Source organism: Antechinus flavipes, chromosome 3, assembly GCF_016432865.1.
Source record: "Antechinus flavipes isolate AdamAnt ecotype Samford, QLD, Australia chromosome 3, AdamAnt_v2, whole genome shotgun sequence".
In the NCBI taxonomy this organism is placed as follows: domain Eukaryota; kingdom Metazoa; phylum Chordata; class Mammalia; order Dasyuromorphia; family Dasyuridae; genus Antechinus; species Antechinus flavipes.
In genome coordinates this window covers 90,365,343-90,509,521 of record NC_067400.1, presented here as the reverse complement: position 1 = coordinate 90,509,521, position 144,179 = coordinate 90,365,343, and the positions used below count along the sequence as shown (strand labels likewise).

General features: G+C 34.7%; 2 protein-coding genes across 2 annotated transcripts; one reads left to right on the top strand and one right to left on the bottom strand.

The window, feature by feature from the left end:
• Nucleotides 1-49,658: 49,658 nt before the first annotated feature.
• Nucleotides 49,659-68,011, top strand: CNMD (chondromodulin). The gene is made up of 7 exons (XM_051983883.1): nt 49,659-52,805; nt 53,322-53,462; nt 58,121-58,261; nt 61,039-61,152; nt 63,188-63,341; nt 66,289-66,455; nt 67,477-68,011. Exons 1-7 carry the CDS (start codon nt 52,734-52,736, stop codon nt 67,693-67,695), a joined length of 1,008 nt encoding a protein of 335 aa, XP_051839843.1. The 5' UTR covers nt 49,659-52,733; the 3' UTR covers nt 67,696-68,011.
• Nucleotides 68,012-78,063: 10,052 nt separating this feature from the next.
• Nucleotides 78,064-142,731, bottom strand: SUGT1 (SGT1 homolog, MIS12 kinetochore complex assembly cochaperone). Its single transcript, XM_051983881.1, has 13 exons — nt 142,560-142,731; nt 142,394-142,451; nt 129,838-129,928; nt 126,269-126,338; nt 123,685-123,755; nt 120,434-120,487; nt 119,532-119,554; nt 118,005-118,039; nt 114,161-114,257; nt 113,241-113,348; nt 82,605-82,695; nt 78,943-79,124; nt 78,064-78,198 (listed from the first exon to the last, which is right to left on the bottom strand). Exons 1-13 carry the CDS (start codon nt 142,589-142,591, stop codon nt 78,097-78,099), a joined length of 1,014 nt encoding a protein of 337 aa, XP_051839841.1. The 5' UTR covers nt 142,592-142,731; the 3' UTR covers nt 78,064-78,096.
• Between the last annotated feature and the right edge of the window lie 1,448 nt (nt 142,732-144,179).

Here is a 144,179-nt window from a genome sequence, read left to right as displayed (position 1 = left end):
TGCAGTGGCTTCTTGCATTTTCCCACCTTCACCCTGAGATGACAAGCTTGCACAACTCCAGAGCATCTCTCCTGATTCAGTCACACCAGTGATTCTGGGAAACTGAACATCATTGTCTGTTGTTCTTTTCTGGATGTGTGTGCTTTAACCTGATATATTTGTATATTCCTCACCTTGAGACTATTTCAATACCTCCAGGTTTGTGATTACCTTGGCGCATTTTCTGTCCCCACGGATCCGCTGATGATTTATGAGTTAAGCCTCTGTAAACTTTTCAGGTTGATCCTCAAATAACCAGTGCACAGTCTATCTAGCAACATTTTCCATTGGTAGTAGCAAACAGACCTGACTTCCACTTCCAAAGCCTTTGAAAACACAAAGTCTCCCATATGGAGAATATGGGAGTCTCCCATATAAAAATATCTGTAGCAGCCTTTTTTGTGATGCTAAAAAATTAGAAAATCCTTATGAATTATGAATTCCTATGAGCTTATGCCTATCAATTGAGAAATGTCTGAACAAGTTGTGTTATATAATTATAATGCAATATTATCAGGCTGGGAGAAAGGATGATGCTAGTTTCAGAAAAACCTGGAAAGATTTTCATGAACTGATGCAAAGAGAAGTGAGCAGAACCTTGAGAACAATTTCTATAATAGCAACAATTTTATAAAGAAAAACAATTTTGAATGACTTTGAACCCTGAACCAAATAATTACAGAGGACACATGACATACTATCCATCTCCTGATAGAGAAGTGATGAACCCAGTGAAGATGGAGAATTTTTTTTTAACATTACCAGGATAGGAGTGGGTTTTGCTTGACTACATGTGACTGTAACAAGGGTTTTGTTGGGGTTTTTTGCTTTCCAAAAGGGATGGAGTGAGGTGAAAGAGAGGAGATTAAGAGATAAGGAACACAAACTTAAAAATAAAGCAAAATTGAATTTTTTGAAAGAGGAGAGCACAGGGTCACCTCCATGCCACAATGAAACAGGTTTTTAATGTTGTTTAATAAAAGAATTAGCATAGTGCAGTGGAAAGAGTTGGGCTTAGAACCAGAAAAGTTCACCTTTAACACCTACTAGATATATAACTCTGAGGTAAAGTTAACTAACCTCTTAGTGCTCTAATATAAGGTATCAATTTCAAATAGAAATATCACTAAGCTCCATAAAAATTCCTGCAAACAACATAGTGACCCAGAAAACCACATATTAACATTATCCATATCCTATGGCATTTTTATTTATTGTGTTAAATACTTCCCAATTACATTTTAATATGGTTTAGGCTTTATTCTGTAGTGCTCAGTGCTTAATGTCTCTGCTGTGGGTAATTCTCTAACAATTAAAGTTCCTAAAAAGGTGCTGACTTACAACAGTAAGGGCTTATTGGCAGTTCCTTGGAAGCAATCCTTCTTACAAATAAACTCTAGAAAGCACAGTTTATGTTGTTGTTGTTGTTGGGGGGAGATGATTTTGAGTATTTAGCAGGAAAGAAAAGGGAGAGAAGGAACTATATGCCGGAACTACAATCTACCAGCAATGGGGACAACAGCAAAAGTAGGTTACATAGGTAGTCAGGGGAAAAGATCAGGAGCTTCAGAGTTTCCTGATGAAATTTAGAAAAAAAGTGAAAGACAAAAAATCTAAGACCAAAGTTAAGGTCCCCTAGGATTGTTTCCAAAGAGAATCTGATGTCCCCAGGAAGATAAAGGAGACCAAAGATGATAAGACTCGCATTTGGATCCTTCCCACAGCCTTGAAGCAGCAATTGGTTTGGGTTTTTTGGGTCCCCCCTCCCTTCCCAATTCAGAGGGGTGCAGCTCTCTGGAAAGAAAATCTTTCTGCTGAACAGACTGCCCAGAGTATCCATAGAGACGTGGACTCTGCTCAAATGGCAGTCTTTGAACATGAACTCTGAACATGGCCACGAGCCACCTGAGGGCCTCAATGAAAAGTGATATCCAGAAGACTGCTAGAAATGTTCTTTCATACCTGACAATGTACCAGAAGGAGTCTACCATGGATTTGTCAGGGAAACTGACAGTAAATAAAGCATGCATTCCTGACAAGATCCGCATTTCAGAGTGTGTAGCCTCCCAACAACACAAGATTTAATGCTCATAATACCAGCTTTTCTCTGACAAGACAGGGAAAAGCTTTCACTCAGCTGAGATCTATAATGACTTTGGGTGCTGTATTATTGCTCAGCCTTCTAGGCAGTTTCTACCCGCTGTTCAGCATCAAAATATATTTGTCTCATTATAGTTCTTTTGGAATCCCTTTCAAAAGACAATTCCTTCATTTTGTAGTCATTTAGACTCATAGCCAGGATGCAAAATTCATTCATTCATCCAGTATCTTACTAAAAGCAGAGGAAGTCATATGGGAAACTGCTTTTCTAGATGTAATCCTGACCAATAAAGAACAGAAGTAGAAATCAAGTCAAGACAAGAAGCATTAATTAAGCATTTATTATGTACCAAGTACCACATGAAGTACTGTGGATACAAAGAGCAAAACAAGACTTGTCCTCAAAGAACTCACATTCTAAAGGAGGAGACAAGATGTTAAAAACTGGACAGACAGACAGACAGACAGACATAGAGATAGATATACAAGCTATATACAGAGTGGATTAAAGTAAGAGGTAAGCCATAGCAGTATCTTGGGAGAAACTATTCACTCCCTCATGACCTAGAAATAAATAAGGATGGAAAGTTGGTCATAGTCTCCTCAGACACAAGATGTGAAGAGAATGAATTTCAAAGAATTCAGCTCAAGAATATATTGAATCTTCTAGCCCAAGAGAAATGGGAAAATTTCAAGAATGAAATCTAAATGACACAAACTCAAATTATTCTGATGAGAAAGAAAAGAGGAAGATATCAAAAACAAATTGATATAAAAATATAGAGAAGGCATTGGTCTATCTCAAATTGTTAAAGATGAATATCGAAGCACAAAATCTCCGAATTCAGAAGGATCCCCAAATAGAGGAATCACCTCTGCCTTCTCTCCACTAAAAGGTCATCCAATTTCCACTAAAAGGTCAGCATGATGTCATGTACAAACGGGAACATAGGATCATCCTCATCCCACCACCCACAGGAAATCTGTCTTCTATTTGGACAATGAACATTGGACAACACCTTTGACAAACATAAATCATTCTATTTTGTGCTTCATGAAGTTAATAGAGGATTATTGAAAAATTATCTCTGCTGTTGCATTCGTCAAAAAATCTTATACTGATCGTAATTCTGATACATAATACTGATTATAATAAGGGTGCCTCAAAAGTCAGTGCTATTTTAATTTATTAAAGTTTAAAACCAACCTAAAATTTGGGTATATTCTATATATGAATAAGAAATACTTGAAAGATAACCTGAAAGGTTGCACTTTGCTCAAGTAAATTCACTTTTTTTAATAGTCAAAGAACAGTAGGCAGTTTTTTTTATTTCCTGTCTTTTTTACAAATATATGATTATAAAGATGTGGTCTAATGTAGTATGTTATTGCCAAAAATCATCCTGTTCTTTTCTCCTGCCTTCTTCAAGCAAGTCTTCAATATGAATGCTGATAAGCAGCATTAAACTCTAATAGAAACAGGGACCACTAAAGCATACATAAAGATCCCAATAAATCTCATATTGACTTAGTTTTAAAATGTAATATTATCTCATTTATTTTATTTATTTTGTTAAATATTTCACAAATACATTTTATTCTGGCTTAGGCCATAGTCAGAAGTGTTGAGAACTTCAAGCAACAAAAATAATGCTTCTGATTATATATTTTGTAAAGATAAGAAAAGCATCATATAGTTGGGGAGTTAATGAGATATTGCTCACTTTTTGGTAGCAATTGTGTTTGTTTTTTGTTTTTTGTTTTTTTCAAAATATTTGGCTTCATTTCTTCTTACAAATATCTTAAAGAATTAGTCCTTCAACACCCTCAAAGTTGTATCAACTCCAGCAAGAACTTCTTTTGTGTTTTTACGTGGTCAGTTCCAATGATTTTTTCTACCTTTTGTTGTTGTTAGCATTATTCATTTCTGTTTACTCCCATAGAAGATAGGGTACTATAATATTATAGCCCAAATATCAATTACTTGCTATTGATGAAGAAAAACTTTGTAGATAAATTTTGACCGATCTTTTCTATTTTTTGTTTGTTCTCCATTTCATTCTTCAAGGCTCTAGGCCCTGTGAACTTCTTGTTCCTTCCACAAAATTCTGCTCTATTAAGAGCCCATACATTCATAATCTTCCACAATCATCTTCTAAGACTTTACATCCCAAAACTTGTTTGCCATAGCTTTTCTTTTAGCAAGAAAAGATGATTCAGTTTCTACTCTTTTTGTGACTTCAATGGGGCATTGGTTTTATATCAACTAAACTTTATAGGAAACAGTGATAGTGTCACATTCCATTTGCTTATGCATTTCTCATTTGGGGAATCAATAACTCAATTAAATACATCAGCATGAAATTATGTTAACTGTATGTCATATTTTCTCTTTATTCTTTCTCCTAATCTGCTGATTTTCATCTTTTTTTCCTACTAAATCATCTGAACCTACATTTCCACCCATTGCTCCTAATTCTCCTTTGGGGACAAATAGAATAAATCTAATCCTTCTTCCACCTGACAGTTCTTTAGCTAGTTGAAGACTAAGAACTAACATGTGTCCCTTAGGTCTTCTCCTTTCCAAAGTAAATATCCACTATTCTTTCATGTGATTTTTTTAAAATTACAATTCCAAAATAGAAGCCAGAACTGGTGACTAAGAATGAATACCAAAAAAAGAAAATACAATATTTTAGGAATAATGTTGGATGCACTGCAATTCAGAGGTATTTTCTGTTGATGCCAATTGTAAAGGGGGGCAAAATGAATATTTTAAAATAAATAAAAAGGGAGCTCAAAGGTAGGATAGATAGGCTTACTGCTTAGGAAAGACAAGTCAATGGATAGAATAGAAAACAGAGAAATAATGAAACAACTCGATTTTTTTTTGCTTTTTTTTTAAACCAAAGAAAATTATCCTAAGATTTGGAATAAAAGAATAAAAAAGTTAGCATGGAGTAGAAACACAAAAGAAATGAGAAGACAATAAGAGAGCAACCAGATGCTTTCCATTAGTTCAAATTACCAAGCCCAGATCAATTGTTTCCCAAGGTAATAATGATACTAGTTCACAACAAAATGCTACACCCTGAGATTTACAAAGCATCTTAATCATGACAACAATGAAGTGAACTGTGCAGTTTAAAGATGAGAAAACTGAGACTTAAGAAGGTTTTAGGTATTTGACAGCTAGCCTAGCAGAGCCCAGATTCAATCTTATCTCTTGAACCTAAGTTCAAGATTTTTTCAACTGCACCACAATTTCCTTTCAGGACACTGAAGTAATCTGCAAAGAAAATTGATAAACCTCTCTTGGTAATCTTTTCAAATGGAAATTTGGAAATGGGTAAGGAGAATAGGTAATTTTGAAACTTTCCCAAACAGAAAAATAGTGGAGTCTTCAAATTTTAGGGTTTGAAAAAGAATTTGACTTTGATTCTTGGCAAAATTCTGTGTCATATTAATATTTACCTATTATGCCAGATACTAGTGCAAAAAGATTTTGATCTCAAGGAGCTTACCTTCCATCAATAAAGAACAAGGGTTCTTCTCTACCTGCAGAACTAGGGTGTTTTAAGAGCTGGAAGAGAAATAGTACAGACATCTCTAATCTTCCTGCATCCTTCTCTAAGAGAAGCTTTACTCCTGCCAGGAGGGGAAACAGCTTTTTTCAGAGAGAAGAGGTACAAGGCTCGAATTATATCTATATTATTAGTCGAGGGGATGTGGTTTTCAGGCTTAAACTAAACTTCTCATTGCTTGCTATTCATTAGTGGAGAAAAGAACTCAAGCTTTATATCCAAGGTTTGACTCCTTTCCATACATAGTAAGTAGCAGAGAAATTCATTTATCCAAAGGGATAGCAAAACAGAATTCAGAGAAAGTTTACATGGGAGACTATATACCTAACAAAACAGAGTAAAGGAGCTCTTCCATTGGGAGAGAAGTAATTCAATTAAGAGACAAAATGTCAGATCCTTGACAGAAGTTCCTTGAAATCAGGGATAAGAATATGATAGAAATGGTCAATTCCTTTCACATCAGTTTCTCCTCAGTCTTTTCCTTCAACAACCTAAAGTGAGGTTGACATTTTCCATTTCCTCTCTTAAAACTGGAAAACAGAAGGACCACAGAATCCAAAGAAACTGAAAAAGCTCAAAAAAACCCAGAGATCAAAGAGCTCAAATGGAGTAAATTTCTCTCTTCCACTGCCATCAACTCTTCCCCACCTTTCATATTCCACCAATGAAGAGAGAATTTCACACCAATGGGATTTTGAATTCAAGTTACATAAGTCTACACAAAATAGATCTAAGGTGTTTGAAGCCATCCATAGTCACTGGCAGGTAGCACGGATCAGGAAAAATAGGATTCCAAAAAGTGGAAGAGTAGGGAGAGCATATGCTAGAACTGGAATGGCGATGTAGCCTATATAAAGTACAGATGTGGAAAATGGATATAAACAGTTAAAGTGTGTGTGTGTGTGTGTGTGTGTGTGTGTGTAAATGTATATGTATATACATATACATAACATAGGATGCAAAGGTATGGCTTGTAATTGTATAGGGGGTGATTTTATACCACCAGTGCCCTAAAAAATGCCCTCCTGATGTTCAACTCATGATTCCAGTAGGAGCTGTCTTTAGCTGGAGTTATAGAATCCCTAGACTTGAGATCTTGGTTCAGCCCAGGGTATGGAATTAGGGAATCAATGTGAAGTAAGTGATTCAGGGCTTTCCCCAATCTCAGACATTCCATCTCTGACAGAGCTCTCTAACCACTTCTAGCCTCAGCTAGCCTATTAAAAAATAGGCTGAAAAACTGAAAAATAATGTGAGTTCAGTAGCCAGCCCCAGACAGGAACAGTCCCACCATCATACCACCCTGATGTTTCTCTGACTTGCTTCTTGGTCTTTCTGCAGTTGCCCCAATTCTTGCCACAACCCCATTTTTCATTCAGTACCACTAAGGCAAAAAGCCTCACTTCTTCCCTCAGCTTTGGAGTAAAAGGGGCACTTTCAGGACGTATATCTTGGACAGACAATAAATGGGCCCAGAGCTGAGTAGGAGAAGAGACAGCTGATTACATCTGGGAAATTGCACAGTATTTTCAAGCTTTTACCTGCATCGGAGTACATCTTTTTAACATAAATTTTTCCAGCATTCTATATGATTATGTGTCATAGAACACTACAAATTCAGAAGAATTAAAACTGCAGGGGACCTAAGGGACAATAGAAAGCCAGATAGTAGGTGTAAACAAGATGCAGCATATATATCATCAATGACGACTCATTCACAAGAAATAGTGAAACCAGCTTCTTAAGTTTTTTATATCATACATTCCTTTGGCAGGCTGGTAAAGCCTAAGGATCCTTTCTCTGAATAACATTTTTTGAATGCATAAATTACCTAAGGAAGAAAGAGGAAACCAATTATATTAAAATATAATTATAAAAATGTTTTTCAAAGTTCATAGACCTTAGGATAAGAATCCTTGGAAAGGATATTGCCATATTTATAGATGATTAGATTAGAAGGTAAAACTGTCAGATATTGATAGTAAAGTAAAATAGACAATCCCAAGGTCACCCTAGTATCCATAAAATATTATAAAACCTAGAAAAAGGCTTCCAACGCATTAAGTATATCTTCTATCAATAGCATATGAAAACACATAAAGAAGCATGCAAAATGAAAATAAATGGAGAAAGTTTATTTTGCACTCATGGAGGGAGAACCCTTAGTAATGAAATTATAGATCGATTAATCAAAGTACAAGTTAACTTGAGACAGAGGAAAATTCTCTAATAAGCAGAGTTGACTAGGACTCTGTTCTTGTCTTGTTATTCAACTTTTTTAAAAAATCAATGAGAGATAGCCAGATAGTGCAGTGAATAGAGCCCATCCCTAGAGTTAAGAGGACTTGAGTTCAAATACAGCCTCAGACACTTAACATTTTCTAGCTATGTGACCCTTGGCAAGGCATTTAACCCCAACTGCCTCTCAAGAAAGTAACAAGGATAAAAGCATAGATGATTGCTTATGAAATTTTCAGATGGCATCAATCCAAGAGAGATAGCTAATACAATGGACAAAATTCTTTTTCAAATGAATATCTTTTCCTCAGAAACTAGAGCAATGAAAAAGCAGTGGTTGAAGATAGAGAGAAGATTCTGAGAAGTAGAGTAGGGAAAATGAATTCATTACAGATGGCTTTGATTTTTCTCAATAAAACAGGAGGTAAGGGTATCTACTGAGAGAAGAGTAAGAGAGATACAGGAGAAATAAAAGAAGACCAAAAAAAAAAGTTACACAGCTCAATGAAGAGATTGACAGTAATAAAAATATAGTTTTTGTTGTTGTTTTTCAGTCATGTTCAATTCTTCTTGACCCCAGTTGGGTTTTCTTGGAAAAGATACTGGAGTGGTCTGCTATTTCCTTCTCACTCTCATCTTACAGATCAGGAAACTGAGGCAAACAAGGTCAAGTGACTTGCCTAGGATCACACAGCTAATAAGTGTCAAAGGCCAGATTTGAACTCAGGAAGATGTTTTCCTGATTCCAAGTCTAGAACTCTAACATAGAATCTTTTAGTTGCTTCCCCACCCCCAAAAAACAGTAGGGCAGAATAAAAAGATTAGTATGCTACAATAAGAACCTTTGCTGAAATTAATCAATTTGTAGTGAATCCTGCCTTCATTATTCAACATTCTAGGGATAAAAGTAGAGACATTGAGAGGGTGAAGATCAAAGGCACTTACTATCTTCATGATCAAAGAGTTTCAGAGTCAGATAATATGGATTTGAATTCTGCCACTTGTTTAATTCTGTGACTTTTTGTAGCTAACCTCTCTGGGCCTCAGTTTACTCATTTTATAATCAAGGGATTAGACTGAATGACTTACCAGATTCTTTCTATGTCTAAATCTTATTCACAGATAAATCATTTAAGCTCTGAATAGGATCCAAACTCAACTACCCACAGGTGTTTAACATAATTGTGTTAGTCATGTATTTAAATCCTATGAGCCCCCATTAGTATAGCTTTTTACTAAACCAAACTGGATGACCACAAATTGAAAGCAAAAAAAAAAAAAAAAAGATTTTTTAATTAAATGAATCTGGTATTAAACTCTCCCAGAACTAATTACCAAATAGGTATTCTCTACTCCTGACATGTTTCCTGCAATGCATGAGTTTCAACTCCAATTAGCCCCAAGTCTAATTTAGCAGCAGGAAAATATATTAAACACTGCTAGCAGATGCGAGGGAACCTTACTGAAGGTAATGAGTGCTATCAATTGAATCCACAGCTGATCTTCGTGGTTATTTCCCACACCTATGAGACATATCTAGTTTCAGCACTTCATATTTTCTGGACTTGGTTTATGACTGTTCCTTATAACTGTTCCCTCTGACTAGCTTCCCAAAGCTTGAGCTCTCTCTGTCTCTTCCCAATTACCCATCTCCTACTGCCTATTTCAGCCACCACACCCGTATTCCCTCAGGTCACAGATATATTCATCCATTAAGAATGTTTTCCATATTCTTTTTACTCCCTACATTGGGCAACATTGAAATTTGCTGAACTCATGATCCGTAAAGCTCTCTCTGTTTCCTATGCACTATTACTCCATTTTATCCAATGACTTTTAAGGATTTTTGTAATTAACTCATTCTTCCATTAGTTATCAGTTGACTGATTGAAGTGTGTTCTCACCTGGTAAGAGTTTCACGGCGTACAATAGTATCATTTTCTATTATACGTGGATAGTATAATTGATTATCCAATTTAATGACTCCTATTCTTGATTACTTCATGCTTAACCCTAATAAAATGTCATTTATGACTATTCCATGCTAGGGACTAATAGTATTCCATGACAGACAGAAACAAAGTTACTACCTCTCTTTGTGGTCAAGGATAGCAACTTAGGCAAAACTTCCCTCTCACTGAACTTATTCTCTCTGACTTACATCTTCCCTTGGGAGGAGGAAGGGACTTAATTAAGTATTCTAGTTTTTAGTACCTGCTACACATGGGAAATAACACTAAACAAAACTGGCATAATTAAGCAGAATATAGAATGACTTTAATTTCAATGAGCCCTAGAAAACAGTATTTATCAGGAATAAGCACTATACTAAGCATCCTGCCCATACAAGTTGAATGTACAGACTTATTAGTATTAGCATCTAGTTCATTATTATCATTTTTAAAAGTCCATCTGGGTCAAAGAGATTTTTTTTTCAAGCTAATGATAAGATTAGGTGGGTGGAACCAGCACGTCAAAAGTTTCTGGAAGGGAGGCAGGAGGGAAGGAAATTCTATCTTGGTCTTGGTTGCTGCTTCTGGACCCAGGAAGTGGACACTTAGAAAGGGTTCTCATTAAAAGCATGAGATCCCAAAGGGGCAGCAGCAGATTGATGTCACTAACTTGCTGAGATAATAAGTACCTCAGAAACACAAAACCCCAGTTGGAGGTTAAGGAGGGAATTGCCTACAAGCAATTTACACCAAGCAGCTAAGACATAAAACACAATGTCAGATGGGGCACTGAGAGCCAGCAGTGTGCATCAGTTCCTTTTTTTTTCCCTGGAGAGAGAGAGAGAGAGAAGGTAGAGCTACTAGCTATATTTTAGTGGACTTGTGGAGGTGGGGGAGGGAAAAGGCAGGAGGATGGGGAAAAAATAAGATGGAGACATATGGATTAATCTGAGTCAACCTTGGAGAAAAACACATCAATCTCAGTATGTCAGGGTTAAGAAGGGCCATTTGCTCTTGTCCTATCCCACAAGGGTTACTCAGATTTATCAGTGTTGTTTGTTTTGGAGGATTGGTAGTGATTGCTTTAAATAAGAAAAGAACAAATAAGCTAATTTGCACTCATCCTACAATAATTAATTGGAAAAATAAAGTGTCCAGTTCAGCACACATTTTGTAATACTGGCAGACAACCCTAGGGCTGAACTATGTTCTAGGCAACTTATGATCAATTATGTAGTGTGGAGTCCATTGTGGGTGATTTTTATATTAAAAGAAAGCAATTGTTGGATATCTTTTGTTTTTACATCGCCTTTATTTCCAAATAAAGCTTTCCCACATTCTCTTCCCAAGGGGACAACTTCTGTAACAACTTCCAAAACAGGGCTGGAGGAGGGAGGATAAACAATTAAGAAAAGCTAACAATACATGAATGTAGTATACAATGTTTGGAACTCATAATCCCTTCAGCAAAAAAAGAGAAAATTTTCTCATTTCCTTTTAATTCCTAAAATTAATTTAATTAAAATCAAATCTAAATCCCCGCAAAATGAATGTAAATGCTCACACTAAAATTTAATAATCAATTCTTAGTCTGAATTTTTTCCATTTCCTGACAGGTGATTGCTTATATTTGTATATCCAACATTTTGTAGTGTCTGACAAATAATAAGTGTTTAATAAATGCTCTATCAGTCTATTTACCTATCTATATCTATCATCTATCTAAATCATCAATTATTGATCAATCAGTCTACTTACTATCTGCCAGAAACTATCTCTACAATCTTAGAGGAAGCTGATGATCCTTCCTTTAAAAAGTTGGAGGACAGGGAAGGGAAGAGAAAAGGAACATCGTATTTTTTTCCATCTCTGAACATGGAGCCAGGAAGACCTAGATTTGACTCCAACCTTAGACTTTCACTTAACTGAGTAACCTTGGGCAAATTATTTAAATTTTCTAAATCTTGGTTTTCTCATTTGAAAAACAGGGATATTAATAGCATCCACTTCACTGGGTCATTTTGAGAATTCAAAGAGAAAATGTACAAAAAGTACTTTGTAAACAAAGTGGTATATTAATATAAGTTCCTATAATCATTACTATCATCATTTTGGTGACTATATTGAGAGATCTTATGGTGTACACAAGGAATCACTTAGGAATATGCTATAGTCACTTAGCCTGTGACTTGTTTTCAAAAATAGAAGTCTTGTGAGAATCTATGGAAAAATTTAATCCAAAACATTCATTTTTTAAAGTCTTGTGTTCAAATAGATACATTTTTGATATAGATGCATGCACATATACACATATATGTATATGTGTACACATAGATATGGAGAGAGAAAAAGAGAAAGAGAAGAAAGTGCTAAAAGAAAAATCCTTAACCAAGCAACTGATGAGTGACTCAAAGATGAATGGACTGTCATTAAAGAAATAGTGTCCTGAAGTATATTCCATTTCTGTCCAGACCTGCTCTTCATGTACTTTCTCACATACAAACAGCTTGAAATTTTGCTTCCAGAGGACAAAAATTGCCTTGGCTTGAGTTCAAGCCTTTCCACCCCTTAGCTATTGAATCTAAGAGAAAAAAAAATAGTTCAATAACCAGAAAGCATGAGAATTTTAGCTTTTTCCTTAGCATTCTAAATCCTTCTCCACTGCCTCCAATCACTTGCTCTCAAGTCATATTTTCAAAGCTGACCTCTCTCTCTTTGAAGATAGTTACAATTGTCCACTTTTAGCCATATTCAAACTGTATCTATCAGTAAAATGTAAGCATATGCAATTCAGGTTGTGAATTCCATTAACTTGAATGAGAATAAATTCAAGGGCAGCTATGTAGGGCATCAGATCTACTTATTTCAAAATATTAACTTCCAATTTCTCTTTGTTACACCCATATATAAATAAACTTGACCCCACTGAATCCCCTTTGCAATTTTATTCCCATGGGACATAGATCTAAAGCATATAAGGGCCTTCAGAGTTCATCTCTGACCCTCCCCTCTCATTTTGCAGCTGAGAAAACTGGGGCAAATAGAGGGGCTTCCTCAAAGTCTTGCAAGTAGCAAACTCAGAAGAGAAATTTAAACCTATTTTTCTGACCCCGAGCCAATTGTTTTTCAACTATAGTTTACTGCCTTCTACCTATTCAGTTGGTTTTTTTCACCCAGACTTTTATAACTGAAAAACGTCAATAAGAATGTCAGTGGTTGTGGTTAGCAGCTACCCTGCTTTTGCTGCATCACTCCCTCAGTGCCATTATTCCCATGATCTCCAATGACTTCCAGACCATTTATTTCAATAAACTAAAAGATTATCCCTATCCAATAGGCCATCTCTGGTCCCCTTCCCTTCCAAGGCCATGGAACCTAAGGACTAAGACCAAAGCCACTTTTTCATAGGAGAGGAAAGTGCTTTTCTGACACAAAAGGGGACAAACAAATACCTGTCTATTGGCCATTAATTTTGCAGACTCCTGATGTTCTCTGGGAGTGAGTAGTGATGGGCTAATGATTAGTGAGGCAATAGCAGGGACAGTGGAAATAGTAGATAAGGAGTCAATATTAGAAATATGGTTGGAGTAGGTAGTGGATTGGTTTGGTCCTTTCGAAGAAGACCAAAATGACATCACTATGCTAGAGTCCAATTATAGTGTGTCTGACTGGTTGATCAGAGCATCATGAGCTCGAATGCTCTGCCACAGGTCGGACACACGTAGTCCCTCTGAACATTTAGGGTAGACTCTCTAACCTTGGGCATCTCCCCTTTCTTCTACTTCAATTCTGTTTTGTTCAAAGTCTTCAACTTGAAAAGGCTGCAAGCCAAAACCAAATGTTTTGGGGATGTTGAGGCAAGATTTTTTGTTTGCAGATAATTATGAAATCAATGAAGCCTCCAAAGCCAAAATGCATCAGATTATGGATTGATTTTCTGCTGCTTGTGCTAATTTCAGCCTAACAATTAACACTAAGAAAACATAGGGGCTCCATCAGCCAGCACCCCACCATCCATATGTGAAACCATTGGCTACAGTAAATGGAGAAGTTTGGAATGCTGCAGATTCTGTACAGAATGGTGTAGATTTGAATAAATAATTGAATAAAATTGATTGAATAAATATAAATATTGAATAAATAAATAAATATAAAAAATAATTGAATAAAAATTTAATAAAACTTTCCTAGATAAAGTAAATTTACTTACCTTAGCAGTATGCTTTCTGGGGATGTCCACATTGATACCCACTGATGCACATGTACACATGTACATACCTCCACAACTAGCTCAGAGACTTTGAAGAAAAGAGGGATCAGACTGACTATCATACTGAAGGTCTACAGAACCATTGTACTTACCTCACTGGAGTAAGGTTTGCTGACCTGTATTACTCTGAGGATTGATCTGAAAGGAAAAGGTTGGAATGTGATTTTATCAAGATAGAAAACTCTGGGGTTAGGGAACTTCCTCTACAAACATAAGTTATTGACATTTTCCTTGAAATTCATAATCTTAGAAAGTTGCCCAGAGAATTAAGGGTTTAAGTGAGTTACTCTGAGTCATAAAGGTCACAAATAACAAACATTATTTTTCAACAATCCAAAAGGCAATTCTACACATGTACACATGTAGTCAATATAGAATAGTCAATATAGATATTCACTATAGTCGATTACAGTCAGATAGTCAATATAGAAATCAGATTGATTACATACTTTGTAGTCAAAGATAGAGAAGCTCTGTACAATCAAATTCAACAAGATATGAAGCTGGCTGTGGCTCAGATCATGAGCTTTTTTTTTCCTAAGGCAATTGGAGTTAAGTGATTTGCCCAGAGTCACACAGTTAGGATACGTTAAGTGTCTGATCATATTTGAACTCAGATCCTCCTGACTTCAGGGCTGGTACTCTATTGATTGTACCAATTAGCTACCCAGATTATGAGCTTTTTAATTGCAAAATTCAGACTTAAATTGAAGAAAGTAGGGGAAATCATCAGATCATATGGATATGACCTAAAAATATCCTTTATGAATATGATGTAAAAGTAATAAATACATTTAATGGATTACAGCCAGAAGATAGAGTGTTTGAAGAACTAGGTACAGAGGTTTGCAATACTGGATAGGAGGCAGCAACAAAAAAAAATTCCAAAAACTATCCCAAAAGACTATAAAACGGGGCATACCAGCAGTTTCTCTATTGGGTCTGTATCCCAAAAAGATCATAAAAGAGGGGAAAGGACCCACAGGTGCAAAAAGGTTTATGGCAGCCCTTTTTGTAGTGGCAAGGAAATTGAATGGATGACCAACAATTGGGGAATGACTAAATGAGTTATAACTTATGAAAGTAATGGAATATATTGTTCTATAAGAAATGTAGAGCAGAGTGATTTCAGAAAAGTCTGGAAAGACTTACATGAACTAGTGCTAAATGAAACAAGTAGAACCAAGAGAACATTACAAAAAAATTGGGGGAAAAACTACAATAAGATCATGTGATAATCAACTGTGATGGATGTGACTCTTTTCAACAAGGTGATTTAAGGCAATTCCAATAGACTTGTGATGGAAGAACCATCTGCATGCAGAGAGAGAACTATGGAGACTGAATGTGGTTCACCTTTTGTTGTTGTTTGTTTGCTTAGTTTTTTTCTTTCTCTTGATTTTTTTCCTTTTTGATCTGATTTTTCTTGTGTAGAATGACGAACATGGAAATATATTTAGAAGAATTGCACATGTTTAGCTTATCATTGGATTGCTTGCTGTCTATGGAAGAGGAGAAGGAATGAAGGAGAGAGGAAAATTTGGAACACAAGATTTTACAAAGATGAATGTTGAAGACTATCTTTGCATGTATTTGGAAAAATAAAAAGTTATTATTAAAAACACACATTCCAAAGAAAAAGGAAAGCAAGAAAGCAAAACAGTGTCTGATGAGGCTTTACAAAGAAGGAAAGGAAACAAGAAAAATATAATCAACTGAATGCAGAATTTCAGAGAAGAGCAAAAAGAGAATTTCCCTTAAATTAGCAATGCAAAGAAATAGAAGAAAACAATAGAAAGAAAACAGAAGAAAATAACAGAATGAGAAAGACAAAAGATTTCTTTCAGAAAATTAGAAATATTAAGGGAAAATTTCATGGGGAAATAAATCTGATAAAAGACAAAAATGGTAGAGATTTAACAAGCAGAAGGGATTAAGAAGAGGTGGCAAGAATACACAAAAGAACTATCCAAAAAAAATGTTATCATGATAACCATGATGGTGTGTTTACTGATTTAAAGCCCAACATCCTGGAGAAAGAAGTCAAATGATCTTTAGGAAATATTTGCTAACAGTAAGTCTAGTAGAGGTGATAGAATTTCAGCTGAACGATTTAAAAGATGCTGCTATTAAAATGCTGTATTCAATATGCCAGTAAATTTGGAAAATGCAACAGTAGCCACTGGATTAGAAAATATCAGTTAATGTACTAATTCTTAAAAGGGGGGCAATGATAAGGAATGTTCAAATTACCCAACAATTGCACTCCTTTCACACACACCAGTAAGCTTATGCTTAAGATTCTGCAAGCTGGGCTTCAGCAATATATGAACTGAAAGAAGAGCAGGTTGGTTTTCAAAGAGGGAGAGGAACTAGAGACCAAATTGCCAATATTCACTGGATTATGGGGAAAGCAAGTGAGTTCTGGAAAAAGATCTATCTCTGCTTCATTGACTACACTAAAGCCTTTAACTGTGTGGACCACAATAAAATGTGGCAAGATGGGAGTATTAGATCATCTTATTTATCTCCTGAGCAACCTGTATTCAGGCCAAGAAACAGTAGTTAGAACCAAATATGGGACAATTGATTGGTTTAAAATTAGAAAAGGAGTACAATAAAGCTGTATATTGTCACCTTGTTTATTTAACTTAGATATAGAGTAAATCATGTGAAGCATCAGGCTAAATGAATCAAAAACTGGAATTAAGGCTGCAGGGAGAAATATCAACAATTTCAGATATATAGATGATACTCCTCTGATGGCAGAATTTGAAGAAGAATTAAGAAGTCTCCTGATGGGAGTGAATGAGAAAACTAGCATGAAGTTTAACATCAAAAAAATTAAGATCTTGGTAACTGATCCTATCACTTCCTGGCAAATAGATAACTGAAAGCAGTATCAAAGATCAAAGATAGCTGTAAATGCAAATAAAGGATGCTTGCTCCTTAGAAGAAAAGCTATGGCAAATCTGAACTGCATACTGAGGAGAAGAAACATGACCTTGTCAACAAAAGTCCATGTAGTTAAATTTAGGGTTTTTTCGGTAGCAATGTAGAGTTGTGAGGGTTGGACTAAAAGAAAAGCTGAATACAAAAGAATCAGTGCTTTCAAATTCAGTGCTGGAGAAGATTTTCAAGAGTCCCTTGGACATCAAGGAGATTAAATCAGTCAATAGTAAAAGAAATTAATTCAAGCTATTCATTGGAAGGTCAAATATCGAAGTTCTGAAGCTAAAACTTAAATACCTTGGTCATATAATGAGATGATGGTACTTATTGAAAAATAACCTGATGTTGGGAAAGACTGAAAGTAAAAAGAAAAAAGGAGGGTAAAGGATGAGATGGATAATGTCATTAAAACAATGAACATGAAGTTGACAAACTTTGAGAGATGGTGAAGGGTAGAAGGATCTAACATACTATGGTTCATAGGGTCATGAAGTCCTATAACCTAATAACAAAATCAGAGGTTAGAGATAATAAACAAAGTAGTTGGAGAATTGTGTTAATAGTCTGAAAAAAGTTAATGTGCTTCCTTTCATTGTCTTTCTTACTATTAAAGAATAACTTAAGTACAGGAAAGAAAGTAACTGGATGATTTGTTCGTGTTTTATTTCTGAGCATAAAGAGAAAAAGATAGATTTTATAGCTGTTAAAACGGGGGGAGGGGAGGGGTAGGTGAGAAAAGGAACAGGCTGTCACTGACAAGCTGAGTGTGAGAGGAAAAAATCCATATCACATCTTTACTCCATCAGTATTTCAGAGAAGGTTACTAAATGACATGATATATACAGTAATCTATGGTAACTTGTCGAAATATGGGTGTTTTTTTTAAATTAATGAATTGCTTAGACTACATTTTCCCTCAAGAAAAATGGCTCTGTGTTCAGAAAACCTCATTTTTCAGAGAGGCAATTTAAGTAGCTAAATATTTGAATGTAGTTAAATATTTATAGATTCACAAAGTTAAATATTCAGGTTACTCCAGTAAGTGGATATTTTATATCATCAAGAATCCATGTATTTCTTATTACTTCCCTCTTTGATTATTCCTTACTGCCTTTTCAAGTAGTCTAATTATTTCTGGTACCAGAACCTTCTTATCTCTTATTAACTAGAAGGATCTATCTTTAATGTCCCATATTATCTCACATCTTAATCTAGTCTAAGGGAGTGGGTGGGTTTGTGATTGAGGAAATGTCATGTTCTATTATTGGAAACTACATTGCCCAGAATTCTGGGTAAATATACATCTGGAGAAAACCTCCCCAAGAAGATTATTCAGAAAATTGTATAAAGAAGCACAGAGACTGAAGAAGAAATGAAGAAAAAATAGGAAATATAATAGGAAAAGGAAATACCCATAGAACAAAGCTTCCCATCACCTTACTCATACTGGCCCAGTTTGCCAATCTTGAGGCAAACCCCCTTCCTGTAACACCAGATTTTAAGGTATTAATAGAATATTACCATGGAGAAGTTTGATCATCCTTGTTTTGAACTCAATACATTCATACTCTACTGGTTCTTGGTAGCTCATATCTCTTCGGGAATTGTCAGCAAAAGGGAAAATCAAGGGAGCCTCCCTGATCTTCTGGACTAGGGAATTCTTCCCATGAAACTCAGGATGAGCTTAGCCCCTTTCAATGAGCTGCCTTGTCCTAGCTCCCTAGTAGCCCCCAGTAGAGAATATATATGATCAACAACAACCAAAAAAAGAAGATATGTGGACCAAAAAAAGATCCTGCTCAGTTCATGTGTCCCCCCGGATTGTTAGTCTTTTTCATTCACTCTTTTTGACTCTTTGTGTGATTTTCTTGCCAAAGATACTGCAATGGAGTTCCATTTCTTTCTCCAGCTCATTTTACAGATGGGGAAACAGGGTTAAATGATTTGACCAGGATCACACAGTTAGTAAGTATCTGAGGTGAGATTTTAATTCAAAAAGACTTCATTGCCTAAGCACATATTAGGGATCTAATAAATGCTTGTTCCTTCCCCTATTATGTCTAGGACAAAATGTAAATCTTCTTTAAAGGCTTTTAAAACCTTTTATATCTTCTCACCTCCTTCAGATCCAGTATCAGAGCATCTGGGCAGTTCTTCAAATCCCATCTTCTGACTCCTTGTATTTTCAACATCTGCGCCCCAGATGTTCTCTCCACCTCTCAAGTCTCAGCTGAAATCCCACTTTCTGCATGGGACTTTTTCTAGTCCAGATTAATACCAGTGTCTTCTCTTCTTTGCACAATATTGTTTATATGTTGCTTTCCCCATTAGATTGTAAGCTCCTTGAAAATAAGGACTGGGTTTGTTTTGTTTTTTTGCTTTTCTTTATATCTCCAGCATGTATCACAATCCATAACACATTAACAAATACATACCAAATGCTAATTGACTAACTGATTTAGAAGGAATCAACATTCCTTATTTTTTTGCACATGGCCAATGTAAGAAGTAGTTTTGCTTGACTGTGACTATTTCTTGCATGGATTTTCTTTTTCTTTTTTCTTTATAATGGGAATAGGGAGTTAGTAAGGTGAGAAAATAGGTTTCTGTTAAATGGGAAAATTTTTTTTTAAATGTTAAATATGTTTACAAAAAATCTACTTTTTTATGAGGGGGGAAGAGAACATTGTTTTAGGATTTCTGATAACATGTTAAATGTCTAATGATATGTATGTTTATATTGTATTTAATTTACACTTTAATATATTTAACATGTATTGGTCAATTTGCCATCTGGGGTAGGGGATGGGGGAAAGAAGGGGAAAAATTGGAACAAAGGTTTGGCAATTGTTAATGCTGTAAAATAACCCATGCATACATCTTATAAATAAAAAACTATAATAAAAAAAAGAAAAAGAATAAATATCTAATGATACATATTTTTTAAAACTATATCTTCCTAACTCATTTAAGCTGGAAGTATATTAAACAACAAAGGGCTTGATTCCTACTTCTGATTGGCATAAAAGCTTTGATTTTCTCCCTTTTCAATCTGGGCCAGTTCACCTCTCCTTAGCTATATTTGCTATCCTATTTATGGCAGTCTGAATATGCAATCAGCTTTAGTCCTATTGCATTTTAGAACTCCTGAGCTCAAGATCAATCAATTGCAGCCCCCACAGATGCAGGCATTACAGACATATACATATATATAATTTCATAAAGGACAATCCTAAATTGGGCAAGGTTAGGATTCTATATGGTAGCACATTTTCACTTAGAGGTACATATTCTTCCAAAAAATTACATAGGATATGAAACCTGTTATCATTCAGCCTTCCTTGTTTGGCAGGATGGAAAGAGCATTAAGCTTGGAGTCAGAAAACCTGGTTTTGCCATGGTCAAGTCACTTAACTTATTGAGCCTCCATTTCCTTATCTGGAAAATTGGGCACTTTGTTGGTATGCCTTTGGAATTGGCCCTCACTTTTTAAAACTCAGGACAATCCCTTAGCCAACCATTCCAGATACTATCTAACACCCTTTGCCTCCCATTCGTTCTTCAGAAATCAAAACGCCCTGGAAGTAAAAAGTCCTATTCTAACCCAATTTGGTTAGGTGAAAACCTTTAAAGAAGGGCTTTGCACAGATGACAAATAGTATAGAGTCTTTTTTTTTTTTTTTTTTTTGCTTTTTTTTTTGCTGAGGCAATTGGGGTTAAGTAATTTGCCCGGGGTCACACAGCTAGACAGTGTCTGAGACCAGATTTGAACTCGGGTCCTCCTGACTTCAGGGCTGGTGCTCTATCCACTGAGCCATCTAGCTGCCCCAATAGTATAGAGTCTTAACACTTCCTGTGCAATGCAAAACCATTCTTGGGAATCTTTTGCTAAGACACAGGGTAGGAATATGATTTGCATTCCCTAAGAAATGTTTCATGTTAAGTGCAGGAGATAATGACTACTATGTCTGTGCATGGACCTAGCATCTCTCCAAGGGATTATCTCTAAATAGAGTATGTGTGTTCAGCTGGATTGAGTTAACTCTCTTGGAAAAAAAAAAAGAATAACAAATCTTACTTATCTGATGAGCCCATGTCCCCAGAAACTAGCACTATTTTACACTAGTTTCAAAAACCATTCTGAAGCTCTCAAAATGAAGGAAATCTTCAGTATTGTTGGGAAAAGAAAACATGGCTTTTCAAGAAAGTGCTTTTTTTTCCCCAAGCACAATGGAAGAGATGAGCAGGGAACCATAGGGACATGAAGGAATAGATTCAGGATGGTTGAAAATAGGTAGGAATCTAACAGTGGAATAGCCACATCCTTTTATCAAGATATTATAATGTATTTGTCACTAAGGAACTTAGAAAAACAATGGAGCTTTAGTTGAAGGGAGTGTCTTAGCAGGAAAGTCTATTCAACTGCATTAAAAAAAAAAAAGTAGCAATGGTACAAATTTCAAATTTTTTCTACTCTAAATCACAGGTATATGATTAAAGAGTTGGATAGAAGGCTGAAGTAGGAGTCAGAAAAATCTACATTTGGATAGCACTTCAAGTGCTTAAAAAGGTATGTGACCCAGGACAGATCAAGTATTATCTCTCAGCCTGTTTCCTCATCTTTAAATGCCCTTGCCTACTCCCATTTAGAAGTGATAGATAATAATTATGGAAAAGATAATCATTATGGAATTAGTGATATACCTAAATTTCCAAGGTATGCTAAAACATAACTGTATCCCTAACAGTATACATTAACAAAATAAAAAGGAAAGGATAAATGAATTAATCATTTTTTAAAAATGAGGAGATATCAAAAACTAGAAGACAAATTGGTAAATTTGAAAAAAAAATAGAAATGATAAAACTAGAAGCTAATTCTTTAAAAAGACTGACAAAATTGATGAACCTTAAGCTAACCTGATTAAAAAGATGGCAAAAAAATTATACAACAGCAAGTAAACAAGGTGAAATCACAACAAAAGTAAAGGAATTTAAAAAAAAGTAATAGGAAACTAAGTTTCTGGGATTTACATTTATGCTATTGGAGAAGGGAGGAATAGGGTTGATACTGGGAATTGAAATGGTCAAAGGCTGAGAATGAATACTTTAGTTGTACTGATACTTTCATGTCTAGGTTTATGACACTTCAATCAGCTTGCAGAAAATGGTCTGAAATTTTCAAATGACAAATGTCATTTTTGCAGAACTTTCTGTCAGTATGCTCTCAGTGAGGTATAGAGTGCCTAAGGAAGAAAAAAGTGCTTCTGACTTTGTCATGGCCCCAGACTCTTCAATTTCTAAGAACTCATCCAAGATTTGGTGGATTTGGGGAAAACTGGAAATTTGTTAAGAAGTACATTTCTATTGCTAAACCACTGAATGATCTTACTTGTTCTTGTGTGACTGAAGAAAACCAAAAGCAAAAGGGCAAGAAAAATCAATTTGTCTTAAAGGAGACAAAGCCCTTTGGAGAGAAGTGGAGGGATAGACGTGGAATGTTTTCAAAGGCTCAGTATCAATATACACGAGGATTGTTCTATTTGGATCCAAACACCTTTTGCCAGGTAGATGGATAAATAGATAAGAGACACTATTAGATAGATATAGATACTTATATCTATATATGTATGTATATAGACATATATATGAAATATATATTTGATAATGTATGATTGCTATGTATATATATAGTGTATATATATGAAATTGCATATATAAAAAACTTAATATAATAATAGTATAATATAACAATATAATATAATATTTAACATTAGTCCATACAAGTTTTTGAACTTCCCAATGACAGTCCATTTCAAAGCCAAAAACTCTAACTTCAATAATACATATCCCCCCAAATAAGTAGATGGGTAAATCTATTTATCTATCTATTTATCTATGTATATACATATATCTCTTGAAGGATATGAAAGTAATTCTATACAGAGTCACTAGAAACCAACTGCATCTGCCAGAAGAGGGCTTACTAGAGTGTTTTACCCCATGACATATTTCTTGACGTAGATAAATATATATTTAAATATGTGATAGGACCAATATCTATCTGTTAAGCTTTTCCTCTCCCCTGTACCATGAGTTAGGTTAGATTTTCCTTAAAAGATAACAAAGTTAGTATTGGACCTAGGGTGGGTTAATTAAGGATCAAGCTGTGTTTCTCGATGCAGCTTCCTGGTGTTATGTGTCTATGGTGACAGACTGGTGACAATACCACGAGAAGAGAATTTATTAGAGGAATTGTAAATGTTTATGCTGAAGCAGGAAAGACTTAGGGCAGATGTGATATGATAAAACTATCTAATACTAAAAGGGCTGTCATGTGGAAAAAAAAAAAGATTACGCTTATTCTGACCCCAGAGAATAGAGCTATAAGTGAAAATTGCATGGAAGGAAATTTAAACTTGATGTAAGAAGAAACTTCTTAACAAAGAATAGAATTGGGAGACAGCAAGCTCCCTTTATTTGGAGATGGGATTGTGACCATTTGTGATGATATTATACAGGGACTACAGGTTAAACCAAGGAACCTCTTGATCTTTTGCATCTCTCCTGTGCCATGTCCATAAGGTATTTTCCAATATAATTCACTAAAAATTCTTTAAAATTCATGTGAAAAAATTTGATGTATCAAGCTGTGCATATCCTTTGATTGGGCTTATATCCCAAAGAGAGCTTAAAGGAAGGAAAGGGACCCAGATGTGGAAAAATGTTTGTGGCAACTTTTTGTAATGGCAAGAAGCTGGAAAATGAATGGATGCCCATCAGTTGGAAAATGGCTAAATAAATTATGGTACATGATTATTATGGAATATTATTGTTCTATAAGAAACGACCAGCAAGATGATTTCAGAAAGGCCTGGAGAGACTTACATGAACTGATGCCGAGTGAAATGAGCAGAACCAGGAAATCATTGTACACAGAAACAAGAAGTTATTCAGTTCTGAGATGATTTGGACCAGTTCCAATTGTTCAGTAATGAAGAGAGCCATCTGCACTCAGTGAGGCGACTGTGGGAATTGAGTGTGGACTACAACACAGCATTCTCACTCTTTCTGTTGTTGTTTGTTTGCATTTTGTTTTCTTTCCCAGTTTTTTTTTTTCTATTCTTGATCCGAATTTTCTTATGCAGCAAGATAACTGTATAAATATGTATACGCATATGTATTTAACATATATTTTAACACATTTAACATGTATTGCACTACCTGCCATCTAGGGGAGGGAGTGCGGGGGAGGAGGAGGGATAATTTGGAACAGAAGGCTTTTTTTCAGGGACACATTGGGAGGCTGTCTTTCCCCTATTTATCTAACTTCCAAAATATATTCTCTTTGTACATGTACAATCCTATATCAGATTGCTTGCTGTTTGGGAGAGAGGTAAGGGAGAAAGGGAAAAAATTTGCAGCACAAAATCTTACAAAAATGAAGAGAATCTGAAATCACATGAAATATATTTTAATTTTTTTTAATTTTTCTCAATAGTATTTTATTTTATTTTTCTAAATATATAAAGATAGTTTTCAACATTCATTTTTGTAAGATTTTGCACCGTGTCTATGATTCCAACTCATCACCCTAAATATCATGTCTCCCTAAGATCTTCCCCTCCCCACTTTTCTTTTCCACTTCTTTCCTCTCTCCTTTCTCTTTCCACCTGAGTTATTTTGCTTTTAGTAGATGAGCAAATTCATTTTGTGTATTTTCCAATATATTCTAATTTATGAAAACTCTGATTTCCATTTCCTGTCTGCTTGGAAAAATGGTTCTATCCCTTATTCACTATTTGTGATATCTTTCGTGTAATTACCATTTGATAGGAAGGGAGTCAAATTTTAAGACATAAGTTTGGGCTATTCTTTTCTAAGGTATAGAGACTAGACAATCAACTTGAATCAAAAAAAAATCTAAAATCATTTCTCTAAAATATTTAGTGGGGCAAAGAGATATAAATCTAACTAATATCTCCTCTAAGAAGAAAATAGAGTAGCCAGTCTACTCCCTTATTCCCTCTCAGACAAGAATCAAAGTTTCACTTGAAGAAGGGTAGGCAAGATTTCAGAGATATCCATTCATACCTTCCCTTGAGCCACATTTTGACAGCCCCTGTAAATATATACATAAGCTAGATGGCTAAATCATATACTTTATACTGACTTCACCCTACCTTTTCAGCTTTCCTTCAGATTACATGCCCCAGTACACACTCTGCACTCCAGCTAAAATTGGACTACTCTGCCTCCTAAACACATTCTTCACTTTTCCTTTTGCCTTTTGAATGGGCTCCCTCCCTCTCTTCACCTGCTGAACTCCTATTCATCCTTTGAAGCCTAACTCACATACTAACTTTTCTATGAAATTTTCACAGATATTCTCCTTCTTATCTTCTCTTATCTGCCTCCCCCTTCCCACCCCCTTTTCCTTCTGCTCTCTCATTGTACCTTGTTTTGTCTCTCTATAATACATTACTCATAATAGTGTCTATTATAATGTATATTTTATATACATTATATATATAATGTATATAATGTATACACCAGATTGTAAACCCCAAGAAGGCAGAGATAGTGTTTAATCACAGAATAACAGACTTAGAACTAAAAGAAGTTAGAGGTCATCTTATCTAACCTTTTCATTGCACAGATAATGAATCTCAGTCCTAGGAAAGGAAAGTAGTTTACGAATCATCATACAGCTACACATCCGGAATTTGAGTCAACCTTGCCTGATTCCTAATTTGATATCTTTCCCCTGTTTGGAGAGGGATACACTAGGCCCATTTGATTGTTGACTTTGAATTTGTAGATAACTAGCAAGGTCACATCTAAGAATTTTGAAGCATCTCAAAACTAAGTAGGGGACATTAAAAAGATAAATAGCAAGAGAAGTTCCAGCTGGGACCCAAAATGATCCACAGTGGTTACAACCCTAGTCATCAGCTACTCTAGCAAAAAAACTTTAATGAAAAAGTTAATGTGATATCATTTACAAACAGAAAGTAGGGTAATCACTGAGGGCATCTGGCCAGACAAATACGCAGAGAGAACCATGATGGCTATTTTATTTTATTTTTAAAACTTCATAGATCCTTCATGCTTTATATTCACATTGCTTTCCCAATATACTTATTACCACCCCTTCTTACCAACCCCAACAAATATTGCTGTCTACCCGCATTAGGAAGTAATGTCCTTTTTGAATTCCAGTGTTTTGCACAGTGCCTGACACACAGTACATGCTTAATAAATGTTCTCTCGGAATGGGATGATTGGATGAAGTATTTCTCAATATTGAGTCACATGATCCCTTTCCCAGAACAGGGACCCTGGAGAGGTCATTTGATCTCTGGAGAGATGTGACCTGTGGAAGTTGTGGGGTTCCTGGCGTGCCTTTATTGTGGGAGGAGTATCTGCCCTCTACTTACCCACCTATCTGGGGTCTTCGGGGTACCGCCGGCTTCCAACTAGGAAGAACTGCACTGAGTCGAGCGCCGTGGAGTCAAGATGATGCTTTATTCAGGGATCGGTTACATGGTGCAGAAAGGGTGCGGCAGGCTTGCTTGCTTGCTTACTTGCTTCCCCCCCAGTCCGGGCATATTACAACTTATATACTCTTTAAGTAACGGCGAGTTCTAATCACAAGACTAAATGTGGAATTTTCCTTTTATGGTGGTATGGCTATATACAGAATTTGATGACTATGTGTCTTATAACTGTATATATAGAATTTAATGACTAAGTGTCTTAACCTAAGGAAGTGTGTACATGTCACATGCCTGTTCCAAGGGCCTCATACTCCCCTCACTCAGCAGGAGATGTAGGTTCAAGTTGACCCGGTCAGCAGGAAATGTAGGTTCAAGTTGACCCTGTACTCCAACAATTCCCCTTTTTCTTTAATCACGGGAAAATGGCCACATGTTGCTAAGGAATTTTCTAGCCATTGAGTGCTGGCTTGGGTCGCGGAGTCAACCCTTGTATCCAAGGTGCACCTGCCATGCCAGGTCCCGCCATTGGTAGGGTTACTCCAACGTTGCCCGTCATGGCATTGCAATGGTCTTACAGACATGGCTTAGCATATTCTTTTGTACCATGGCACGTGAAAATCCTCATCCGTGAAACAAAGAGGTTCCGGTGAGTTTGGAGTACTAGATAAGGCGAAAAGATCATCCACTGAGTCAGAGGGATGAAGCCTTTGGTAAAGGACCTGGACATTCTTCTGTACCACCGAGTCAACTTGACTCTTTATAAAGATAGTCAATTTCCTAAACATCCAAGGGCCGAATGATATAAGGAAAAGAAAACCTATAAAGGGACCCAATATGGTGGGGAGTAATGTGGTCAACCAAGGGGAAGTGGAAAACCAGTTTTGGTACCAGGGGTCATTCATAAAGCTGCACCAGGCTCGTTGATGTTGAGGTTTTAACAAAATAAGGGATTCTAAAACTAAAGCATCCAAATTCAATCTGAACTAGTGAGATAGGGGGTGGGGCAAAAGTGCTTAAAGCAAAGTGAATAGGAGCTAGGCGTTCCCATTCTTTCAGGTATTTTGAAAAAATATATACCAGTTTCCCCAATGTTCTATCTTTTCCTCCCTTTTTTTTTTTTTTCTCATGGAAAGGAATTATCAAATGACCATTCCCCATATAAATTCTGAGAGTGAATCAAAATCCCTATACATAATAGACTAATACAGTAGCATTTCCTAAAAAGCCCTCAAACATAACAGTAACAGTTACACAGTATTAACAAATCCCATCCCAAATCTTAAGCACATAGTAATAGATGATCTAAGCAAGGTTTAACAGTCATTCATCAACCATTCCCAAAGTCCCTTATATTAGTCCAAACTACAGTAGATGCAGGGTCCAGTCCATGGCTCTCATTTAAAACTGATGCTCCAGGCTGTGAAGTGACAGGAGGTTCTCATTCCTTGCAGAGTGGGTGCATCATGCTGACAATCAAAGCTGATCAAAGCTGATCCAGGTTCCAGAAGCAAGTCAATATCTGTAATTTGACCAAAATCTAGAGCAAAAACACAAATCTAGCAAATAAAGATTAGATCAGTCTCAGATAGAAAGACTCAGTTCATCAGGTTGCTGCAGAATATGAGGAGGCCAAAATAGATTGTTTCCTATGTGAAGAAATGAGTTTGCTTTACAGGCCAAGCAAATGGGTGCAGTCCCAAGTTGCAACATCAGTGAGGTCTCACAGACCCCTGTTAATTGTCCTCTTATCATGTAGAAACCTTAAAGAAATAAAACACCAATATCCAGTAACAGACAGATGACCAGGCGAAATGCTCAGTTGCCCAAGCATTTAGGATACAATGATTACATATGACCAGACTGAAAATAGAAAGGCATGACATAATTGAATTACATTAACAGTTCTATTGACCATTGCTCTGATCAGAGAGATCAGTTACAAAAGGAAAAATGCAAGAACATAACTATAATATAATATTTAACTTTAGTCCATACAAGTTTTTGAACTTCCCAATGACAGTCCATTTCAAAGCCAAGAACTCTAACTTCAATAATACATATCCCCCCAAATAAGTAGATGGGTAAATCTATTTATCTATCTATTTATCTATGTATATACATATATCTCTTGAAGGATATGAAAGTAATTCTATACAGAGTCACTAGAAACCAACTGCATCTGCCAGAAGAGGGCTTAGTAGAGTGTTTTACCCCATGACATATTTCTTGACGTAGATAAATATATATTTAAATATGTGATAGGACCAATATCTATCTGTTAAGCTTTTCCTCTCCCCTGTACCATGAGTTAGGTTAGATTTTCCTTAAAAGATAACAAAGTTAGTATTGGACCTAGGGTGGGTTAATTAAGGATCAAGCTGTGTTTCTCAATGCAGCTTCCTGGTGTTATGTGTCTATGGTGACAGACTGGTGACAATACCACGAGAAGAGAATTTATTAGAGGAATTGTAAATGTTTATGCTGAAGCAGGAAAGACTTAGGGCAGATGTGATATGATAAAACTATCTAATACTAAAAGGGCTGTCATGTGGAAAAAAAAAAAGATTACGCTTATTCTGACCCCAGAGAATAGAGCTATAAGTGAAAATTGCATGGAAGGAAATTTAAACTTGATGTAAGAAGAAACTTCTTAACAAAGAATAGAATTGGGAGACAGCAAGCTCCCTTTATTTGGAGATGGGATTGTGACCATTTGTGATGATATTATACAGGGACTACAGGTTAAACCAAGGAACCTCTTGATCTTTTGCATCTCTCCTGTGCCATGTCCATAAGGTATTTTCCAATATAATTCACTAAAAATTCTTTAAAATTCATGTAAAAAAATTTGATGTATCAAGCTGTGCATATCCTTTGATTGGGCTTATATCCCAAAGAGAGCTTAAAGGGAGGAAAGGGACCCAGATGATGTTTGTGGCAACTTTTTGTAATGGCAAGAAGCTGGAAAATGAATGGATGCCCATCAGTTGGAAATGGCTAAATAAATTATGGTATATGATTATTATGGAATATTATTGTTCTATAAGAAACGACCAGCAAGATGATTTCAGAAAGGCCTGGAGAGACTTACGTGAACTGATGCCAAGTGAAATGAGCAGAACCAGGAAATCATTGTACACAGAAACAAGAAGTTATTCAGTTCTGAGATGATTCAGACCAGTTCCAATTGTTCAGTAATAAAGAGAGCCATCTGTACCCAGTGAGGCGACTGTGGGAATTGAGTGTGGACTACAACATAGCATTCTCACTCTTTCTGTTGTTGTTTGTTTGCATTTTGTTTTCTTTCCCAGTTTTTTTTCCTATTCTTGATCCGAATTTTCTTATGCAGCAAGATAACTGTATAAATATGTATACGCATATGTATTTAACATATATTTTAACACATTTAACATGTATTGCACTACCTGCCATCTAGGGGAGGGAGTGCGGGGGAGGAGGAGGGATAATTTGGAACAGAAGGCTTTTTTTCAGGGACACATTGGGAGGCTGTCTTTCCCCTATTTATCTAACTTCCAAAATATATTCTCTTTGTACATGTATAATCCTATATCAGATTGCTTGCTGTTTGGGAGAGAGGTAAGGGAGAAAGGGAAAAAATTTGCAGCACAAAATCTTACAAAAATGAAGAGAATCTGAAATCACATGAAATATATTTTAATTTTTTTTAATTTTTCTCAATAGTATTTTATTTTATTTTTCTAAATACATAAAGATAGTTTTCAACATTCATTTTTGTAAGATTTTGCACCGTGTCTATGATTCTAACTCATCACCCTAAATATCATGTCTCTCTAAGATCTTCCCCTCCCCACTTTTCTTTTCCACTTCTTTCCTCTCTCCTTTCTCTTTCCACCTGAGTTATTTTGCTTTCAGTAGATGAGCAAATTCATTTTGTGTATTTTCCAATATATTCTAATTTATGAAAACTCTGATTTCCATTTCCTGTCTGCTTGGAAAAATGGTTCTATCCCTTATTCACTATTTGTGATATCTTTCGTGTAATTACCATTTGATAGGAAGGGAGTCAAATTTTAAGACATAAGTTTGGGCTATTCTTTTCTAAGGTATAGAGACTAGACAATCAACTTGAATCAAAAAAAATCTAAAATCATTTCTCTAAAATATTTAGTGGGGCAAAGAGATATAAATCTAACTAATATCTCCTCTAAGAAGAAAATAGAGTAGCCAGTCTACTCCCTTATTCCCTCTCAGACAAGAAACAAAGTTTCACTTGAAGAAGGGTAGGCAAGATTTCAGAGATATCCATTCATACCTTCCCTTGAGCCACATTTTGACAGCCCCTGTAAATATATACATAAGCTAGATGGCTAAATCATATACTTTATACTGACTTCACCCTACCTTTTCAGCTTTCCTTCAGATTACATGCCCCAGTACACACTCTGCACTCCAGCTAAAATTGGACTACTTTGCCTCCTAAACACATTCTTCACTTTTCCTTTTACCTTTTGAATGTGCTCCCTCCCTCTCTTCACCTGCTGAACTCCTATTCATCCTTTGAAGCCTAACTCACATACTAACTTTTCTATGAAATTTTCACAGATATTCTCCTTCTTATCTTCTCTTATCTGCCTCCCCCTTCCCACCCCCTTTTCCTTCTGCTCTCTCATTGTACCTTGTTTTGTCTCTCTATAATACATTACTCATAATAGTGTCTATTATAATGTATATTTTATATACATTATATATATAATGTATATAATGTATACACCAGATTGTAAACCCCAAGAAGGCAGAGATAGTGTTTAATCACAGAATAACAGACTTAGAACTAAAAGAAGTTAGAGGTCATCTTATCTAACCTTTTCATTGCACAGATAATGAATCTCAGTCCTAGGAAAGGGAAGTAGTTTGCGAATCATCATACAGCTACACATCCGGAATTTGAGTCAACCTTCCCTGATTCCTAATTTGATATCTTTCCCCTGTTTGGAGAGGGATACACTAGGCCCATTTGATTGTTGACTTTGAATTTGTAGATAACTAGCAAGGTCACATCTAAGAATTTTGAAGCATCTCAAAACTAAGTAGGGGACATTAAAAAGATAAATAGCAAGAGAAGTTCCAGCTGGGACCCAAAATGATCCACAGTGGTTACAACCCTAGTCATCAGCTACTCTAGCAAAAAAACTTTAATGAAAAAGTTAATGTGATATCATTTACAAACAGAAAGTAGGGTAATCACTGAGGGCATCTGGCCAGACAAATACGCAGAGAGAACCATGATGGCTATTTTATTTTATTTTTAAAACTTCATAGATCCTTCATGTTTTATATTCACATTGCTTTCCCAATATACTTATCACCACCCCTTCTTACCAACCCCAACAAATATTGCTGTCTACCCGCATTAGGAAGTAATGTCCTTTTTGAATTCCAGTGTTTTGCACAGTGCCTGACACACAGTACATGCTTAATAAATGTTCTCTTTGAATGGGACTAATTGGATGAAGTATTTCTCAGTATTGAGTCACATGATCCCTTTCCCAGAACAGGGACCCTGGAGAGGTCATTTGATCTCTGGAGGGATGTGAACTGTGGAAGGCAGCCAACATTGGTGACCGTTGGTCAAGGATGGTTATATCCTTTTAGTCTATCCAATGAGAAGGCTCAAGTCTTTTGCTTTTAAACCCTGGACAAGCAGGAAACTGGCCAGGTTCCAGGTGCACATGGTGGAGTTGGGATGGCTCCCAGGTGTGTCTGGGCCTTTCCCTGCAGGGATTATATAAATGCTTTCTCTTTGTACCTGAAGATGTCTCTGATTAGTTAATTGGGAAGGGGTCTTGCACTGGACCTGTCCCACACATCTGTACATATCTCTATCATCATCTATTACCTTTCTGTCTCTATTATCTACCTTTCCTCTGGCTCTGTCATCTTTAACAGATCTTTAGACCCAAGGTCTTCCATTGTATCCAGGACCATATACAGTCAGTCTTCAAATGGCTCTGGAGGAGAAACTCAGATAGGTGACTTTGCCCAGCCTCCCTCACTCGCACATCACAGCATCATTTCCCTGATGTCATGATCCTTTTTGGGAATGAAGGGCAAATTACAACAACGGTCTTTATCATCTGCTTATTATCTATATCTATCATCTATCTATCTAAACAACTAACACATCTACAGCATCTGTGTAAGCAACATGGAGCATCTGTAATCATCCTCCCCTTGATAGAATAAAAAGTCACCCTTTGTCTCCTGGGCCAAGATTGGTTATTACAATTAATCAGGCTTCAGTTGTTTTGCAATTTTTGCAATGTAATCCATTGCCTTCTAGTAACTTTGGATGTTGTCCTTCTGGCTCTGCTTACTTCCCTTTCAATCAGATCATAAAGATTTTCCCATGACTTTTTGAATTCCTCATATTTGTCATTTCTTTCAGCATAATGGTATTCCATCATATAACACAATTTGTTCAGTCCTGATCTGCTTTGTTTCCTGTTTCGTATACCAAAAAAGAGGGATATACCCTAGGACTTGATTTACTTAGATTCTTGAATCAATTGAAAAAATTAGTGACTTTCCTTTTTCTATCAACCTTTTCTTCTCCTCTTTCCCTCTCAGTAAAGGACTGATGTTTTATGTGAAAAGAGGTCATTCACAGTGAGCTCTCTCTTTTCAAATATTTTCCATCCTCAAGCCCCAAAACATCATCCTACATTTTCTCCTCCGATTCTCCAGTCTCTCACAAATCTGTGACCTTGATTCTATTTCCTGTTTTTTGGCAGCTTGTCCCCATTCTCTCTCTCTCTCTCTCTCTCTCTCTCTCTCTCTCTCTCTCTCTCTCTCTCTCTCTCTCTCTCTCTCTCTCTCTCTCTAATTTTCAAACCTTCCCTCCCTAAAAGATATCCACCTGCTACTAACAATCATTTCTAAGTCTTCCACATTCGCATAAATATTTGATTGACCCTATTACTTTACTTTTCTTTGCATTCCCATTGTTTAGTTTAATGTCTGGCACATAGCAAGCACTTAAATACTTGTTGGCTCACTAACTGCTCAATGACTACCATTTCTTCAAGTTAGTGTTCTATTTCTCTGCTTCTTTTCTCAAACTGTAGAAAAAGTTGCAGTGCTATAACTTCCTATCCTCTTATTCTCTTATCATTCTTTTACAATATACCTTCAACACTCCTCACAAACAAAATTTCTCTCACTAAAATTATCAATATTCCCTTAATTATAATCAATATTATAATATTATACATATATATTATATTATATATAACATATATCAAATAATCAATATTCCCTTAATTGTAAAATCTAATAGTCTTTTCTCATGACTCATCCTTCTTGACCACTCCATAATATTTAACTCTGCTGATTACCCTTCCCCTACCCCTTCCCCCCTTCTCCTGGATATAACTAATCTTCTTTCTTGTTTTTATGGGAATTGTCATTCTTGGCTTTTCTTCCATCTACCTGATGACTCCTTTTCAATCTGCTCTGCTGGACCATGTTCTATGTCTTGTCTCCTATTTATGGCTTTACCTCGGTATTCTCTCCTGGATCCTCTTTTCTCCTCCATGTTTTCTATCTTAGCGATTATCATCCACTTCTTTCTACAAATGATTCCATTATCCATTTACTCTATATTATCTGCCCATTGGACATTTCCAACCAGATGTTCCATAGAAATCTCAAACTTGTTTTTCCTAAAAATAGATCTCATATTTCTCCCTAAATCCTGAACTTTCCCTAACCTCCCTGTTTCTGTAAGGGTACCACCATCCTTTCAGTCATCCAGATTCTTTACATATACTTGTATTTATTCAATTTATTTGTGCTCTATATATTTATATGAGTGCCTGAGTCTCTCCATTTGAATGTAAACTCTTTTGAAATATGTATTATTCTTTATACTTGTGTCCCTAGTGCCTAGAACAGTGTCTGGCTCATAGTAGGTGTTGAATAAAATCTATGCTGATTGATTGATTGATGATTGATTCAGTCTTCTCCCTTATATCCTATATCCAATCAGTAATCAAATCTTGTTGATTCTCTCTCTGCAGCATCTCTCATCTTTATCCCCTTCTCTCCACTCAGCTGGCTACTACCCTAGTTCAAACTCTCATCACACTGGGACTATTTCAATAATTTTTTAATTATTCCCATTTTACTAAGTCTGTCTCTCCACTCCAATCTGTGCTCTACACAACCACCAAAACTCCTAAAGCACAAGTCTGAGCTTGTAACTCCTATTCTCTAGAAGCCATAGTACCTCTAGGACAAAAATCACATTCTTCTCGGGCATTCATAGCCCTTCACCGTCCAGCTCCAAGTTTCCTTCCCAGGGTTATGTATAATATTCTCCTTTACATACTCTATATTCCCACCAAACTAGCTCAGTTACTGACTCAGTTACAATAGATAAGGTTCCTTCTCCTATTTTGGTATCTTTGTCCAAGCTTTCCCTCATGTCTGGAACACACTCTGTCCTTTCCTCTGCCTTTTAGAATTTCTTCAAGATTCATTTTTAATGAATAGAAGCTTCTTCTTATTCTCGCTAATTAATAGTTTTTTTCATCTCAGAAATTACTTTCTATTTATTGAAATCTATAGTTCAAGGTCTCCCCAAGCTTTGGGATCATACCAATTATGTCTGATTCTAGGAAACACCCCCCAAAATCATATTCTCTGTTATTATGAGTAACCTCCAAATGTAGCTTGTGTTTAATTCACATAGGTGGAATACAAGGTCCCCAACTCCCATATAAGCATTTAAGAAAACACTTTTATATCAGGTAAAGAACAGTTTTGATTTTTTCCCATGTAAGATGCAGAAGGCAAAAAATATTCATAGGAATTCATAAACAAAAAAAAAGGAAATATACAAAGCGCTCACAATAAATAGTTCATAAATTTCCCTTAGAAGGGACCTGTTCATCAACATAACAATCTGATGTTCTAGTGAAATTCCTTTCTCCTGAAGTGCTCTATCCAAGGCCTTTTGGTATCATAGTGCCACACTGTGGTTTGAACTTTTTCCAATACACTCCTCAGAAGACAAACATACTCTTACATTTGGGCATGTAATTTCCTTCCCATTGGACTTAAAACTTTCCAAACAATACTTGCTTTTTTTTCTTTCTCATCTTTTTTTCCTTTTTGACCTGATTTTTCTTGTTCAGCATGATAAATGTGGAAATATGTATAGAGGAATTGCACATGTTTAACATGTATTGGATTTCTTGCTGTCTAGGAGAAGGTTGGGAAAAGGGAGGAAGAAAAATTTGGAACACAAGGTTTTGCAAGGGCAAATGTTGAAAATTATCTTTGCATATATTTTGAAAATAAAAAGCTATTATTAAAAAAAAAAACTTTCCAAACAAGTCTCTGATATAATGGAAAATGGAGACATCCTGATCTTTTGCTCTCCTAATCAGGCTTTTTAGCCTTTTTCAATAATGAGATCGGTTCCTCCAGCTGCAGGGCTACATGCTTTCTTCAGAGAAGTATTCTGTTCAGAAACTCACCTCTTCTAGCCGCAGGATCCATAAGTGACATTCTACTTTCTTTCAGAGGCACTTTGCTCAGGAGCTCCTCTATTTTCTCTAAAGGACTTGGTCCAGGAACTCTTCAAGTTTGTACTTATTACCAGAAAATCCCCAAGACTAGCATTTTGCAAGATAAGCATTTTGCTCCCTTCTTTGAAAGAAGGCTAGATTCTGGACCATGTTTAGCAATTTTTTCATAATCTCTCGAGCCATCTAGGTAAGCACTTGCCTGCTTCTACCATATTCACATTTTCTCCTTATGCTCTGTGTCTGTCTCTCATTCTCTCTCCTTCTGTGTCTCTGTTTCTGTCTCTCTCTCTCTGTCTCCCTCCCTTCCTCTTTCTTTCCCTCCCTCTGTCCTTCTCTCTCCCCCCTTTCTCTCTCTTTCCCTTTTTTTCTCCCTTCTTCTCCCCCTCCTTCTCTTCCTCCTTCCCCTCCTCCCTCCCTCCCTCCCTCGCTCTGTCTCTCTCTGTCTCTCTCTGTCTCTCTCTCTCTCTCTCTCTCTCTGTCTCTCTCTTTCTCTCTGTCTGTCTCTGTCTCTGTCTCTCTCTCTCTCTGTGTCTCTCTCTTTCTCTCTGTGTGTCTCTCTCTATCTCTGTCTCTCTCTCTCTCTTTCTCTCTGTCTGTCTCTGTCTCTGTCTTTCTCCCTCTCTTTCTCTCTTTCTCTCTCTCTGTCTCTCCAGTCTCTGAGTTGTATGAACACAGCTCTGAGTCAGCATAAGTGCTTGTGCCATAAGGTAGTCATTAATGGCTCCCATGAAGCTATGGGTGCAAAATCCCTTCCCTCACTTTGGAAGAAAGATGGAGGGAAAGGCAAAAAACGGGAAGAGGGGATACACATAGTTATTTCTCTCTTTTATAGGTTAGCAAATAAAAGTGACTCTCCAAGAAAAGTCTATCTTCCTTAGAGAAATAAATAACCAAATTATTTAGGGAGTAGTTCCAGTTGCTGAAACCCATCCACCAAGATGCAAGACATACCAAGGGACAGCTTCAAAACAGCCAATTCATCTTGGAGTAGGCTTAGTTCTGAGATCTAATCAGGAATTGTCTTTGTTTTTTTAACAAGGTATCAGTGGTACATTTTCTGGTATATTCAGAGAACTCTTTTGAGAAAATGAAATGATTTATTACCTCTAGAGGGTTGGTTTAAAAAAATAATAAGCACCAGTGTTGACTCTTAATATAGTTTCTCCTATAAAAAATTTAACTCTATAGAGAGATGCTTTCAAAGTCCTGGACAAAGGTTCGCTGCTTATTAAGTTGAATATCCCATCAATCTCACCCTGAAAAAAATTACATTATGTTTTTATTTACTTATCTATATATACATTTCCTCCAACATAAAATAAGGCATTTGAGTGTTAGAAAGCTTTTGTTTTTGTTTTTGTATCTATCATTAGTGCTAACTACAGTCTCTGGCAATAAGTATTTTAAAAATACATGTCAAACTAGTGTACTGTTGGTAGAATTCTGAACTGATCCAACTATTTTGGAGAGCAATTTGGAACTATACCCAAAGGGCTATATCCAGCAATGTCATTACTTTATCCCAAAGAGATCATAAAAAATGGAAAAGGACCCACATGTACAAAATATTTGTACTTTTTTGTGGTAGCAAAGAATTGAAAATTGAGGGGATGTCCAGCAATTGGGGAATGGCTGAACAAGTTGTGGTGAGTGTAATGGGATACTATTGTTCTATAAGAATTGATGAGCAGATAGATTTCAGAAAAATCTGGGAAGACTTACATGAACTGATGTTGAGTGAAGTGAAAAGAACCAGGAGAACATTGTACATGGTAATAACAACATTATGTGATGATCAACTATGACAGACTTAACTCTTCTCAACAGTACAGTGATCCAAAACAATTACAATAAACTTGTGATGGAAAATATCATCCATTCTTTGATAAAGAGAAGCTCTAACTCAGTTTCAATTGATCAATCATGGACAGAAACAGCTACACCCAAAAAAAATGAACACTGGAAAATGAATGTAAATTGTTTGTATTTTTGTTTTTCTTCCCGGGTTATTTTAACCTTCTGAATCCAATTCTCCCTGTACAACAAGAGAACTGTTCAGTTCTGCAAACATATATTGTATTTAGGATATACTGTGATATATTTAACATGTATAGGAGTGCTTGCCATCTAGGGGAAGGGGTGGAGGGAGGGAGGGGAAAAATCGGAACAGAAGTGAGTGCAAGGGATAACGTTGTAAAAAAAATTACCCTGGCATGGGTTCTGTCAATAAAAAGTTATAATTATAAATAAAATGTCATCCATATCCAGAGAAAGAACTATAGAAACTGAATGCAGAGAAAAACATACTATTTTCAATTTTTTGTTTTGTCTTTCTCATGGTTTTTCTCTTTTGTCCTAATTTTTCTTTCACAAAATAACTAATATGAAAATATGCTTAACATGATTGTACATGTGTATTCTCCATCAAATTACTTGCTCCTCTCATAGAGGAGAAGAAGGAAAGGGAGAGAGGGAGAAAAATTTGGAACTTAAATCTTACAAAAATAAATGTTGAAAACCACTTTTACTTGTAATTGAAAAAGAAATACTATTAAGTGAGGGAGGAAATGCACGTCAAATGAATGAATGATTCCAAAGAATTTTTCAGAAGGGTCAGATGAGTTCAGGTTATTATCGATAGTGTATTAGTATGTCTATCTACTCATAGCATTTTAGTTTTATTAAACAGGTCTTAGCCTAACTTACACAAATCACATCAGCTTAGACATATCTCATCATACCACAACCCTGCTAAGCAAGCATTGGGTTAGCATGATAATAATAATAAATATCATTATACTATGTGTGAGGTACTATACAAATATTACCTCATTTTATCCTCATAGCAACACTGAAAGGTTCATGCTATTATAATCCTCATTTTACAGTTGAGGACACAGGGAAACAGAGGTAAATAATTTGTCCAAGATCTCTACTATCTGAGATTTTGAATTCAGGGCTTTATTACTTTAGGTCGAGTGCTCTATCCACTGTACACCTAGCTGTCTCAGTAAATATAATAGAATAAAACATCGACCATCATCAGAATGTTCTTTTTTTGTATATTCCAGGATTTCTGTGCACTGAGATTTTTCATTAGAGACCCTGGGGATTCTAGATGGGTACATAAAAGCACCCACTGATGATGCTTTCAGATTAACTACCATTGCCTTATTCCTCATAGGCTCTTACTTAACATTTACTTATTTTATATTTCAGAATTAATTCTACTTCAGTGTTCATTGATTTGGGGTGGAGACCTAATATCATTTCACTTTTTCAAGACAATCTGAGACTGCCTACCTACCTCCTGGCTTCCCTCACCCCCACACATGCCCAGTGAGAAACAGCTTCAAGGGCAGCTTTCCTAATAAAGTTCCTTATGACCAAACAATAGTGCTTCATTCATCTAAAATGAGAGACCATGTTGTCAGAAAATCTGTAAGCAGCTACCACACAAATTCCCCAAAGCAGTGAATGGAGCCTCTGTCCCATTTACTTCAGGGATCTAATTTCACCGCAAAACTTGGCCCAGTGGAGTTCATAAAACCAACTTTCAGACACCATAAATGCCTGGTGGGTTTAGTGTGGACCCTGAAAATATCATATGCAGTATTTAAGCATTTCACAAGACAGTTCAATTTTCACATTACTGAATGCTACAATTTTGGTATGTTCATAGCACTCTTTTGAGAAAATGAAATGATTTATTACTTTTAGAGGGTTGGCTTAAAAAAATAATAAGCACCAATGTTGACTTTAATATAGTTTCTCCTATAAAAAATTAAAGACAGGAGTGAAAGAGAAGAAAATGAAACTCAGTTTTCTCCTCTATAAAATGAAGGCATTAGACTAGATAACCTTTCCAGGTTTAAACCAGATTCTGTAATCTGGTTTTAAGGACCTAGTAACAAAAAGCTGAGGAGTCCATGTTATTATTTGCATAATTTTGAGAACATTTCTGAATAAATACTGGAGCCCAATATCAAAGGAAATAGTTGTCTCAAGCAATTGCCTATGTTTTGATTTTAAAAAAAAACCCATATCTCACTGATATGGGAAGCCAGCTTGCTACTAGGCAGGTGCAGAGAAGATTTTGATTCAGCCAGAGAGAGTAACATGGGATTATTTGTGGTAATTTTTAGATTCTGACATTGTTTTTTTAATTTTGGATGTTTGTGGGGGGAGTTATTTTTGCAAATTAAATAAAAGAAGTTAGGAACCTCTTTGTTGCTCTATTTGTTTTTGTTACAGCTGCTCCCAGGAGAAATGGTATTTTTTTGCCATCTGTACATTGGCAGCATCTTGCAGCTTTGTGCTCTGTCTGGGCATATGTTGTCAGCAGTTTTCCATTTCTCATGCACTTGATACCCTCCTTTAAATTCCTATTTAAAACTCACTTCTTCTGCACAGACTTTCATGTGCTTACACTAATCACATCAACTCTCTTTAATCTTGTAGGGTGTGTCATTTTATCATTACTTCACACACCTGTTTAGGACAGGGAAAGTGCAATGTAGACTTATTATGGCACATAATGGATAATGCTGCTGCCATGGGTGATTACTTGTTTGTAAACAGTTTTAAAGAAGAAATGGGAGGGTTGAATATTAATATGACAATAATATAGAAATGTTGTCTATCTTGTAGTTAAAGAAATATTTTATTTGGAAATAAATAAATCATTTACTATGCACTTTCTGTATTTCAACTGCTGTATCAAGCACTGAGAATAAAATACAAAAGCAAAGACAATTTCTGTCCCTAAAAATGGGGCAGTTAGATGGTAGAGTGGACAGAGTATTAGGCATGGAGTCAGGAAGATTCATCTTCATGAATTCAAATTTAGTCTCAGACACTTATTAGATGAATGATTCTGGGCAAGTCACTTTACCCCATTTACCTCAGTTTTCTGATGTGTAAAATAAGTTGAAGAAAGGAAATGGGAAACCTCTCCAGTATCTTTGCCACAAAAATCCAAGTGGGGTCATGAAGAGTTGAAAATTTGAAAAATAATTACCTATGCATGTTTTGTAAATAAAAAGTTTTAATAAAAATTGCTAAAAAGAAAGAAAAACTGAAAAACAATTAACAACAAGAGTTTATTTTCTAATAGGAAGAGTTAACACATAGAAAAGTGTGATATTTGAACAAGAGTTTATTTTCTAATAGGAAGAATTAGCACACAGAGAAGTGTGAAAGTCAGAAAGGGGTACTTTGATCCCAGCAGTTGAACTAGCAAATGGACCCATAGGAAAATAGATTGACCGGCTCCATCCAGGAACCATGACACAGTTAATTTGTTCATAGTTTCAGATGGAAAAGGATTTCAAGAAGGAGGGGACAGGAGAGGAAAAGCATGACGACAAATTGGTTTCTGAGGCTGTGGTGATGTCCATGTTGAGACTTTCCTAAAATTCTGGGCTAGGAGAGGCAGTTACTAATTAGGTGATTTTTTTCTTCTTGTAAACATTGAGTTACATCAGAATGCTCTGACTAATCAATCAGTAAACAATTATTAAGTATTTACTTATTTGCTACACACTGGAGATTTTTTTAAAAGGCAAGAAAAAAATCCCTGCCCTCAAAGAGCTTACAGCCTAATGGGAGAGACAATATGCAAATAAATAAATACAATAAGATATGGAGCAGCTAGATGGCACATGGAGGGTGTGCCAGGCTTGGAATCAAGAAGACTCATCTTCTTACATTTAGACACTTACTAGCGGTTTGCCTCAGTTTTCTCATCTGTAAAATGAGCTGGAGAAATGGCAAACCATTGGAGTATCTTGCCAAGAAAATCCCAAATTTCATCACAAAGAGTTGGACATAATTAAAAATGACTGAACAACTGAAATATACAGGATAAATAGGGAATAATTAACAGAGGGAAAAGACTAGAATTAGAAGGGGTAGGGAAAGGCTTGCTGTAAAAGAGAAGATTTTTAGCTTGGACTTAAAAGCCAGGGAAGACTGTAAGCTTAGTTGAGGACGGAGATTGTTCTAAACAAGAATCATATTGGAGTTGATAGGGAAAAATTTTCCATGCAAAGAAAACATCTCTGAGCTTTTCCAGAGACACTGTTTCCCTTCCTGGGTGCTCTTCCAAATCCTGCACTCTTTCCTCTGTACCTTCAGTCTTTTAAAAGATCACTGAAGTTTGTAACAACGGACAGGCTCTTGGGACAAGACTGATCATCCCTTCCATCTGACATCTATCCTCTCTTCCCACAATAAGGAATCCTACCCAAACAGAGACAGCATCATAGTTCTGCTCTCATTATTCTCTCTCCAGCTCCAGTCCCTATTTTTCATTAACAGGTCAACAGAGCTGACTTTTGTCAGCTTTTTTTTTTTTGTCAATTTTTTGTTAAATTTTATGCCCTGGGAAAAGCTCCCTTTACCTCGCCCTAGTTCCAGCTCTGGTGAAGGTTCATGAAAGTCTTTAAAAAATTCTAGGATATCTAAATCAAAAGTGATAGTATTTCTAAAGTGTTTACCACAATAACTGGCACAAATTAAGTGCTGTATACATGTTGGCTATTGGTGTTATTATTATTATTAGCTATTACAGGACCTGCATCATGGGGCAGGTAGATGGTACCATGGATAGAGTGTCAGGCCTGGAGTCAGAAAGACTTAAATTAACCAAATGAGATACTCTAATGAAAGCCCAGCATCCAGATCATGTAGCAGATGGATCCCTGGACTTTGGATAGAAGGCCTAGATTCAATTTCAGCCTTAGCCATGTGATCATGAGCAATTCACTCCATAATCATCATCATAACTAGCATTTTAAGGTTCACAAAGCATTTTTACAAATAGTAATCCAAAATGGGATGCTAGATGAATAGAGATCCAAGTATAAAGACAGAAAGAACAAAATTCAAATCCAGAATTTGTTCATAGCTCAGACACATCCTAGTTGTGAGAACCTGGGTAAATCACTTAACTCTGTTTGCCTCAGTTTTCTCATCAATGAGCTGGAGAAGCAAATAGCAAACCCCTCCAGTATCTCTACAAAGAAAACCCCAAGAAAGGAGCCACAAAGAGTCAGACATCATTGAAAATTGTGAATTATTGAACAATTACAAATATTATCTCATTTTATCCCAGTAACCTTGGGAAGTAGGTGCTATTATTATCCCCATTTTGCAGATGAAATTGAGATAAAAGAGATTATGTGAACTGCTCAATATTATATAGCTAGTAAGTGTATGAGGCAAGATTCAAACTCAGTTCTTGTATGTTCAAGGGTTATGCAAGGTACCTCTAGAATTAATCTTATATGATACTTATAATTTTGGCATAATAGTTTCATCTCTTCCAGTCAAAATATTATGTCTCAAGGAAGGAACCCCTATTAAAATTCAAATACTCAGAGAGAAAAGCACATCAGGACACATCAGACCTTAATCTTTCGAAACAGAAATAACTTATTAATTCTCCTTGGAAGGGAAAGAGAAGACTTCTGACTCAATGGAACACAAGGTACTCACATTTTATTGAGGGTAGAGTGAGAAAAAACAAAATCCTAGGTCAGCTCATTAATCAACGGGCACTAATTAACTACTATATATTAAATGTAGGGGAGACCAGTACAATGAATGGAACAGTCCCCGCCCACAAGAAGCTTACATTTTAATGGAGCCCAAAGCTTGTTGACTAGAATCACTAAACACCAAAAAAAATTCGGGTAAATTGCATGTGTTTGTGTTTCCTGTTGGGAATAAATTTACAGGGGTTACCGCAAACTGCCAATTTTCCTTGCCCTCCAAAATCTCTGCAGCTTTCACCCACTCTCTGGGCTCTGTTCTCAAATGAGTCCAGAAGGGCATTGCTTATTTTGAAAATGACATGTTCAGCGTTATTAATACATTCCAAATATTAAAATTTTTGTCTAAGCACTAGGAAAATGATACCAGGACCGTAATTTAGGAAGACCAGGTGGCTAATGAATACTTGGTGCCCAGGAATGTCTTGATTCCTCTGCCCTCCTCTTCCAATTAACAAGAGCGTTGATGATCTCGGGATTGTTTCTAGCCAGCTGGGATAAATCAGCCTTTTGGCAGCTGCCCAAATGATGTATTTTAAGGGCACAGTCCATGCAGCTCTCTATTGCAAGGCAATTGGGGCCATTGTACATGCATATGGATTAACTTACTGTGCAGGGATCCTATCTACTTGCTTGGTACCCTGTGGGTTGGCACTCAATAAATATTCAGTAATAATAAAGAGGAGAAAGGTCTAATAGCCCCTCATAATGAGTCTCTATCCTCATATTTCTCTATTCCTATTTTTACTTTTTCCAGTAAAAAAAAAAGAAGAAGAAACTGCGGCAGGATGGTCAGCCCCAGGAGCAGTTCCCACTCCTACGCTGGAACTGATGGGGACTAAGGTGGGATTTCTCACGGGAGGAAGCGTGCTGCAATTGATAGGCAGTACTGTCAGGGTGAACTTGGACAAAGAGAATCTGGCAGCATTCTTCCAAGGGCATGAAAATGATCAGTCTGGCCCCCTCTTTCCCTGGAGATCGTAGTGATTAGAAATGATGAAGGCTACATTTTGGCTGGTTACACAATTAACCAGATGAGATACTCTAAAGAAAGCCCAGTCTGAATTGCACTATGTGGGTTCGGATCACAATTGTTCTGACAGCACTCCTAGATATTCTTGGATAATCTTTCCCAATGCCCTGAATTAGGACTGTGGATAAATAGTAGGTTTTGCAATCATTCATTCAGTAATTAAAAAAAAATTTTTTAATTAAGCACCCACTATGTTCAATATAGGCAGGAAAGCATAATAATAGAGTACTAACCCAGGAATCAAAAAGACTCAGATTCAAATTCTACTTCTGATTTATGCCATGTGACCATGGATTTTTCTTTATCCTATTCCAGCTCTCTAAGATTCTAAATTACAGGGGCAGCTATATAGTGCAATGGGTAGAGTACCATACCTGAAATCTGGAATTCAAATCTAACTGCAGAGACTTAAAACCTACTAGCCATGCAACCCTGGCTAAAATGTCCTTAAAAATATCCTACACCGTAGAAATCACAAATCTAAAACTCTCCGCCACTACCACCAAAAAGGGGGGAAAGGTTCAATGTATTGTTAGAGAATTCACTCACAATATCCAAGGGGTCCTGGGACAGCCACTGTCACCATGGTCCATGTCTGGCCCCTGGAAACTCTGCCTAATTATCTCAGCTTTAGACTATGGTATACTTGGACAAATTTCTTTACTCCATTAGGACAAAAACAATGACAAAGAAATTTTTCAGAAGGAACTTTTTCAGGATTTTTCCCCCAAAAGGAACTAAGGAGAAAACAAAACACATGGAAAGACAAAAATAAAAACAAATTGGTTTTACAGAGGTCTGTTTAACTAGTTTAATAGTTATAAATAAATATATGTGTATATTATATAGATATAGATATAGATATATACATATATATATATAAACTAGTTTAAAGTAATCAGTTTAACTAATCCAACCCCAAATTTGCTTGGATAATGGTCTGTTAGGCAAATAAGCTAAGCTCCTGTTCCATTTCACTCCTTAAACTGTCTCAGGACCAATTTAGTGAGGGTATTAGTCTAAAAATGATTTGGGTAGGCACTGCCTCAGGGACTGGCAGTATTTCCAATCCCTTCCAGAATCCCATTGTTTTCATCTCCTTTAACACTGGGCTGAATTGTATTCTGCTGTTGCCATCCTGGTTCTTGTACCTCAACAAAATGTCCATAGATTGATTGTTTGCCCTAAGAAGGCAGAGACAATGTCTTTTTTATCTTTGTATCAAAAGAGGCAGTCATATCATAGTGTCTGGAAAGCCAATCCTGGGTCAAGAAGATCCAGCACATACTGGTGAGAGAACCTGGGCAAGTCAGTTAATCTCAATATTCCAAGCAATTCTCAGATTATAAATTGGATTATTCTGTAATGGTGGGGGGGATCCCCACACCAGAAAGAGTTTCTAAAGAGATGAAAGCATAATTCTGACTAAACACCCAAACATACATATATCAGTGCTCTGCAAAATAAATGTTGACTTGATAGAAATAAGTGGAGAAATAAGTGCCAGATATTAGAAAAGCTATTAAAGAGTACTTGTAGGGAGACAAGTAGGAAGCCAGAGGGATTTAAGGAAGTCATATGAAGATCCACTGAAGGACCTGATGTTTATCTAAGAGAATGAGAGATTTAGGGGCAATCTCTTCCTCATTTTCTTCAGGTATTTGAATGGCTATCAATAAAACAGGGAAGCTTGTTCAGTTTTGTTTCTGGGTGGAAATTACAAAGCAATAAACTTGTATAGAATGCTTAATATGTGCAAGGCACTATGCTAAGTAAGCCCTTTTCAATGATTATATCATTGATCCTTTGAAAAAACCTTTGAGGTATGTCCTTTTATTATCCCCATTTTACAGATGAGAAAATTGAGGCAAAGAGAGATTAAGTGGCTTGCCTGGGGTCCCACAGGTAGAAAGTATCTGAGGTCAAATTTGAACTCGGATCTCCCAGACCTAGCACTCTATCCCAACTAACTACCTCAAAAAATTTGTCTTGAGAAGAAGAAAAACTTCCTAGCGATTGAATCTGCTAAAAAGTAGAATGGGTTGCCTTGAGAAGTGAAGAGTTCCCCCTCATGGGAAGCCTTCAAGAAAAGGCTGAACTGGAATAGGTTAGATTCAAAGGACAAAACAGCCAATAACTTTAATAATATAGTGTTTGACAAACCCAAAGACCCCAGTTTTTGGGATAAGAATGCATTATTTGACAAAAATTGCTGGGAAAATTGGAAATTAGTATGGCAGAAACTAGGCATTAACCCACACTTAACACCGTACACCAAGATAAGGTCAAAATGGGTTCATGACCTAGGCATAAAGAATAAGATTATAAATAAATTGGAAGAGCATAGGATAGTTTAACTGTCAGACCCGTGGAAGAGGAAGGAATTTATGGCCAAAGAAGAACTAGAGATCACTATTGACCACAAAATAGAAAATTTTGATTATATCAAATTGAAAAATTTTTGTACAAACAAAACAAATGCAGACAAGATTAGAAGGGAAACAATAAACTGGGGAAACATTTTTACAATCAAAGGTTCTGATAAAGGCCTCATTTCCAAAATATATAGAGAATTGACTCTAATCTATAAGAAATCAAACCATTCTCCAATTGATAAATGGTCAAAGGATATGAACAGACAATTCTCAGACGAAGAAATTTAAACTATTTATAGACATATGAAAATATGCTCCAAATCATTATTAATCAGAGAAATGCAAATTAAGACAACCCTGAGATACCACTACACACCTGTCAGACTGGCTAGAATGACAGGGAAAGACAATGTGGAATGTTGGAGGGGATGTGAGAAAACAGGGACACTGATACATTGTTGGTGGAATTGTGAACACATCCAGCCATTCTGGAGAGCAATTTGGAACTATGCTCAAAAAGTTATCAAACTGTGCAACCCTTTTATCCAGCAGTGTTTCTACTGGGCTTATACCCCAAAGGGATACTAAAGAAGGGAAAGGGACCTGTATGTGCCAAAATGTTTGTGGCAGCCCTGTTTGTAGTGGCTAGAAGCTGGAAAATGAATGGATGCCCATCAATTGGAGAATGATTGAGCAAATTGTGGTATATGAACGTTATGGAATATTATTGTTCTGTAAGGAATGACCAGTGGGACGAATACAGAGAGGACTGGCGAGACTTACATGAACTGATGCTAAGTGAAATGAGCAGAACCAGGAGATCATTATATACCTCAACAATGATACTGTATGAGGATGTATTCTGATGGAAGTGGATCTCTTCGATAAAGAGAGCTAATTCAGTTTCAATTGATCAAGGATGGACAGAAGCAGCTATGCCCAAAGAAAGAACACTGGGAAATGAATATAAACTGCTTGCATTTTTATTTTTCTTCCCGGGTTATTTATACCTTCTGAATCCAATTCTCCCTGTGCAACAAGAAAACTATTCGGTTCTGCACACATATATTGTATCTAGAATATACTGTAACCTATTTAACATGTAAAGGACTGCTTGCCATCTGGGGGAGGGGGTGGAGAGAGGGAGGGGAAAAATCAGAACAGAAGTGAGTGCAAGGAATAATGCTGTAAAAAATTACCCTGGCATGGGTTCTATCAATAAAAAGTTATTTAAAGAAGAAAAAGAAAAAAAAGAAAAGGCTAAACTGCTACTTGTCCAGTAAAGAAAGGATTTTTATTGTATGAGTTGGACCAGATAGATGGCCGTTGAGTTCTGTTGACTTACAATTTAAGATTAAATAATAAAGATTAAATCATCTTACCTTTAAAACCTTCCAACTTCCTTATTTCAGCTGACACCATCATGATTTTTCTTGTCATCCAGGTTCCCAACTTCAAAGCGGTCTTAGGTTCCTCCTGTGATCCTTTCCCTCCCCCGATACATTCTAGCATCCACCTAAATGCAATCCATCCTCAAGTTCCATTCATCACTATTTCTCATTTTCTCTTTCTTCTATCTCTTCCCTTCCATTCCAACCACTACCACTCAGTTTCCAAAATGATCTTTTTAAAATGAAGGTCTTGACTATGTCATAGGGGCCCCACTCAATGAATTCCAGTGACTGGTTCCCTATTATCTCCAAGTTCAAGTATGGATGCATCTGCCTGGCATTTAAAGCCCTTTACCACCTGGTCCCTCTCTTCCTAACTGCAGTCTTCTGGTGCTTTATTCCTTTCTTTAGGTATATTTGTTGTTATTCTCCTGTGACATTTCATCTCCAGACCCAGTTGATTTGTGCTAGCTGTCACCCATCTACTTCCTCACTTGGGTTTTATAGTTTCCCTAATTACTTTAAGATAGCTCAAATCCCCATTTCTTCAGGAGGCCTTTTCCTGTTCATCCTGTTTAATCCCTTCCTTATAAAATTGGTTTGTATTTATACTGCATATAGTTTGTAGGGAAAGCTATGTAGACCAATGGATAGAGCAGTAAGTCTGGGATCAGGAAAATCTTAGTTCAAATCTAGTCTCAGACATTTACTAGTGTGTGATTCTAGGCAGGTCACTTTATTTCTATTTGCCTTAGTTTTCTCATCTATGAAATGAGGATAATAATGGTTATTGTGAGGATCAATGAAAAAGCTTAGCACAGAAACACACATAGCACTATATAAATATTAGCTATTATTATTAAATATTTTGGTCACATAATAAGATGACAGGATTCATTGGAAGAATCCCTGATGTTGAGAAAGACTGAAGGCGAAAGGAAAATGGGACAGCAGAGAAGATAGTATATGGAAGAGATGAACATGAACTTGGACAGATCTGAGAAAGAGTGGAAGATCAAAAGACCTAGCATGCTATGGTCATGAAGAACTGAATATAACTGAATGATTGAACAATAACAAAAATTATTATTAAAATACATGTTGTCTTTATTATCAGGAAGTCAGTTACTTGAAGACAGTATTTTTCCTTTTCTTTGCATCATTAGTTCTTTGTAACTACTTGACAAAGTCTGGTATGTAGTAGATTATTAATAAATGCTTGTTGACTACCAATTTTATTTTGTGCTTTTATTGTGTCTATTGTAATAACCACCTGATTTCACACTTACCTACCCATCCATTCCAATCCACCATATATACTCACACTATATATAGATGTAGACTGAACATTTATTAACCACTTGTTTTATTATTTATTACAATTATTGAAGGCAATAACAAATACATAAACAGATATTAAGAAATGGTTTGCCCAAGGTCAGCTGGTTAGCAAATAGCAAAGATAGGGAGTAGCATCCAGTCTTCTTGTACTTCTGGTCCAGAATACTTTCCATTATATCATAGTACTTTTCAAGATTAATCTTCCAAAAGCACTTCAACAACAATAACAATAATAATACTAGCATTTGTGCAGTATTTTAAAGCTTGTAAAATACTTTACATATTATCTTATTTGATATCACTACTCTACTCAGAAACCTTGAATGGCTCCCCATTACTCATCAAAACTCCTTAGCCAAGGATTAAAGAACAATCTAGATCTTTCCAGCTTATTTCCCACTACTCCATTATGTGATTCTTTTTCTGCATCTAGACTAGATGACTAAAGTCAAGTCAAGAAGCATTTATCTTGTTTTTTAAAATTCTATTTTATTTTATTTTTAGGTTCACATTTTCTCACTTCTCTCTTTCTCCCCCCTCCCACTTGAGAAAGCAAGAAAAGAAAAATCTTTACAAACATGTATAACAAAACAAATACCCAAATTAGCCACGTTCTACACACACACACAAACACACACACACACACACACACGCCTTTAAAATGCAGTCTGAATTTCACACCTCTATCTGGGGGTGGTCAACAAGAATTTAATAAACACATACTATGCGTCAGGGACACATGCTTTCTATTTCAAGCATTAGAGACACAAAGATAGGTAAAATTAGTCTCTTGCCCTTAATGTAATGGGGGAGACAACAGGCAAACAAACTACTATGTACATAAAAGACATATGTACCCACTTGGAGGTAATCTCAGAGAAAAGGCAATAGTATTAAGGAAGACTGGGAAGGATTTTTTGCAGGTGCGATTTTAGATGGGACTAGAAGGAAGTCAGAAAAGAAAAAAAAGAATTTAGAAGAGTAAGCATTTCGGGCGGGGATTAGTTAGCCAATGAAAAAGCATGAAATAGTGTCTTGTTGAAAGACTTTGGCAGGAGGCCAGTCTCACTGGGTTGCACTTAGAGGTAGTAAAATCTAAGAAAACTGATCAGGAAGGAATAATGCTGGTTATGAAGGGTTTGAAAAACTAAACAGAGAGCTTTATATTTGAATACAGAGTTAAGGAGGAGCCACTGAAGTTTATTCATGGAAGAAGGTATATGACCTATTACACCTGTGCTTTAAGATCATTTTGACAGCTGAAAGGAAAAGAAATTGGAGTGGAAAGAGACCTGAAACTAATAATCCATGTGATGAGGGTCTGGAAGAAGGTGGTAAGAAGTAGTATAGGAGAGAAGAGAATATGCTGTGAAGTACAGCAGTTTGAACTTGGAAACACATTGGCTATAGAGCAGAGATAGTGAGAGGTGGAGTATGACCTAGGTTGCAAACCAGGATGATTGGAAGGATGCTGTTACCCTGGAAAATGGCAATAAGACTCTTAGAGATGGGAGAAGGAGAGAGTTCAGCTTTGCATAGGTTGAGTTTAAAGCCATCTACACGACTTGGTTTCTAAACACACATTGCCTGCCTGCTCCTTTGCTCACGTTGTCTCTGTCTGGATTCCCTTCACCTCCTCATTCTCCATATTAAAGTCCAATCTGTCTTTCAAAGTTCAATTCAAATGTTACTTCCCAGATTGAAGATTTCCCTGATACTCCCTATTGAAAATGATGACCCTCCCCCTCAACCTTTGCCATATGAGTGATGTTATTAGTATTTTGCTAAGTATTTATTTAGTATTTATATTTCTTGAGAATGGTATTATATTTGTCTTTACATTCCTCTCCCTACCTAGCACAGTGCTCTGCACATAACTGGAGATGGGATTTTAAGGGGGACTTGAAAGAAGCTGGGAAAAATAAATGGAGAAATTGAAAAGGGTGAACATAAGTCTTCAATAAGCAGGCGATTAGGAGGCATTCCAAGTCAGTGTAGATAAATTTCCAAAAAAAAAAAAAAAAAAAACCTTGCTTCAACTTTGTTTTAGGGGCGGTTTGGCGGGGGAAGTGTTAGTTTCTAGACATCTTTTGTACATTTCATGTATTTGTCGACTTACATTTCATCATCAAATCTGTGTCTCTGAAGCGCATGTATGTCCACTTCTCCCTCATCTGTAATTACAAGCTTTCTATTCTCCCCTCAATTGCTTTTTGGTTATGTCCTTCATTTAATTCTCTCAGAGAATCAGGACCACAGAGATGATTTTGGATACTGCTTCACACCCCTAGTCAGAGAAGCAGTCTGAAGATTTCACGTGGCAGTAGGGCTGGGAGAAAATCCTGAACAAAAGTACCACTATGGGCTTTCTAATTATAGCAAAGCATTTTCCATCTTCTTCCCTGAGTCCCATCCCCTTAAATAATGGAATTGCCTAAAGAATCCAGAGTTAGGAAGTGCTTTTCCTGAGGAGTCCCCCCTTTCCTCCCTGTCCCGTGTAAGCAGGCTTCTGAAATACTAATAGGTTGTAGGCACTAAATAGATGTGGGGAGACATCTGGGTCCTGAACAAAGTGGAGAGGAGAATCTTCTTTCCTTGCCCTGAAGAAGCAAAGGGAAACAGTAGGGTCACTGTCCCCTGAATCTCGCTCTGGGGAGAAGTCCGAGGAAGAGAAGGCAGTGGGAGGGGATGGGGAACTGGGCTGGGCCAGGAGGGGCTGCCAGTGGAGGCCGGGGGCGGGAGTTGAAATGCCCATCACTTGGGGACCCGTTGGAAAGTAGCACTTGCACTCCCCTCCTGGTGGAGCTTCGCACCTCCCCGACCAGTCATGGCCGAGAGCTCAGACAAAGTGCCCATCGCCCTAGCAGGCCCAGAGGACGTGGAGCAGTGTCGCCCACCCGTGAGTACCGTGCCCGGAGCACACGGCCAAGCCGACACGTAGAGATGGCAGGGCGCTTGATGTAGGCTTGGGACCGTCTGCTCCGGGTCCCGTATTTGCATGTACTCCAAAGCGCCCTGTAGGCGCATAGGGAAGCCGTCGGACTGACCCCAGGGCACAAGTGCACGAGGAGGGAGGGGGACTCGTGTGCACGCCAGTAAGCGTGAGGGTGCCGACTCCAAAAGGTCCAAGTGGAAAGTGTGCATGTCGCTGAGGTACGCGAGTTCGTGAATAACCTCGAACTTTCTCCACATCCCACTCAGCCAGTGCATACTGCGGAGTTGGAGTGACTGAAATCAAGGGGAGTCCTTGCGGGATGAAAGGTGGGGAAAGGAGGACAATTACAGCAGACCCGGATCCCGTAGCCCTCGACCCTTATCTGGCTTCCCGAGTGGTGCCCCTGAAGGCGAGGCACAGTATTCAAGCTGTCCCTTCTGCTCTCCCCATGTCTCCCCCTATCCCCACCCCACTCCGCAGGCGTACACAGCGGTGGCAGTGAGACCCTCCAGTCCCGGGCGGCTGCTCAAGATCGGAGCCGTGGTCCTCATTTCGGGGGCGCTGCTGCTGCTCTTCGGGGCTATCGGCGCCTTTTACTTCTGGAAGGTGAATGACAAACATGTGAGTCCTGGGCTACCCACGGCTAGCGGGGCTCGAACTCTGGCGCCGGGTCCTCCCGGTGCGCAAGTGCGCTGGGAGCCCCAGGGACCGCGGGGTGGGAGGTGCTCAGTAGTCCCGCAGGAGTAGGGCGAAGGAGGGGAGCGTTGTGTATAGGGGTAAAGGTCTGGACCTGGCTCAGTTATGCCCCCGGATAGCTCCTGAAAGGAGCCCCAAGGGGTTTCCTTGGGAGCACAATGGACACTGCTCCAGAGATAGTCTAATTCCAACAGAGAATGGTTTTTGTCTTTAGGAAATTCACAAATATTAAAAGTGCAGAAGAACAGTGGTCTGTATTAAGAGCTAGGATAACTAGGCTCTGGGATTCATTTGCTGTACGACCTTCCGTAGGTGATTTAATCGTTCTGGAGTTCTTTCGTCATCTGTAAAATGAGGTTGGACCAGATCTATGAGTTCTAAAGGGCTCTGACTTTTCTAGCTCTGATCCTAAGAGAGCTAAAACTAATATAAGGAAATGAACATTCCAAAAATTATCTGATTGCCCCAAGTGTCTTTGAAGGGAGCAGCCAGAACCAGGTATTAGAACTGTCTTTTAAGGCAATTTCATCTGACTTCTGTAGCAACTTCTCATGTCTTAAAAGAAGTGCAGGAAGAAAATGGAAGGTCCTTAAAGATGTTAATGTATTTAAAAATCAAATCTTCCATTGGTTAATAAATTCCCCACCGAATTGTCTCCCTACTTTATTTGTATGCAAATATTTATTTTCGAAAGAGTTCAAGGAACTTTCAAACTTCGCTTGGAAGAGTTCCAATGTGCATTTTAAAAGGCAAGAATTTCATTCTCCTACGTAAAAAGGGTATCTCGATAACTACTGGACAAAGTCTACCATGAGCTTTTATCTAGTAATGGGGAAAAATCTATCTCGATCCTCCGTATATACAAAGGACTGTTTCTTAATACTCTCCACAGAGGATTTTTTAGCTCTCTACTGCCCCTCCTTCACTCCCTCCTCTTCTGTCTATTCCTACTTCCTTTTTCCTCCTCCCCCTCTCCAGGGAATTCAAAGCATGAGCTAATTCCAGTACTTAGAGAAAATGGTGCAGAAAACGACCAGCCATTTTGCACCTTACATCATCTTCCAGAGACATTGAAATTTGTATTCTTAAACTCCAGGGCCTAATGTAGATAAGCAAGCATGCCAGATATCAGTGAATCTGTTATGGAGGCTGCATAATGTTTAAAATCATCATCATTTAAGATGACAATGATAGTGTTTAGTGAGTATGTGTATTTTAAATGTAAAAACTGGGCCATATGATCCCATTTTAAAGCAACAGTTCTGGACAAAGGAATAGATTTCAACATGTAAATCTCCACTGAAAACTGAGTGTTGATTGTTTCCTCTTTGGAAAGCTTTATGATATTTGACTGTAAATTCATTCATACTTTTAGATGAAAACAGTAAAGAAGTCAATATCTCAATTCTCATTGTTATTATCATGATAAACAACTGGTTTTCATATAGTTAGTTGTGCTATGTATGTATGTATATATCTGACATTTGGCATTTAAGAAAAACATTTCTAATTCACAAGATTTTAAAATGAATAAAGAATCATGCATTAAGCGAGGATTATGCATGTCTTGTTTCATCACAAGTTGATTGGTTTTGTGGGAAAAAAATGCTAAGAATACCCAGAAAGAGTGAAGCATATAATTGTCAACAATAAAAGTCACTGATAGCATTTTCCAGGCCAATAGGATCATAAAGAAAATTATGGGGTATTCTTGTGTTATTTCACTATAGTAAAACCCTGACTTGAGCCTTATATACTTGCAAATGTGTATCACACAAATATGAAACATTTTGAACAAAATACCTTATAGAGTCAAATGCCTATTTTTCAATCTCCACATTTCTTCAATTCATTCCTTTCTACTCATAAGTAATCATACTAAATCAAACCCTCATTACTTTATTCTTGGACTATAACAATAACTTATTTGCTTCCCTGTATCTGGTATCTTTTCCTTTCCAACCTATCCTTCACACAGCTGCCAAAGTGATATTCCTGAAACACAGGTTTGACCATTATCATACTCATATTCAAGCTCCCCAAGCCCTCTAGGATATAATACCAAGTCTCATTTAGCCTTGGAAGCCCTGAACAGTCTGACTCCAACTCGCCTTTCCAGGATTTCACCACCTAGTCAACATTTGAGTCAAACTAGCCTCCCTGATTGCTTCCCCATACCTTGTATCCCTTTTCTCACTTTTTAGCAACTGCAAAGGCTATCCCTCATCTGGCGTACTCTTCTCTTCCATTGCTCTGCCTCTTGTAATTCCCAGGTCCCTGTAAGATTCAGCTCAGGTCATTTATACAAGGTTTTTCCAGGTTCCCTGAATTGCTACTGTTTTACCCTCTCAGCCCTACCTATTGCTTTATATATTGTATTTGTGTATCTGTTGGGATGGGAGACTGCTTCCCATTTCTCCAGAAGATGTAAATTCTTAGCTTATCATGATTCTCTCATCTTTCTTTGTCTTTGTATCTTCAGTGTTTGGCATATTATGGACACTTTATAATAACTTGTTGAATAATTTATATGTATACAGAGACAAGTATATATTGTGTATATTCCCAACAGATGCTCACTTCCAGGTCTGCTTCCTATTAGGACACCCTACCCCATGCAACAATGGTAGCAAAAAAATATTTAGTCTTTTCTTCATAGACTAATTTTTTTGAGTGATCTTTTCAGTTACAGAAACCAAGTCATTCTTGCATTATATGAGCTTTGTTAAAAACACATATTTGCCCTTTGAAAGGCACCATATTCAACAATATTGAGGAAAACAAGATAGTTTATTGTCCTTATGTAGCAACAGTTTCTAACAATATGAAAAACAGAGGTATTCATGAGTCCGGGACCCTCACTGGAGCCCAATGTCATTTTTTTAATAGCCCAACCCTTCTTGCTGCTATCAACTACAATTTTTACTGTGCTCAGTCTGTCTTTAAAACTTACCATAGCTTCAATAAGAAATATATAGAAACTCTAAAGATATATAGATATCTTCATTATTACTGACCTAGTTCTCTGTTATTATTGTACTCCAAGGTAAGGAACCCCAATGGGGAAACTTTTGCTATTAAAGCAAATCTATAACTGTTCTACAACTTATCTTGAATTTCTTGGAGGCTCTGAGAACTTACTTCCCTAGCATCACCAACTGGTATGTGTCAAAAGCAGTACTTTAATCCAGGGCCTTCCAGACTCAGAGTTAGCTCTCTATCTATGTGTGCAAATGTGGGGATCAATAATGGAGGGTGAATGAGAAATGTCAACTGAGAATCAGACACAAAAAATGTCCCCTCCACTCAAATTGTTGTACCTATTGAAGTTTTAGTTTTCTTTATCACCAAAGTAGATCACAGATTTAAAAGAGATCTTTACCATCCTTTCTTATCTGGTGAAGCCCACGGACCCCTTCTCAGGTTTACAAAGGAAGCCATTATATTGAAATATAAGTACTCCAACAAGTTCAGGAATCCCAGGTCAAGAACCCTTGGAATAAAGTCTAGATGAATTCCCTTACCACACTTTCTGTGCTCCTGATAATGAAAAATGTGGATCCTTAAGGGCAAGGACTGTTTCATTTTTGTCTATATTCTCCAATACTTTTCACATAATAGGCCCTTAACAGATTCATGGAAGTAGTCCTCTCTTCTTACTCCCATTTCCTTTAAAACCTGTTAAAATCCAAGTTGTTGACATAAACTATTAGCAAATTTGGATCTGAAGGGAAATAATTTGCCCAAGGTCATATAGGTAAAAAATGGCAGAGCTGCAATTCAATCCCAGCTGCATCTGACTTCTAATTTAATACTAGCTTTGATATACCAAGCTGCTTCAAATTACTAAGTAAAATAAAAATAATAAAGAAACACACAAGAAGATCCAGGAACATTTTTCTTTATAATACTTGCTAATTCATCAAAGACGACTCTGGACGACTCTGGGCACCAATTCTGTCTATAAAAATAGGAAATGAATGTGATTGCTAGTTCTATTCCAACAAAATGACACATAACAACACAATCTGAATGCCTTGGGAATTCATTTTAACAAGATATTCCCTGTACTGGTCTAATACAGACATGAAGATTGACCTTGCTTAAGCAAATGTGAGCTATTTAACAAGCTCTAAGATTCAGTGACTCTGTAAAATACTATATATTCTATATAACAAGCTCTAGGATCGATTCCATAAAACACCCCCAACAAACAACATTTGTTAACTGTCTCTGTATTACTTAATTAGAACCCATTCTTGATTAAGCCACTACCACTATTACAAGCTGGTTTCTCCCAATACAGCACATCCCCCTGGGCATCCTGCCAACACCACTTCCCATTCAGATGAAAGGGTGCAGAACAAAAGACATTCTAGATTTTTTTGTTTAGAACTGCAATGAGGGATTAATGTGGATGAGGTTCTACCATAAATACATGTATAACTATTAACAACAGATGTTAGGGGCCTTAAGTCCATCCAAATGAAAGTCATATTGTGTACAGAAGGGCTAAAGAACCGCCTGATTGCTTTAAAAAAAAAAAAAAAAAAAAGGCACTAACTCCTTCTGTTCAATTCCAGATTTACAATGTCCATTATACCATGAGTATTAATGGAAAAATACAGGAGGGATCAATGGAAATAGATGCTGGGAACAACTTGGAGACCTTTAAAATAGGAAGCGGAGCTGAAGAAGCAATTGAAGTTAATGATTTCCAGAATGTGAGTAGATTTGACTCATTTTAAAGATTTAATGATTCACTCCTTTTGGTTTCATCCAGCACAGGCAGAAGCAGCATTTCATATACATAACCCAAGCAGTAAATATATTTTTATGGAGAGAATCTGTTATCAAGCTTAGGTCATAAGCAGGGATCTTTAAAAAAAAAAAAAAAGGCATGACTCAGATGGTGTAGTTCTATTAGTACTTTCTCTTTTTTTAAGCCTTCCACTGCTAGCCTGGCCAACTCCTCCAATTATCAAAGAATTAGTTCAGTGGAATCAACATGTAGTGAACCTAAAAGCAGCTTATTTTCCCTTCATCCTGTTTCCAGGCACTTGTCTGATTTGATAAACTGGAGGAGTGATTGATATAATTTTGCTTCTTTTAGCTCCCTTTATTTTACTATTTTAATACTACTGCTTACTTAAATTGTTTGCTTAAAATCCCTGCATGGATTCAAGAAGGGGAGAACAATTAAAAAGAGGGCATAGAGAGAGAAGAGGAGACATACAAGAAGAATGGAGAAGAGGAAAGAAAGGATTGGAGGGCAGAGGGGAGATTAATGGACAGTATCTTTCTTTCCAACTGGTATTATCCCCTTTCGCCTGTTTTATTTCAGTACTCTCTGCATAGAGCACCTAACTCAGCACTCATCTCTGGTTTCTCTTGCTCTTGATTAAACACTTATTTCTCTCTTTTCTCTGTATGAAGATTGAGACTTGAAACGGAGCAACAAAAAATCTGTCCTATATTAACTATAGCATAAGTACATTCTCTAACTCAGCAGAAAGAAAAAAAATCATTCTTTCTAATACTGCTTATGGTACCTACTGATATCTTTACAGATCCCATATACATAGTTCAAAAATTTCCACAAATTTCATTAAATATGGTCCATAATTTAGACTTAGGGGCCCTATACTAGGAGTGCGAATTCCCTTAACTCAAATCACTTCATTATAGCTGTAACCAGTTCTCAAAGACTGTGCAGAACAAAGCTCTGGAAGCCTCTGGAAGACCAAAGGCTCCAATGGCTTTTAGTTGTCTAAAAGTTGAGCCTGGTTAAGTCAGGAAGACTCATCCATCACGGTATCAGATTGATCAATTTTTTGGCTACATTCTTGAAGACCAAGTGACAGGGGTTTTCAAGAGTCATCAGTGGAAGAATAATGCATACCTTCCTTGAAGAACTCAAAGATGCTTGTAGAATGGATCCCATCACCTTAGATCTCAAGCCCTCAGAAAGTATACCTTTTAAGTTTTTCTGAAACCTTTCTCTTTGGTCAAAGAGAAAAAAGAAAAGGAAAGAGAGAAGGAAGAGTAAAAAGTGTACCAATACAAAATCACTCTTCCCAAGTCATGTTTCACATTCTACCCAGGCCATCTTTAAAATCATAGGGATCAAGGGCCTTCAGAGACCAGCTAGTTTAACCCCTCCGGCGGACAATGAATAAATGGAGGCTTAGAGATGATAGAACAAGACTAGCATCCTACCTCAGCATGTAACCATTTCCTGAAGCATATAACCATAATCAAACCAATACTACTACTACAAGTGAAAAACCTATTAGCTCTGTTATGTCATCACTCACTGTCCCTGTGAATTCTCAAACCAATGCATTCCTCCCAGTCTTCCTCTCCCATAGATATTAAATTGCTTTAGACATTTTAAACTCCTTTAAGGGCAGGAACCATATGGCTTTCATATTTGTATCTCTTAGCACTTGGCACAAGGTAAATGCTTAACAAATGCTTTTTCATTCATTTATTACATTTATTCAAAAAATGGAGAAAGAAAAAGTCACATTTCTTAAATGTAAAGTCTGCAAAACATTTTGCCTATAACTTAGATATGGGGCAAAATTTCACTTTAGCTTTCCTCAAACTCTTAGAATTTTATGAATTCCATTCTAAAGAGTGAAATTTGTTTTTTGCCACAAAAACAAAATATCATAGTAAACCTAAAATGCTAAAATACACAACACTAAACTAAGTAAAGAGACTTACCCAACGAATTTTGAAAGATCAGTCACAGTGATAACCACTTGTATGAACACCAGAGTTGTGAGCTTTGCTATGATGTGACTGCTGAAGATTAGTTAAGTGGACAAAGTCAAGTCACTTTGAGAACAGGGTGTGGGCACAAGACATCAAAGCTCCTAAGAAAGATTTAAGAAAGTAGCTATCTGGTCTAAGATTATGTTAATTTATTTACCCTTTTATCTCAAAGCCCTCTGGAAATATCTATTAAGTCAGTTAAAGAATCAATCTTCAGTTGTGTTGATTTATTTGCTCTTTAGTCCTCAAGTAGGATGCAAGTCTAAGGCAAGAGCCAGGCCTGCTCTTCAGAGGTAGAAGAGATGGAAGAGAGATGTACAAAATAAATAGTAAATAATATTTTCTTATATAGCATGAGAAATGTGAAGATATATTTAGGAGAATTGTACATGTTTGAACACTAGGTTTTGTAAGGGTGAATGCTGGAAAACTACCTTTGCATGTGCTTTGAAAAATAAAAAGCTATTAAAAAATAAAAAACAGTAAATAGAAAGGCTATATGTCATAAAGGCAAAATTAGTGATACGATATGTGCTATAAGATTCAAAAATAGGAAAAAATAACTACTGGCTAATGGGGTTCTGGGAAGGTTTCATGGAGATGTATCTGAGCTCATAGTTGAAGAATTAAGTAGTTTTCCCAAGAAATGGAGGATCAAATGGCATGCCAAGAAGTACAATTGTTCATAACCAACCAAAGATCTTTTTGTTGTTGTTAGGGCATCACTGGAATCCGTTTTGCTGGAGGAGAAAAATGTTATATTAAAGTTCAAGTGAAAGCTCACATACCTCAGGTGGATGCCAAGACTAAACAGAGCATCAGCTCAGAACTGGTAAGTAGCAACTTGCTGACAAAATAGAAAGACTAATTCCAAATAACCTGTGGTAAAAACCCTTCATCTTCAATCTCTTATTCTTAGAAAACTGAACAGAGGTCAAATTTCCATTTCTTCTCTTGAAAGAGATTACTGTTTTTGTTTCTGTGACTGAAAAACTATTTTCTAAAGACTCCGCTTTCATAATGCAGTCTTTTCAAATGATCTTGTTAGAGGTAGGGTAGCTTAAAATGCATGATGATTTCTGCCTCTTAAAAACTAGGAGCAAATGGTGTATCCACTAGCCTTTCCCCATAAATTTCACATATGGGACCTAGTTTGTCTTCTAGGTCTGTGTAAACTAATTCGTCTTCCACATGACAGCTTTTCAGATTTTAAAAAAGTTATTTTTCTCTAAGCCTTTTTCTTTTCTATGAAAATCTTCTCAGTTTTTTCCTCTAGGAATGCTTGGGGAGTCTTTACGAGCACAGTCACTGTCTCTAGACTGGACATAGTTTGTCAATATCCCTATTAAGATGTAATAACCAGAAATGAACAAAATATTAAAGATGGAATAAAAATAGACATTATAATTCTATTAAAGAAACCAAAACCACTTTTTGCAGGGGAAGAAAAGAATGTATTGGGCATGAGAAGTCCGGGGGGGTGGGAACTCACAACTACATCCTACTGGATGACTAATATTGAGTCTGCATAAAATAAATTTCAAGTTCTTTTTCATACAATCAGTTCTCTTACCTTATATTTGTAAATTCCTGCTACCCAGCTGTCATCTAGCTAGTTAAGCCCAAGCATGAGCCAATAAAAAAACTCGTTTAAGGATTCTTTACTATTATGTTGGCTCTCTCTGGGTTTGACAATTCCTCTATTAACTGTTCTACAGTGATATCCATAGACTGCCCTGATAAGTATAAACTTCAAAACAATTAGTTGTAGCTATTTTAACACACCCTACCTCACTATCCCACCAGTATTTTATATGGCACACAATTTGGATAAAAATAAAGCAGACTTTTATGCAATTTGTTTTTAATAAAATTTTTACAAACTTTTACACAACTTTTAAAAGATAACTGGGCTTAGAGGAGAAGGGAGAGTTAGGCATTAAGAAATGAATATGACATACAAAGTAATAATAACATCAATAATAAAACATTGCGTGGAATAACCTAGTCTAAGCTGAACAAATGGATTAATTGAGCAATAGTTTTCCACAGTAACATGAAGCTATTTTACCATGCCATAAACTTAAGGGGAAAAGTGTAAATGAAGTGCTGCTTTGCATTAAAAAAAAAAATGGATAAAGTATTTTGATATCCCCAACCTACTGCAAATGAATAAATACATGAAAGGAACAACTTGGCAAAATAAATTTGTCTCCTGTGTTATCAAACTACTCTCAGGAAGCTGCTATATAAGAAAACCTAGAGTTTAACTTTGAAATCTCACTAGTATGCTTGATGCCACAGACATCTGAAATATGTTTTGCTACATCTAGAAAATGTCAGAATGGTTTATGTTAAATAATACTTTGAACTAAAAAACATTAAAGAAGAAATCATTTGCATCTCCCTCTTCAAACTCTTTGAAACAACAAAACCTGCAGAGTTGGTCCTATCTTCAAAAGGGGGCTGAGGGGAGATTGGTACCTGTATTTTTATTAGAATTTGAGGGACCATTCAATTACTTTTCCTCCTAAAGCTTGAATTATCAGCAGCTGGTAAGCTGAAAACTAAAAAGCAGATAAATTTCACTTTCAACTCAGGACCCAGGCTTTTCTTTGTGGCAACAATTACAACATTATAAAATTCAAAGAAGCATCCCTGAATGACACACCTCTGAAGATTATGCAAATAACAACAAAAAGAAGCCAATCTCTGTAAAAGGCACCTGGTATTCATTTCCCATGAAACTTGTATAAAATGTAATAATCTTAAAGGAACAACTAAATCTCAAATATGTCCATGCATGTGGAAAATGACTCATTGTCCTCTACTAAACTACCAGTACATTTTGTTTTAACTGCTCACAGGAAGGCAAGATCATGCCAGTTAAATTTGAAGAAAATTCTCTGATCTGGGTAGCTGCAGACCAGCCTATTAAAGATAACAGCTTTCTGAGTCCTAAAATCCTAGAACTTTGTGGAGATCTGCCTATTTTCTGGCTTAAACCAACACATCCAAAAGGTAACATTTTAATTTTCAGATGAACACTATTTCGTATCAGGATCTTGAAAGTTACTCTACACTATGCATAACAAAACTGGGTCAATTAGATAAATCAAGATATATAGACAGACCTTAAAAATTAGTAGGCAAGATAAAAGAGGAAATAAGGACAACTGTAATTGAGCATTAAAGGTAGGGGAATGAGAATAAAAATAATTATATTCATTACCTATACTTTTCATTTAATTAGTTAATTTTGTTCTTCAGTTTTGCCTCTGAATCTTTGCTGTTTGTTCATTTTAATTTTGCTCTTCTGCCCTGAACATAAAATCATGTTCACACACAGAATTATAGTAAAGTCTTGAGATGCTGAAAGTATATGCAAAAATTCATCACACAATTCAAGCCTTAAGCACTGGTTCTCAAATCTTAGTTTAAAAGAAAAAAATTTTAAAAGATTCCAGTTAGGTCCAAAGCTACAAGTATATACCCATCATAAGGTCCATATGTGTAGCAATATACTTGATTCATCTCTGCTCCTGGCAGAGATGAATTTTGCATTTATTTGTTAAGTATTACAGCATCCAACAAATCTACTTTGAGGATAAGGACCTGTCATTTTATCAGTGTGGGAAATTCCTTAGACATTCTCTGGAATTCTCTTAAGTCTTATAGGAGTTGCCAGAGAGAAGTGAGAGATAAAGTGACTTATTTGCCCAATAATTACAGTAACAGAAATAAGACTTAAAACCAGGTATTCCTGACTATAAGGCCAAGTATCTACTCTGCTATGCTGTATTTCAGACCTATATATAACGTGCTGAATTTCATCAATATACAACTAAACATGATGATATTCTTTCAGAATCAATTTTTTTCTTTAAAAGCAAACCCCTTCAAATTTATGCTTAAATACATACACATTACATATACATATGTGTATATGTATTATTTATGCATGCCATACATTTAAAATATTAAAAGGAAACCAAAAAAGATGGTATGTTGCCATTTAGTATTGGTCAATTCAGATTATTGTCACAAAATGTCTTAGAGAATGATCTAAGTATATAGCAGGCAGTTGACAATTCACCCACTTCAGAATTGAAGTTTAAGAAAGAATATGTAGCTGGAGTTAAACTATTTGGGAGTCATCTGACCTCATGGAAGCAAATGATATCAACAGGAAGCAACAGAGTGAGAAAATGGCTCAGGATACAGTCATTGGTGGGTAGTATCTGCAAAAAGGGAGATGGATGGTGATTGAGCAAAAGATACTGAGAAGGAAAAGACAGGTAGAACCAAAACCACAGAGTAAGTTAGAAGGTCATTTTTAAAGGCCATCTAATCCAACCATAAAGCTGCTACTTTTTCAATAGAAACAACAGACCTTTGAGAATTTTGAGAAGGGCAGCAGGATTTGAAGTCAGATTGCTAAGGGTTGAGAAATACTTGGGTAGTGAAGATATCAAGTAAAGTGGAGGGTTCAAAGAGTAAACAAGAGAGGAGAGGGAGAGAGGGAGAGAGGGAGAGAGGGAAAGAGGGAGAGAGGAAGGGAGGGAGAGAGAGAGAGAGAGAGAAGGAGGGAGGGAGGGAAAAAGGAAGAGAGACAGGGAGGGAAAAAGGAAGAGAGACAGGGAGGGAGGGAGGGAGGAGGGAGGGAGGGAGAATTTAGAATGATGCAATTTCCTGTAGCAATCAGAAGGTGAGAATAACCCAAAATTGAGAATGGGTAAGGTAATAAGTAGTAAGACAAAGGGCCAAGAAAGTCAAAGGTAGGGTTGAATTGGTTAAATACGGGATCAAGACTGTGAAGAGAGGAAACTGAGATTAGAGCAATAAATTAGGACAGGGAGATTTGAAGGGAATGGAAGTTGAGCTGAAGATAATATAATACAAAAACTTTGTGAACTTTCAAGTAACATATACTCCCATATGTGTCAGCTATTATCATTTTATTAATACTATCCCAACAAATCTCTGAAATACTCAATTCTTTGTTCCAATATTTTTTACCTTAATGTGTTTGAATAACAGAGACTCCAAGAGGGGGCTCAACAAATCGCAAATCATGAGTAGGAGCTATCTATAGCTTAAAAATTGCTTCAGCCTATTCGAGCTTTGTTAAGGTTTCAAATTTTGTGACATTTTTATGCTCAGTTTTGACATGTCATTCAGAGAACAATTCTAGAAGCTAAGAGATCCAAGTTCTCATTTCAGGTCAAGTAGTAGCCATGTAACTTTGAACAAGTAACTGAAAGGGGCTTAGAATGTGTTTTCTCACCCATAAAATGAGAATAATAGTTAACTGTCTCTTTCATTGGGACAAGAGGTATTTTTAAACTGAATTAAGTTTGGTGAGATAAAAGATGTGAAAGAGCCTTTCAAACGATAAAGTTTTATACAATTATTAAGTTATGTACTCTGATTACCATTAATATTCCAGATTCTGTCCAGTGTTAATTTTGAAAATTCTCTTCATATCCATATTAGTCTAAAGGAATTTTGGCTATGTTTTAATGATCCTTTAGAGGTCATTCCATGAACTACTAAGCCACCTTGCCATCTTCCTTTTCTCTAGGATTTGGCAAGTAGCAAGAGCACACCAATGTCAACTACAATTTTAATATTTTTAGCTGTGCTTTTTATCATGTTGAGTAATTAAAATAAGTGCCTTGAATTTTAAAAATTAACTTCTCATGAGAACAGAACTATTATACATTAATATTCTTTAAAAAACCATACTGCTCGTATTCATCATCATACTTACTAGGGAACAGACATGATCTATGAAAAATAAAAGTTTTTGAAACACAATCAATTAAATGCCATTTTCATACTCATCAAAGAAGACATGAGTTTTTCAAATACTTACCTGAATTGGGACTTTCTGCTTCATTTTCATATAGAAGCAATAAAATTTGAATTTTTTTTTAAAAATCTAAGGAAATGTCTTTTTTTGCAGAAAACCAAAGAGAACGAAGAGAAATCTTGAGAAAAATTCGTCAAGCTACTACAAGAAGAGCAAACAGTGGGCCACAGGGTAATTCAAGATCTGGAAGGCCAGTTAATGAAACAAGGCCCAGTATTCAGGAGGATACAGAACCCTTCAATCCAGATAATCCTTACCATGTGAGTCACATTAATTCAGCTCTAAAATGATGTTTCAGCATATGTACTTTGAAATAAGCATTTAACATTCAATGGAAACTTTTTTCTGATTCAGTAAATAACTTAAATATAGACCTATGAAAATAAAGCCCTCCCTCTCCCACCATTCTATCCCCCATGCAATCCTTGCCCATGTATAGGTAAATCTTGACAGGCCCAACTGGAACTTTTATTTAACTTACATTTTTTTTTTTTTTTTTTTTGCATCGCACTTAAAAAGGCAAATTTAAGAATCCAAATATTTTATATTTTTTTTTTATAAGCAACAAAACAAACTGAGGGTCAGAATACATTCTGGTCCATCTTTTCCACCAAAGCACTTCCTCCCCAATTTTTGTTCTGATTACTTGGATTGCACAAATTCTAGCATTTTGAAGCCTACAGTTACAGTTAAGATCTAGAATTTGGTCTCATTATTGTACAATATCTTTTTCTCAGTAACAAGATTCAAGGAGTATTTTTTTATCCCCAGTGCTGAAATGAAGACAAGAGGAAATTATATCACTTCTCTAGGATCCCGATAGAGAATTATAATTTGAATTATTATATTTAGTTCCCCTCTCTTCTACCATTAGATCACTTGATTCCAAATTGTGCCATCTAGAAACTAAGAACCATCCCAACAAGAAATCTTTAGGTGCCCCACAGAAACTAAAATGGCAGCAGATAATTTTTTGTTGTTGTTGTTCTATGTGTCTGTGTGCTTAATGATACCTGATAACCCATCACATTAAATATAAGAAACTGCAATGTAGCACTTTCTCTGTTCACTGGCAGTTTTGTTAGACAGAGGTTTCATGAAATCAGAAGGAATTTAATGTAACATTCAAACTCTTAAAAATATTGAAGACCCTTCACATTAGCCTATACTGATTCTTGTGGCAAAGCAAAATTCAGGATCTAATTCTCTAACCATGTACTTATTAAGTACAAGTGAACTTTACATCCTAAAGAAAATACAAATAATTCTTTTCTCTTACAGCAACTAGAAGAGGGTGAAGGCATGACATTTGACCCCAGACTAGATCACGAAGGCATCTGCTGCATTGAGTGTCGGAGGAGTTATACTCACTGCCAGAGAATCTGTGAGCCTCTTGGTGGATACTTTCCCTGGCCTTATAACTACCAAGGTTGTCGCTCAGCTTGCAGAGTAGTCATGCCCTGTAGCTGGTGGGTAGCCCGTATTTTGGGTATGGTATGAGAGGGTTTCCTATCCTAGGCACAATAACTAAGGCAAGAAAGAAAATTAATGAAATGAGACAACAGCTAAAGTATGAAGATTCTTGGAGTTGAAGACACTGAAGTATATAATCATGTGTCATAATTAGGTCATTCTAGATGCCTTTTTATTTTCTATTGCTTTAAATTTTCAATGATTCAAAATGTATTTTCTCTCAATATGGGAAAAATCCACCAAAAAAAAAAGGGGGGGAGGGGGGCAAAATGACACTAGAAACATACATTAATTTCTTTCTTTTTCGCTTTACAATTTGTTTATAAATACCATCATATCCCTCTGTTCTGAGATATATGTGAAAAGTTACGTCCAGTTAGTCTAAAACTCAATTTCTACATTTGGAAGTACCTTTCAAACCAAGTCACTGATCGAATAAGTCACAAGTCAAGTTGTCCTATTATTCATGCTAAGTTGCCAGGTCATTTTGTATAAGACAATCATAGCTCATTATAGCATTATATGCTCCAGAGACTAAGTGGAAAGAATAAGCTATGAAATGGAATGTGCTCATATAAATGTTATCTATGCATCTCAAAGTGGTGGCAACATGGGAAGTTCTTTATCATTAGAGTATGGCACACAATGCCATAATATGCATACATCATCAATTCCTGGAAAATACCTTTAAGTAAAGATAAATCTTCACCGGGGTGTGGGAAAAGTAGAGGAGGGCAGAGAGAACTTTATTATCTTAGTTTAGAAAAGCAGATAATCACAACTTTCAATATAAGGCTACCAGGAATAAAGGAGAATAGTGATTTCTACCTTTGTAGTACAAATCAGGCTGCTGGAGTAGACCAATTATTAATAAATCCCTCTCTTGGTAATGGGGCTAATGCTGTTGCTTGGAAGATATGGCCTAAGAGGAATAACAAATTATCTTTTCAAATTAAAATATTTCTCTAACAAGAGCATGAAGAAATTTTACATTTTTTGACATTTAAGTTCTGAGTGCCACAATTTTAGAGCTATAAGAAAAAAAATTAAAAGTTGCTTTTAAAAAGATTCATAAATATTAGCTGAGAAAAGGAAGGTCATGATGCCCTTAAGACACCACTAATCTCACAACATATTAATTTTGAATGCACCATATTTATGTGATGTGAAAATTAATATTTTTAATAAATTACACATTGCTGCCAACAAAAGTATATTAAAAAATGTCAAAATATTTCCACTCTTCTTTTTAACTTGGTTACTGGGTCTTTATTCCTATATTTGCATTCAGTGAAATGGGACATGAAGCACCACTGCAAGCTGGTTCTACAAAAGAACCAAGAGAGAGCAACAGTTTGAAACAGACACAAAATCTCACAATTAGCATAGTCTCAGGCAAGAAAGAATATTTAAGGATATTAATGGATAATTAAAAATAAGAAATATGCTCTTCTAAATGATTGCCATTCTACTGCAGAAGACATTCTCATGTGAAGTCAGAAACTTCACAAATGGATAGAAATAACATAGGATTGGATATTCTTGGCGGGGTGGGGCTGTTAAAAAATCATTAAGTCCAAAGTAAATGAACATCATCTGTGTCACAAAACAAACTATGTATCTGGGAGTACTAGGGGTGAAAGAGGGAGAAGACAGCTGGAGTTGAGTTCAAATCAGGAAAGACAGATAGAGGTTTGAGGGGAAGGCAAGCTTTTGCCAAGGTAGGATAAAATCCTGAGAAGGCTTAGAATATGTGATAAAGGGAAGTGAATGGCTACAGCTCAGGAATTACCAGGACAGCAGTGCATGATGTATACACTACATGTGAAACTCACTGGGGTAAAATGTATGCTAATCAACTATCTTAATTGCTTCAGTTTTTATAGTAGGGTGAGAACAGGAAGATAGAGAACAGACACAGAAATGAAGATCACCACACTATTGCCAATGTGAATAGAAAAAGGTATAAAAAGGGAAAGCTGCTAACATAAGACTAACTTCAAAATACTTACAACATTGCCTAAGGTCATGTATTTCTTCATTTAGAGGCTAGAAAAAGGGAGGCCTGGCACAAGACATCTTGTGATGTAAATTTATTACAAATCTAGGCATTCCTTTGAATTTCCTTTTTAACTTAGCACATTCTAAGGAATCTACTAATCAAAGTATATAAAAGTTACCATTACATGATATATATTTTACATTGACATCTGCATTACAATGACAGAATCTTAAGTTTAGAGATCATCTGTCTCACTTTCCCATTCATAGCATTCCTGACAAGATGTCATCAGATATGCATCATGTCCTCGCCTTTTACCTGGGCTACTGAAAGTCTCCCAATTTGTCTCTGTCTCCAGTATCCTCCCTCTCTTCAATCTGTCCTGCACTCAAGACACCAAGCTGATATTCTCCCAAAAGTAGTCACACCTGTTCAACGACCTATTACTTCTATGATCCAAAGTCCTTCACCACCTGAGTGCCTTTCTACATTTATATCGCTCTTACCTCCCAATCATTTTCATGATAATCATACTGGCCTTCTTGCTCTCCTTCACACTTAGCATCTATCCCCCTTTCTGTCTGTGCTTTTGCAAGAGCTGTCCCTAGAACAGATTCCCTATTCACCTCTACCTCAAAATCCTTAGTGTCCTTCACAGTTATGCACCCCATTTCCTACATCAGGCCCTTTCTAATTCCCCCAGTTGCTAATGTCTCTCCCATGAAGCTACTTTGTACTTATTTTGAACATGTACATTTTGCCTCCCTACAAAGGCAGCTCTGAATTTTAGGTCTTTTATTTTTGTTTTTGTGTTCTCAGTGTCTAAAAGGTGTTAATGCATAAGAGGTGCTTAAATGTCTAATGACTGATTTTTTAAAAATTAAATATACTCTGAATAATCATTTATACTATTCAAAACTTTATTTTCACAATTAGATTTTAATACATCCCGAAATACAAGCTATATTTCTAATCAAAAACAGTGTTTTTCATGTGCATGGCCTAACACTTAATTTTATATACATACCTGTCTGGTCTATGGACACATTTACAAATGTCTACTTCCTAAAAAAAAAAATCATTAATTCCCATATCTTCGTGCAGCCAAACTACACAATGATGGTTCCATCCTCCAAACATGAAGCAACCTAAACTCTCTAACATGAAGGCACAAGTTTTAAACTCCTGGCTCAATTGTACTGACATTCAGTGCCTTAAAAATCCCAGGAAATCACACATAAGCAAAAATATTTACATGCAAAGTCTGAAAACTCATGAAATCCTATTCAAGGACTTCCATACACAGATGACTTAGAGAATGTTGGAAGGCTTCTTAAAAAAATTAATCCAATGTTCTTTTTTTTTTTTAAATCAGCAAATAAGCCCAGATGGTGGAGGTAACCCAAGGTCACATATACAACATGGGACTCACATTAAGAAAACATGGTATAAAATAATCAGTAGCTCATTATTGATTTTCAGAAAACATTCACCAAAATTTTTCTTTAAAAAGCCTGCTCTCTTAATAAAATTAGGTATGATTTATGTATGAACCAATAGGAAATTGTATTGCACAAAGCAAAAGATTTAGGCATATGAAAGTATGCACACTGAGTGTTCCAGAACTTTAAAATAACACAAAGACTTTTGGATCATTTTCTATTTTCTGATCAATCATGTATCAAATTAATTTTCCTTTTAACGTTTTCTAGATTAGCTCTTTGTTCCCAACTTCATGATGTATTGATCCACAATATAGGAGCAGTGTATAGAGCATTACATAGATGAAAAAGAACTGAGTTCAAATACAGATTCAAATACTTACAAACTATGAGATCCTGAGCAGGTCACTTAATCTCTGTATCAGTTTCCTCATCTTTAAAATCGAGATAATAGTCACATCTATCTCTCATGATTGTTGTGAGGATAAACAGACAATGTTAACAAATATTTAGGTGTAGAAAGAAAAAAAATTAGGTGAATAAAGAGGCAGCAAAATGAATCAATACTAAGCTAAAGCTATGCAACATGAAGGTGGGAAGATATAAACTATGCAAGACAGCACCCTTGCATGCAAGATGGAATGAGTTTTTACCCCTTCACATGGTGTCAATAATCATGATGCTACTACACTCAATTTATGATCACTGATGTTTTAAGATCAATATAAATTTAATGATGTCAAAATTTTGAGCCACTCAAGATTATGTGTGGATCACTGTGATGAACATGGCTCTTTTCAACAATGAGGTGATTCACGCCAATTTCAATAGACTTGTGATGGAGAAAGCTTTTTGCACCTACAGAGAGGACTGTGGGGACTGAATGTGAATCAAAGCATATTTTCACCATTTTTTGTTTATTGCTGTTGATTGTTTTCTTTCTCATTTTTTCCCCTTTTGATCTGATTTTTCTTGCACAGCATGATAAAGGTGGAAATATGTTTAGAAAAATTGCACAAATTTAACATAGATTACCTGCTGCTTAGGGGAGTGGGGAGAAGGGGAGAAAATTTTGGAACACCAGGTTTTGCAAAAGTCTATCTTTGCATGTATTTTGAACAATAAAAGGCTATTACTAAAAAAAAAAATTTGAGCGATAAAAAATATCACTATCAGATCGGGAAAATATTTTCCAAAAGTGTTGAGAATGTTCTAATTCTAGTTCTAATGCTAACCAGTTCTGTCAACAATGTGTTTTGCAAGGAAGCATTAGGACAATAATAAATGTCATAAAGAATAAGTCAATGTAATGTTATGTTAAGCTGAGTTTAAAGTATAAGCAGATATAAAGCTTGCCTGAATTATGAAGTAGGACTTTATTTTTTTTCTCTCTCATATTCTTCTATTACCAAGCAAAGAAAACACTTTTTTGTAGTGAAGACTAAATAGTGGTTGCTCTATTGTAACACAATATCACCAAAGAGACAAATATAATTCTCTGTACCTGAAAACTTTGCACGACAATTTTTTAGGGTTTTGTTTTAAAACAAAAAGGTAGACAGGTTACATCCTTAAATAGATATAATTCTACTTGGTAGTTCTCTCTCCTAAAAACTGGTGCTTATGTATGTTCAATGGTCACAGTCATTGCTAATTCTCTAGTCCTCTACACTTTTTTATATTATATTATATTATAATATATATATAATATAATAAATGTATATTAATAGTAATATTTTATTATCCTAATTTATAATAATTAGGAATGTAAATCTTTTAGGGGAAAAAAACTTCTATAATGAGTTAAATTTGTTTTTTTCCTGGTTACCTCTTCTTTTCAATTATCCACACTATAGCTCTTCTCCATTTGCACAGCTAATTAAGAGTTGGTCATAATTAGATTCTATTCAAGTGGACTTAAAGCCTAGAGTAGTATACAAAAGGCAATGAATTTCTGTCATGCAAGTCCTGATTATGCATCTGATTAATTTGTTTACTATTAAGAAATTTCTGTTCAACAGCATTTTTAGGAAGAAAAGGCAAAGATTCTAGGTCCAATTTTTTTCTGTTAATCAGCACCTCTAGAAAAAGCTTTGATTGGAAGGAAATTAAAACTCCTGACTAAAATGAATTCAGATTAAGAATTTCAAAGAGGCTAGTATGACAAAGCAAATAGTCAAATGAGCCTATATGAACCAGTGGAACAGTCTTAAATAGCCATCTTACAAAAGGGCCTAGGTCTTCCCCCCCCCCAAAAAAAAAAAAAATGGATGGATAAATCTTATCACTACTATCAAGTAGAAAAAAATCTTGAAAAACACAATGACTATGAGTAAGTAATTTTTTTAAAATGTTACATCTTTACCACTAGCATAAATAAGCAAAGGTTAACTGATAAATTCATTAAGTCTTATTTAAAAAATACAAAAAATTACAATCCTAACTATTCACTGGTACAAATCTAAGTAGGGTCAAATCATCATATAGTTCTTTTTCCACCACAAAAAATTTAAGGTTATTAGCATTAGTTGATTGTGCATGTCCAGCTTTCTTCAAGTCAGGAAAATAAGTTCATTTAAATTTTACCTGTAATAGTTACATGCCATGAGACCACGGGAAAGTCACTTAACTCCTTTTTATTCTCAATTTTCCCATTTGAAAATGGGGGCAACAATACTTGCAGTTCCTAATTCAAAAGACTGTTGAGATTCAAATGAGATATATATAAATCTTTTTTTTTCAAAATTTAACATACTTTAAAGCTGTTATTATTCTTCTACCAAGTACCAATTTCCATTAACATTTTATTATTTAATTATATAATAGTCCCCAGTGGATTAAAAAAAAAGAAATATAAAGTTTTCAAAACAGAAAGCACAAAATAATAATTACTTGAAAAACTAATCAAATCTTAATATTCAAAGAAATAAAGATTAACACAATTTTGACATTCCTTTCACAGCTATCAAATTGGTACAAATATTTTAAAACTATAAAATTCAATGGTGGGGCAAAGAGCATGCTATTAAATTTTTGATAGACTTGAGTAATATGGCTGTGTTTGCATATGCATAGGGTTGCAAAAGAGAAAGCACAATGATATTCTATAAAATGTATCCCGCAATCAGTTTTATTTCCCTACAGTGTTACTTTTGCCACAGCAGAAAGTGACTTAGAAATCTCTTATAATAAGACCTATGGTTAAGTTGGCTTTGTTTAAAACAAAAGTATTTAAATGACCTTACAGTATCAGCACTAAAACAGCATTCTATTAAAAAAAAATTGGTAGAACTATAAATTTGAAGAGTAATCTGGCAATATATCATAAAAGTTATAAATTATAACCTTTGATTCAGTGATTACATTAGCAAAATTATATCCTACTACTTCTTTTTCTTTTTTTTTTTTTTTTTTTTTTTTTGCTGAGGCAATTGAGGTTAAGTGACTTGCCCAGGGTCACACATGGCTAGGAAGTGTGAAGTGTTAAATGTCTGAGGTCAAATTTGAGCTCAGGTCTTCCTGACTTCAGGGCTGGTACTTTCTCCACTGCATCACCTAGCTGCCTTTTGTCATTTCTTTTTAAAAGAAACCTTTTTTCCTACAGAACTATTACCAGTTCCTTAAATTTGTAAAAAGGAAAAACATAAAGCCATTTACTAAATGATTGGAAAAATAGCTTAACAAACTGTGTAACCTAAGTGTAATAGAATATCACAGAGCCAATTAAAATGTGATGAATATGAAAGACACAAATAGCTATATTAATACAAAGTGATATAAAATAGCAAAAACTTGTAAGAGTATATATAATAACAATGATTACAAAAGAAAAAAATCAAAATTTTATAAGTACAAAGAAATTTAAAAGAAAAAAACAAAAATTGCAATTTTTTTAAAAAAGCAATTTTTGCATAATATTGCTTAGGGGAAGATTTTATTTTATATAGGATTTGTTCATTTCTATATATCTAAAATTGTTATTATGCATAATAAAAACTATAATTAAAAAAAGAAAATATATCAAATACGCAGTATCAGGGGAAAGGGAACAGGAAAATCATCACCTTCTATGATCAAGGTAGAATATTGTAAATATTAAATTTCATCAACACCATTACATCTTGAGTTATTATACTTGATTCTTCCTGACTTCTTAACGTAATAAATGATTTATTCTTTTAAGTACCTCCAAGACCAGTCCATTCCCTATTTACCCATACAAATATACTTGATGTGAATTTAGCATTTCCAATACCATGCAGTAGTGATTTAAAATATCAAAAATTTGTGAAAAACTAATTTATAATGAATAACACACTTCTAAATCGCTGTCTTAGTATAAGCAGCTCAGATATCAATTTCAAGTTTTTCACTAATATTGCCAACTATTTTTTAAAAATATGAATTTTTAATTAAATCAAAGTTCAATAAGAAGAATGTTTTACTCCTTTCCTAATTAAAAAAAAAAAAAGAGGCAGAATGAAATTTTACACAACTTCTCCTGACCCCAAAAAACCTCAAACACATTAGAATTTAATATGCTCAGCCCTAAAAGTGCATTACAAATAATGGAAACCATTTTGAACTTTTTGTATAGAGCATACTTTTAAAACTACTCAGACTGTTATTCTTTAACACAGTTGTGAGAAGTATTATGTAATTTATTCAAATATGTAATCACATATGATTGAAAATTCTATATGAAAATCATCCATTAACACAAGAATTGGACTTTTGACATTAAAAAACAAAAATATATTAAAAGATAGTCTATGCTAAAAATAACCAGAGGCCCACTTGACAGTGAGAACAGAGAAGTGTGAAGTTAGGAATCAGATAATTTCACAAGGACAAACTTATGGACAATGAGTACAATAGCACTGCCAATGTTTTAAGTGAGTTCAAGAAACAAGACAGGCCAATAAAGATAACATGAAGACAGTGAACAGTGTCAGAAGTAAATGAAAATAGATGTTTCATGTGCATGTTATGCAATCCATGACATATGAATTCTCCAAGATCAAAAATAAAAAGAGAATAGAGTTATATCTGAAGGAAACAAGGGTAAAAAATCATCAAAAGTGATAAGAAAATCAAAATTCTCAAGTGCCACAAGAAATAAGGCACTAAAGTGTGTCTATAGAGTGATTATCAACACAAAAGCCCAGTATAAACAGAGAAGGACAGGGAAGACATAACAATCCTTGACTAAAATGAAATTGGTAATTCTTTATGAGGACAAATAAACTTTCAACACATTAATGGTGGTGCAAAGGAATGATTTTTAAAGTGGTACTAATGACCTGTTATTAAACCGTCTAGTTTAGAATTTAATCTTCTTGCAAATGAGAACTGCATCAACTGCTGACTGGGCATCTCCCACTCCAACCATAGGGCCTGGTTGAGAACAGAAACTGAATAATACTGATGGATTTAATTGATAAGCAAATATTTTTATATTGCTTTGATCACATAAAAAAATTCATTTTTTATCAGTATCTATCAGAAGTTTTCTAAAAGCAGATATGAAATTTAATATTATATAATATTTCTTTTGAAATAGCAAACTGATTTTTTAAAAGATTAGAAATTGAAAAAAAATGAGTACTGTGTCAAAAAATGGAGGGATTACCGACAAACAAGTCAGAAAAAAAAATTATGTTAAATGGTTAAATTATCAACAAGGTAGCTCAACTGTCATTTTGCAGACAAGGAAATCAAGGCACAGAGTTCCATATAACTTGCCCAAGTTTATAGAGCTATTAATTGGTAAAAAATAACTGGAATCTAAATCTTCAGACCACTGTTCTTCCCTCCCTAATAGCCTCACTAGAGTTAATACTTGGATTTCAGGTGAGAAACTAAGTGGCTTCTCATAGAACCACAGATTTCCCATCATCTTCTGGAGTTGAGAAATGCCCATTATCAAAATTTCAATTTAGGAAGCAATTTTCCTTTTTCTGAACTTCAATCATATTGAGTTCCATGGTGCAACATTCATTGATCATTCTCTTATATATAAAGTATGTCTCCTTAGATTGCTAAATTTAACTAACCTTGTATTTCTATTGCATGTCCATAGCACTTCGCACAGGAGTGGGCTTAGGAATACTTGTCAATTTAACTGAAAATTCAACTACCCCAAGCTCTAAGGACTATGAATTAGGGATATAGAAGCCACTGCTGCTGTGTTCTTGGGAGTCATGATGTGTCAAAAGCCACAAGAAGTGAAATTTAAGCTAATTTGGGGATCCTTACTTCATCTCCCAGCGAGGTACAAATAGCTTATCTTGCAGCTTGGTCAAACAGCAGTATGTTAAATCTAATGCCCCATCTTTTTATACCATGCAGCATAATTTGGAAAGCAAGGACCAAAATCCTGGCTCAATTACTCATATTATTTCATAAAGAAACAAAGTTATAACTTCCTTTTTGATTTGTCTCAAATAACAATTTCTCATTAAAAACTCTTCAAAAATAAAATAGACCAAACTTCTTCATAGAAAAAGTATATTTACATCTTCATTCAGAAGCAGAGTTAAAAAGCAAACACAATGTAACATCTGAGTGGGAAAAAAATCTAAGTTCACCCAAGATTACCAAATCTAATAAATTAAGTAAATACTGTGCATCAAAAATAAGGAAGAATCCTAGATATCCAATGAATGATTTCCCCCTTCCTGTAGAAGTACAAAACTAATCTATCTAGTAAAAAACAAAACAAAACAAAAACAAAAAAAACCAAGACAGATGAATTTCAGTACATCTGAAACTCTCAATGACAAATGTCAAATGATAAAATGTGAATTTTATACTTGTTTCAGAGACCTAGACTAACTGAAGAAAAAGCAATCACTAAAGTAAAGAAGGAAGGAGATATCATTTTTTAAGGAAATATTTGTTTTCAAATTCAGAATGCAATGTATATAAACACAGTGGACAATAGGTGAATATATTCAATACACTGATAGCAAACTGATTTATTTAGAACTTTTTCCATTCCATGTCATCAGGAGGATTAACATCAACTTTCCTTTTACCTACATCAGACCAGTTGGTACTCAGAACTGTGCCTCCAGACTCCATCTGTAACAAGGTATAAGGTTACAACATTGTATTAGAGCCAAGGATTAGAATTGTCTTTTTTGTCTTTCTAAAAATTTACCAAAAGCATTAAACATACACAACATTCCTGAAGATAAACAATAGTAAGTTCTATTTTTATAACTAGGGATATAGAGTAGTTAGAAGTAATCAGAGTGAGATAATTTGTCATTTAATTGTGGCCACTTAAGGAATAACTGGTCATGAGGAATAACAGAATTCAAATAGATTCCAATGCAAACTTCCATTCAAAGGAAATGTTACCAGTTTAGATGATAAAACTGGTTCCCAAACAAGACATTACTGAAGATATTAAAAACTAATGTTTTTATATTATAACATAATTATTTCTTGAAGGCTTTCATTTAAGGTATCTAATCCATTTTCTTATGGAACCTTTAACAGGTAAGCTAATTTATACTTTTAAAGGAATGGTCTCAGATTTTGCAGAGGAAAAAAACTATGCAAAAGGTCTCAGATGATAGGACAGAATAATCTATCCTTTAAAAAGGATATATTTAGTTCTCTTAAAATTTTCTGATATTTGCTCAATTCTCTTTTTTAAAAAAGTATGTGACCTTTGTATCTTCTTAATGGGGGAAGAAAAAGAAGAAAGGGAGAGAATCTGAAACTCAAAGTTTTTAAAACAAATGTTAAAAATTGTCTTACATGTAACTTGGGAAAAAATAAAAGAAAAAAATTTTAAAGTAGAAGACATGATCTTACAAATGATTTGTTCATGGCACGTTTCACTTCATCAGAACCATCTGAATAGATCTGCTGAAATAATTTGTTTAAAGCTGCATCTCCTTCTAACTTTTCATTCTTTTCTTCTTCCTTGATCTCACCAACTAATTTGTCCCAATTCCTTGTATAATGAGAGGATGATGGATACATGTGTTTTGACTCTACAAAATTAAAGAGAGAAACAACAGATTTTGATCACATCAAAAATACTTTAATGTTGTGGAATAAAAATTTTAACAAATCACCTAAGCAGCCAAGTTTCACATTTTTAATAATATTTCATTTTTCTCTGTAACCTAAATAAGTAAATTTATCTGAATAACTAAAAATTCTCAACCAATTGACAAAATCAAAATCCTGGGAATTTTATCCCACAATAAATACTACTTTATAATTGTAAACTTTTAGCATTTTATTCAAAATTCAATTTAAAATTTATGTTCCATTAAAGAATTTATTGTTAACAGGACTTTTATGAACATTAAGTATAAATGCTTTTATCTGAGGTTCTCAAATAACTATGGAGACCAGGAATAAATGAAACAAATAATTATTCAGTGGGAGTGACTTCTATTTACCAAAGATGGTAAATACAAGTCAGGGAGTTGTCTGAGCTTTCCCCAAGTTTCCCTTGGAAAAGTTAAATCAAGCCTCTAAATGGATTCTATAGTAGCCCACAAAAAAGACAGAGTGAAATCAATTTCCAGCTTAAAATAACTTAAAAGGATTTCAGAAAAGATCTGTTTCACAGCCTAATACAGATAATGCTTGGGGGCAAGACAGTGAGAGGCTCTTAGCCACAGCACAGATCAAGACAACAGAGGCCCAGCAGCTAGCAGCAACAGCAGGCTACATTACATGTAAGGCCTTCAGCCCCAGTACAGAAGGCAAACTGTGAGCCCCAGAACCCAGAGGTGCAACCAGAGTGGGCGGACAAGCCCAGCAGAGTGAACAAGCCACAAGAAGGTAAAGGGCTAAAAAATGAGTAAGAAATAGAAAAGAGCCCTGATCACAGAAAGTTACTATGGAGACAGGGAAGATCAAAAAACTTGGAAGAGGACAGAGGACAACACTGTCAAAATGCCTACATCTGAAGCCTCAATAAAGAATAAATTGGTCTCAATCTCTAAAAGTCCTCCTCAAAAAGGATTTTAAAAACCAAGTAAGGTATAAGAAAAATCAGGAAAAGAAATGAGTTATACAGAAGAATTATGAGAAAAAGTTAACAGCTTGAAAAAGGAAGCACAAAAATTGATTGGGGAAAAAAAAAAAAACTCCTTTAAAAGTAGAATTAGCCACATGAAAAAAGAAACATAAAAGCTAACTGAAGAAAATAAAATTAGAATTGGGGAAAAAACATCAAGACATCAAGAATCAATCAAACAAAATCAAAAAGAAAATGTAAAATATCTCAATGGAAAAACAACTGACTAGGAAAATAGATCCAGGAAAGATAATTTAAAAATTATTAAAAACTACCTAAAGGCCATGATAGATAATTATCCATGCCACTTCAAAGTAGAATGTAACAATCTATTCTTTCCTCCACTAAATAACAAAGTTTGCTTTAAATGTGAGATACACCTTTTATAAGTTCTAACAAATAGTATAATGTAGCCTCAGGCTATGATGTTATATATGTTATAAATGCCCACTGAGGCATAATTACTTGAAGTTTAAACCAATAAAAAAATAACTAATTTTGGATGCTCCAAAATGAGTGAGAGGTATGTAGTATCATACATACTTATCCTACCCTCCATGAGAATTTGTTTTCTCATTTCCTACCCTCCACTTAAATAAATATCCATTTATTGTTGGATTCTTTGTGCCCTGCTTCTCACCCCTACATATACTTTTATTCACATTAAGTATATGCTTTTCAAACTCCTGGCTCACTTTTTCACCAGCATCTAATCCCCATTTTTTGTCCAATTCTATCAGTGGGTTTAGCAAATTATAAATATGATAGAAAAAAGACTAGGAAATGCTAACCTAATTAATACTAACATCAGTTCATGAGGTAGTGGAGAGCAAGGGTTACATTCTCCATTTTATGATAAAGAAATTGGCCCAGCTGACAGGCAGGTTAAGTGATTTGTACTTATCTATAGCTTCCAGCTCGAAGTACACAAGATGCTGACAAGCATACTAATTTGTTACAAAAGAAAACAAAGCAGGAGACAAAGTATCCTATATGTGCATTATTCTGATTAGGTAATTTTTAAAAATAAATTTTAATCATAACTATGTCTTTGAAAAGATTTTTATTTTTTAAAGATGGTCTTAAACATCTATTATTACAACAGATCAATTAGTAAAGCTTTATTTGCAGGAAAAATGGTAAGCCTAATTTTACCTCTAATTTTATTCTTGGGAATGTGAACAGTAAAGATTATTTCAAAGTACTCATTTGAAATAATGAACTAGACTATGCGCATCATTGTGCAGAAACCATACTTTACAATGAAACCAGCTAAAATGTTAAAAATCTGACCACAAAAAAATCTTCCAGAAATCACTGAATTTCAGATTATATACTATTTATATTAAAAATGGATAACTATAAAATAATGTATAAACTACAGAATTTTATTTCCTCAAGTATATAAATATGACTATTGCATGAGCTCTGGTTATTCCAGAATAACAATAGTCTCTCTCCCTCCTCTGAAATGACAAGGCATTTCATACTTGTTATTTACACCTTAAAGGGCAGCTAAGTGGCATAAAGTACTAGGCCTGGAGTCAAGAAGATTTCTCTTCTTCAATTCAAATCTGGCTTCAGATATCTACTAGTTGGGTGACCTGGAGCATATTGCTTAACCTTATTTGCCTCAGGGTCCTTGGAACCTGAAAACGGGCTGGAGAAGGGAATGGCAAACCACTCCAGTATCTTTGCCTTTAATTGCTTAATAGGATTCATGTAGAGTCAGCCATGACTGAAATGACTGAATAACACTGCACACTGAACAACTACAGTATTCATCTCCCTTACTAGAATTGTGTTCCACATTCTTTACATCTTTTCAACTCTCTGACACGGAATTGTGTTCCACATTCTTTGCATCTTTTCAACTCCCTGACACTAAACACAGTACACTACAAATCAGATAGCTTAAAATCGATTTGTTGAATTAAAGACTCCTTAAAATATTATTTACTTCCCTGAAACTGAATCCAAGTGGGAATTGTACTGTAGTGAAATATACAAAATATCCTGAAATTTTAGAAAATCTGAATTTGACTACCTCAGCAAAGAAAAAGGGATAAAGAAGAGAAGTGGGGAAGAGAGGGAATTTAAGATAAGCAACTGATTCACACGAACAAACCAAAGAGAAACTAACACAAAAAGAATTAACAAGATCACAATTTAAGTCAATATACAAACTTGAACTTCTGGAGATCTGATGTCATTTTCAGTTGGCATTCTTTCTAAATTCTTTCTGAATTTTTATTATAAAATGAGGACCTTTACAAGAATTACAATTTTATATTCATTCCAGAACAATCTTATTTATTATCCTCAAAGTATTTCATCTTAAGGATATAAATAATGAAAGTGGAAAAAATGCTCATTACTGTTTAATGTCAATGGTACAGTGTTTGCATTTCAAGCTTATCAAGGTCAGAAAACAAACCTGGTGTGAATTGTTTGGGTTTGGCTACATCTCTTTGTCCCTCCAGCTTCTCCCATCTTACAGCCTCTGACTTTTTCATTTTTATTTCAACCTAGAAAAAACACAAATACAAAACAAAAAATTCCATGTACAAATCACAGCCAGCAGTCCACAAAGACTTAAGAGTTTTCTTATATGTTATCAAATTCTTGTGAGATTAAATTACATGATTTTGGCAACTTTTCCTTAAAATATTTAAAAATACTGATGTCCTATTCATCTTTTTATTTCCAAATTAAAAACTCATCTTTCAAAAATGCAGAATTCAGAACAAAACATATCAATTGCTAATAATTACCAACAAAATGGATCTTGGAATAAATATTCATCTTTTTCACAAAAATATACTCTTATGCTTACTGCCTGAATAAGGGCCACAGCACTATTTTAGAAACTTGTTTTTCTATTATATAAATGTCACAATCACTTTTTGATGCCTATAATTAGAATTTCACCTGATTCATGAATGCATTCAGTAAGCATTTATCAAATGCTCCTCATAGGCAAAGCACTATGCTAAGAATTAGAGAATTACAAAAAATAAATAAGACATAATCCTTGCCCTCTATGAGTCTGTAATCTAGAAAGTAAAAGGGGAAAGACACAGAAATAAGTACAAGCTAAGTATAATGATAAATGTCAAATGAATGATAAAGACAGTAAGACAGTGAGTAGCTATCAGCTGGGTGGTTGGGGGTGATACTGTTTTAATGAGGAAGTAGTATATCAACCTGGGTCTTAATTAAAGATGGCCAGGATTTTAATAGGCAAAGCTGTAAAGGACACTCCAAAAAAGAGAGAATGGCTTACATAAACACATAAAGGAGGAAAAGGATAAGATAAATTTGAAGTAAGTTAAGGAGTAAAGTAAAATTCCACTAAAATGGAAGACATTTTTAGATCCTTTTCTCCCACTCTAAATTACAAGGTATTGAATTAACTGTAAAAATATTTTCCTCCCAATTTGAATACAACACCTTTGAAGGTAGGAACTTTTTTTATTTTTTTTGTCTCTATGCTTAATAACAAAACACAGTAAGTGCTTAATGCTTCTTGAATTGAAATAGAGATAAAACTAGAAAGGATGATATAGCTCAGATAGCTGAGCATCTTACACAGTAGAATAAGAAACTTAAACTTGATCTTAAAAGGAGGCAATTACAAATTGTTTCCTTTTGCTCTCTATCTGGGGGTTTATCCAATCCTATATTTTCCCCTTTGTGTAACTAACCCTATCTCTCTCCTAGTTCATATCCCTACTGTCTACAATCAGCTATTTAATTCATAAAAGCTATGTAAATTAGAATAGTAGTCAAAAGGAAACAACATTGGCTATTATACCATATACTGTGCTAAGTGCTGTTAGTGTGTAGTAATAAACTAAACAATATAGTTGCATAATTTATTACAAAAGTAAAGGTAGTAATATATGATAATATATATGGAAACAGTTAATTGCAATATAATACACAACAAAGAATAGAACAGTGGTTCATGTACTGTCTCCAAAGGACATTCAATAATCTATGAGTTTAAGCTGAACACATATTACTGTAATAAAACAACTATTATTGCCTCTTTTAGAAAATAATTTTACTTTAGAATAGATACTCTGTCAACATAGTAACTACAGCATCTAAATAAGGTCATCACCTAAAGAAGAGTTGTATCATCATAGATGTCCCTCAGGGTTCTGTTCTGAGCCCTCTTTTCTTTTCCTTTGGTGGAATTCCAGACCCTACACAGTCTTTAAAGGCAATGTTGATAAAGTATATGCTCTAGAAGATCCTACAAAACTTGAACAGCTACCATAACATATTAGGCAACTTTTTATATTACCTGAAGATAAGCCTAAGCCTTGAAAAATTTATAATCAAAATACTAGCCACCAAATGATGTTTGTTTGTGTGGAGATTTTTTTGTGTTGTTGGGATTTTTTTGTTTTGGGTTATTGTTTTTTTGTTTTTGTTTTTGTCATAGCAAGTCATTAACCTATTTATTAAGGAGTGGGAAGGAAGGAGAAGGGGCCTAACAAAATAACACTTACATAATTTAAATAAAGTATCTTTGAATATTAAGTTACTGGACAGACAATGCTGATAAGAGACAGTGAATAAATAAATACTTTTAACTTTAAAAGTGACTTTCAAAAGAAGAAAGTCCTATTTATTTAATAGTCTTCCATTTTAAAAACTGAACACATTAGAATGATTAATATTGAAGTAATTCCTTTCAACATTTTAAAAAACAAAATCTAAGAATAAGATTATGATGCTATGAAGGGAGTAACATCTGTTCAATCATTGGTTTTATGTTAATTAGAATAGTAAACTACTTCTACAATGCAGTTCCACTTTTAAAAACATTAAACATTTTATTAGACTATATTACAGAAAAAGAAATCCTTATGATCCTGGTGAAATGGCCAGTATCCAGTAATAGATTTCAGTTTTGAATGAAGAGAAAATGTTTTCAGTACCTTGTTTTATGCCAATTCCAATGGAAGATTTTAAAATTAATGGAGGCTGGTGCACAAAATATACACACAACTTAGATGTTTAAAAAAGTCATGATATATAAAACAAAATATATCAATAAATTTTTAAAACCAGCAGCCTATTTTACAATGACAGATGGTCTTATCTAATGCAACATTTTTAGAGAAACATATTTAACACCACCATATTATAGAGAAGGAGGGCCAAAACTCACATATTTTAGGAAAATTAAAGCAAATTTATTTGCCTCTCCGAGCTTACTGTAAAATCACAAATTAATGTGAAACGATATTTAATTGAAACATCAAATTATTGCTAATGAAATACCAACTTTTAAAAAAGCACTTAAATCTACACCATATTACACCATAACAAAACTGTATTTAAACACAAATCCGATTCTTTTTAAATTGACACATATTAAATACCAGAACATCCCACAGTTAAAATTCTTAAGAGCACCAACTTTAATAAATTAGATTTCTAGATAGAAGCATGACAATTTTTGAGCTAAAAAAGAGTTTAGAGGTCATCTAGTCCAGTCTCCACATTTTACAAATTTTACAAATCCACATCTTGCAAATAGGGACCCAGAGATGTGGATGGTGTGCTTATTTGTTTCCTAATTAATCAGCAGCAAATCCTACCATGTTAAAAATCAATTTATAAATCAACAAGACTTTTATCAAGTAATTGCCATGTGCCAGGCACTGTGCTAGGCATTAGGATACAAAACCCAGAATTCAAATTTACATTCTATAGTTGTAAACAACATGTAATGAAATATAAACTAGTTTAGGGTGGGGTACTCAAAGCTAGAGAATGAGGGGTCAGGAAAGGCACCATGTGAGAGAAAACCTTTGAAACCCTGAAAACCAGCATCAGGCAGCAACCCACACTGCAACTACAATATTCAAAAATGATAATCCAAGCTCAGGATCTCCAAGGTCCTTAAGATTCTCCTAACCATCACAGAGGTTTCTATTATCTTTATTTTATAAAGATCCATCACTCTGAACCTCAAAACTCCAGGAAGAATTAATTCCTGAAACTGGAGATCAATGCAGGTACTCAAAGGACTTAAGGCAAGGTCAAAAATATACCAATCATTTTATCCACAGAGCAGAGCAGGAAAGCACCTGAAACTTGAAAAAAGCCAAGGAACTGAAACTGGAGAGATAAGCAAATTAAAGAAAATCAATATCTAAAATTATCCAGAGATACCCCCCAAAAAAGGGTACAAGTGCATATAGAATGCAAAGGGGAAAAATCTTCAAAAAAGACACATGAATACCTGGAAGAAATAAAGCAAGAAATAAAAAAAAAAAAAAAAAAGCTTTGAAGGAAATAAGTAAAAGGATATTGAGTAACTAAGAAAACAAAATAAAGTTCCAAAAGATTATTCTAATATGTGTTCTAAATGCACAAAGAGAATAGAAAAAAAGGAATTTTGGAATAAAGAACTTTCCTGGGAAACTTACACCAAGATATATAGCTTTACGTTCTTTATAAACTAAGTCTACTGCTACAGTTCCAGTGAACAATGTATCAAAATAAACAGTACAGCATTTTGAATTTGTACCGAATTTATTTAAAAATAGTTTCACACTATTTAGTCTGACACCATGACATACTGTGGAAGTTTTCTGTATTATGATTCCTTTGTGACAGAGGAAAATTTGGATCTTCACAACCCACAGATGAGAATTTGCACTATAACAACCTCATTCCTAAAGCAAGTTTAAAACTACATGTCTGAAATATCCCATGTTTATTATTATTTTTCCAGACACTTAGTTTTTCCATAGGTAAATAGCATATTAGCTAAGGTAGTCAATGACACAAATTTGAAATAGAGAAGCATAAGAGTATTGGTCAAGTACATAACAAGGCATATGGGGGTGAATAGTATCCTCTGAAAGTGCACTGTGCTAACCCATTTGTTTGAACTAATGTTTTCTGAATTAAAACAAATTTTTTAAAAAGTTCAAGGCCAAGTCTTTACTTTATAAAAACTTCATAAAAGAATATTTAAATGTTGTAGTTAGGCTTGCAAAGACAATGGAAAAATAAAATGAATTACCAACAATAACAATTTTGTACTTTAATAACACCAAGCTTAGTTCTTAGCTGACTACCAACAGTTACTCAAATCAATCAAACTACCCAACCCAAAATTTGGGTTCCGGCTATGTATCCAGCACTACAATAAATGCAAAAGAAGTATAAGATACAGTTCCTGTCCTAAGGAATTTACAATCTATTTGGTAGAGGAAACTAAATTTTGTTAAATAACTGGTAAACAACTAACTCATAACTAGGGGCAAAATTGCCAAGTTCCAAGCGAATTTTTTCCCATAAGAAGTTTATCTCCAGTCCACACTAACCATCCCTCTTCATCCAAAGAGGCAAGTGGGGCTTCTAGCTGTGGAGAAACAAACCAGCCCTGCCCAGTTAGGTTTTTAGAAAAATACAAATTAAGACAACTCTGAGATATCACTACACACCTGTCAGATTGGCTAAGAAGACAGGAAAAGATAATGATGAATGTTGGAGAAGATGTGGGAAAACTGGGACACTGATATATTGTTGGTGGAACTATGAATGGATCCAACCATTCTGGAGAGTACTTTGGAACTGTACTTAAAAAGTTATCAAAATGCATATCCTTTGTCCCAGTAGTGTAACTACTGGGCTTATATTCCAAAGAGATCTTAAAGGAGGGAAAAGGACCCACATGTACAAAACTGTTTGTGGCTGCTGTTTTTGTAGTAACTGGAAACTGAGTGGATGCACATCAATTGGAGAATGGCTGAATAATGTAATGGAATATTATTGTTCTGTAAGAAACGATCAGAAGGATGATTTTTGAGAGCCTTGGAGAGACACGAACTGATGCTGAGTGAGATGAGCAGAACCAGGAGATCATTGTACAAGGCAACAGCCACATTATAGGACAATCAATCCTGAGGGACGTGACTTTTTCCAACAATGACATAATTCAGGTCAGTCCCAATATCCTTATGATAGAGCCATCTACACCCAGACAGAGGACTGTGGGAATTAAGTGTGGATTACAACATAGTATTTTCATCTTTGTTGTTGCTTGCTTGCTTTTTTTTTTCTTTCTTTTTGTGATATGATTTTTCTTATGCAACATGATAATTGTGGAAATATGTATAGAAGAACTGCACATGTTTAACCTATATTGGATTACTTACTGTCTAGGAGAAGGGCATGGAGGAAAGGGAGGGAGAAAAATTTGGAACACAATGTTTTGCGAGGGTGAATGTTGAAAACTATCTTTGCATGTATTTTGAAAATAAAAGGCTATTATTAAAAACTAAACAAAAATAAAGTACTTAAAAAATTTAAGAGTTACTTCTCAGCAATGTGGTAATTCAAGGCAATCTCAATAGACCTGGGATAGAAAATGTCATTTACACTTAGAGAACCATGGAGCCTGAATGTGAATCAAAGCATAATATTTTTACCTTTTTGTTTTCTTTCTCATTTTTTTTCTTGCATAGCATGACAAACATGGAAATATGTTTAAAAGAACTGCACATATTTAACCAATATCAGATTATTGCTGTCTTAGGGAGGGGGGGAAATAAGGAAAGAAAAAAAAGTATGTTTGGAAAAATAAAATATTATTGAAAAATTTTTAAAAGAGAAATAAGTCAACTATTTACAAAAGCACATAAGAGCTAGAAAGGCCCTCAGAAGTCATCTAGTTCTATACTTTCATTTTATATAGATGAAGAAATTTGAACCTCACCAAGATTGTCACTTGACCAACATCATATAGGAAGTAAGGCAAAGTGTCAGATGTACATCCCAGATTCTGTCTCCACATCCAGAACTCTTTCCAAGTCATTTGAATTCATTTTAATCTCTAAAGATTACTCTAAGAACCATACTCACTTTGATGTATAAATTCTGCCACATTTATATGAAAAAGGTGAATTCATCATTTTATAAGGCGAATTCATTATTTTATAGTACATTGTATTCGAACCTTTACAATGGATGATCCAATTCAACAATGTGTGCCTTTGAGCTCAACCACAATTCAAGCTAAATTCTGAGGCTTCCTGACACTGTGAAGCAAAAGCAAAAATATGGTAAAGGATAAAACAATGAAAAATTCTATCCAATTAAGAGCTGGTTTATACATTTTAAAGAAAGACAAGCTTAATATGAAGCTATACATGCTGATCCTTCTTGATTTCTCTGCAGTTTTGGAAGCACTGATCATTCTTTACTCTGAACAAGCTCTCTTCTTTGGAAAATAATGTTATATGTGACATGTGCCAAAGACCTCTCTTGGTCCTCATTCTCACAACCATTCTTTCTCAGTCTCTATTGTTGTATCATCCCTATAACAAAGACTAAGGGTGCATTTTCCAGGCTCTTTTCTGGGTTCATTTCTCTTTATAAGCATCTCATTTGATGATCTCATCAGCTCCAATGAGTTCAATTATCATTATAGGGAAGATTCTGGGAAGATGGTCAGAAAATTCCAAGCTTTCTAGATTTCTCACACAAACAGAACAAGACTGTGCCTCAGGGCAAACATAGAAGGGTAAAAAAACAAGTTAAGACTCAGGGAAGAACAGGAGTCCTCCTAGGACAGCCCAATTTTATCCCCCAGACAGAATGGGGAGTTGGGGATCTGAGTCTGGGAAAAATGAAGCCTGCTGATTAGGAACACCAAGCCCAGATGCTGAGACCAGACTCTGGACAAGAAGGAACCAAAAAACCCAGTGAGTGCAGAAGTATTAGGGCATATTGGCTGTGAGCAGTTACAGGAGGTTGGAACTCTTGGATTGGGGCTCCAGACCAGAAGGGAGAAATGAAGTGAACCTAGGGTCACCATCTCCTCCCTCCCTCTCCTCCCCCGGCATTTCTTCTCCCTCCTTTACCCCCTCCCCCCCAACCCCACCACCATCCCAGAACTAAAGGTGGTTACACTAATAAATTCTCATTTTTAAAAAAAAGAGAGAGAGCAGGCAAAGGAGAAAGAACACATCCATAGAAACTTATTATGGGAACAGGGAAGATCAGGGTTTATCTTCAGGGATGAGAGTGAAGTAATTACTCAAAAGAGTAACATTAAATGGCTATTTTGTAATGGGCTGAGGCTTGAGTTGATGCACATGAGGCTAAATAGTAATTGGACCATACTCTATTAATATATAAGCTTGGAGAAAGAATGGCCCCCCCTTACTCTTTGTGCAAGTCCTGATGTGTTGTATAGGAAATGACAATTCTGGTGGGTGGAGGCAGGGGAGTGAAAAAGGAAGGGGAGGAGAGCTCAGCCCTCACTTGCTCTGCTAGCTGGCTTCCTGTCGCAGCTGCCCATATTGCTATCTCAATCCTTCTTGCCCGTATTGCTCTCGCAATCTTTTTTCACCTCTTCACTTGAATAAAGACTGAAGATTTTTCCCTTAACCTGAGTTCCTGACTCCGGCTGATTTTAAATACGCGATCATTACACTATTTGACCAGAAAGAATTTATAGAAGAACTCAAAAAAGATTTTGAAAATCAAATGGGAGAAATAGAAGAAAAAATTTAAAAATAAAAATAAGAACCATCCAAGAAAAACAAAAACAAAAAATTATGAAAAGAAAGTTAAACAACTAGAAAAAGAGATCCAGAGTCTTTAAAAAAACCCAATTCTTTGAATATTAGAATTGAGCAAGAAACCCATGCAAGAAGCCAGTGAAGCTATAAGAGATCAAGAAATAACAAAATATAAAGAATGGGAAAAAACAGAAGAGAATGTTAAGCATCTTATTTTAAAAATAACAGATTTGGAAAGCAGATCGAGAAGAGTAAACAAAAGAATAATTGGACTGCTTAAAAACTTTGACCAAAAAATAGAACCTTGACACAATAAAACAAGAAATAATAAAAGAAAATTGTCCTGAAGTAACAGAACAAGAGGGGAAAGCAGATATGGGAAAAAGCCCCCAATCATCACCTCAAAGAGATCCTATGAACACATAGGAGCATTACTGCTAAATTTCAAAACCTCCAGACAAAGAGAAATTTTTATAAGAAATAAAAAACTAAACCAAATATGCTGAAGCCATGATAAAAATTGTACAGGATCTATCAGCAGCTACAATAAAAGACTGCAGACCCTAGAATATTATACATTGACAATTAAAAGATTAGGCCCGCAGCCAAAAATATTATATCTAGCAAAATTAAACATAATATTGAACAAAAAAAATGGGCATTCAGTTAAGTCCCAAGTTTTCAGGATTTTATCTCAACCATGCCTAAACTGAATAAAAAATTTAATATATAAAAGCCAACATCAAAGACAAATTGCAAGAGGCTCAATAAAGACAAAATATTTATGTTTTATACATGGAAATATAAACCATATTCTAAGAGTGACATTAATAATTGGATAATCCAAAAGAAAGATTGGGGCACAGCTGAGTATGACCTAACTCTAAAAAAGCAAAACTGTCTAGGCAAAGGTAAAAACAGTAATTATGCCATACAAATGAGATGCAAAGGAAGAAATGATACAATCATGAATATAATCTCTTCCACTATTATACATGCTTTCTCGAAATGAAAATTTTCTGTTACATATTTTCAATCCTTTCTGATGTTCTGCTGGACACATGACAATGTTTTGTTCTAGTTTTCCTTTTTCTGCCTTTCTTTTTCTATTTGGTTTTTTCTTATTTTATATTTAGGTTAAAATATTTTTTTTTAAAAAAGAGAAAAATATCATTTTTATGAGAATGACTCCAAGATCTAGCTAACCCAAGTCTCTCTCTTGTACTCTACACTCTTAACACCTACTAGTTATTTGATACTTTAAATCCAATGTCTCTAAGAGGCACCTCAAACTTAAAAGATCCAAAACAAAACCCCTTATCTTTCTTCCCCCCAAATCCACTATCTTCTCCCAAGCTATCATATTTCTGTCAAGAATGTCCCCATTCTTCTAGTAAAGTAGGCTCTCCACCTCAATGTCTTCTGCACTTGCATATATGAAAAAGTTGTGAAATTATTTTTTTTCTCTCTATACAACATCTTTTACATATTCTTCCCCTTCTTTCTTGTCACAGTCACAACTCTGGTTGAGGGATCTCATCAACTCTCTCTTCCCAACTACTACAATAGGCTCCTATTTGTTTCCCTGTTTCAAGTCTGTCCATTCAATTCTATCCTCAAAATGCCTGTCCAAGTGAACACTGATTTTATGATGTCATTCTCCTCTAAACTCTATAAAGTCTAGTACATCCTATTACAGAGCATTTAAAATTCTTTAAAAATCTAGCCTCATTCTACCTTTCCAGCCATCTTACTCCTTATTCCCCTTCTGCACATTTTATGGTCCTGTCATTCTTGACTACTTATGGTTATACATATACATATACAATATTACTTTTTATTTTCGTGCATTTGCACTGGCTGTATCCCATGCTTGAAATGCTTTCCCTCTTCACCATCCCATGGAAAACTGTTTCTTTCAAGAATCAACTCAAACATTTCCTTGTGCATGAAGTATTTCCTAATCCTTCCACTTACTGCTGCCTTTCCCTTGATGGTCACCTTATATCTCTGTTAAGTGTATCTTATAGAGCCATTAGAAGTAGGCTCCTTGCAAGCTAGAACTAATTCATTTTTGTTTTTGAATTCTAGTGCCAAGTACAGTGCCTAAGACATAGCAGGAGCTTAATAAATGATTAAGTAATTGATGAGAGTACAGCATAAGTGAAGATTTTATTTCAAAGGTAACAAAACCACCAATAACCAGATTTCTAATGTCTATACTTCCTACAGAAATAAGATAATGTAATGAGAAAAACAAAGCAGCAAAACATGTATCTCTAGATAATTTCTGAAAGTGTTATCAAGATATCCTCAATCTCCCCAAAAGTCACAAAAATAAATGTCAAAATCTCTATGCAGAGAAGCATTCCTCCTCCAGAATTATATAATGCAAACCAAGTTGTTTATATTCAATTTTGTTGCAGTAAAAATAGGGCAGAAACGATGGTTTTTTAAACACATTAGACAATAACATAAATGTGCATTTTATGTAATGTCATTAAAAATGTACATGTAATTGGTTACCAAGCTAATTACTGTTTAAGCAATTTATAGATACATTAGAAAGCCTAATATCATGCAATTTATAACTGATTAAATAAGTGTTTTATAATTCCTGTTAAAATATTGGATAGCGGGGCAAATAAATAATTCAGTGGATATAACACTAGCCCTGGCAACAGGAGAACCTGCATTGAAATCCAATCTCAGATACTCAACACTTCCTAGCTGTGTAAACCGGGGCAAGTCACTTAAGCCCAATTGCCTTACTGGGTAGAAATAGGTCCTTCCTTAAGCAACTACTCTATTGTAGTTAATAATAATTATTTTATTTTGATTAATAATAAATTTTTCTAAGTTCTTTTTTAGTTGAGAGCTCTTTCACTGTCTCAGTCAAAAAAGTTCATAAACTTGAGTTATTGTCATCTGTTACCAGTTGCTAACAATAACCACTGCTAAACTTATTGTTTGCACAATGCTTTGAGGTTTCAAAAGTAGAAGGAAAATGAGAGAGACACATTTTCAAGAAGTTCATCCCAGCCATGGAAAGATAGCTAAGGCAAAGACACTAAAGAAAGACTATTAAAAAGTCTACAAATTGAAAGTAGGCCAGCAGTTTGGTTGGATTGCAAAATGTAAGAATAGCATGAAATAAAATTGAAAAAACAAACAGAAGTCAAATTATGTGGAGAAATAACAGCTAATGAAGCTTGCATTTTAAACAAAATGCAATAAAGAGTAATACTACAAGCAAATTAGGAGAGCAAGGAATAGTTTACCTGTTGACTCTTTGGAGAGGGGAGGAATTTATGATCAAACAAGAATAAAAAACATTATGAAATGCAAAATAGATAATTTTCATTACATTAAAAAGGTTTTACACAAACAAAATCAATTCAGTCTAGATTAGAAGGGACACAGCTGGGCAGGCAATTTTCAAATGAAAAAAATTAAAGCCATCTATACTCACATGAAAAAATGCTCTAAATCAATATAATCAGAGAAATGCAAATTAAAACAACTTTGAGATGCCACCAAACACCTATCAAGTTAGCTAAAATGACAGGAAAAGATAATCGTGCATATATTGAAGGAGATGTGGGAAAACTGGGACACTAATGCATTGCTGGTGGAATTACGAACTGACCTAAATATTCTGGAGAACAAGTTGGAACTAGGGCCCAAAGACAAGAAAACAGTCTATATACCCTTTGACCCAATAGTGTCTCTATTGGGCCTATATCCTAAAGAGATCATAAAAGAGGGGAAAGGACCCACATGTGCAAAAAGTTTTTATAACAGCTCTTCGTGTGGTGGCAAAGAATTAGAAATTGAAGAGATTTCCATCAAATGGCTGATATTTGAATGTTATGGAATATTACTGTTCTGTAAGAAATGATGAGCAGGCTGATTTCAGAAAAGCTTGGAGAGATTTACATGAACTGATGCTGAGTGAAGTGAGCAGAACCAAGAGAACACTGTATATAATACCAGCAAGATTATGTGATGATCAACTGTGATGGACCTGGCTCTTCTCAGCAAATGCAGTGATACAAGACATTACCAACTGGGAATAGAAAATGCCATCCACATCTAGAGAGATATGGATCAAAACATAATATATTCACCTTGTTTTGTGTGTTTGCTTTTTCTTTCTCGTGACTTTTTTCCTTTTTTGTCTCATTTTTCTTGCACAACATGACAAATATGGAAATATGTTTAAAAAGATTGTACATGTTTATTAACCTACATCAGATTGCTTGCTGTCTTGGGGAGGGGGTAGGTAAAAAGATGGCGGGAGAAAAATTTAGAAGGCAAAGTCTCACAAAAATGTATGTTGAAAACTATCTTTACATGTATTTGGTAAAAATAAAATACCATTGAGAAAACTCTCCATGGTGAGAATCATCCTTCCACTTAGCTTAGTTCCACTTAGCAATATCCTTTTTTGTCTTCTAATTTAATTTGTAGCAATTTACCAAAAGAAGTCTAAAAACTGGTTCTTAGTACACTTTGATTCTTCTTTCCACCATTCTGCAGAATCAAAGAGGAGCTATAAAAGAATGAGGATTATTTTATACTGTTCTTTAAAAATATTTATTAGACCATATAATCTCCTTAAGCTACTGTCCTATATCTCTCCTTATTTTCTCAGCCAAACTCCTCAAAAAAAGGTTATCTACTAAGAGAGAGAAATTAAAGGCACCAAGATTAGTAAAGAAGAGATAAAACTATCCCTGCTTCCAATTTACTTGGAAAAACACGAACTTTTTACAACTTTTACTAAGTTACTAACGAAACAATAGCTTCAACAAAGTTATAGGCCATATAATAAATTTTCAAAAAAAATTAGCATTCTACATAAGAATAAAGTACCAATAAAAATAATGGAAAGGAAAATCCCATTCCAAATAACTACAAAACGTAAAAAAAATCTGGTATACATATAATATATTCTGATAGATTCAATTACAAAGTGTTCCATAAATAAAGGGGGAAAAAATGGAACTCAAAAACTTATAGAAGTGAATACTGGTAACTATCTTTACATGTAACTGGGGAAAAATACTGTTAAGTATGAAAAAAAATTTTTTAATGATCTCAAATAAAACAAATACTGAAAAAATGAAAATGTTTATTTAAAAAAAAAGAGAGGTTGGTACCTAAGTGAATGAAAAATTAACATATTTAAGACCAGAAGCCATTTCCCAAAAAAGATAAGAGACAAAAAAAATTAACAGTTCTCAGAAGAAGAATTATAAACAATTAGCAATAATAAGAAAGAATGCTCCAAATCACAAGTAATAGGCAAAGCTAATAAAAGATGGAAATAGTAATTGTTGGAGGAGTTGTGGAAAGATAGGAACAGGAATGCATTGTTGATAGAACTGTGAATCAAGCACAACAATTTTGGAAAATAATTTGGAATCATACAAATAAAATAACTGAAATATCCATACCCTTCCTTCACTGGATCCCAGAGATTTCATTATTAGATTTATGTGCCAAAGAAGACATCAATAAGAACAAAGTTTCCATATATATTACAAAATATTTATAGCAGTCCTTTTGTGATGGTACAAAACTGGAAACAAAGTATATAATTCATCAACGGGGAACAGCTAAACTGTAGTATATAACTGTGCTGTAAAAAATGATAAATGGATGAACACAGAAAAACATGGAAATATATGTACCGCTGAAGAAGCAAAGAATACTAAGAAAACAATAGACAATGACTGACAATATAACAAAAAGCTACCAAAAATTATCAAAAAAATTAAATGTTGGTAATTTTTTATTTTTGTTTTGCTGAGGCAATTGGGATTAAGTGACTTGCCCCAGGATCACACAGCTAGGAAGTATTAAGTATCTGATGCCACATTTGAACTCAGATCTTCCTGACTTCAGGGCCATCTAGTTACCCTTTAGAAAATTTTAAAGAACAAATATTATCTCCAGAAATAGAGGTATAACTCCTCTAACTCACCCTTTTGCAAAGGTCTACAAGTGATCTATTTTATACAAATAGCTAAATCCCTATATATCACTTTTTTTCAAATTCACATTATAAATTTCCTTTTGGCCTGGAACCAAGTGCTATGTTTTAGATAATTATAACTTCAAATCATGCAAAACTGAATTTATGTAACAACTCCATGGGATTCAATATTTGGATTAATCCAAATCTAGCTACTGACCCTCTTTTCCTGAATACTCTCTCTCTTCTGGGTTTTTATGAAAATATTCAGGTTTGCCTCATACTATCTGGCTTGCTCCTTCTCATTCTCCTTTGACTGCTCATCATCCACATCATTCCCCCTAACTATGAGTTTTCTCCCAAGTTGTCCTGGTTGTCCTGGGTCCTGTTCTCCTCTTTTTTTTTTTTTTTTTTTTTTTTTTGGTAACCTCAACAGTTCCTATCAACTTCAATTGTCATCTCTAAAAGCAAATGATTTCCAGGTCAATTTATCCAGATCTAGTCTCTTCCCCAAAGTTCAGTTCCATATCTAATTGCCTACTGAATATTTCAAAATACATGTCACAGAAATATCTTAAACTCAACATGTGAGACTGAACTAATTATATTTCTTTCTCCCCAACATCTCTCTGTCCAATGCCCAAGTTCATAATCATTATCCTGGACTCCTTCAACTTACATATCCAATCAGTTGCTTAATCTTTCTGTTTCTACTTTTTCAACATCTCTGGAACTTACTCAGACATAAGCAGCAATCAAAAAGATGCAGCTGCCTGCCTGAACCATGAGCTTAGACAAAGCTTTGAGTCTCCATATACCAAGCCAGCTATGGTAATAATAAACAACACACTGATATAGCTTGCTTTATGTAATTCTTGTTTTTGAAATTAAATATAGATACATTTTTAAATAATCTATCCTTATTTGCACTTAAGCAATCTTGAAGGGAATTATTTTGTAAAGAATTAAAATCATCTTCTATCATTACAATATTAAATGAGATGTATCTGTTATGCTACCACATGTAACTTGTACAAAAAGTGATGTATACAAGATTAGTAAAAAAAATAAAAAATAAAAATAAAAAATCACAGGATCTAATATCTAGCAGATCTCTTTAAAATCAAGGAATATAGCTAATTTCATTAATAAACACAATTACTATTTACTAGATACTAGGTAATGTGGGAGAATATATGAATGTCCCAACAACTACAGATGCTGGAGAGTTTACACATACTTTCATTTCCATTCTGAAATCTAGAAGTACATATGTTTCTAAGAAAAATATGAAATTGGATATAAAGGTAACAACATACAGGAAATGAATACCAAAGGACAGAGAGCTCAGTTTTATTTATTCTACATGATCCATTCTTTTCTCAACCACCTACTCTATATTATATTCTTACTTCTGAATTATACATTAAAAACTTTCTTGTTTTACCTGAATAGTTGAGAAGGAAAAAAGTCACAGTATTACCTAAAGCCACTAAAACCTAGGGAACCACACAGACCTGAGAACAAAAGAGCCTTTGTAAATCCAAAGTCAAAGCTCCTAGCAACAAGCTGTTTAAACTGCAATGTATTGCAATGTACTGACCTAAACTTTAAATTACAGTTAATCTGTTCATTAAAACAGCTGCAGGTAACTATCAATTTATGAAGCTTTTTGAAAGTATGAGGAAAAATAAGACTAAATTTCCATGAATCCCTTTGTATGCCCCTACACTTTCGCTTTTCACTTAAAAATCCTAAGATTTTAAATCTTAATGATTTTGGCAGAACATTCCTAGAATTATCACCAAATCAATTTGTCTCCCTCTTTCAAAGGAGAAATACAAACATTTAGGATAATTACTTCAGATAATCCTATTAAAGCCATTAGTAAACTAGATTGTTTCAAATTTAAGTCAAAAGCTACCTAAACTAGTTTGGTGCTCACATCTATCTTGTGTGTGTGTGTGTGTGTGTGTGTGTGTGTACTTTAAAAGTATTCTAAATTCAGACAGAAACAAGAGGGGGTAAGGGAAAAGGCGAAGAAACAGAGGATAAGGGAGAGATTCTTGTGAAGAGTGGGGAGTGTAAATTGTAGTAGCAAGGTAATGGGTAGTAAAGCAGAGGAGTCAGAAGGAATAGGAAATAAGTGTTATTAACATAACAACACAACATAACATAACAACAATGATTAGGAGTAGATCTTATTAGGGAAAAAAAACAGAGCTAATAATCATTGATCTCAAAGTTAAAACTAAAATAGATTTAATCATAAAAGGAAAAATAGAGAAAACTACACTATATACCAGCCATATAAATCAAGATTGTTTTAGTTTCTACAAACCTGTCAGATTGGCTAAGATGACAGAAAAAAATAATGATGAATGTTGGAGGGGATGCGGGATTGTTGGTGGAGTTGTGAACGAACCCAACCATTCTGGAGAGCAGTCTGGAATTATGCCCAAAAAGTTATCAAACGGTGCATACCCTTTGATCCAGCAGTGTTTCTACTGGGCTTATACCCCAAAGAGATACTAAAGAAGGGAAAGGGACCTGTATGTGGCAAAATGTTTGTGGCAGCCCTGTTTGTAGTGTCTAGAAGCTGGAAATTGAAAGGATGCCCATCAATTGGAGAATGGTTGGGTAAAGTGTGGTATATGAATGTTATGGAATATTATTATTCTGTAAGAAATGACCAGCAGGATGAATACAGAGAGGCTTGGAGAGACTTACATGACCTGATGCTAAGTGAAATGAGCAGAACCACTTCAACAACGATACTGTATGAAGATGTATTCTGATGGAAGTAGATTTCTTTGACAAAGAGACCTAACTCGGTTTCAATTGATCAACGATGGACAGAAGCAGCTACACCCAAAGAAAGAACACTGGGAAATGAATGTAAACTATTTGCATTTTTGTTTTTCTTCCCGGGTTATTTTTACCTTCTGAATCCAATTCTTCCTATGCAACAAGAGAACTGTTCAGTTCTGCAAACATATATTGTATCTAGGATATACTGCAACATATTTAACATATATAGGACTGCTTGCCATCTATGGGAGGGGGTAAAGGAAGGGAGGAGAAAAATCGGAACAGAAGTGAGTACAAGGATTGATAATGTTGTAAAAAATTACCCTGGCATGGTTCTGTCAATAAAAAGTTATTATTTAAAAAAAAAAAAAAAGAATTTCTCAGACCTAAAAAAAAAAAAAAAAGGTTGTGTTAGTTTTATACAATTTAAAATAACTAGAGAGCATAAGTTTGGAATATTGCAATGGTATAGGAAATAATGACTTAGTAGATTTAGAAAAATATAGATTGTGGATTTAGAAAATATAGAAATATTTAGACTTAAGAAGAATTAAGTTATTCACCTTCAAAAAACAGAAGACAAATAATCACAAATGTTCATGAACATGCATGTGAATATATGTACAAGCATATGTATGTAAGTATAATAAATACATCCACACTTAATTGCTGTCTTCTTGGGGGGAAAGGAGGAGAAGATGGAAGAAAGGAAAGGAAAAAAGAATTAAAATTGCACAGGAAAGAACAAAAGAAAACCTACAAGGAAGAAAAAAAAAAAAGTAGCTCTAACTAAACATACTACATAATATTTATTACAGAGACTCTTAAAATGGACATTTATAGCCTCATTTTGAATTCTCTCATATTCTGCTGTGCCCATGGCAATGTTTTTTTTTCTTTTTTCCATTTTGAAATGAATAAAAAATAAAATTGAAAAAAAGATAATAAAATTTCTTTTAAAAAATAAAATGGATTAGTAGGGAAGGTATTTCCGTAATCTTGCACTTAGTAAAAGTAACTTAATTTTAGCCTGCCATTCAACAGTTTAGTACTTCAATTACATTATTTCACTAACCAAATAATTTATTAATCTATTTTAGCTTTTCCTACAGAAAATTTTTCATTCTAATTAACCACTGGATAGGTATAAATGAAAGAAAAAAGCAAACTTCATTCAGCCTTAAAGATGGAAGCAAACTGGAGTAAAAATACTCTACAGGGGAAAAAAAAAAAAAGGAATGTAGCCTGAAAGAACAAATTCATGAAATTACAAATTTCACTTACTCTATTAAGTAAAAACTATATTCACCTACCATACTAATTGTTCAAAAATGCAAACAAGAATACTGTAAGCAAATTATCTTTATTCTTCTTGTAAGGTTTAATGCAGTTTTATTTAAGGAATGGGAAGACTCAAACGCAAGGTTTGGAGAAAACTTTTGCATATAATTTATGTTACATTTTGGCTCCCCCTGCTGCACAGAGAAGATTATTTAAATTAACTGTTAAAACTAATGATTTGGTATCACAATGTGTTAAGTGAGCATGACACCATACGATGGAACCTCTGGATTAGAGATAATAATTCTTAAGCACATGAAAATTTCATTTCTCAGAATATAAGAGAAATGAAAAACTAATATTCTAGACAAAATATTAAACTACTTGGTAGAATAAAAGTGCAGCAAGATTTTTTTCAAGAAATTACATTATGCTATCACTTGCAAGAGTCAGTGCTAGATACTGTTAGACATTTATCATAGCCTTTAGAGAAACATATTTCAATAAATTCAGATGTGGTCCCATGACCTACAATACCAAAAGTGAAAATGGCTAGAAAAATATGGTGGGGTGGCTGAAAAATGAAACTAATGACATAATTAATAATGGTTACTTTGTACCATTTATGAGATGGTTCTATGGTTAACTCAGATTCAAAAAAGGACAAGTTTAAAAGGTTAAAACAGATTAAAACAGAGATATATAATCAAGAGAATACATTAAAAAGTGACATGAGCCCAAAAATTATACAGGTTAAAATTAAGAATGAGCTGTAGTTAAGTTGGGACTTAGCAGAAAACAAAAGTTTTGTTTTTGTTTGTTTTTTGCTATGTTCAGGGTATGTGTTCCATAATAAAAAAATTGTATTAAGCATCTATGACAGTCACTGTGCTAAATGCTAGGTACACAAATTAAAACATGGGACAGTACCTGCTTTCAAAAATTTACATTCAACACATTCACAGATAAGTACCTAGAGGATATATACCAAATAAAGACAAAGTGGTGAGACTGATAATTGAGGTAATGAGTCACTTTGAAGCAAGTGGCACTAATGCTGAGCCTCAAAGGGCACTAATGTTGCAAATGGCAGATACAAGGAAACCGACTCTTCCAAAGACAGCCTGTATAAAAGGGGGGAATCACATGAGAAGCCTCAAACATAAGTGTGAGACAGATTCTAAAAGACTCTAAAATGACAATGGAATATCTATTTTGTACAACTATAAGGAAAAGAATTGATTAGAAGAAAGCGTGAGGAACTAAATAAAACTTTTCATCACCACTGATAGCAAGCTAGAAGTGACTTATACTTTAGGAATATCAATTTGGCAACTATGTGAGTGAAGAATTTAAAAGGGGAGAGACCAAAGGCAAGACCAATTATGAGACCAGAAAGTAGTCCAGGCTATGACAAGCCTGCACTAGAGTTGTTATGGTATAAGCAAAAAAAAAAAAAAAAAAAAAAGATAGATTCAAAAAAACTTCAAGGAAAAACAATCAGCAAGACTTGGCAATTGAATGGCATTAATGAGGTAAGGGCAATTTCAGAGTCAAGAATAACTCTTTAGGCTATGAAGAAGAATGGTGATTTCTTCCACAAAAATAAAGAATGGAAGAAGGAAAAGAGGGAAAAGTGCATGATTTAGATGCAGGGGTCCTCAAACTTTTTAAATAGGGAGCCAGTTCACTGTCCCTCAGACTGTTGGAGAGCCGGACTATAGTAAAAACAAAAACTTTGTTTTGTGGGCCTTTAAATAAAGAAACTTCATAGCCGTGGGTGAGGGGGATAAAAGTACTCAACAGCTGCATCTGGCCCGTGGGCTATAGTTTGAGGATCCCTGGAAACTTTAGAGAATGGTATGGGGTCCATCCAGCCCTCAGGTCCTATAAGGCCTATAAAATCATTTGCTAAGGTGATGCTAAAGCTAACTGAGCTGGGTACAACAAATATGCACTAATGTTCATAGCAACCATTTTTGTAGAAGCAAGGAACTAGAAACTGACTGGATGCCCATCAATTGGAGAATAGCTGAATAAGTTATGGTATATGGATGTTATGGAATATTAATGTTCTATAAGAAATGATCAGCAGGATGATTTCAGAGATGCTTTGAGAGACTTACATGAATTGATGCTAAGGGAAGTGAGCAGAACCAGATCATTGTACAAGGCAACAGCAAGATTATATGATGTAGACGTGGTTCTGTTCAACAATGAGATGATTCAGGCCAGTTCCAGGTCTTGTGAAGAAGAGAGCCATCTACACCCAGGGAGAGGATTGTGGGAACTGAGTGTAGATCACAATATAGTATTTTCACTCTTTTTATTGTTGTTTGCTTGCATTTTATTTTCTTTCTCATTTTTTCCTTTTTGACCTGATTTTTCTTGTGCAGCATAATTGTGGAAATATATATATGCAAGAATTTCACATGTTTAACATATATATAAGAAGAGGATACACTTGTGTTAGGACCTCCATAAGACAAGGGAAAGAAGCTGGCACAGTGGGGGAAAGGAAGCTGAGTCCAAGATAGTTGTTAACATGGATTCTGTAATGACTATTAATGGGTTAGAACTTTCCTTCTTCACAGAGATACAGGACAATGGAGTTACATAACTAGTCATTTAGAAAGGTTTCTATAGAAGGAAACCAGTATTTCTATCATTTACAATCACTGTTTCTGATAAAGGCTTCATTTCTAAATTATATAGAAAAATGAGTCAAATTTATAAGAATGCAATTGATTCCCCATTTTTTTTAAATTATCATTTGATAAGTGGTCAAAGGATATGAACAGGCAATTTTCACATGAAGAATGAAAATCATCTACTTCATGAAAAAAAGTGCTCTAAATTACAATTGATTAGAAAAATGAAAATTAAAACAACTGAGATACAGACAAACATCTATCAGGTTAGCTAAGATGATAGGAAAAGATAATGATAAATACTGGAGGGGATATGAGAAACCTGTAACATTAATGCATTGTTGGTGGAATTACGAACTGATTCAATCATTCTGGAGAGCAATTTGGAACCATGCCCAAAGGCTAGAAAACTGTACATACTCTTTGATTCAACAGTCTCACTACTGGGTCTATATCCCCAAAGATCCACATGTACAAAAATTTTTGCAGCAGCTCTTTTTTGTGTGGTAGCAAAGAATTGGAAATTGAGGGAATACCCATCAAAAAGGGAATGGCTAAATAAGTCATGGTATATGAATATAATGGATTATTATTGTTCTATAAGAAATGATGGACAGGCAAATTTTAAAAAAAAATCAGAAAGACTTACATGATACTGAGGTTAAGTGAACAGAACCAGAACATTGTATTCATTGATAGCAACATGTGATGATTAACTATAATAAACTGAACTCTTCTCAGCAAAAATAGTGATACAAAACAATTCCACTAGACTAATTTTTCACATTCAGAAAAAGAACTATGAAGATGGAATGCAGATTGAAGCATATTATTTTCACTTTTTTGTGTTTTTCTTTCTCATGACTTTTCCCCTTTGTTCTAATTTTTCTTTAACAACATGAGTATACAGAAATAAGTTTAAAATGATTGAACATGTATAACCTATATCAGATTGCTTATTGTCTTTGAAAGAAGGAAGGGATGAAGAGAGGGAGAAATTTTTGGAACTTTTACAAAAATGAATGTTGAAAATTATCTTTACATGTAATTGAAAAAAACAAAATACTATTAAGTGAAAAAAAAATCAGAAAGGCTTCTGACATCCAAAACTGCTTGACATTTGGTGATCTTTTGTTGGTAAACTCTAAATGACTTTAGAGATTCCTGTCACTGCCAGAAACCACAGAATCAGTCTTGACTAGCTCAAGGACAAGATACACAAAAGCTACAGATGTCCAAAACCTTGTTCAAGACTTTCTAAACTTCCAGCTGCCTGCTTATTGTGGCAATTGATGTCTTGTCCTTTAATCTGTATCTACACATGTCCTCTCCTTTAACCCTCACTCCCCACTCCAAAGCCCCTAGACACTATAATATCTCACCCTTTTCCCACTCCTCTTTGAGCATCTGAGTATTCCCTCCCTCTCTGTTCCCTTGTAGAAGCTCCTCTCCCCTTCAAATCTTTTCTCAGACAATAAATGCTTTTAACTGTTACATATCAGACTCTGTTTCATTTCAGGTCTCTTTCTGGATTTGAGGGTCTTTAGTTAACATAATGGAGCAAAGGAATAGAAAAGACTGAGTCATAATGATTAGAGGCTATATGATAGCTCCTCAATGACCTGTTGTGTTCTTAACTAAGTTCCTTTACTTCCATGCATGGTACCTCATCACTTACATGAAGAGGTAAATAATATCTCTAAAATCTCTTATAATTATAAATTCTTTGATTTTAATTATCTTGCCCAGCAGTGTCATACTCTTTTCTCCGTCTTTTCCCTTTTAAATAAACACTAGATATATACAGCCTTTCTGTGTTTCAAGGCAACAGGATTAAGAAGGAAAAAAAAACAGAAAATATGGTTGTAGCATGAACAGAAGAAAAAGAAAAAGTAACCAGGGACTGGGAAAATCCAGGCAATTCACTGTCATGAGTCCAATATATGAAAAGTTTAAAAATTATTTAAAGTCTTGAATTCAAAGACAAAATATCTAATCTCTGATTAGAAAGAGCGAGAATAGCAAGGCTTACATCCCAAGACTAGATTTTCACAGAATTGTGTATTAAATGAGAAGTAAGCACCCAGGAACAAGCCACTTCTAATCCTAAAATTCAAATAATCTACTAAATATCAGCTTAAATTATGTCCTCTATTAGTGAACATCACTTTTCAGCACTGTCATTTAATATGTATACTTACCCTTTTGAAATCAAAGCCCCTCCCTAAGAATGAGGCTCATCCTTGATTCTACAGCATAATCACTTATCCAATGCAATTTAATTATATAACTACAAGATTAAATTCAAATTAACACATTCAGTTTGACATTTTCAAATTACATTCTGCATTATAACTTACTTTGAATAAAATGTTACTATACAAGTTAACGCCTATATAAGTAAATGTAAACCAAAGATTAATTATGACTTCTGAGGCAAAGAAAAATAGCCTATGTCCATTTTAATAATAATTAGGAAATGATCTATTTTTATATAGTAGGTTTTTCTTATACAAAGAAAAAAGTAAATATACTAAAATGTTTCCAAATGTACTTTCTTCTTCTAAATCTAAAGTACATGGCATTTGTCATAAAAAATGAATTCAAGTTATATTTATTAAGTGCTATTAAGATAATCCCTGACCTATCCTCAAGAAGTTTACAATCTAATATAAGAGACATGTAAGGAAATAAATGTAAACAAGCTATAAATAAAATAAAGAGTAAATAATTAACAGAGGGAAGGAAAGCATAAAGAATTAAGAGGATTTGAAAAAGACTTCCTATAAATGAGATAATTTTACTTGGGACTTAAAGGAAGCCAGAGAAGTCAGGAGAGTTTAGGAGGGAGAGCATTCTAGACATGGGGGACACCCTCCAGAGAAAATGTCCAAAGCCAAGAATTGGAGTGCCTTGTCTGTATAAGAGCCAGGAAGCCAGCATCACTAGAGCAAAGACTGTCAAGGAATAAGCTGGAAGAAGACTGTTAAAAGGGGGCTACTTACGATGGGTTTTTGAATTCCAGAGAATTTTGTAGTTGATCCTCAAAAGTAATAGGGAGCTGCTGGAGTTTACTGAATAGGAGATATCATGATTGGACCTTTGTTATAGGAAAATCACTTAAGTGGTTAAATAGAGGATGAAACAGAATGGGGAAACCTGACACTAGCAGATACTATCTCACCCAAAAAGACTACTGCAACAATCAAGCACAAAGTGATGAGACCCTGTACTAAGAGGTGGCAGTATGAGAAGAGACAAGGGGCCACACAGGAGAGATGTTGCCAAGGCTTGTTGATTTCACCCTTGCAATCTTTGGGCACTCCCTAAAAAGGTCCAAACTCTATAGGCTCCTGAGGCATCTAAGACTATTTATATACCTGTCATAACTAGTCCTTTCTTGAAATTCAAAGAACTTATTAGGCTAGTCAAGTCCCCTCATTTTACAGGAAACCAAGACCTATCAGTGACTAACTCTAGGAAATAATTTCCAACTACTTCCCCTAACTAGTCTTAACTAGATTACTTAACAAAGGCTTGGACAACACAGTTTTCCAAGAAAAAAATTCAATCTATCAACAACCATATAAAAAATTATCCAAATCATTATGTAAACACCTCACATACAACAAATACCAATGTTGGAAAGGCAAAATGCACTACTGATAGAGCAATATATTTGATTCAACCATTTTGAAAACAATTTTGAATTATACTAGAAAAGTCATCACACTGTAATTATCCTTTTTCTCAGAAATGTCACTACTAAGTATATACCTCAAGGACATTAAAGATAAAATGAAAGGTCTCATGTGTATGAAAACATTTATAGCAGCAGTAAATAATTGGGAGCAAAATGGGTGTCCATCAAACTGGGAAATAAATGAACAAACTGTGATTGATTACCGTGCCTTCAGAAATGAGTACGAAGCATTTCCTCAAATATGATTTCCCCTATTTTACAGACAAGGAGACTAAAATTCAAAGAAGTTAGGTAAATCATATATATAGGCATGATCACATGTCTAATATAAAGTCCAGTGCTAGCTCCACTACATTACATTGTCTATAATGAGTTAAAGTTATAAGATTCAGAGCTTAAAAGGTCCAAAGGAATCACCAAATCCAAATTCCTCATTTTAAAAGTGGGGACACTAAAGCCCACAAGGATTATATGACCTGCCCTAAGTCACCCAGATAGTAAGAGGCAAAGCTGGGATCCAATCTCCCATTCTCTACTCTAGTATTCTAACACCAACATCCCAGTACATCTCTGAAAATACATCCTCTTATTTTCTTATGAGATTACTCAGTCTAAAAATGTTTGTGGCAGCCCTGTTTGTAGTGGCTAGAAACTGGAAATTGAATGGATGCCCATCAGTTGGAGAATGGCTGGGTAAATTGTGGTATATGAATGTTATGGAATATTATTGTTCTGTAAGAAATGACCAGCAGGATGAATACAGAGAGGCTTGGCGAGACTTACATGAACTGATGCTAAGTGAAATGAGCAGAACCAGGAGATCATTATACATTTCGACAACGATATTGTATGAGGATATATTCTGATGGAAGTGGACTTCTTTGACAAAGAGATCTGAGTTTCAATTGATAAATGATGGACAGAAGCAGCTACACCCAAAGAAAGAACACTGGGAAACGAATGTGAACTATCTGCATCTTTGTTTTTCTTCCCGGGTTATTTTTACCTTCTGAATCCAATTCTCCCTGTGCAACAAGAGAACTGTTTGGTTCTGCAAACATATATTGTATCTAGGATATACTGGAACATATCTAACATATATAGGACTGCTTGCCATCTAGGGGAGGGGGTAGAAGAGGGGTGGGGGGGGAATCGGAACAGAAATGAGTGCAAGGGATAATGTTGTAAAAAAATTACCCTGGCATGGATTCTGTCAATATAAAGTTATTATTAAATAAAATAAAATAAAAAAGAAAGAGATTACTCAGGCTACAAGTTAAACACAATGCAAGTAGAACAATCAAAAAAAAATTTAAAAACCAGGAACAAAACTAATTAAAGGAAGCACACTGACAACCACATGAAAAAAGCTGATTGTTTCAACTGCTCTCCAAGATTCCTGGCAGCTAAAATATAAAGGAAAAGGCTCTTCAAAGATTTTTTTTTTCTAATACAAGGAAATAAAAAAATTCATCCCCAAAGATATATTTTCCTAAAATTAAATTTTAATAGGACTATCAGGTAAATTAACACAAGCATGTAGTTATAAATTTTAAGAGAATCAAGTTGAATAACTTGCAGTACAAATATATCTTCACTCTCTATTCCTTTTATCCATTCATTCAAAAACCTTTTTTGTTAAGTATCTAACATATTCCTCCAAAGAAATCTTAGGTGGCACTGAAGTTGACCCTATGTCACATGGTTGAAACTGGTTAGACATTTAAAACCCTACAGTCACATGTTTGGATATATCCCTATAATGAGCAAGTTTAGCTAGACGGAAATTACAGGATCACAGAATCTTATAATTAGAAAAGGCTTTTAAAGGTGATCAATCTGAAGCCCTCTTTTTAAGAGTAGAAAAACTGAAGCCAAGAGGTTTAAATAAGGGGGAGGGGGAAAGAAGTGCATCCCAGAGACATACATGTTAAATGTTAATCAGTTGGATTCAAAACTGGCTGGAAATCTAAACCCAAAAAGTTATTATTTCTTAGTTATTATATCATTAATTGGATATCAATTTGGGACAACGTCCCCAACATTGTCTCATTCCCTCCCAAGAACTCAGCAGGAGCATAGCCTGATATCACCCAGGTGTTGTCATTTAACCCTGCCCTTCCTCCAAAAACAAAAAAACAAAAACAGTTCCATTTTCCTGGCTGCCACAGTTTATCAAACTCACACTGTAGGTTTTGTTCCTGGGCATTATGCTCTTGAAAGGTAAATGTGTTCATCATATTTAGTCCTACCCACATAGATGCTACCAGGAAGCTTTCTGGACAGTTTCATGCTACATCCCTTTATTCCCCCTTTAGTCTCCAAAAGAGCACGCCAGGTTCTACCCTAGTCATCTGTGTTCTTATCTTATGAGAATTTACCATATCTCTAGTCTAACCCAACAAACTGCCCTTCCTCCAACTTCCATAACAATACATAGTACATTTACCCTCTTTTAACTTCTCCTCAACCTACTACTCACTTCCCACATTTCTAGCTATAGGAATAATATTCAAATCAATATTACCATTTCTGGAAAGGACTTGACAATAAAATACCTTATCATTCCATTCGCCCATTCCTATGACTTTCCAAAAGGAAATACCTATCCCAGGCCACCATTTTTCTATAAATATGTTATCTTCCCTATTAGAATGTAAGTTCCTTAAGGACAGGGATTTTTTTTTTTTTATATATTTGTATCCCCAATGTTTAGCATCATGTCAGCCATAAAATAAACAATTAATAAATGTCTTTTTTATTCATTATTTGTTCAGTTTCCCAGGAATCCTTGCTTGGCATGTTGCTATTTCACTTTCTTATCAGTGATTTTGTAAAAAGGTCAAATGGTATATTTGTAAAAAAGAGGAGTCGAAATGAAAATGGAAAGCTAACACAATGGGTTCAAAGTTGGGACTGAAAAAGATTTAGACAAACAGGGCCAAATCAGATAAGATTAAATTTTACAATGATACCTGTAAAAAGCCTTATTATTCTTAGCTTGAAAAAAAAATCATCTTCCTAAATATAAGACAAAAGAGCTATGATTAGACAGAAATCCATGAGGAAAAAATATAAAGGTTTTAAAGGACTGAAAGCTCAATAAGAATCCACATTATGAAATACTAGTCAGGAAAATTAATGCACTAAGGCTGTACCAGGACTAAGGAGAGTGCAGTGGACAGAGCAATACATAGGGAGTCAAAGAAGTGCAGATACTGTGTCTAAGCTGTCTCAGATTCCCCATTCATAAAAAAGGGATAACAGGATGTATCTCTTTTTTTTTTTTTTTTTGCTCATTGTAACCATAGAAACAAGGTACTGACATCATATCCTCCCAGAAGACTTGCAGAATCAAAAGGTTTCTCTTAAAGAAACAGAAGTAAAATCTTTCCATTCTTAGTTCAAATGAAAACTCTCCATAAAATAAGATACATCTCAAAGAGCAGACAATGGAGATGAACCAAGCTAGGTTTATCGTGAATTGGTAACACAGTAATAAACATACTTATTCTGTACCAAGTTCAAACAACTCATCCTTACAAGTAACTGCAACTGTCCTTCTCATTGGAAGTTATCAGAAAAGATTTTAAAATTAACTATTCACTGCCATTAATTTTTCGGACTTTTGAAAACCAAATTTTAAAACTTAGAAGATACTATACCTGTCCTTTTAATCACAGAGGCTCACAGCCTGGTAGAATTTCTCAACTGCCGTTCTCCCTCACTATCTCTGCAGAGAGTCATCTGCGAAGTACTGTCTATTTTACCTCCTCAGCAACTCTCCCATCTACCTCTCAATATACTGACAGATGGGAAAACCAAAACCCTAGTTCACATCTTTATCACATTTTGACAAGGCTATTGTAATCCTCCTAACTGGTCTCCCTGCCAGATGTTTCTATCCTCTCCAAACCATCCTCCACAGAAGTATTGGTAATGCTCATATAACAAAGATTTAACTATGTTATTCTCCTGTTCATAAACAAACTGCAGAGGCTCTCTATTACCACTAGTATTGAATAATAACGTCTCAGTGTTTATTGTTTAAAACCTTTCACAATATGACACCAGCCTACTTTTCTATATTCGCCTTCAATCACTCTGCTTTCTGGCCAAAATGACCCCCTGCTCTGTTCTTTAAAACATTCCATCTCCTGCTTTTACCTTTTTGAACAGACAGTCCATTTACCCTTATAATGCACTTCTTCCTCTCTTCTGGATCTTAACATCCCTAAATGTCTTCAATGTTTAGCTCAAGTGCCATCCCTTATATGAAGCTTTACTTAATCAGCCTGACCCCCAACAGCTAGTTCTTCTCTACTCTAAAATTACCTTGTATTGATTGTCTGTATTTATGTACACATATGCATTTTTATTTGTTTGTCTATATGCATACACACATGCAAACAATTGTACCTGCATGCCTCTCTATATATACATGCATAAATACAAAGATATACACACATATATAATTATATACTTTTATGCATATACAGTGTTCCGTACTACAACATAAACTGCAAGACAGCAGATTGGGAAAAGAGAATGTTTTATCTTTGTGTTCCCAGGGCCTACTGGATACATCACAGGGACTTCATAAAGGCTCATTAATAGATTTTAGGTCAACTGTACTTTGAGGAAAGAAAATTGAGGCCAAAGATTTTATGACTTTCCCCAGTTCACATACTGAATTGTTAGTTGAAAACTAGAATCCAAACCAACTGACTTTCAGTTCATGCTTTTCCTAGAAGAGCACAGTCCTCATGTTTTCAATTTGCATTCATGATTTACATTCTAATTTTGGATAATTTTTGAACACATTTATGCAAAAATTATATAAAGTAACAAAGAGTCAAGTAAAGTAACATGCAGGGAGAGCTAGGTGGCTCAGCAGATACAGTACCAGAACTGGGGCCAGCAAGACCCAAGTTCAAATCCAATTTCAGACACTTATGAACTAGCTGCATGACTCCGGGCAAACTGCCCCTCCCCACAAAAACAACATGCATTTAAATTACAATCTGAATTTGCTATTCCCTCACTTAATTAAGACAAAGAAATTTTAAAGTTTCAACTATAGTAATTTTTTAAAATAAATGAAATTTGCAAATGAAACTTTGCAAACCTTAGAGTGCTATATAAATATTAACATCATTAACATTATTATTATTATTATTAAAAAACAAACAAGAACAGTGCTAATCTAACATTAGATTTTATGACAGGATGACCAAGAGAAAAGGTTACGCATAAAAATAAGCAGATTTATGTAATCATGGGAAAATAATTTTTCAGTAATAGAGGTAACAAATAAAAACTAAATTCCTTAATTTCACATACAAGGACCTCCACCACTGAAACCACATTATGTTCCATCTAAAATGAACTACTTACCAATCCAGAAACATGTTCTGAAATTTTTCACTTTCAAGTCTCTGCTCATACCATTTCCCACCAACTATACTGCCTCCTCCTTCCACTACTTCTATCTGCTGAAAGACTGGTTATGTTTCAAAGTATAGTTCAAAGACCACATAATTCACAAGGCCTTCTGTGATACTCTCAGGCAGAATAAAATCCTTTCCCTTTCTGAATTCTCATGGATTTAGTTGTACCTCCCCCCAAGATAAAGCTGAATTTAAATGTATAGTTTATTTGGATGCATGACTACCTACTATCTTTCACACATCTCCTGGGAGACAGAATTTATTCTCCTCAGGACCATACATACTGCATTGCTTTATAACAGTGGATATTTGATATTTGTTGAATTGTTTGTAAAAAACACATTGTCACCCTAATCTCTAATAGTTTAAAGGACTAAATATCACTTTAATAAATTCACCACACTTAAACAAAAGTCAACAAGCAATAACAACAGTTTAAAAGCACACATAGTACCAGAATTTGACTAAACTTCTTGATGTTCAAAGCAGGCTATTTCTGATTTCATGTCTTTAAAAAAAAGAATATTAATTCCATATTTTAGAATTAAAATCACATGAAAAGTTGCAATGATGGTTTTTATCTTTTTAAAGAATTATTATTAGCGATTAACCATTTCAATATGCTTTACCTTTGTTGAAAGTATTTTAAAGATGCTCTGTTCAGGTATTATAGGATGAATAAGTGAAAGCTTTAAACTATAGTCCTCTCCAGATGGAAGTTTCACCACTGCAGACAACTATTGAATAAAGACATTATTAAACTTTAGGATAAAATAGTAATATTAAAATTAGCTCTAAGAACTTGAACACTTCTAGGTTATATATTATTCAAACAAAATATCATATTTGAGGTAGAAACCTTAAAATATTCTGTTTAATTGGTATCAGACATAGGCATTTAAATGTGAACTAGAAAACAAATAGAAAATATTTCAAAGAAAAAAAAATTTGCACCATATTAACATTCTTTCATGTTGACCTTCCTCGGGTTTCTATGAATAGAAAGAAATAATAAGTACTTAGCTATGTTTCACTTTTGAGTCCCAAGAGAACTTATGCAAAACAGACTAATAATCTCATAATTTCATTTAATTCTTCACCTAAAATTATCCACCACCAAATTTAACTGTCATAAACTTTTAGTCTACAAATAACCACCAAGTTACTACATCATATTTACTAAGGATACAATGAAATTTAAAATTGCTACAGATTTCAAACATAAAAACTAGAACCATTATATATAAATATATTACTAAAGAGATTAACAACATTTCTTAGCATTAACAAATTGGTTCTATACTAAATCTATAAGCTAGAAAAAAAAATTTTATATTGTTTTCAAAAAGTATACCTACATCTATGGTATGATTTGTCATGTTATTGATATTTTAAACTCATTTTAAGCTAATAATACTTAAATGATTAATCTAGATTTTTTTATATTAATTCAATAAAGAATAGGACTAATGCACATACACTGTATTTGCAGTTAATTCTATTTTAGATCAACAAGCAACTGCAAATTAGATTCAAAGAAAGTAGTCACCTCATTTTCTGAAAACTCCACATTTATGTTATTCTTCTGAACATTCTTGATCATAAGTGTAATGATTACTTGTGATTCTGTTTGGTACCAATCATACCTTTAAAAGTAAGCACAAAGAATTCCAACCAGATGAGAAACATAAAACAAAGTGGAACTGCAGAAAAGATAGGGAAAATTAAATCAAGGAATTATAACAATTGTGTAGGAGAAATAAATTGTTTTCCTTGTAACAAATATAAGGAATTATTAAGAACAAGACAGCTACACTTAACTATAGCAAAGTCAAAATTTATATGCAATAAAACTCAAAACAGATTTAAAATATATAACAAAAATTCCTATAAAATATATTATAATGCTAAAAAAGAAAAAATGGTCACATTGACAATTTCTAATCCACAAAAGGTAAATAGTAAAAAGATATGAACAATTTTCAATTTAACAATTCTTGACCTTGAGATGTAAATTAAAATAACTTTGAGGCTCTATCAACCTCATATCCATCAAACTGACAAAAATAACTAAATTCAAAGAGATTTAATCCTAGCAGGGTTCTAAAAAAACATGTATACTCATTTCACTGCCTGCAAAAATGCAAACTTGCATGATCTTTTTAGAGCATAATCTGGTAATACCCAGTAAAAGTTACAAGAACAATCATATTCCTTTACTCAATAATTCCATGGTTGGAGATATACTGTGAAAGTCTTAATCGCAAACAAAATAAAGAGTAAGATATTGAAAGATGTTCATAGCAATTTTAACATCATTGCAAAAAAAATGGAAACAACCTAAATATCCAATATTAGAAGAATCATTATGTAAAATGACTAAAAAGTATGAGAAAGAAAAAGAATCTAGAAAGACTTGGGAAATAACAGAAATTTTAAAACAAAAAGATGAAACCTAAAGGAATAGAGTACATACTAACTAGAAATACAAGAGGACAAGTGAATGAGAATAAACAGCATCCAAAGGACTCAAAAGAGTAACTGGAAAAAAATTTGTACACTGAAATTAAGATAAACGTAAATAGATACTAAGTAATTTTAGTTAGGTATGCTGACACTCAATGTTTTTTAGAAAACACTTAAAATTTTAAAAGGATAAAAAAACACAAAAATTTAATTCAGTAATAGTCCTAATTAATAAAATCTACAATACAAAAATTTATAATATGGAAATAGATGTTACATTTTAGTTCTCTGTCTAATCCCATCATTATAAGATTACTTGAAAGTATTTACTACCAAAATAAGACAGACCAGTTACCAACAAAAATCACTGACATTTTATCAAGAAAAAAAAAAAGTCTTAAAAATAACAAGGGCTCCACCTTGAGGGACAAAACAGCAAAGCAAGTTTCTGGTTATTGTAGGTAATATCTAAATAGAGTCACAAACACCCTGTTCAGTTGTTGAGGGTATTAATGTGATTCTTTAAGTGGCATTCCTAATCTTGTTTTATTTAAGTTAATATTAAATTACTTTTTTTAATTCCCTCAATACATACCAAGTGATGATAGATACAAAGTACAAGAATGTTAAAATGATACAAGGATATATCTTAGCAACAATTAAAATTTTTATGTAGAGCTGAGCATTTAAAAAACACAACTATAGGGAGTTCTCACTGCTCTCACCAGTGTTGTTAAAGCAAAGACCTAATTCTGTTCAGTTTCAGCATCAAAGTTGTCAATACTGAGACTGCTCAAGCATAAAGTAATGCATTAGAAAAACAATGTCATGAATGTACACATATGTTTTGCAGTGCTTAAGAGTGCTGGTCTCTCTTAAGTCCAAGGGCCCAAGTTTCTATTCTACATTGGCCACCTTGTTCCAGATCTTTTCTTTTCCATTAAGAACATAACAAGGGCAGAATACTCTGTTAAGATTTTCAACCTCCTTTACTAATGTTGAAATGTGCCTTCCTTAAATGGATTATATGGGGAAAGTAATCCAAATCTTACATAAAATCCCCCAAAAAACCCCAGTTCAAAATATGTAGAGGAGGGCTAATATAATGAAAAATTAAAATACTGGTAGTTTTCCATCATTACCTACCAGTTTTTTACCAGTTTAAATTTTTATTATCAATACATAATTATCCGTTATGATCTATAAAATACATGCTAACTCCCTGGAAAGCCTCAGGATCAGTCAGAGTCAATAGAAATCAAAGTTCTTGGTCTTTAGGGGGAGAAATGAAGGAGGCAAGCAAGCTACCATGCAGCTTGCCAAAAATTGCATCCTGGATTCTGGAGTCCGGAGTCTCCAGCTTCTCTCCTCCTTTCCTGCCTTCCAAGTGACTCTGACTTCTATCCCTTAGCGAACCAATCCTTGCCTATGATTATCTCAACACCAAACATTCAGCAAGCACCAATGGTGAGAAGAGCCATTTATCCAAATATATGCTAATAGAGTTATTATCTCACAACAAATAGGTAATTAGCCTTAAATATTCTCATGTCTAATTCAAGCATACCTTTTTGGAGTTTCAGCCCTCTACATCTCCCACTTTCTTTTGTTTTACAACTCAGGTAGTCACTCTCCCTGATTTCTCAGGGAGGTGAGAACCCCAAAAAAGAGGTGATCATGCCCCTCCCCCCAACCCCTCATCTCACTCCCACCCACCCCCAACCCAGCCCACTTCTCAGGACAGGGGGTGAAAACACCAAAAAGGAGCTGATCATGCCCTCCCTGACTTCTCAGGAAGACAGATGAAAAACACCAAAGGGAAGTAGGGAGTCAAGCCAGATACTGCTAGCAGGTTTCTGGGCTGAAGGATCTTACCTGAAACAGGTATGCACAAACTCATTAGCATGGGAGGTATTACACAAGCACATAGCAATAAAGCACAGGCTAGCAGTGATGACTCTCCCCACAGTCAGTGCAGGCTCAATGTGGTGTAACAAACATGAATTGTACATGCAAGTAGTGATATAACAAACAATATAAATCAACATGGTGTTGTAAAAGATTTCCAGAAATCCTAGAAGGAGAGTATGTAAATAAAATCATACATATGCCTCCTTCAATGATCAATTACCAAATTCCCATATTTCCTATATTCTTTATCCCACTAACCTGGAAAAAAGATATGTTTTCCCAAACAAAAAAATTTTCATGAAAATCTAAAATTATTGGAAAAGTTCAGCATCTGTAATAACTAAGGTGCTATGTGTTTTTCTAGTCTCATCTCCCTTGCTCTTCCAAAGGTAAGAAAAGAATATATGTAACTGGTTTTTCAACAAAAGATGGGAAGCAGTCTAAAACAATCACCTCTGTCAGGGATAGGACTAGCTTGCAAGCAATTTATCATTCCTGTACTGTTAATCCATATATAACAATTAGTCTTCTGTCATGGATGGCCTTCTGTCAAGGCTGCCATCCTTATTAAGCTTAAAGTGTTTCTATGAAAATTTCATAGTAATGAAAGTAAAATGAGAGGCATAATATATTAAATTTTCACGGCTTACTGTTTTCTTACTTTGGCATTACTAATTTACTAAGCTACTATAACTGTTAGATTTTAAGAGAAGGAAGCTGACTGATCCTAATTTATGGAAAGGTGATGAAGGAATATGACATCAGATATCAGATAAAATAACTTCAAGATAAAAGTAAATTCAAGAGAGGGTTATTTGAAATAAACTGAAATACCAGTACTATTCACTAAATACTCGGGGAATTAATTTTGTAATGCAATGGTGAAATATAAGAAGTTATTTTAAAATTGTAGAAGATCTTCCTTGAAGGAAATAATGATCCTTCCTAACCTACCCAACTCCCCAACAACAGTCACTTTAATGAACAATTTAACACTGTTTTAGAAAAATACTTACTTGATTTTTGATTGTTGAGTTTGCTGCTGTACAATCTGAGACATGTTGAATTAAAAAAATTTTACAAGTTAGACTGGCAATTATTGTATATCAAAATGCATTTACTTTCAAACTTAATATTTAACAGCTTGATAAAGTATATTGATAATGGAAAAGCTAAATGAAAACTTGACTCAAAAATAAAAGGTCTCTGGCTTTAAAGGAAAAAATTGTAAACACTGTTTTTTATTCTTCTTTATAAACATGTGGAATCCCTCTAGTAATTTTCTTTAAAATTTGCTTGTCTTTATAACTGTATTCATAGGGCTCAGCACAGAGTAGGAAAGTAATAATAAATGCTTGATGGTTGAGTGAATGAAAAATGGCTAACAAACTGTAGTTTATCAATGACATGGAATATGTGATAAGTAATGCAGAAAATGAGGAATTCAAAAAAACAGCAAAATTTACATGAAATAAGGTAAAGAGAATCAAAAAAGAAATATACACAATAACCACAATAATGTAAATGAAAGCAACACTAAAAGATATCTGAATTCAGAGTTAAGTCAGTAACCTGATTTGGTTCCAAAGATTACTAATGATATATATATTTCTTTCCTCTCAACAGAAGTATTAAACTACAAGTGTAATATTTAACATACATTGTAATATACTTCATTTAAGGCAGAGCAAAGAGAGGATGGCATAACAAAATAATTTCAATATAAAGTAAAATAAAAATTAACAAATCTCAATTTTAATGTATACAATAACAAAATTATTGCCTAACCTTTAGAAAACTTGAACTTACTCTCAAAAGCAATTATGACCTTGATTTTTCAGTCATATTTGTATTATTAACTTTTGTCAATATAAGTAAAAACTGAGACTAAAGTCCAAACTTGGGTTGATATGAATTATTGATAATGATATATATTTTTTCCAAGGTAAATTAACACTAGTAAAAATCAAATCAATATCTCAATAGAAATATTAAAATAACTGAAATATGTGCTGACTTCTTTCACATTAGCTATAAAATAATAATCCCACTTGATAAAAATGGTTAGAGACACAAGGAAGATTTTATTCAACTCTAAAATTAGCTAAATTCAATAAAGACAGCAGGAATCTAAGACAAAAATTTAGATTCAATTTTATCAAATACCTATGATAATCAAGTTAAGATGTTATACATCAGACACAGAAGTATTCTAAAACATGAATTAACGTACTAACTGCTTCTCAGGAAACAGTTTGTTTAAATATCTTACTAATATAGTACAGGGGAAAAAAGAAAAAATATAAAAACATTAAATGAATCTGTTTTGTGCAAACTAAGCATTAAAAACATCCCAAATTAATATGCACAACTGAAAATTTCTATATAGAATTTAATTTCAATTTTTAAATAATGAACAATCATTATGCTATAAGTACTGACCACTCAACTAGAATTTGTTCATCCTGAATATCAAATACATATTTAGCACTTAAAATAAAACTAAAACAAAGATAATAAAAACTTTTAAGTGTAGGGCTTACCATTCCAGTTTCTGATACTTCTTCTAAAATACAAAATGACACATTTTCAGGCACAATTGACATGCTTAAAAATAACTGTATACACATTTCTTTTTTGAATCAAAATAACAATTACATATCATCCAAAACATCTATGCCTATCTTCTATGCATTCTCAACTGGGAGAGAAAGTAATTTAATATTAGGGTTATCTTTACTTTATTGATATACTCATACCATACCATTCCAATTCAAATAATTTCCAATCTCCATTCTACTGCCATTATAATACTATATATAAATCTGAAATTACAAAATCTACTTTCATGAATACTTCACTTACTGTCTTTAATAGCTATATATTCCAAAAACTATACTATATGGAACAATTTTATAGGAATACTTAGCCCCACAGAAACAACATAATAAATGGAATATCAGCCACAAAATATTACAAAATTTTCACAACTTTATGGAGTTTGCTTAATAAAACATTATTTATATTGAACATTTTTAAGTAAAACATTGATAATTCTACTACAAAATTATTTTGATTGGGGCAACTTTGTACACTGCCTTATACTATTTTAAAAAAATCTAAGGGCAGCAATTATTTTTATTAAATTAAATATTAAGTTCAAAGGATAGAGAAATTGGGGCAGTGAAGTAGCACAGGGAAAAGAGCACTAGGCCTGGAATCTGGAGGACCTGAGTTCAAATATGGCCACAAACACTTGAGACTAACTAGCTGTGTATGACCCTGATTAAGTCCTTTATCCCTGGATTGCCTCACACACTCCCCTTCTTCCCCAAAAGGATAGAGAAATTATTTTAAAAAATCATTCCAGGGAGACAAACTCAATCAAGTACTTTGAGAAAATTAACTAGTTTAATAAATATTAAATGTCTAAAGCTACACTTACTATTTGTAGTTTCTTGACATCTTTTAATCCAGATGCTGAACGTATTATCTGTATCTGAAAAGTAATAAGTTTATTTTAATAAAAAATAATAATATTTTAATGCTATTATCTCAGCAGTTGAAAAATATAAGCACTTCTCCTTTAAGCAATTGTTAAGAGTCTAGTTACAGCTAAATAGAAAACTCAATTTAATGTCTAGTTATATGGAAAGAAGTTATTTTAACAGCATTAATTTTTTTTAAACTGTAAATTCCCATTATCTCACTAAATAAATATAACCTACAGTTTTTTTTTCTGACTACCTGTTTCCATAAAACATCCTACCATACAACTAGGGCACAAATGTAATTCTGTTCTCCATCGGGTTCTTTGTCATTCATTTGGATTAGCATGGGGACTTGAAATCTAATAGAACACATTCTTCATTTTCCCACTGGATTTAAGGGAATTTCAGTGACCCTAAGTATTTTATGTGCAGTTATTTCCTTTTGCCACTCCACCTATAACTCTTTACTGGCTTTACTTGCCTTTATAAATTGATTGGACTTTACCATCATTGCAAAAAGTGAGAAGCAACTTTGCCCATAACCATATAAAAGAAAAGGTGAAAGCAGAATTACCCAGAGTTTTACGGGACAGGGAAGCAGCTAATATATATGCTAATATACCTGTATATATGTATACATACCAAAAAAAAAAAAAATCAGTAAAAAAAAGGCCACTTCAGAAAATCCAGAACAATATAATACATATAAGTAGATAACATACCCATAGGAAAGAACAGACTCCAAAACTGAATTATCTCTCCAGTATTAAAAATATTCACATACTTATAATAAACAATATATTTTATTAATTAAAGTATAAATTCCATTATGGAATATGATTGTTCTATAAGAAATGACCAGCAGGATGATTTCAGAAAGGCTTGGAGAGATTTACATGAATTGATACTGAGTGAAATGAGCAGGACCAGGAGATCATTATATACTTCAACAACAATGCTATAAGATGATCAATTCTGATGGACAAGGCCATCTCCAGCAATGAGATGAACCAAATCAGCTCCAATAGAGCAGTAATGAATTGAACCAGCTACACCCAGCTTAAGAACTCTGGGAAATGAGTATGAACCACTACATAGAATTCACAATCCCTCTTTTTTGTCTGCCTGCATTTTTTATTTCCTTCACAGGTTAATTGTACACTATTTCAATGTCTGATTCTTTTTGTACAGCAAAATAACTGTATGGACATGTGTACATATATTGTATTAAACTTATCCTTCAACATATTTAACATGTATTGGTCAACCTGCCATCTAGGGGAGAGAGTAGGGGGAAGAAGGAGAAAAATTGGAACAAAAGGTTTTGCAATTGTCAATGCTGAAAAATTACCCATGCATATATCTTGTTGTTAAAACAAAACAAACTTTGTATGTACAATGTACTTTTCTTTTTATATATTTTCTTTTTTCAAATACATTTTACTTGAGTCCGTCTTTTTTCTTTTTTTAATAACTTTTTATTGATAGAACTCATGCCAGGGTAATTTTTTACAGTATTATCCCTTGCATTCACTTCTGTTCCGATTTTTCCCCTCCCTCCGATGGCAAGCAGTCCTTTACATTGAATAGGTTACAGTATATCCTAGATACAATATATGTGTGCAGAACCGAACAGTTTTCTTGTTGCACAGGGAGAATTGAATTCAGAAGGTATAAATAATCCGGGAAGAAAAACAAAAATGCAAGCAATTTATATTCATTTCCCAGTGTTCTTTCTTTGGGTGTAGCTGCTTCTGCCTATCTTTGATCAATTGAAACTGAATTAGTTCTCCAAAAGTCTTTCCTTTCTTCCTTTCCTTCTCCTCTAATTGAGAAGGTAAGCAATTCAATATTTTATATTTGTGAAATCATGCAAAACATATTTCCATATTAGTTATGTTGTGAAAATACAGACATCTCAAAACACCAAGAAAAATAAAGTTAAAAATATGTTTTTACTGCAAAAAAAAAAAAAAAAAAAGTATGAATTCCAAAGTTAATTCATATCAGCCTGGTTCAGACCTAAAGACTGACATATACTTTCCTTATATTCAACAACAACAAAAAAAGGCTTATTGAATTGAACCAAGACCTTTTTTGGGGCATGCACAGAAGATAACAATGGATAAAAGAGGACTGTTGAAACTTCTAGAATAGCAGTATAATACATAGTGTGGAATTTTCAATCATTTATTGTTTTATCACTAGACCAAAAAAACAAATTACAGTGCTTCAAAGTTATGAATTATCTACAATCCAATTAAAAATATTATTAGTGTTAGTAATTCAAGATAAATAATAATAATAATATTGTTCTTGATATGACATACTGTTCTTGGTATGACTATAACCAAAAGTTATTATTAAATGCTTTGAATTGGTTTTCTAATAGTTAATTAACACAACCTTTAAGTGTTACGATCTTTACTTTTACAAAATCATTTCTATATGTATGCCTGAATAGTCAAACCTCTGTAATAAATTCCACACATGTATTTCCATTTAGAAGAATTGTGAAATTAATGCTATTCTAGCCTAATTTATTGGTTCCTCTTACCTACTTATCCTCTACCATAGTAAATAACCAAACCTACAATTTGCTTCTCTAGAAAAGCCACTGCTAAAATATTTTCCAACTCACTAAACCAGAACAGAAACTGATAATGAATTTATGCTAAACAAAACAAGCACAAACTAAACCATTATGTTTTAAAAATAACATGACCAGTCTGAAACAGGAAAAAACATTCCTTGAATTTTTATAGCTTTGTTTTTCTACAGTTGGAAATTTTATTCTATGCTTCAATCAGGGGTCCTCAAATTTTTTAAATAGGGGGCTAGTTCACTGTCCCTTAGACTGTTGGAGGGCCAGACTATAGTAAAAACAAAAACTTTGTTTTGTGGGCCTTTAAATAAAGAAACTTCATAGCCCTGGGTGAGGGGGATAAACATTCTCAGCTGCTTCAATCTGGCCCGCGGGCTGTAGTTTGAGGACCCCTGCAAATGCTAGAAAAAGACTCTAATTATTTTAAAAATCAACTCAATTCATAAAACACGAAATTGCTATGAAGAGAAAAAAAAAAAAAAGCCCTATCCTGCAATTTATTTAAGATTGTAATAAATAAATCTAAATGTAAACACTTAACAGCCACAACTAATTCAAATATCTAAAATACTGGATAAATACACTGTAATTATTACTTACCATCTAATTTATATCCTTCTGTGAAACTCTCTAGAGCTGCAGCATAGTTTTTTTCATGGTATTCACCTATCCTGGCATGAGTATATAAGAACAAAACAAATGAAAGACAGCCAAAGTTAGATATTTTTTCTTACTGTCAAATGATGAAACTTTTTCTCACCATGTTCAAGTGAAAAATTCTTTTCCAAAGCATCTTAGTAAAACCAAAATAAATGAGACCATTATCGTGATTATAATTTAAAGTGTTTTTTTAATTGGCAAAAATTTACTTTTGTCATCTCATTAAACACCACTTTGGAAAAAAAAAGTTTCAAAAAGAAGTCTGTTAAAGTTTCTCCTGATATGCTAGGTAATTAAAGCTCAAACTATATAGCATTTTAACATTTACAAAGTACTTTATCTACAAACTTTGAGGCTGTGTTAACTATGAGGGGGGATGACACACACCAAATAAGCCCTCCTTCCTGACTCAAGTCCAACTCTCTTTAACTACATCACATTGTTCAAAAGCAATGGTTGATGTTTCTGACCTAACAATAATGTGAGGCATCAAAACAAAATAAGGCGGCATGGGTATCTTCACAGAAGTTTAATGTCAAAGTATATATTTTATGCATCTTGTGACGCTGCAACTTTGTAACATAGCAGATCACAAAGTAAGAATATTATGGCTAAGCTCTTCAATCCAAAAACCCAATTATGACCGGAATCCTCTTTCTTCTCAATACTACCAAACATTTTTAACATAAAGAATGTTCCTTCTCCATTTATGGCAAAAGAAGAACTAGAGAACATTATGAAAAGCAAAATGGACAAATGATTGCATTAAATTAAAAGCTTTTGCACAAATAAAACCAATAGAGGAAGGGCAACTAATTGGAACAGTGGATAGAGCACCAGCCCTCTAGTCAGAAGATCTGAATTCAAATCTGGTCTCAGCCACATACCATGTCCTAGCTGTGTGACCCTGGGCAAGCCACTTAACCCCAATTGCCTCAACAACAACAACACCAACAACAAAAACCAACAGAAACAAGATTAAAAAGGAAGTGCAAATCTGGGGGGAAATCTTCACAGCCAATGTTTCTTAAAAAAAAAAAAAAAAAGCAAATTAAAACAACTCTGAAGTACCACTTCACACTTCTCAGATTGGCTAAGATGATAACAGGAAAAGATAATAATAAACATTGGAGGTGATAAGGGAAAAATGGGACACTAATCCATTGTTGGTGGAGTTATGAATTGATCCAACCATTTTGGAGAGCAATATGGAACTATGCCCAAAAGGCTATAAAACTCTGCATACCCTTTGACCCAGCAGTGCCATTACTGTACCTGTATCCCAAGAAAATCATAAAGGAGGGAAAAGGACCCACATGTGCAAAAATGTTTGTAGCATCTCTTTTTGTGGTAGCAAAGAATTCAAAAACGAGTAGATGTCCATCGACTAGGGAATGGTTGAACAAGTTATAGTACATGAAGATAATTGAATATTATTGTTCTTATAAAAAATAATGAACAAGCTGATTTTAGAAAGACCTGGAAAGATTTACAAGAACTGTTGCTGAGTAAAACAAGAAGAACCAGGAAGACATTGTACACAATTAACAACAAGAATGTGTGATGATCAACTATAAAATATTTGGTTCTTCCTCAGTGGTTCAATGATCTAAAGCATACCAAGTAGATTTTGGAAAGAAATGTCATCTGCTTCCAAAAAAAGAATTAAGGAGACTGAACATAAGCCAACAAATACTATGTTCACTTCTTTTTGTTTTTTATCTCTGCCATGGTTTTTCCTTTTTGCTCTGATTTTTCTCTCCCAACATAATTCATAAAGTAATATGTATTAAGAATAAATAAATTTGCTAGGGAAAAAAATGTTCCTTCTACTCTTCTACCCAACAATTTTTAAAATGTAGAAATATTTTTAAATATTTAAAATATATGTGTGGATGATCACTTATGATAGACATGGTTCTCTTCAACAATCAGATGATTCAAACCAGTTCCAATTGTTCAGTGATGAAGAGAGCCATTTATACCCAGACAGAGGACCATGGGAACTGAATGTGGTTAACATTTTCACTCCTTACATTGTTGTTTGCTTGCATTTTATCCTACTGCTTTTTTTTTTTTACTGGTTTGATTTGATTTTTCCAGTGCAGCACAGTAATTGTATATATATGTATGCATAAATTGGATTTAACATATATTTCTACTATGTTTAACAAATTTTTTTTAATGTGTTTTTTTTTTTTTTAATAAACTGTCAGTGGTAGAAGAGTAGGAGAAACATTTAAGGGCAGTAAACCAAAGGGGATAGTGACCAAAAAAAGGATAAATTCATTCACCAATACCTAAGCTTACTACTCAAAAAAAAAAAAAAAAAAAAAAAAAAAAAAGCTAATAAATTTATTACCACACTCTTGACTTTAACTTATAAAACAATTATAAACTCTATTTGAATTTTTCATTAAAATTCATTATTATATCATGAATATTACAACTCTACTATAAATATGTAAAAATTGTTTCAACACAAAAAGAAAAGTTATTACTATATTCTATATTTCATACATACCCTTTTCTCAGCAGAGCAGTGGAATTATGTGGGTTGAGTCCAAGAGACTTCTTTGCATCTATAATAGCTTCTACAAAAAAAAAGTAGGTTGAAATTAAATCATCTAATTCAATGGTTCTCAAACTTTTGTTCCTAGTATCTTTATACTATTAAAAATTCTTGAGGATCTGTCCAAAGAGTTTTTGTTTATGTGGGTTATATTAATAGATATTTACGCATTAGAAATAAAAGCTAACTTTGAATTTGTACACCCTCTGAAAGGGTTTCAGAGACCATGAGGATTCTCTGGATCCTACTTTGAGAACCACTGATCTAACTGATATGGCACTGAATCAGATAGTCCATTACACTTCAAGCAGAACCACTACTACTGACACTTAATCAAATCAAATCTTTTTAAATCAGTTTTTTCCTCTACATGTTTCATTGGACTTAATAAAACACACACATACAAAGTTCAAGAAATATTTTACTAAGAAAGTACCATCAAAGGAGTAGAGGCTCAGAAAGATATTAGGTAAAGAAGGTGAGAAAACACCCATGGTTCTTAAATTCTGATTTTAAACTAAGGCTTTTTTGTTTTGGAAAACTTTTTTGAAATAACTATTTGAAAAAATTACGCAAAACAAAAAGCCATATTTCAGAAACAGAGTAAAAACTATGTTTTTTCTGTTAATTAGAATATCAAAATAGCTTTTTGTCTATCAAAATAAACATTTCCCAAAAAGCAAAACAATGTAAAAAGACAATTGGGGGGGAAGGGGGGAAGGCAGGCATACAAGGATCAAATAAATCAGAAAAGACATTTCTAAAATACTGACATCAGCTGACTATCACAGAAATAGTTTACCTAGATTTTAGCACAGTATTTAATAAAACAAACAATAAATAAAATTGTAATTAATGAATCAGTATCAGTGCAGGTCTCCAGTGAAGCTGTATCAGATTCTGAGCTATTCATTTAATATTTTTATAAACAACTTCAAATTTTTCCTTGCCATTAATCAAGATTAACTGTGTCTCTACAACTTTAACCCAATGCCCGTCTAACAAGGAAAGTATAATCCCTTTAAAATGTGAAAGCCTTTCAAATACTAGGAAACAACTATTAGGACCCCCTTTAAGTCTTCATTTATCCTGTTTGTTTTTTTTTTCCCTAATAGGTCCTCATATGGCTTGGAACCCTTCCCCAGTCTAAGTACCCTCTGCTGGACATTGTCAAGCTTCTCAGTGTACTTAAGCTCTAATGTCCAAAACTACACCCAATATCCTACTTATGGTCTGATTAGGGCAGCATATAGAAAAGCTATCATCTCTACCTAATTTTTTCTCATAATAATCAGACTTGTCTAAAAAAATACCCATACTCCCAATGGAGGTCTTCAAACTGAACAACCATCTATTAGGTTTATTATGATGGGATCCCAATAGAACATGACTAGGATGAAATATTCAAATGAGATCTAAATTCTGATATTTAATTTGGAAAAAAAGAACATAAAGAGAACAACCAGAGATATCTTCAAACAACTATAGATTTTTCATATAGGACAGGTAATAAATTTATTCCATTTCATTCCTATAGGACAGGATTACCTCTCTTACCTCAGAGTTAATGGAGATATTATGTGGCATTACATCTTGATTTCTTAACTTGTTTTTCATGCTCCATGTTTTATTAGGGATTTAATGGATGTATTCACTAAAACAAATTTTTAAAAAATTGATAGTTCCTGGTTAAGCTCACAGTGGGACCCTAGTGCCCTAAGGTTCCAAAGAACCTTAGATCTGGGAGCATCTGGGGATAAAACACCATCCCTGAAATCAGGAGGAATTGGGTTCAAATCTGGCCTCACACACTTAACACTTCCTGGCTGTGTGATCCTAGGCAAGTCACTTAACTCCAATTGCCTCAGCAAAAAAAAAAAAGTCTTAAATCTAAATGGACATAGTAAGATGCAGTGTCAAGAATGTATCAAGAGGCAATCACATCTTCATGAAACTTATGTGACAACTTTATTACAAGAGGAATGTTGGAAGTGAAGCCCAAAGAGTTCACAATCCACACAGAAACTTGAATATTTATAATAGTATAATAAAGAAGGAAATAAAAATCTCCACTTAAAGGGATATAGTTTAGAAGGAGAAAGGTACAGTAAAAGTAGAGAAAAGACAAAACCACTCCAGAAGAGGAGCAAGAAGATGGCAAGAACAGCATTCTTTCCACTTGGAAAGTGCTAGAACATAATGATAGGGTGGTCTGTTTATCTCCAAGGATCCCAGCTGCATAAGCAATGTCTCAACTTAGCCCAGAGTGACTACTACCAAGGTCACACAAATTATGTTAAGGGAGGAGAGGGGATATTCATTCTTGATACATTCAGGGCCTCCTGCATACTCTAGATCTAGTGTTGCTAGAAAATATAGCAATTCAAAAAGACAAGTTCAGGGTGATCCTCAACATTCCTCAATAAGCAATAGATTAGGTTTGAATCCCAGTTCTCACATATACTACCTATGTTATCTTAGGTTAAAACATTTAATTTCTTAGTTCCAAATTGCAAAATGAGGAGATTGGAGTACAGGGATTACTAAGGTCCCTTCTAGGAGCAAATCAAAGATGAGATAAAAGTCCACAAAATTAACTGAATCATTAGCTATTCAAAAGTCTCATGTACTTTGTTATCCAAAACACAGTCTTACCACTTTTTATAATCTCCTCATATATGAGCAATCAGAGATTTGACCTACTCATTAGTGAGTCCTCAGTTCTCCTAGTGAGGTCAATCTTTGGTTCCTAGGGCTTATTTTCAATTCATGATCTTGATAGTAATGATCAAAAACAGCAGTTTTCAGATGTTGGGTTTTTGGTACAAAAGACATGGCTGCAATAATAATGCAAAAGCCTCTGTTGGAAGGTTGGGCTTTAAAAAAATAAACTTAGAAAATCTTATTCTATATTTATTTGAAGGCCTTCAATTCAATACAAGGAAAACTTCCCATAATTAGCATTATCTAAAAATTAAAGAGTATTTCATGAAGCATGAGTTCCTTATTAGGAGGTATCCAAGTAGTGGTTAGATGATCATTTTCCAGGGAAAGTAAAAGAAGGATTCATTTCTCAGATAGGGAGGTAGCTGGGCTAACTAACTTTTTGGTTCTCTTCTAACTCAAGGCTTTGGTTTCTAACTTTTAAAACGTGTACCATTTCAACTGTCCTATGAGCTATGAATCTTTGGCTCTAATCATGTGCTTTCTTACTATTAGAACTTTTTACTTAAAGAACAACAATAGGGGGTGCAGTGGATAGAGCACCAGCCCTTAAGTCAGGAGGACCTGAGTTCAAATCTGGTCTCAGACACTTAACACTTCCCCCCAGGCAAGTCACTTAATGCCATTTGCCTCAAGGGAAAAAAAAAAGTCTGAAAGTGATTCATCTGTTACTTTATGAAGGAAGGAAAAAAATTTTAATCTTTAAGGATAATCACTAATCTTTATTTTATTCATGACATGTTAAAAAAAAGATTTTATCTTTTATATAATCTCATTATATTACATATGGGAGTTACCATAGTAATTCTTCAGAAGAATGTGGGCATAAGCTCTTTGGCAGTAACATTCTGCATCATCTGGTTTTTCTTCCAGTGCTCTTGTCAGTGCCTATAAATTCAAGTAAAAATATAAAGAATACTAGGTAAACAAACATCTTAAAAACAAAAGACATTTTTTAAAAAAATACACACATATGAGGCAGCTAGGTGGCGCAATGGCTAGAGCAACAGCCCTGAAGTGAGGAAGACCTGAGTTCAAATCTGCCCTCAGACATTTAATACTTCCTAGCTGTGTGACCCTGGGCAAGTCACTTAACCTCAATTGGCTCAGCCAAAAAAAAATACACACACACAAACACACACACACACACACACAATCCCACAAATTTTGAGAATTTCCACCCCAATTTGTTAGCTGGGTTATTGATGTTTTCAAAGATAATCATTTTATTGTTGTTGTTCAGGGTTTTGTTGATACACAGCTATATAACAGAGTGTAATTTGATCTTTTTAATTCTGGTTTGACATTTCATAATTTCATATAATTTCATAATTTCAATTATAATGAATAATGTTTATTAGTTTTGTTAATTTTTGAACGAAATAATTCTTAATCATTTTTTGGTTTGAAATTTATCTTTTTTCTCCAAGATTTCTTTTTCATTCTTATTGTGGGCTCGTTTGAGTTTCTAACTTTTAATTTCATATTCATATTCTCCTTTCTATTTTGTTAACATTTTTTAGAAGTATATTTTTCCTCAAGCTGCATCATAGAGATGTTGAGGTGTTAGTCAAACATGCTTTTTGTCTTGAAATGATTATTGTTTCTGAAATTTGCTTTCTTGACTCACTAGTTAGTTAAATGTTTTCATTTAGTTAAGTTAAGTTTTCATTTAGGTCTTTTCAGTTTCTTATTTTTATTACATTGTAATCTGTATATATGTTTAAGCTTTTTGCCTTTTAAAAATTCATTTGTAATATTCCTATGCTGGCCAAGTAAAAATTGATACAACATTTAGAACATGTACATTTTATTTATATTTTAGCTTGTTATCACTTATTTCTTTAAGCATAAATTTTAAATTTCTGGTTATTTCAATAAATAATAAAGTTAATTTTTTTTAAATTTCTACTCCACAAAAAGAACCAGTTTATCATGCTTACATATTTTTCCTTGAAAAGAAATGTCCAATGATGCAATCTCATCTCCCCAACAATAAGAAAATCATTAAAAATAATTTTCCTCACTATTTCCTTCAACTTCTATACTCCTATTTTCTCTGCTTAATCACTATTAAAAACAGGAACTAGAAGGAGGAAAAGTATCTTTTAGAATATCAATTACTGACAACAGTCATTAATGAAGGAGTTTTGGGGAGACACATTAAATACACTGCTTGTAGAGGGCTTTGAAATAGTTACAACCATTCTGGAAATCAATTTGGAATTATGCAAATAAATTGACTAAGTAAAATGACCCTACTTTTTGATCTAGATATTACTAGACCTCCAAAGAGGCACACTAAAATCCCTATTTAGCACTTTTTGTGACAGAAAAGAATTGGAAACAAAGTAGATACCTATTGACTGGGAAATAGCTAAACAAACTGATCCATGAATGCAACAGATTATTACTGACTGTAAGAAGTAATGAATGTGATGAATATAGAAGCATGGAAAGATCTGCATGAACTGATTCAGAATAAGGTACAAAAAACCAAGAAATCATTATAAACAAAGACCACAATGTAAAAGGAAAAAAAAAAATACACAAAACAAATTGGAATTTTGAGTAATTCAAAATTACTTTTTTAGCTGAAAGAAATATGGGAAAATACTGTCAGCCCAAACCTTTACAGAAGTGGAAGATCTGCAAAAGGTTCACTTTCTTGCCTATATTTTCAGACTTGTTCAATATATCAATCTTTTATGCTGAGGGTTTTTTCCGTTGCCTTAAAAAAAAAATTCTATTTGTTTTATGTGATGACTCTCTGAGAAAGGAATGAAAACTTGAGGAAAACCATGGTGATATTTAAAAACTTAGTAAAGCCAATTAAAACTTATTTGAAAGCCAATATCATGGCTACACAAGTTATGGTATTTAAATGTAACTGAACTACTGTGATGTAAAAAAATTATTTAGGAAGACAGAGCCAAGATAGCAGAGTAAAGGCAGAAACTTGCATAACCTCTCCTTTAAACTGCTCCAAATTTCTCTAAAATGACTCTAAACAAATTTGACAGCATCAGAACACCCAAAAATATGGAATAGAACATTTTCCAGCTTAAAGTTTGTGAGACCAGGTAGGAATCCAGCATGCAGTCCCAACCCCAGATATGGCCTCAGCCCGACCTCTGAGTCAGCAGCAATGCTGGTAGCTTCCAGACTTTTCAGCCCAGAGACACCAAACAGGACCTGGAAGGTCACCAGAAAATGGGAGCCCAGCAATCAATCCTAGTCCCAGTCAAGACCTCATGGTCAGTGAGCCGGGACCTCTGCATCATCAGCAGTGCTGCAGACTTCCAGACCTCTCAACCAGGAGGAAGGAAGGTTAGTGGAGAGGTGTGGTGTACACTCCCAGCACTACCCCAGCCAGGGCCCCCACACTAGATCTCTCAGTACAGAGAGACAAGCACACACCTAACAGCTCCAGGACAGGAAAGAGGGTCTGTGGTCAAATTCCTGTTCTGAAAACAGCTGCACAAAACCCCCAAATCTTGTGACAAAGCACCCTCAGAGTCCTACTTTAACAAATAGTTAAATGTATTGGTCATCCTGCCATCTAGGGGAGGGAGTAGAGGGAAGGAGGGGAAAAATTGGAACAAAAGGTTTGGCAATTGTCAATGCTGTAAAATTACCCATGCATATAACTTGTAAATAAAAAGCTATTAAAAATTTTTCTTTAAATGGTTAAAAGATAATAGGCTAGACTATTGAAAGTTATTATGGTGACAATGAAGATCAAAACACACACTCAGAAGATGGTAACAAAGTCAAAACTCATACATCCAAAGCCTCCAAGAAAAATAAGAATTGGGTTCAGCCATAGAAAAACTCAAAAAGGGCTCTGAAAATCAAGTGAGAGAGACAGAGGGAAAATTAGAGAAAGAAATTGAGAGCATCAAAAAAGGGAATTTTTAAAAGCTAATGAGAAGAATGCCTTAAAAAGCAGAATTGGCCAATTGGAAAAGGAAGTACAAAAAGTCACTGAGAAAAATAATTCCTTAAAAAAACAAATGAAGGGGTGGAACCAAGATGGTGGAGAAGGCATATGCGACTTTCTAAGCTCTCTCATACCCTCATGACCAATTATTAAATTCAGCCTCAAAAATAGCACTTGACTAGTAAAACCCACAAAGACTAGAAGTACAACAACTCACCAGCCAAAGATAATCTGGAATTTCGTCAGAAAAGGTTTGTCCTGAGGGACTGGGAGAAGATCAGCGCAAGCAGGGAGAGAACTTGAAGCTAGCATATTGTACAGACCAGGCAGGAGTGGTCTCTGTGATTAGAAAATTACAGAGACGACACTAGCATAGACTGATTGCTCTGCAAAACAGTAGATCAGCAGAGAAATCAAAGTCACTCTAAAAATCGCCAGAACCTAACAGGCTCTAGCTATATCCACTCAAAACCGCAAGTGACTCAGCACAGATCACAGCACAACTGTGCAGCCCCAACCTACAGTACAATGCTTTTCCTTGGAGCAGTTACCAACCTGCACAGCAAGGGGGCACAGCCCGGGGCAGCCTCTAATCTGCACAGTGGGGGGGATGGGTGTCCAGCCCAGAGCAATAGAACTGCTACAGCTTGACTTGCTTCAGGGCAGAGACACTTCAGATATGAGCTGGGCTATTCCTGGTTTCCTGGTTATTCCCTGGTCAGCTGCTCATACCCACAGCCCCAGCAAGGTGGCCTGAGGTAGTGACACTTTCACTGCTCAATCTCTAGCCTTAGGGCAGTCGCTAAAGCACAGCGGGGGTTCTCCACTGGGCACTTCCCTAGCTTGGCTGTGCTAAATCACTTCCCATTAGGAGGAGGGGGGGACTTTTGTCCAGGGCACTCCCACACCTCACTGCCTAAAGCCTGTTTACATCTTTCCCTGCTTTGCAGAGGAAGCTGGTAACCCCCTTGCCCTGAAGACAGACCCTAAAGGCTTTAAAAAATGAGTAAAAAAATTAAAAGGACAATTGATAGCTTCTCTACAGAAAAAGAACAGGTTTGCAACCCTGAGGAGACTAACAGCAAACAGTCTCCAGACAATACTCCAAAATGTTATCTAGTTCCCTTTACATAACACTCCCCTAGAAGAGACCATTAAAAGTCTCAAAAGAGAATTAGAAGAAAAATGGGGAAAGGAAAGAGAAGCTTTGCAAGAAAGTAACAACTTTCTGAAATATGAATTGGAAAAGGTAAAAAATTCTCAGGAAGTACAAGGAAACAGAATTTGTGAACTTGGAAAGGGTAAAAAAAAATCCAGGAAATTAGGATTTGTGAATTGGAAAAGATAAAGAATTCGCAAGAAAGTAGGATTTGTGAATTGGAAAAAGAAAATAACTCACTAAAAAAAAAAAAAAAAAATTTAGTGAAATAGAAAAAAATTCCATAGAGCAAAACAACTCATTTAAAAACTCAATTGGACATATACAAAAATAAGTTTAAAAAGCTAATGAAGAAAATAATTCATTAAAAATCAGAAATGAACAAACAGAAAGCAATGATTCATCAAGACATCAAGAATCAGTCAAGCAAGACCAAAAAAATGAAAAATTAGAGAAAAGCACCAAATATCTACTTGGAAAAACAACAGACCTGGAAAATAGATCTAGGAGAGATAATCTGAGGATTATTGGACTTTCCGAAAATTATGATGAAAAAAAGAGCTTAGATACTAGTTTACAGGAAATCATCAAAGAGAATTGTTCAGATGTAATAGAATCAGAAGGTAAAATAGGCATTGAAAGAATTCATTGAATACCTTCTGAAAAAGACCCTAAAATAAAAACTCCAAGGAATATTGTGGCCAAATTTCAGAACTATCAGATTAAGGAAAAAATATTACTAGCAGCCAGAGGGGGGAAAAAAAAAACAACGAAAGCTAATGATTTTATGATATCAAAATACAATAAAACAAAGTGAAATATCTCATTGGAAAAACAACTGAGCTGGAAAAATAGATACAGGCGAGATAATTTTAAAATTATTAGTCTACCTAATGTTATGATCAAAAAATAAATAAATAAATAAAGAGCCTGGACAAATTTCAAGAAATTATCAAGCAAAACTGTCCTCATATTCTGGAACCAAAAAGTAAAATAGAAATTAAAAGAATCCACCCATCACTACCTGAAAGAAATCCCAAAATGAAAACTCCCAGGAATATTATAGCCAAATTCTGAAACTCCCAAGTCAAGGAGAAAATATTGCAAGCATCCAGAAAGAAACAACTTGAATACTGAAGCGCCATACTCAGGATAGCACAAGATTTAGCAGCTTCTACATTAAAGGACAGAAGGGCTTGGAATACAATGGAGCTAGGATTACAACATCACCTACCTAGCAAAATTGAGTATAATCCTTCAAAGGAAAAGGTGGTCACCATTCAATAAATCAGAATTTTCAACCATTTGTGATGAAAAGAACAGAGTTGAATGGAAATTCTGATTTTCAAATATAGGACTCTGGAGAAGCATAAGGAGGTAATCAGGAAAGTGATATCATAAAGGACTTAAGGTTATCTGCTTACATTCCTACAAGGGAGGATGGCACAACTCAATAGAATTTTCTTAGTATTATGGTAGTTAGGAATGAAAAATCTTATCCAAACCCAGAGAAGGAACCGACTGGGTTAGAATACAATTTGAAGTGTTTTTCCCTATTTTTCACTTTCTCTTTAACTTAATTTTTCTTGAGGATTTTTATTTTCATTAGGATGGGAGATAGCAAGTTTCACAAGTTAACTTTTATGGAAATAATTTCCATAACTTCCCATGTGGTTCCTTAATTGTAATTGGAGGATAAGGGAGAGAACCTAGAATTCAAAAACTTTAAAAACAAAAGTAAAAAGTTTTTTTGTTGTTGTTGTTTTGACTATAACTGGGGAAAAATAGTAAATATATAAAAGAAAAAGAAATTACTTAGGAGATAGTTTGAGAAACACTTGGGAAGACTTTTATGACCTAATGCAGAGTGAAGTAAATTGAATCAGAACAAAAATTTATTCAATGACAACACAATAAAGACAAAAAATTCTGAAATAAATTAGGCACTCTGATGAATGTAGTAACTATGCTTCCAGAGGTAAAAGATGCTACGCCTATTCAAAGAGTGGAAAATGTCCTAAGTAAAAAAATGAAACAAAAAGTTTTCTGGACCTGGTAAGCATAAACATTTTTTTTGTTCAACTAAATGTATTTTCATTTTCAACTAAGAGGAGAAAGAGGGAGTTAGAAAGCAGATTTTTGCTAAATTGAAAAAATAAAAAATTTTAAAGAATAATTCACAGCCAGACTGAAGTAAAATGTAAATTTTCAGGACAAGATCGATTTTGCTCAATTCCTCTTGGCAAACACACAGGGCTTTGCAGTGAGTAACTACTCAATAAATATTTATTGTACTAAATTAGAACCAAAGAGATAAATACTATATAGCAATTACTTTCATGTCCAAGGTATAGTAATATATTCTGATTTCCACTTGATAAAATTTATTTGCTAAACAGTGACAGGACAAAAAGAAATTAATTTATTGGCATTATATACAGTTTCAAGTAACTTAATACTTCTATGATGTGGAAAAATCTGAATAAAGGTGCCCATGTATGATGGGCATGTATGATATTTTAATACTTTTCTCACTTTTCCCTGAACTCTCAATTCAAAGCACAGTTGGTTCTATTACACACTTGACAATACAACACAGCAAAAGTTTTGGAAATACCTGCCTGGTCTTTATAATTTTGAACCAGAGGTGCTAAAACTCAAACATGAAACCAAAAGGAAAAAAATCCTAAACATAATCATTCAATTACTTTGGAAATTATTCATATTCTCATCTTTGCACAAATTTACATGACATGCTATGCAAACTTTTGCATAAAGTCTTTGTTATATTTTTATGAATAAAATGTCCTTTATGAATAGGACATGGACAAGATGACTACAAAGATTTCCATCCCCTTTTCAAGGCTTACAAATCATTTTAGATGCATTATTTCATGTGATCCTCTCAATAACTGTGAGATTGGTAAGATTCCTAGTTTTATAAATGAAAATAATGAGGATCATAGAAGCAAAGTGACTCACTCAAAGCTAATAAAGAAAAAAGCTGTCATTCAAACATGAATCTTCTAACTCCAAGCCTATCATCCACACTCCCTCATATAACAGGTACAATAATTCTACACAGCATATGAGTAAAATGCCTTTCCCTTTCAGTACCCAAGTCCACTCTCAGACATCATTAGTACTTCTTAAATACAACTATAGAACAATTATTTTTATTATTATTATTATAGCTTTTTATTTACAAGATACATGCATGGGTAATTTTTCAACATTGACCCTTGCAAAACCTTCTGTAGAAGAATTATTTTTTAAATAAAATAAAGAGAAATAATTGCACATCAACAATTTACAATCTTTTATTTCATGTTTTAAAGTAAAAACTAAACAAAACAAGAAGATAAGAACCCTAAATTTCTTTTGGATTAATAAACATATAGCATGTGATGTAAAATCTCTAACTCCAAAAGTTCAAGGAATATGGTGTTTTTGACTCAAGGATGCTGTAAATCTTTTCAAAAATCACAGAATTAAAGTCAGAAAGGACAATTAGTCACTTAACCCTTCACTTTATAGATTAGGACCATCTAATCCAGTTTTAGATTTTCAGCTACTTAATGGCAGAGCTTGGAATAAAATGCAAGCCTCCTGACTCAATGGACTTTCCCCACTACATTATATCTCTCCTAGCCTTACAAGTACGATATATGGAACATAATTTAATTTTCTCTGATGTTTCAAGGATTTTGTTAGGTTGTGTACTGTTTACATAGCCCTTCAAGAAAGGAAATGAAATAGCTCAATTTTTTAAGTAAAAAGAAAATATTATTAGAATACTTGAACACATGCTAAATTCATTGTTAGCAACATTGTAATTGAGTCTAAGAAATCATAAATCTAAAGTAAGAAATATAACAAAATTTCAATCAATACAAGTAATTCAGATAACTTCCAGGAGCCTGTCCAAACAACTTTAACTAGAGTAAAATGTTCTGAATTTCAACATTTTAGTGACGATTGCTATTGCCTACACAATAAACATAAATGAAACACATCTGAAGACTAGAAATACTTTGGAACCAAAAACTCCATTAACAGAATTAAAGCCTTATTTATTATAGATATGTATGGGGTTTCCAAATTTTTGCTTTGCAAAATTTATAAGTTATAGTGCCACAAATGGATATCTTGCAAGGATTTTGAGAGGAACAAAATATTGGATCAACAATGCTTGAATATAGTCCACAGGGAATTTCACCTAAATGGTGAATAAATAAATGGGCTTCTGCTAACATGCTTTGATAACATATGCTATAATCCTTAGTTAGCATGTAAGAACTATTTTGTATTTAAGGTTAAATGGTCTTATATAATGATCTTAAAATAAAAACTTAAAAAGTTTTACAGCAACTAGCCCATCCCATTTACCTTCCATCTGCTCTAATTTTTTTAAAAGAGCTCAAAAAATGTTAAGGCCTGCTATTTTCCACTATGATTCATCTCACTTAGAAACATAATAAAGCTGAGATTCCTACAAGAAGACAATTCCAGTTAAGCCTGAAAAGTATCTCATCCTCCTACTCCTGTAATTTTTCCTGTGACAAAGGAATTTTGCAGACTTGTCCCTACAGAAACTCATGTACTCATCTGCCAGAGGTAAAGTATCAAAATTTAATAATAATTTTTCAAATGCTAGTCCTCAGTTCACACCATGAACTTTCACTTATATAGCACTTCATTTAATATTTGCAAATCAATCATTTTACATAACTTCTGAATATACAACAATCTACTAAAAAATTCATATAACTCATAATACAAGACAAACATTAACTACAAAAGGTTCTGGAATTGGTTGATGGAATGGACCCAAAAAATACTAATGGAATAAATATCAATCTGGAGATAAATCTATTATTATCAATCTGGAGATGTTTCTACTACAGTGGGAATCTCAAGAATCTCTTCTTAATTCTTCCTTGTCCATTATTTTTTATCAATGACATGGGCAAAAACACATGTAAGGTTGCTTATCAAATCTACAGGCGACAAAAATTTGGTATGGATAAATAATATACAGTACAACAATGTCGGTATCCAAGAAAAATATTCAAATATTAGAACAATGAAGTTGTTCTTCAAAGAAGCAAGAAGAAATTTTTACAGGCAAAAAGGTAAAATCTTACACTTAGGTTCAAGTAATTAACTGCTTTAACAAAAAGTAAAAGGTATAGCTAGTCAATAGTTTATTGCTTTATGTTTTTGTGGACAATGTCCATTCACGCAACAAAAATGTATTAAGCTCTTAGTTGTTGATACAAACGAAAAAAAATTAAATAGTCCATGTTCAGTCTTACATTCTAGAAGAATCAAGAAATTCCATTAATATTATGTCCTAAATAAGGCAAAACTTATCTTGCTATACCTTGGCCTGATCAGAGGTAGTACTGGAATATTGTGATCAGTTCTGTGTCACATTTTAAAGACACTACAAGCTAAAAATATTCCAGGGGAAGATACACCAACTGGTGAAAGGTCAAAATATTTTGCCATGTAACAATCACTTAAAAATAAAGATTTAGGGAACCATATTAATACTTGCAGGTCCTTTTCATGGAAGAGCCTTTAGATTTATTCAATATTGCTTACAGGAGCAACAAGAGGTTTAAAAAGAGGTTTGATTAAGATGTTAAGAAAAAAGCTTCATGACATTTAAAGCTTTACAAGAGCAGAATAAGTTGCTCTAGAAGGTAATGAGTGCTTAATGACTAGAGATCTTCAAATGGAAAAAAAAAGAAAAAAATGATGCATTATTATAGGATGTGACCAAATGTTTCCAGGTACCAAGGGGACTAAATAACTTCTAAGATTTTTTCTCCTTTTGAGATCAGTGAAAGTCCATTCAGATTTGCAGAGTATTTTAGGGTCATTCATAGGAATTTTACCTCAATCACCAGTCATAAAATAAGCAACTGTCCCGAAAGAGATTTCTACTGTTGATAATAGTACAAAAGCTTACTTCCTATGAAATCTTCCAGGCTTTTTAAAACAAAAATTAAAAACTTGCTGGAAAAGGAGTTGGTTTAATAAAGTATTTTCAGTTTATTGTACTGAATATCAACCACTGAAAAATTCAAGCATATACACATATCAGGGATTTTGGTGAATCAACAATTCATATCTGGTCAATTAAAAAAAATGTTGAATCTAACATTTAATCAAACTTACTCTATTATAGCAAAAAGTACTTTGTAATAAACCTTTAAGTATGATAACAGATGTAATCACAGTAACTACTACATGAATCCTTCATTTATGTGCAACTTAATATTAGAAAAAAAAACACACAAAACACTATTCACACAGTCAGATCTAAAAAACTGGAGAAATGTTAATAACTCATGGATAGGACAAGTGAATATAATAAAATTCTACCTAAATTAATTTGCTTATTCAGTCATACCAATTAAAAAAAAAATTTAAGAGTTAGAAAAAAATGACAAAATTCATCTGGAAGAATAAAAGATCAAAAATATCAAAGCAGTGAAGATGGCCTAGCATAGTTGCAGATCTCAAACTAGATTGCATAGTAGTAATCACTAAAACATTTTGGTATTGGTTAAGAAAGAGTGTAAATACCCCAGCAATACCATCAACCCAGCAATACTACTCACTATTAAGTCTGACTTTCAAAGAGATTTTTAAAAAAAGGGGTGGAGGAAGAGGGGGAGAAGGATCTATATTTACAAAAATAAGTATAGCAGCTCTTTTTACATTGGCAAAGAACTGGAAATTGAGGGGAAGTCTATCAAATGGGGAATGGCTGAATAAGCTGTGATATATGATTATGATAGGATATAATTGTGCTATAAGAAATATGGAGTGGCATGATTTTGAAAAACCTGGGAAGACTTAAATGAATTGATGCAGTGAAGTGAGCAAAACCAAAAAAACACTGTACACAGTAACAGCAATATTGCATGATGACCAACTGCAAATGACTTAATTCTCAGTGACACAATGATCCAAAACAATTCCACAGGACTAATGAAAAATAATATCCACTTTGAGTATGAATACAGATGGAAGCATACTTTTTTAAACTTTATTTATTCTTGGTTTTGAGAAGAATTTTGTTTCTTCTTTTGCAAAATGACTAATATGGAAAAAAATATTTTGCAGGACTGCACATGTATAATCTATATAAAACCCGTTGGCTTCTCAAGGATTCGTATTAAGAGGAAGGAGGGAGGCAATTAGGAACTCTTTTTTTTTTTTTTTTTTTTTTTTTTTGCTGAGGCAATTGGGATTAAGTGACTTTCCCAGGGTCACAGAACTAGGAAGAATTCATTAAGTGTCTATGATCTGAACCCAAGTCTTCCTGATTTCAGGACTGGTGCTCTATCTACTTCGCCACCTAGCTGCTCCGAAACTCAAAATTTTAAGAAACGAATGTTAAAAACATTTTTTACAAGAAATTGGAAAAATATAAAGTTTTTCCACTGAAAAATAGCTCATAATTCAGGAAGTATTATTTCCAGCTTCAGAAAGTTCTTTCCTCTCAATTTTCTAAGGGAAAAGTATACATTTCACAAAGAAAACGACTCAAAAAAATCAAGTGATGCACATTCAAGGATCCAAGTCTCCAGATTCCTTATCTAGATTCTTTCACTATCTTGTGTTTCTCATGCCCTAGAACTCCATAGGAGGCAGATGTGGAAACGTGAAGTTTTCTCCATCCCATCTGATTTGCACAGAGTGCACACTAAATAGAGAATGAATTAATACTCATCCCTCACTTACAATCACCCCAACCACGACTTAGCCACATCAAGACATTTAGCAGAAAAACCTAACCAAGTTATTTTCCCCACAAAAGTAAAACGAGGCTGTACTATCAATAGGGATTTCTGCTTGTTTTGTTTTTTTTTTCTCTCTCTCAATGAGGAAATTAAGGGAGAGCGAAGTTGTATACGATGACTTTCTAAAAAACGCATGAGGACAAGCCAAAGTACAACTGCGGGTTTCCAAAGCACAAGGTGGGGGCGGGAGGAGTGGCTTCCCCCTTTAACCCTTGGCGCCTTGCACAGCATACAGCCAACAAGTTACTGATTAAGCACCAGCTCTATGCCAAGGGAGGCCCCCCCAACTCCGCCGCAGTTTGTTTTTTTTGGCTCCACAGCGTTGAGATGACTTTCTCTTGACACCTGTCAGCGGGGGAGGGGGAATGGGTTGGGAAGGGGCAGGGGACGGCTCAGGACGGTCAGCCTGTCACCCCGGCTTCTCTCACCTCGACGGCCGCCTGGGGGTCCTCATCGATCTGCCCGTCCGACAGGAGCGGGAACAACCTGCCGGGGAGACAATCACGTCAGCGGCGGTTACCAGAGTGGGGGGCAAGAAAAAAAGGGGCAGAGCCGGGGCGAGGGGCAGAACCCCCGAGGTCCGGAGCCACTCACCCGGATGCCGTTGCAGGTCTAGCTGCCGCCATACTTCGCGCTGTCGCTGCAGCTGCCCGGGGTGGGGGGGAAACTTCTGGAGAAACACCCAGCGAGCTTCCGTCCGGAGCAGCCAGTGAGAAGAGCTACCGTCAGGGGTAGTAGGGAAAAAGGGAGCAAGCGCGGGGGCTGACGGGAATCCGGAGGACTAGAGGTATTGGCGGGGTCCCGCCTCCCGCCATGTTACTAAGGCAACCCACTGCGCTACCCACGCTCTCCGGCGCCAGCCTCTCCTGGCTCCTAGCACCACTCCTCTCCTCCCTTCTGCCCCTCCCTCCCCCCGCCCCCGAGATTTTCGGAAAGTCCCTTCTTGAATTGTAGCGAATATACTAGAAGCCAGTGGGCTCCTCCTATGTATCTGAGGTCAAAGGCTATAAACTTATCAGAAGTCAACAAGCACATAAAAAAAATATATAAATTATTACTAGTTAGGCGGAGAATAGAAAATTAAAAGTACAAATTTTGTTGTCATCTTGTTACAAAGAGGTTGAGAATGAAAACAGTACATGTTGGAGAATTACCGGGGAGAGGGGGCAGAACAGGCACGTGATTGGTGCAGCTATGATTGGACCAATCTGATAATTGATTTGAATTGATGTTTAAATGCGGGAAGAATTACACTTAAACGTTAATTCTACCTACTCAAATACACCAAAATTTTGTAACAATGTGCTATGCTGGTTTAACAATAATAATAACTGCAAAGAAATGAATTCCTAACATGTGGAGAAAACGCTGAACAGCTAGTGAAGGGATTTTTATTTAGCGCCTGTAAGAACAATGAAAGGTTATGTGTAAAGAGTAAAGGCTCAAAGTCAGGAAAACAAGTTCAAATCAATGTCCTATTTTTTAAAAAACATTTTATTTTATAATAACTTTTTTATTGACAGAACCCATGCCAGGGTAATTTTTTTACATTATCCCTTGCACTCGCTTCTGTTCCGATTTTTCCCCTCCCTCCCTTCACTCCCTCCCCTAGATGGCAAGCAGTCCTAGATATATTAAATATGTTGCAGTATATCCTACCTGCAATATATGTTTGCAGAACCGAACAGTTCTCTTATTGCAAGGGAGAATTGGATTCAAAAGGTAAAAATAACCCGGGAAGAAAAACAAAAATGTAAATAGTTTGCATTCATTTCCCAGTGTTCTTTCTTTAAGTGTAGCTGCTTCTGTCCATCATTTATCAATTGAAAAATATCCTACTTTTGATACATCTGGATAATTCAGGACAAGACAAAATAATCAATAGATATTTAGTACCTACTATAAGCAAACTATGTAGTCATTATCAATAGGGACCTTATATTTTATTAGAGGAAATAAGATATACATGAATAACTATAAAATGTGCACAAATGAATATTTTGGGGGGAGTTAAATATTCCTGGGCGACTGATGAATGCAAGTTGATTAGCTTTCGGACTTTTATGGAAGGGGATTCAAACTAAGCTTTGATGGGAGCTAATAATTCTAAGCGAAAAGATGGATTGCAACCTTTGCCGATTGAGTGCGAAAAAACAAAGGGGAATGAAAGAGGAAATAAGTATTTAGTGGCTGCCGTATGCCATGCCAAATGCT

Bases quoted from the DNA above. Each gene is read 5' to 3' on its own strand.
- SUGT1 (XM_051983881.1), bottom strand. From the start codon at position 142,591: ATGGCGGCAGCTAGACCTGCAACGGCATCCGG. The intron at 129,929-142,393 runs GTGAGAGAAGCC...TTGAATTTATAG, and splicing joins ACCCCCAGGCGGCCGTCGAG to GCACTGACAAGAGCACTGGA. The intron at 119,555-120,433 runs GTAAGTGTAGCT...TTTGTATTTTAG, and splicing joins ATGTCAAGAAACTACAAATA to AAGAAGTATCAGAAACTGGA.
- CNMD (XM_051983883.1), top strand. From the start codon at position 52,734: ATGGCCGAGAGCTCAGACAAAGTGCCCATCGCCCTAGCAGGCCCAGAG. The intron at 53,463-58,120 runs GTGAGTCCTGGG...GTTCAATTCCAG, and splicing joins GGAAGGTGAATGACAAACAT to ATTTACAATGTCCATTATAC. The intron at 63,342-66,288 runs GTAACATTTTAA...CTTTTTTTGCAG, and splicing joins TAAACCAACACATCCAAAAG to AAAACCAAAGAGAACGAAGA.